This window comes from Rhamphochromis sp. 'chilingali' (assembly GCF_963969265.1).
Source record: "Rhamphochromis sp. 'chilingali' genome assembly, chromosome: 2".
In the NCBI taxonomy this organism is placed as follows: Eukaryota; Metazoa; Chordata; class Actinopteri; order Cichliformes; family Cichlidae; genus Rhamphochromis; species Rhamphochromis sp. 'chilingali'.
This window is the reverse complement of record NC_137930.1, coordinates 54,331,070-54,445,049: the sequence shown is the minus strand read 5'-3', so window position 1 is coordinate 54,445,049 and position 113,980 is coordinate 54,331,070. Positions and strand designations below refer to the sequence as shown.

The following is a 113,980-nucleotide window of genomic DNA, read 5'->3' as shown; positions in this document are numbered from 1 at the left end:
GATTCTGATCTTCCACACAGCTAATATACTACATTTCTACACTTTTAAACCTTTCCTCCATCTCGAAGACACAAACTCTGCTGCTGTTACTCACCTACTAAGTGAACTTTGCAGGAACCAAAGCGCCACAAGTCCTGTCGCAGCGACCGGTTTTATGCCTGTAACTGACCGGGACTACTTTCCTTTGAGTGACATAGGATATAGGGCGGTGAGGGCAATAATGGTGAGTGAAGAGATGCTTGAATTAAATGTTTATTTTGACAGTTGTTTCAGATTCAGGGGGAAATATTCAGATAAAAAGACGGAGGTTTGCCAGATTTTGAGTTATACAAAGTTTACGCTTTAAAGCACAGGTGCAAGTTTAGTTCACAGTTTAATCACAGAGCTTCCGCCGAGTCCTCAAACATGACACCATCATCTGTTTGGCCCGGAGACAGCTCAAATTCAGTGCAAAAATACCGATGATGTCGTATCTGGAAAACAGTAACAAATGGAAAGCAATCCTGTTCATGTATTAATCACCAGGAGATGTCATATAAAAAGAGATGAGATGTGCCAAATCCAGGGGTTAAAGTGGGCCGGTGTTTTATTTTGTTTTTGTATTTTTTAAATATTGATATGTTCCCTCCTTTTAAATCCCGTTTGTCATTTTTAACCCTGATAAATCCCTCTGAGCTGATTGGTGGTGTCATGAGAAAAATGGCGCCTCGTTATTTGTGTTACAGAGACACTGAGGCACGAGACCAGACAGAAGAGTTTTTTTTAAATTTCTTTTTTGTGTAACTAAAATAATTGTGTAACTAAGATAATAGTGACACATGTATGGATTTGCACAAACTGGAGATGGAGACCTTGTTTGCTGAGGTCTTTAATCTTGTCAAACTGACAGACAGAGAAGACCATTCAGAAAATGACGATTCTGCGAATGCAAGATCTGGAACACCGGGAATGAAATAGTCACTGTCTGAGGCCTGTTGGTGAGGAAATCTGTGATCCAGGACCAGGTGGGCGGGGGGATCTGAAGATGGTCCATACTTATGATATTGCTTTGTAATGTGTGTTATTGTGCTGTAAAATAGATGTAGTCTCATCATCTAAGGTCACACTTGAATGCTTTCTGTTCTTTGATGCTTAGTTTTTAATCAGGTTCAACCCCCAAATTCAGGAGTCAAAAACCTACCATATCACACAGTTTTTCAACTTGACGTTTAATAACAGTCAGAACATTGGCTTCCGCAGACTCTCATTTATTGCCCTTACTTTGTTTTCCAACTTAGTTTAACTTTTGATGTTTCCCTTCTTTCCAGTGGCTTCATATTAAGAACCACCAACTTGCATTTAAGACTCACAGAAAAATCTCTTTTCCCCCCCTGATGCCAGTGCTGTCTTCCACACTGACACATGAGCTCCATCCAGGACATGAAAGGTTACCAAATGGTTAATGAGTATGTGAGTCATATATATAGTATATAGTATTTTATTTTATTCTATTCTGTACAGTTGTGTACTGTATTTATTCTTATTGTATTCTAATTTTTGCCTCATAACTTTTGCACTGTCCACTCCTGCTGTGACAAAACAAATTTCCCACGTGTGGGACTAATAAAGGTTATCTTATCTTATCTTATCTTATATACTATGGCCTTCACATTCAAGAGCTCTTAACCCAGTCGAGACTCCCTTTCCATTGCCAGAGCAAATAATCAAAACACCCAATAGGGAAATGCCTTTTGAAAGAACGCTTTTCCATCCTAGAGACATGTAAAAGCAATAAGCTGTCCTGGCAGCATGTGGTAGCTCATCACCTTGTCCAGACACTTTGTTCTTTTAATATCTCATAGTCCTAATGCATTTAAGAGTTTTCTATTTTGTTTTGTTGCATTGTGTATTCTTTCCCCATTATTATTTCAGGTTTTATCCTTTTTTGACTTTTCAATTTAACTGAGCAGTGTCTCTCTTGACTTCTTACACAATTCTTACAAAAACTCCTCGTGGCTCATTTTTACTTAATCTCTAAGTTCCACCTTAAATTTGAAAGACTTCTTTCAGTTGTTTTTTCCTGGTGTCGCTGCAGTGGATCATCTCCCTCCATCTTACCCTGTCCCCAGCAACCACCACTATCACCCTCTGCATGTCCTGCTTCATTACATCCATGGCAGTTCAGTCTTCAACCTCATTTGTCCAATATATCCGCTATCCTTCCTCTGCACATGTTCAAACCATTCCTGATCAAGTCCATTCTGATCATTCCAAATGTAAATCCTAACATCCTTAGCTCAGCCTGCTGCTGTCTTTTTGTTTGTGTCACTGTGTCCAAACCACACATCATAGCATCCTGTAAACCACCTATTTCACTCCTGCTGTCATACTTCTGTAAAATATTATCACTGATACTCATTTCCACCCAATTGTGCCCTATTTGCACTCTCTTTTTCACTCATCTCGTAGTGTCCGTTACTTTAGACAGTTGACTCCAGTTCTCTTTCACTACCTCTACTCCTTCCATCTTCACCTTAAAGGACTACTAAGTCAAAAATAATCAGTTTGTCATAGTTCAACTTCCTTCATTTGGCAAGCACAGAAATGCAAAATCTAACATGCACGTGCTGTAATGCAGTGGTAACATGCCGCTCAAAACATTTAAACCAGACCCACCCAGAGTTGACTCAATTCAGTTTTATTTGTATAGTGCCAAATCACAACAACAATCACCACCAGGTACTTAATATTGTAAGGTAAAGACTCTACATTAATACAGAGAAAACCCCAACAATTAGATGACATATAACAGCACTTGATAGTGACAGTGGGAAGGAAAACCTCCCTTTTAACAGGAAGAATGTCAGGGATGGCTGTGTGGCAGACATGACTCAAAAAGGACAAATGGAAAATTCAAAAGCAGCTCTACTGCTGATCTAAGAATGACAAAATGCATAATACAAAATAACTCAGGCTACACAGAGGAAACAAGGCTCTAAGAGGAAGGAGGAAACACAAAACACACAAAGCACACAGCAAGAGGGAGAACACGACATGGGGCAAGAAAAGACAGACATACTGTATACACACACTGATGATGAGGGAACAGGCAACAGGTGTGAACAAGGTTGAAACTTACAAAATAACAAGTAAGAGGAAGAAGAGCTGAATACAATGCACACAAGACAAGAGACTATCAAAATAAGACAGGAGATGACACTTAGACCTAAGACACACCAGCATGACAGAGGAAAAACACTGAGACAAGAGGGGAACTATAAATGGATATAAATAAGCTCTCCTTAACCAAAGACACGATAACAGGAACTGAACCAAAACAATATAAACAGAATACAGAATGAAACCAAGAATAATTAAAATTACAAACCAGAGAAACTCAAAACGGCGACAAAGAAACCTTCAGCAGAACCAGGATCAGCGAGGGGCATCCAGCTGGCCACGACTGGTTGGGAGTTGTATTCAGCACATATTTTCACACTCTCCAGAGTTTCATTAAACCAGTAGGCCAGTCATTTCTAATCTCTCTTTAAAATGTTTATGTGTAATTCACATGTATAACACCTTAGATGATTTTTAAATTCATCCACTTTTTTATAGAAAACGACATAAGTGAAAGGAAAGGCTTCTCGACAAGGATGACGCCCTTTAGGGTCTACTAGTCTGTTAAACTGGGTGTAAGTATACAAATTTTACACTCATTTATGACTCATAAATATTCATACAGTGTGTGAATAGCGTAATCCTCTGAGATTACAGCACTGGCTCCAAACTGGCTTTCACTGACCTTCCATCTATATGTGGATAAATCTGGAGCCGCCAGAAGCAGCGAAATGCGCCGCTGATTTCCAGATTACAGATGGGTTAAAAGCTCAAACAATGATGCAATGAAATCCAAGACGCCATCCCTCTTCTTACTTATCTTTTTTCAATCTTACTGCATTCAAGCAGAGACAGCATCACAACAACAACATGGGTAAATGTGTTCATTTTTGTAATATTGTAGATCACAGAGCAGTAGGTTTTGTACCATTTTACATTGTTTCCACTATTTTGTCCACATTTTTTAACAATATATGTGGATATTTTTTAAAAATTGTAAATTAATTGCAAACTCTACTTTGTCCTGAAATCTACGTGCAGCGGTTAACAAATTTATTAAACCACCGAGCAGTGAAAGGCCTGATTTAACAATAATGACAATGGCAATTTGATTTATATAGGACACTTCATTACATGCAAACTCAATGTGCTTAACGCAGAAAAGGAAGAAACATAAAAAATAATAATAATTTATGAAAATCATTTTTTCTGTTTCTGTCAGTCAGTATGTGCAAGCACTTTAAACAAACTGATATTTGGAAAATTGCTAAAATATAATTATTGTTGTTATATATTGATTAAAAAGCAGAAAAATAGTAAAACAATATTATTTTGTTATTTGCTCGTATTCCTGAACAGAAAGAAAATATGATATGTAGTTCTCGAAAATTATGCTTGACAAATTTTTGACTTCGAGAGGTCGGGTATGCCGGTACACATTTGGGTATAAAAACATAATTTCAGTTCAGTGAATTTTTTTGTTTGTTTGTTTGTTTGTTTGTTTTAAACAGGTGTTTGACAGATTTCAAAAATATTTGTGGTTTTTTATTTTTCTGCATGTGGTCTAAAACATGTTTTACCTACTGTATGTCAAACAAGTCTGGGATTACAAAGCAAAAGCTAAAGGAAGGATTATCAAAAGACTTGATATAGCATCAATATTACATCTATGCCTATAAAACGTATAAATCGATAAAATTCTGAGAAGCCTTAGCAGTGACATTTAAAGTTTCAAAAAGTTGCAGTTTGACTTTTGTACATTTACTGCAAAACATGTCGAATAAACCATAACCTGCCCCCCTCTCTCAACAACTCAACAGCAGCTCTCTCTTGTGGACAATCTGCTGAACTGTGACTTTTCTGTCACAGTGTCAACATACTGTGCAACTTAGCAAAAATGATCATGGTGTCATACAGATTACAAACCATACAAATGAAACTTCTAAGATAAAATCTTTCTCTTTAAAAAAAAAAAATGATTTGAAACTGCAGTCAGTTATTGTTTGTTAACTGTAACTATTGTATTTAATGTAAAATTAATGTCTATGGTGTCAGTAGATTGTGTAGATAGATTTTTTTTACTAAGTAGATTTTGTTCTCTGAGCTATTCGAGTGGGTAAAATGTTTACCAGATATGACAGCATTCCTCTTGGTTCAGTTCTAGCTTTTGACCTTTTCCCAAATCTGTATCAGATTTGTTATAATCTTAAAAGTGGACTCTTTACAAACACATTTACTTAATTACATCACCAATTTATTTGAAATATATTACCTGTAACAATGGGTGTATAAAAATAATGAAATTATTCGGCCTTTTTTGCGTTTCATGTCTGTTCCAAACCCCAAAAATGGCAGTTTCCTGTTTGAGACATGAGACATTTATACTATTGTGTCCATCCCTGTAAATACACAGGGGACACTTAGACATTCATGTCTAAGTGGATTACCCCAAGAAAAGCACTTGTTTATTGAAGGTGTGTACAGATGTATGCAGTCCTATAAGTGTCTAATCTGACCAGATTGTGGAGCAGCGGGTGACTGCTAACAAGGGTAACTGCAGATTAAGGTCAGTTTGCGACACAGCAGACAGAAAACAAGGCTAATAAATGCCAAACATCACCTGTTTACCCATCTTCCCTCTGAGGGAGCTTTGTTCTCATCACTCCAGGCACTGATTAATGCGCCTAGCTTTTAGGTTTCTACCTGTGCCACATAAGATACTTAAAGAGATATAGGAACAGATCCACATCAGTCTTTCATCTCACTGCACTAAGTGATCAGGCTGCCAGTGTCTGGAGTCAGTCATGTGACCAAGAAGTCAGGCTGGGCATGTGGGACTTCCTGCTATTGAAAAGAGAAGGCACCGCCAGCAGAGCCTTCAACAGAAATGGAGTATCCTTTTTTCTTGCTACATTCTCCTGAAGGAAAGGTAAGATTGTAACCTCGTAACCTGCTGTATCATTAGCATTAGCAAACACATGCTCTACTCTTATGAGCAAAATATGTTGATGTGTTGTTTTATTTACTTTTCCACTTAATGTCCGTGCACAGACTAAAACCAGGGAAACAGCAATTATCTCGACATAGTTCAAGATACTCAGAGCAACCTGCTCATTCATACATCACAGAAGTAACTGAACTAATTAAGCCACAAATGTTTTTCCCAATAGTGTTTCAGTCACACAGGAATGGACACTTTGTTGATTGTTGCTAAAAAAGATATAAGGACACGATGAGTCTACAAGCTCCAGATATCCACCCCCACCACCAGCACCACCACACTTTTATATACATGTAGAGGGAGTTATCCTTTTGTAGGGCAGAGGATTGCACTAGCCTTTGCAGTGGGTAACCGACAAGAAAATCAATTAAAAACATAGTTAACAGATCAACTGACAAAAAAGAAGTAAATAGCTGAAGCCCTCTCTTGCTGGTTTCTTGCTGAAATTGCATCACATTGTGGTATATATTCTGTTTTTGCATTTTCATCAAGCAAATGGCTTAAATGAGGCGCAAGTCTTAGCAGCAGGGCCAGCTGATTTTGTTTGGGTTAATAGAAGGTTTAAATTAACTCTGTAAATTAGAGGATCTTTTGATTGCCAGCTTTTCCCGTCAACCCAACAGGAGTGCCAGGAGTGGGAGGAGCGCCACAGTGATGACGACGCTGATGCAGACGAGATCCTGTGTGGAATCCAAGTAAACATCAGTTTCAGTGTCTTCCTATTACAACCTTGTAGCATTTTTAAAACCATTCAAGGATAAAATATTGTTGCATATAAAAGATAATTAAAAACAAACAAAGCATTGCATGGTCATTCAAGAGCTTGATAAAAGTATTTGTCAGGAACAATGATTTCTCCTTTTAATGATTTCACACTAATGCAAACAAAATTGTCTACATTGTAAACACACTTCTTGAAATCCACTTTTGTTCACATACTCGACTCATTTAAAATTTTTTCTTAATCTTTCTGTTGCAGTGAGTTTGTGTGTATTTAAGCAAAGCCAACAACTGATATGTTACTCTGAGGAACATGTTTAGTTTATTTTTTTAAAAATCTCAAACAAATCTTTAGAGAGTAAAAATACACAATGACTAGCTTGTTCAGATCACACATGATCAGCTTTAAACTGTATCAATACATGTCATCTCATACACTGGAGTTATAACGGTGTAACTTCCTTTCATCATGCTTCATAGGGGGAGTTGTGGAGTCAGTATCCCGCTGACTTCTGTCGCCACCCCTGGCTGGACAGGGACATCGAGGCAGTCAGGACTCTGTATTCAGTCTCTGCTGTCTCTGTCAGGTGAACTTCTGAACATCCCTCCTTGTTCATGGCTTTTAATAGAAGTGATCCATGGTCCTTTTTAAACTACATTTTCACAATTTCCCTTCTTTTTTTCTCCTAGGGAGTACGGGTCAATTGATAATGTGGATGTGGACTTAAAAATGAATGCTAACTTTTTAGATGTGAGTTGATTTACATCAATATACAAGTGAATTACATTTTTATCTGTTATTCACCAATTTATCTAAGTAATTAATTATCTATCTCTATGTAAAGTGCAGCTAATATGTGAGCCCATGTTCTCGATTTGATCAGCTCTCTTTGGATCTATAAGTTAACCTAATTTTATCTTGAATTAACCGTCTCAAAACCACTTCCGATCTATGCTTAGGATCATTATCCTGCTGGATCATATAGTCACCACAGAAATATGACTTTCTGACTTATAGTTTGATGTCCTAAAAAATGTCTTCACTGTCATATCAGCACTATCAATACTGTTGGTGTGCCCAGAATAACTCATATTTTCAAGCACAGAGAGGCAGATCCTAATCAAATGAAAAGAAGTTAAAGAGTCTTGTGAATTTAAAATTATGCATTCTGGGAACAGTATGGATTAAGCTTTTCCATTAGTTAGATGTTTTATGTTATCACATTTATATCTATAGAAGAGACCACGTTTTTCTTTTGTGACTGTGCCTCTGTGACAAATGGATGTCTGGAACCTTCTGACCACAACTGCACATGCATTGGTTAAAGTGGCATATTCGCATGACACCTGAAAGTGTTGCCATCTTTTTGGTGTCCATAGGAGGTGGCAGCCCAAGCCTGGAGGATTAATCTATCGGAGCCTGTCGTTATCCGTCTGCAGTTTTCTATGTCTCAGTATCTGGATGGACCTGGTGAGCAGCAACAATACATCCACATGCAGAATTCACTTCAGTCTAAATCAATGTGACACTTGATCAAGTGATGTTTCTCACTGCAGCACCTTCAGTTGAGGTCTTTCAGCTGTCTAATAATAATAACTTCAGTCTTGGGAAACAGTTGCAGAAGTGAGTGTTCATAGATTAACTGCTCCAACAGGACACATCCACCGTTTTTATTTCAGTCATAGCTCATCTGAAGATTGTGTAAAAGCCAACCTTTCGTTTTTGTTCTCCAGTATTCTCACAGTTTTCATATCTCGGGTGTGGAAACACCTTGCAAACGACAACGCTGTAACTGGGCAGAAGAGGAGTCACAGCTGGTTCAGGCCAAGTGGAACCATCAAGAAATTTTGTGCAAGACTTAGCACCAGGCTGCCACTATCAAAGTATGAAAGAGTTAAATGACACAGCTGTTTTACTGACTGAATCCATTAGTGCATGGATCTATTCACTCCTGTCTAACAATCAGCAGGCTAAAGGAGCTCCAGGAACCGGCTGCAAGACGCCGGATCATTTTACCAACAATGAAGCTGAACCGTCTCACAAATCATACAACTTCCTACACCATCAAGAATCCCGGTGAGCTCTTCACCTCCACGCCCAGCGGAAAGGTGAGGGAAAATATACTTCAAAATACATTGATGTGGAAAATTGGTGTGTGTGTACATATTTTCTATCTGCAACTGTGTTTCAGGTTCGGGTTCAGATTCTTTTATTGATAGCCTTAGGTAGATTTGTTTTGACGCTAATTGACCTGACATCAAAAACTATATTCACATATACATGGTAAAAAAGGAGAAAAGACAGAGTGCTCCAGGCTTCACTAAAACAACAACTTCAATCCCTGAGGCTATAAATAGCACAAAAAGGCTAAAAAATGAAAAAATCTAAATTAATCGATTCCAATTAAAATGAATTAATAGGTGGAATAGATGTGTGCACAATTTGATGCTCTGTCATCTTCCGAAATACAAAGACTAAAAGTAAAAAAAATTAAAACTAACTCAATAACAGATCCATCAAACAGCGTCTTAATGATGTGAAAGGTGAACAGTTTCCACAAGAAAAACAAACTATCAAAATTCAGTCTTGCATCAGTAATAATCCCTGTGCACACATTACACAGTATGACCCTTAATGTTTGTGGCATCAAGTGTGCGGGACTTTTTTCATTTGGTCTTTAACATGTTGAGCTGGAGATCAGACTCTTCAAACCACCTGTTCAATAACCGATCTGCGGCTGGTGTCCAAAAGACTAATAATGGCATTTAATCTGCATACGTTAAAGTGTTTGTCCTTTCAAACATCCTCTGACACATGTTCGTGCATCGTATAAACAGCAAGGAGGACAGGACACACCCTTGTGAACCAGCAGATGACCTGACTTGGCCAAACAGAAGCCCATTCACTGTCTGCGTTCTGTTAGAAAGTCCAGATTATGACTTAAATCAAATGGACTTAAACAAATTAAAACATGACTGAATGGTGTTAAATGCAGAAGATAAATCAGTAAACAGTAAAGAGTCTGACATGATATTCGTCTCCTTCCAAGGGTTTAAGGAGCAAATTAAGAAGAGTAAGTGTGGAGTCTTAGACTCCTCTGTGAAGGTTATACGCAAACAGTCTTTCAAAGATATTATTAAGACTGAGGTCAAAGCCTCTGGTTGAAAATCACTGCGGACTTTGGGGTGACTTGAATTTGGTAACAGGGACAATTTCAGCATTCTTCCACACACTGAGGACATGTATAACTTTAGGAACTGAATAAAAGATGTAGTGAAAAACCAGGCCCAGCTTGTTTGCAGTGTTTAAGCAGCCTTCCACATTTACTTGTCTAATCCCTGACTCTTGTTTACCGTAATATGAAGAAATTCCTTTACAACTTCACTAGTATTAAAATGCTGGTTGTCCCTTAATGTGTGGCTCAGTTCCTGAAAGTCTTTGCTGAAATCATATATGTCAAACGGATAATCAAAGCAGTAAGAGCAGTGGCAAATTCTCTGTCTGAATGGTAAAACCCTCTAAAATGCCATGCGTGCTGGTCTTTGCTTTTCAGCTCTTTGGTGGCTGCCTGCAGCTCTGATGCCTCTCCCTATTGAAAAGCATATCTCTTTCTTTGAATTGTGGACTTAACTACTTTCGTAACCCATGGCTTATTATTTGAGTACTTTAAACCCTCTTACATGGAATAATCATATCTCTGCAAAAAGAAATATATGAGCATTATATGTCCACAAAATTGTCCAGATCACCTCCACAGGATTGCTCGAAAACATCCCAATTAGTGCATTTAAAGCATTCCTGCAAACAGAGCACTCCTTCCTCAAATCTGTCTTTGATGTCAGCAATCTGGACTTTATTTCAGTCTTTCCAGAGTTGTTACCTTTTTTTTAAAGTTCTGAATATAGAGTGATATTGTTTGTGACCCTTCTTCCACAGAGGGTGATGGTCTCAGCAGTGAAATCATCAGCACAGCTTAACACTAAACAGCTGATGGAGCTACTCTTCACATCCCAGGCAATTGGGCACTGTAAGACCACACCAACTCTGCAGCACGGCTTCTTGGTGCAGGTGAAAGCTTACTCTAATCTGAGGGTTTGAGTTCTCTTGCTCATAGGGGATTGTCTGAGTTCTCTTAAATAAATAATTTAGGGTCTTAACTTTGCAATATAAAAGGCTTTGAGTCATTTATTGTTGTGAATTGGTGCTACTTAAAAAAAAATTGAATTGCTTGTTAAAACCTGCGTTTGCTAGGGGACAACCAATCACAAGATAGTTGGCTTGAAGAGAGGGAAGCTACTGAAGGGCTGGTGCAAGGCCTGGGATAAGATAAATAATGATTAGTTTGAACTGTGAATCATGGAAAGCGACACTATTAAGAGTCCAGTTACAAAATATGGAGCTGGAAGCAGGAAAATTGACTTTAAGCATGACATTTGAGCAGGTTTGTGTTGATTTTGAATTATTTTCTTAGAAAGCTACTTTGCCTCTGTTTTCTTTGTGTGCACAGATAATGAGGTATGCTGAGCAGAGGATCCCAACACTGAATGAATATTGTGTTGTTTGCGATGAGCGGCACGTCTTTCAAAATGGGCCCATGCTTAAGGTGCGAGCTCTCGATAAATAATTAACTGTTGGTTGAGCAGCTATTCAGTAAAACTGAGCCTTGATTCTTCGACAGTATTCTCTACGTTGTGTGTTTGTAGCCAGCGGTTTGCACCAGGGAGCTCTGTGTGTTTTCCTTTCACATGCTGGGGGTTATGTCTGGAGCGACAGAAGAGGTTGCCACCGGTGCAGAGGTTGGTAAGCTTTTAAATATTTTATAGCAGGAGTTATTACAGTATGGGACATGAGTAAGCCAATAATCTTTGCTGTTGCAGGTGATCGACTTGTTGGTAGCCATGTGCAGAGCTGCCCTTCAGTCTTCACGCAAGAGCCTTATTTTTGAACCGTACCCTTCTATTGTCGATCCACACAACCCCAAAACTCTCGCCTTTAGTCCAAAGGTATCAGCTGAATCAAAGTTACCACTGGCGTGATCCGTCGTGCACTATTCAGTGTGTCATTTTACTGATTTGTTTTCGCTTTTGTTGTAACAGAGCAGAAGCTATGACAGGCTGCAGAAAGCTCTGGACAATGTCTTGTTGGTCAGGAGGATGGCACAGGTGAGGTCTTTCAAAGTAAAATCTACACTCTCATTTTCAACAATTACACATCGGTCTGCTGAATGAGCACAAACTCAAAGCAGGTAAATGATTTCCTGAACTGGATTTATTAGATTATAATGATTAAATTGTCTTTAAATCATACTCAGGGTCCATATTCTGAGATTAAGAAGCAGCTGGACAAGATAGACCCTCTCGCACATCCATTACTGCAGTGGTGAGAGACTAAATCTGGATGTGTTTTTAGTTATTATTTAGTAGATCGCTGCATATCTGTCCTTTTGTTACTCACTCGCCTCAGTAGCCATTCATCGAGTCTAGTTAAAACTTGGCAAGCGCATTGTTTTGGGCTAAGTAATTGCAGCGTTGCGTCTGAAGTCGTTTAAATGAAAGTGTTAGAAAAGAGTAACTTGAGTGAAATCCAGTTATATTTAGGTTAACATCTGGATTTGCTTTTGTATGTTTTACAACAGGATTTTAGCAAGCAACAGATCGCACATTGTGAAGCTTCCGCTGAGCAGGGTATGCCCAAGCAGTCAGATTTATTAGCAGTCTAGCTGCAAGCTTTAAAGCAGTTGTAGACTAGTTAATAATTAGCAGCCACATATCAAATTTCACACTGTGCTTTCTATAATTTAATGTTTTTTGTTGTTGTTGTTTTTAATCAATTGCTATTTAACAGCAACTGACGTTTATGCACACACCCCATCAGTTCCTGTTGATCAGCAGCCCTCCATGTAAGGAGGCTCACTTTCAAACTGCCAAAAAGCTTTATGGCAGCACCTTTGCTTTCCAGTAAGTGAAGTCAAAGATTTTTTTTTTTCATGAAATTTTCACATCATCACTTATACAGTATATAGAGCATGATCCATGCTTAGTAGATCATATTTCTCTTCTTTCAGTGGTTCCCACATTGAAAACTGGCACTCTATTTTGAGAAACGGGCTGGTTAACGCATCTTACACAAAGTTACAGGTAGAATATATAAATTCTAAATGCTTATTGTCTTTGATCACCGTCTGAAGTTACAGACAATTTCAACATAGGAAATTTTTATGTGGATGTTCAGACCACCGAAACCTCTCCCTTCTTTCTATTTTAGCTCCATGGTGCTGCGTATGGGAAAGGCATCTATTTGAGTCCCATTTCAAGCATATCATTTGGATATTCTGGTAAGAACTCTGTTTCTTGTCTGTCGATTACGAGTTCTTTTTGCATGTTTTTAAGAGTATTCTTCCATTTTTCTTTAGAGATGGGGAAAGGTCAGTACAAAATTCCTACTAGAGAAGAACTCTTGCAGAAATACAACCGAATAAACCAAATCAAGCAGGTCGGGTTGTTCACATTTATCTAAATGCTGCAAACATTCACTCTGGAGTACAATATCCTTTTTTGCTTTCAGTATCTCATCTTGTATTTCTATATGTTTTAGGAACAAGTGGGGGAAGGCAGGTTTTTGCAAAGCACGAACCTAAACTGCGTTGCACTCTGTGAAGGTAAATACGGAAGACCCCACAAAGCAACAAAGATTTATTTAATTGCGTGTGATGTGATTTTGTCTATCTGTTAACAGTGATAACTTCAAAAAACCTGCAAAAACACGGCAACATTTGGGTGTGTCCGGTTTCCGACCACGTGTGCACGCGGTTCCTCTTTGTGTGAGTAAGACAAAAAGCAGAAAGCAAAAGCAAACAATGACAAACAGTTCCAACATTTTTTTTCTTCAGAAAGTTAGAACTCTGGACTTTATTTGAGCTTCCTAAAAAGGCTGCTTTCTTCTTCCACAGCTATGAAAACGGGCAGGTGGGAGATATCGACATAAACACCCAAGAGGACAAAATCCAGCAGGAAATTTCACGAGTAATTGCTTCAAAGCCATGCTGAGAAAACCAGGATACATACACACATATGTCATTTCTGTTCTTTATAATAAAAACAAAAACTGTGAGAATGAATATTGATTGTCTGTGGCTTTTTCTGGTTTAAGACTTTAACATGAAACACGGAGCGCCTTCAGGTAAAAATTTATGTCTTGCACAAGTGAAAAACATTCACATGATTTAAACAAAAACCTCAAAACTGAATATGAGAAAAGCATACACACCACATGTATGCTGATGTTTATTGTGGCTAGCACAGTGGTTGGCACTGTTGCCTCATGCAAGAAGCCCCTGAGTTTGAATCCACTGGCCAGGGCTTTTCTGTGTGGAGTTTGCATGTTTTCTCTGGTGGGATTAGGTTAATTATTCTAATTTAGCTATAGGTGTGAATGTGAGTGTGAACAGTTGTCGAGTGGTAACCTGTCCAGGGTTAGCCCTACCTCTCGACCTATGACAGGAATAGACCCGGATGAGGACAAGTGGAAAAGGATTTATGGAGTGACAGCTATGTCCTAAATCCATTAAATTGGAGGAAAAAACAATGTGCATGACAAGTTTTATGCTAACCAGACTCTGACTTAGTTGAACACTCCAAAAAATAACTCTTTAAATTAACTTAAAATAATCATGAATAGGATTTCCACCTTACTAAATGTCTTACTTTTGTTGGACTGATGTAATTTGCCTGGATTGGATCAACTCAATTAAATTAAGTTGGGCTCAACTGCAGTAAATAAGCTGAGTCATCATTATTTAATTAAGCTGGTCCAACTAAAGTACATGAAGTTGAAAGAATTGAATAATGCTAAAATAAACCAATTTAATCAGGTGGAAATCCTTTCCATGTTTTTTTATGACCATTCAAATAGTTTTTTGTTTGAGTACACAAACACATATTCACGTGTATATGTACATATACATACATGCACACATGTGCACAATCAAAGTCAAAAAAATCTATGTGATATGAAATAAACAGTCAATCATCAAGTCCTAAATGGAGTACAAAAAAGTATGTACATACATGTTGATCCCTATTACATGCTCAACACTTTCAGATTGATCACATTCATCACCCCCACTTCCCCTCAGCATTTGTATATAATCACCCTACAAAAACAGAGAGAAAAGAACAGGTATGATCCATCCATATTGTATGTATCTAGCAGTTCATCTATAGATGTATTCATCAGACATTAATTTCATATTCTTCCAAAAGCATGTTTTTTAGAACAAACTAATGCTTGAACATTCCTGTAATGCAGGTTCACTTTAACCCACGGTGATATTAGTTTTGCAATATGTACTTTCTTCCACAAGATGGGGGTGTGACCATTAACTCTAAGGACCTTTTCGATATAAATACAGCGGATCAAACCCCACAACTGTTATGTTATGAAAAACATAAACTGGAGACTGAAGGATGTTTAAACTGGGTACGCAGCTGGGCGCTGGAGCTTCTGTTCATTTTCCAGCAACACTAAACATGTCAGATAAAAATAAACACTTGGGGAGATTCTGGAGCGTGCGCAAGGCCTCCAGTGAACCACCTTCAAATATTTAATGAGTATTCTCGGGATGGGAATGCTGCTGTTAACTGATGTTTATGAAAAGCAGATAATTCTTCTGTAAAGCAACTTAATTTGAACAATGCATTTCATGCTTCTGCTGATTGTTTAACATGGGGTGCATACCATCCTGCGAGGCAGAAATGCACCATTATAACAGCATGCTGATTCCATATGAGCCCTCCAGCTGCCTCCTCACCTCCTCCCTTGGATCAGCTTCTCTAAAGAGAGCTGCAACCAATGCACCTCTGTTCCCATCTGGATACTGATTTTCTGTCTTTCTATTTAATGTACTTGTGGTCTGACAATAAAAAGTAGCAGCTCCAAGATGTGATTGTCCTTGTACATGTCATTTCTTAAAAAGAAGCACAACTTTTGTAGCAAGGATTATTTTGGGGTCAGCCCAGCAGGCGATGCACTGAAAGGAGGAGAGCTGTGAAGCTGCTGTAATAGCCCAAAGGAAGACATTTCTCTTGGACCATATGGCTCTCTGATGATAGCGCACTGGGAAAATAATCTTGAAAAACCACACTCCATTATATACTACAATGACTAGCATTGCTCCACATCTTGAGTGAGATTGGTTGTTTGGTGTCATATCTGCAAAACCGCACATTAAGAATGTCAGCAAAGTGGCACAATTGAGTCGAGTTCAGTTAAAACAAAGATTTATTTCAGCTGCGTGCCTTGATCTCATTAACTCGTGTTCATTCGTCTGTATAATTCAAGCAACCACACAGACAAAACCATTCCCAGATCCCTTAAGCCTTTTAACAAGAAACCCAACTAGCTGAAATATACAGACATTATTAAATGAGGCAAAATGTTGCATGTGCCTTTAAGAGCACTATGTCCCACTCTACATGTCTCTCTCTGAGCCTCATATGTGTCTGTTGGCATCAGCTGTCCTCAGTGCTGAAAAGAGCAAGGACATCTTTTCCTTCACTTCAGTGGGATTAGTGGAAGAAGTGCCCTCTTTATTCTGCTGGCTGCCATCTCAGCGCTCATAAAGGCAAAATGAAAAAGAAGCTTGGACGGAGAAGAGAGAGGATCAAGATAAGTGACAAGTTTAGATTACAGAGCCATTCAGCTTTTACTTTCTTAGAGTAAAGGAACAAGAACAATGTTTTAGATCCCAAAGGAGACATACAAATAGTCTGTTACTGCAGCTTCCCGCACTGTTATTTTGCTGCTTTCTAAGTAATGACTTAACCCAGGGGTCAGATGAACAGTGCTATATGTGGCACTACAATGGAACAGCAGCCTACTTCATTCAGTCCCTCTGTCCAGATCTCGTTGCCACTTCCAAAAACTGCTGGTGAGAACAACTTCAGGAGAATCAGCCGCACAGAGGACAGCATTCCCTATCCGATCCCAGGCTTGGCCGCAGACATCCTGCACATGCGAGTAAAAGGAGGAAGCAAGATTCGCAGCTTACTGCAGTTTGCAGCAGCTCGCATGCAAGGGGAAGTAAGAAACCCAAATGGGATGTCACTAAGACAGGTGGTCTTCACTGGCTCAGGCAGAGGAGTCACAAAAACTATCACCTGTGTGGAGATCCTGAAACGTAAAGTTGAAGGTCTGCACCAGGTGTCCAAACTCTACTATAACACAGTGAAGGAGGTTTGGAAGAGTCCACAGCCTGGAGCACCAGGTATAACCATGGAGCGGAGAGTTCCTGCCATCTGCATCTATCTATCTAAAGATCCTCTGGACCCCCAGGAGCCTGGATATCAGCCACCACAAATCAGCAGTGTTCCTACAGAGGATGCTGAGAGACGGAAGGGTCTGCTCAGGACGGCTCATGCTCACTCATCCCCACACACAGCCAAGAGACTCTGTCTGGATGATTCGAGTGCATGTCCTCCCCTAAACCTCTGATTACTTCATGAGAAATAAGAAATTTGGCATTTGCATAGATTTAATAGATTGTTGTGTGCTCCGTTTTACAGCATGAAGCTTTCTTGAAGAAAATAATACCTCTGCATTTCTGGGGGTTTATCGTGATGCTTATGTAAGGCAGTTTGCTACAAAAGTAAACAGTTGTGTCTATAATGCTTCTTTGCAATACTTTGTCACTTTGTTGTGAAATGTAACAGGTTAACATATGACTATAACTATTATTATCAACAATATCAGTAATAGATTTGTAGTCATAGAGGGGGAAGTATTTTAATCCTGCTGAATTTCTATGTTGCCTCACTTACAAAGAAATGAACAGTCTCGGATTTTTATGAGAATTTAAAGAGCTAGTGGCTAAAATTCCTCCTGAGATGTCTTACTGCTGTGCTTACCGACAGTGATTTCTCCACCAAGTACTAAGTCATGTTTTGCTTGGGGATTAAATACTGATTTCAGTCAATGTCAGGCATTCAACTTTGATTTTTGATTTTTGGTTAGTATTCTATCTCTCTTCATTAACATGAAACTACCTTAAAAATCAAGAACTGATCATTTCTTTGTAAACTTCTGCAGGGGATCAAATGATTATTTGCCCCACTTTATAAGCTGATGATGGTGTTTTAGTGTAGTTACATTAATAGTTAGTTTACTTGCAAATGAACAAGCAAACTCCACTGTGCCCAGCTGGGAAAACAGCTGGGGAAAGAAGCATACACAACAACCCATGCTAGACACTAATGACCACTGTCCGGGGTCATTCTGATGCAAAAAATCAACCAGTAGTCATGGAATTGGTCATAGTCATTTTAAATATAAAGAACATGTTTTGCATCAGTTGTCTATATTCTGTTTTCTGCCTGTGGAAATAATTCATGTGCACAATAATGGCTCACAAGAGCATACGTTTTTGGTTTGTTTGACTGACTTTTATAATGATGGTACTCTTTTGTAGTAGAGTCACATCAATAAAAATGAATCATAAAGTGACACAGTGGTCAAGTGGTCACCTCACTAACCTCCAGGTTAGTTGGGACTTCTTTGTGTAAAAGCTGCATGTTCCACCTGTGTGTGCTTTCTCCCTCACAAGAGATTGTTATTTTTAGGTTAACTTTGAACTGGCAATCGGTGTAGTTGTTTATATCTGTGGTAGACCGGTGACCTGCATAGGTTATGTGTAATGCTCTAGTTCGCCTTTGACCCAGGCTGAATAAATAGTAAAGAACATGAATTTAATTGTATGCATCTTATTTTTGAGGTTTTAGTGTCTGATGACATGAAATAAAAGCAGTTTAAATGTCCAACATTGAAGTTTTGCACACACACCTTTTTCATGCACATCACCACTTATATCTAACTAAAATGATCATAAATCTAAAATGTTCTGCTTTAAGAAAGCTCTGTGTCTTACAGTTTCAACTTGTGTGCAATTCTATCATCAAGAACCTTTGAAACATCTATTTTGTATCGTTCGCATTAAAAAGAAAGAAAGAAAAGATATCCCATAAAAAAATACTTCTCTGTGAGAATGACATTGCAAATATTAACATGTTTTCCCAGTTGTCAGTCCTGCAATTTCTTTCTAGGGAAGTCAAGGGTAAATATGAGCTGCAGTTTGCGCGTGCGCAACAGGAGATTGCGTACGTGCCAGGCTAACACAGTTAGCACTAGCTTCCTTCGGACAGACCGCACCGGTCCGTGTAGCTCGCAGTCTCGCATCATGTTCAGAGCCGCCGTCCGACTGTCAGTCTCCGGTGTCCGAAGTTTAACTCGGACGCAACCAGGGAGCCGAGGTAATTCCTAATTCAGTCACCCATTGTAAATATATTAATCTGTAATTGATATAGTTGCTTAGAAACTGTTAGGGAGACAATGTAACGGAAATCAAGTGTGACTGTCGGCACATTTGCGGTTCCTTTACGGCTAAGCTAGCTAGCTTTTATTCAAGAAAAATCGCTATTAAATAAACATTACGAAACTGCATTATAATGATTCAGCCATGATATCCACATTTTTATTCAGTCCAGCTTTTTCCCACGTAAACTGTGGGTGTGGTGCTTTGAAAAATGTCCTGTCGTTCTTCTTGGCGGAGTTTATGTCCTTGTCATGACCCGGCAAGAAGGCTTCGTCTCGGGCCCTGTGATTGTGACTGCTGACGCTAGTTACTAAGTAGGCTAGGTGACTGCAGGAGAGTTCAGACAACTAGAATTCAACATCAAAACGGAGTTTGGCATAGATTTTTATGAAAACAAACAGAATACTTTTTTTGCATAGTTTTGCATTGTCTTGGTGTTTCTTTAGGGGTCAAAAAGTCTAAATGAGAAATGTTCTTTGGGTTGCAGGTTAATTAGTATTAACATGATACCTGAGCACATGCCTAAGTCATATTGTTTCATTTAAATTGCTATTAAATATAACCTGAGGACCATGTGACAGAAATTTCCGGTATGTCACGTCCTAGTGTGTCAGTCTGCTACGTGCAGACTGATACACAAGGTAGGTCATATCAAGACGGTGGCAACTGCATCACATTACAAGGAAGAATTTGTCCTTTTTACATCGCAGATACAATTCCCGGCCTCTTTATTAGATACACCTATGAAATTTAATACTGGCGAGTGCAACAACACTGATGCCGGAATGACTGCATTTTCAGTTTTAGTTGGTTTGAAGAAAAAGTTGTTTTTATTATTATTATCATTATTATTATTGAAGTTAGAGTTGGGGTGGTAGTGTAAGTGTCCCTAATATTTCGCCCGTCATGTATGAAATTTTTAAAATATGATGTAGCCTGGTCCTTCCGCATTTACTTAACATTCACTGTAGGTTTCTTTTATTAGACACAAATCACTGAAAAAAAATCTGTCTTATCATGCAGCTCTTCTGGCCTCAAGGTGTTATTCACATGGGAAGCAGGAGACAGACGAGGAGTTCGATGCCCGCTGGGTCACTTATTTTAACAAGCCAGATATTGACGCATGGGAACTGAGAAAAGGTACGTTTCTGGAATATAGTAATGTTGAATCAATGTAATCATTGGAATTGTTATTCATTGCTGAGGTATGTTTGTCTTGAGTCAACAGAAGTTATTAAAAAAATGGCCTTGTACAATTTTGCATTAAGAGGCTTAGTGAGATTAAGATTTAAGTAAACAGTCATAGTTTGCAATATAATGATTAAAATTGCATGTTTGCTTTGCATAGTTAACAAAAATGGTTGAATCTGTTGGTCAGAATCAGTTTACATTTGTTTCGATTCATTTCCTATTGTAAAACCCATATCATAACAATGTAAAAACTGAGCTTATTATAAGAAAATCAGTTTTCCTGATGAGACATTCACCCCTGATATTGTTTTAGTTATATAGACTGATAAAACTCATCTATATTGTTAACAGCTGCTAAACACTGACAGAGGCTGTGTGTAGTTTATAAATAAGCACTAGACAACAGTGGTTTGTCTAAATCAGCGGTCCCCAACCTTTTTTGCGCCACGGACCGGTTTATGCCTGACAATATTTTCACAGACCGGCCTTTAAGGTGTCGCGGATAAATACAACAAAATAAAACTAGTACCAGTACCGAAAAAAAGAAGATTTATTCACAACACACGTGAAAACACCCAGGAAAACCGAATTAACGATAAAAACGATAACAAAATAACGCTGAAAACCGATAAAAACCCTGAAAACCATACATTTCACACCTGAGCCTCAACTCTCACGGCCCGGTACCAAACGACTCACGGACCGGTCCGAGGCCCGGGGGTTGGGGACCGCTGGTCTACAGTATGCAGGTTTATGTCACAGCTGATTTATCGAATATAACAGCCTACCTATGTCCATTAAATCTGTCAAACGTGACAAAAGCAAATAAAACCTTTTTATTTTTGAGTCTTGGATTAATACAAATTTGATCCATTAGTAAGTAATTTTGGCAGCAGGGTGGTGTATGGCACCAGCTCAAAATAGACTCCTCTGATAATTGAAACAGGGGCATGTGCCCATTAAGTGTTCGCTTCATTTATAGAGCGCTTTGGTAAAGAGGGATTTAAAATACTGCTTCAAGCTACACCGAAAATAATTTGATGAGAATGGTTAGTCGTTTTATTTATTTGTTGTTTGCGCTCAGATCCTTTAGAAGTCTTTTTCTCTGATCTCTGGTTTAAATGTGTTGTGACTGCTTGTTTCAGGGATGAACACATTGATTGGGTACGATTTGGTACCTGAGCCAAAGATTCTCGAGGCTGCACTGAGAGCCTGTCGGAGGTTAAACGACTTGGCCAGCGCTATCCGAATTTTGGAAGCTGTGAAGGTGAGAGAAAAGGCACATGAGAGAAAATTGCCAGCCAGAGCCTTTGTAGTCAGATAATGGTGATTAATGGGTTTTATTGTTTATTTCCTCAGGACAAAGCCGGACCCCATAAAGATATCTACCCGTACGTGATCCAGGAGCTGCGGCCTACTTTAAATGAGCTTGGCATCTCTACACCTGAAGAGCTCGGCATTGACAAAATTTAGCAGAGCAGGTAGTAAAATCATCTATTCAGTCATGTTTATTCTCTTCCATGTGTGTTATAAGATGGCTGTTTAACAGATGTCTATATATGCTTGTTTGTTTCAGATCAAAAAACATACCCTGGACTCAAAACCCTCTTACTTCAATGTTTGCCTCATAAAACACGTGCGATATTTAATTTGGCCTTTATTAAGTTCTGTTGCTTGTAAAATATTGTTGAACATAATAAAGGAAACTGTATCTTTGAGTGTCACAAGGATATGGAATATTTTTCAATAGTCTGAGTAATTGTTGGAGCAATATTTCATTACACGTTGCTTTAATAGAGAACAAAGTGTCACCAAATGGTACATGTTGTCTGAGTGTGTGTCTTGTAAGATTCACATTTTACCACCAGGGAGCAGCATTTCCATATGAATGTAAAATCATTCTACTGTACTCAATCTACATCTGTTTTCTTTTTTTTTTTTTATTTCAGGGAAAATTTATGTGCGGGTAAAATGAACTTGTTCAAAGGAAAAATTGTGTGATATTATTATGAGCAGATGTCTGAAGTAAAATGTATTTTTCCTCATAAATATCTTTTTATGGTTGTTTGTCCCTGTGTGTTGGCCCGACGTTATTTTTGCCCTACCAAACACCACTGGTTAAAAACAATGGAATTATTCCCCAAAACCACACCATAAAAAGACAGATTGTTTCCATGTACAACAGAGTCAGAGCGTCTCTTACAGACCAGGAAATATCACAGAAGAAAGCAAATGCACACATCTTTGTTTTTGCAATACTGCCACACTGGACTGACAGCTTATCTGGTTAAGAAATGTTTGTGAACAGACTGACAAACAACAAGCACAGACTAGCCATTAAACACCTTTAAGCTGTGTATTATTTGTTGCATGGTGAGCCTGATGTATGTAAGCTGTGCAAAATTGCCCCACTGCCTCGTTTGCCACTAAAACATTGGATTAGTGACTGGTACCTCAGTAACATAAAGCATCTCCCGAGGGAGAGGTCAGGAGGTCATCCTCGTTTACTTTGAGAGGTATTTCTTTCTTTTACTCTTGTCTTGATCAAGAAAGTAGTGGTTTTTTTTCTCATGCTTCTTTTGTTCCAATTGAACAATATATATATATATATATATATACATACATATACCGTATTTCCCGGACTACAAAGCGCACCTAAATATTAGCCGCACAAGCTAAAATCAGGGGAAAATCCTGTTTTGTACATACATTAGCCGCACCTGACCAAAAGCCGCAGGTGTTTCAATGTTGACTTATCATATGTAAGAGAATATGCACAAAGGGAATTGTCAGGAAAGAGATGGCTGTTTGGAGACATCACTTTTATTAATATTTTGAAAAACAAGTTATGGGTACATATTTGCACATGTAGTACATAACAGTAGCCTACAGCACACCAGAAAAATAGATTCGGACTACCTTTTAGGCTCAGGTGCAGTGACACAGCTTTAACAAGAAGAAAAGTCAGTCATTCACCACCATCTTTCTCTTCTTCCTGCGCACTAAAACCACCAAAGTCCTCTTCTCCAGTGTCGGATACAAACAGGCTCAGGATGGCTTCGTCATCCACTCTTCTTCTCTCCTTCGTTGTCACTTTCAAAACCAAAGAAATCCTCATTGTCAGTGTCAGAGTCGAACACCCTCAGAAGGGCCGTGGCGGTGTCCTCCTCTCCATCATGCAGCAGTCCAGCCCTTCAAAATCCGTTGGTGATCGTGGATGTTTTCACACTTTTCCACGCTGTCAGAATCCACCGGTGGAGTTGGGCATAACTTGCTTTTTGGGCATAACTTGCAAGTTTATCGCCGCTCATCATCCACGCCTCCCGCTGAATGCGTAGCGCTACTTTGAAGTTTGTTTTTCGCGCTACTTCGTACGGCACTACGTTGCCTGGCGGACGGACATGTGACTAACATACCACTCTTGAACCCCGATCCTTCCGCCAGGCAACGTAGTGCCGTACAACAGCGGAACACACAAAACAAATCGTCTTACGATATGACAAAAATCATGGAAAATCCATAGAAAAGCCGCACCTGACTAAAAGCCGCAGGGTTCAAAGCTTGTGCAAAAAGTAGCGGCTTATAGCCCGACATTTACGGTATATACATACATACACACACATATATATATATATATATATATATATATATATATATATATATATATATATATATATATATATATATATATACATATATACATATATATATATATATATATACATATATATATATATACATACATATATATATACATACATATATATATACATATATATATATACATACATATATATATATATATATATATATATATATATATATATATATATATATATATATATATATATATATATATAAAAAACACCCAGCACGCCCCTGCGGGCGGTTTATCCTTCAAGCTCGGGTCCTCTACCAGAGGCCTGGGAGCTTGAGGGTCCTGCGCAGTATCTTAGCTGTTCCCAGGACTGCGCTCTTCTGGACAGATATCTCCGATGTTGTTCCCGGGATCTGCTGGAGCCACTCGCCTAGCTTGGGAGTCACCGCACCTAGAGCTCCGATTACCACGGGGACCACCGTTACCTTCACCCTCCACATCCTCTCGAGCTCTTCTCTGAGCCCTTGGTATTTCTCCAGCTTCTCGTGTTCCTTCTTCCTGATATTGCTGTCATTCGGAACCGCTACATCGATCACTACGGCCGTCTTCTTCTGTTTGTCTACCACCACTATGTCCGGTTGGTTAGCCACCACCATTTTGTCCGTCTGTATCTGGAAGTCCCACAGGATCTTAGCTCGGTCATTCTCCACCACCCTTGGGGGCATCTCCCATTTTGACCTCGGGACTTCCAGGTTATACTCGGCACAGATGTTCCTGTACACTATGCCGGCCACTTGGTTATGGCGTTCCATGTATGCCTTGCCTGCTAGCATCTTGCACCCTGCTGTTATGTGCTGGATTGTCTCTGGGGCATCTTTACACAGCCTGCACCTGGGGTCTTGCCTGGTGTGATAGACCCCAGCCTCTATGGATCTTGTGCTCAGAGCTTGTTCTTGTGCTGCCATGATTAGTGCCTCTGTGCTGTCTTTCAGTCCAGCTTTGTCCAGCCACTGGTAGGATTTCTGGATATCAGCCACCTCCTCTATCTGCCGGTGGTACATACCGTTTGTCTTTATGTCAGTGGCTTCTATCTCCTCCTTTGGCCAGCCTATTACCCCAGCAGGGTACCTGATCACGGGCAGGGCGTACGTGTTGATGGCCTGGATCTTGTTCTTACCATTCAGCTGACTCCTCAGGACTTGCCTGACCCTCTGCAGGTACTTGGTGGTTGCAGCTTTTCTAGCGGCCTCTTCATGGTTCCCATTTGCCTGCGGGATCCCCAAGTACTTGTAACTGTCCTCTATGTCTGCAATGTTGCCTTCTGGTAGTTCAATCCCCTCAGTTCTGACTACCTTCCGTCTCTTTGTTACCATCCGACTACACTTCTCCAGTCCGAACGACATTCCAATGTCATTGCTGTATAGCCTGGTAGTGTGGATCAGTGAATCGATGTCTCGTTCACTCTTGGCATACAGCTTGATGTCATCCATGTACAGGAGGTGGCTGACAACTGCTCCGTTCCGTAGTCGGTATCCGTAGCCAGTCTTGTTAATGATCTCACTGAGGGGGTTCAGGCCTATGCAGAACAGCAGTGGGGACAGAGCATCTCCTTGGTAGATCCCGCACTTGATGGTGACTTGTGCTATGGGCTTGGAGTTGGCCTCTAGTGTTGTACGCCACGTCCCCATTGAGTTCCTGATGAAGGCTCTTAGGGTCCCATTGATCTTGTACAATTCTAGGCATTCCAGTTGGATAGCGTAGTGGTTAGACTACACGCCTTTGGAACAGAGGATCGCAAGTTCGATTCCTGCCTGGGGCGTCTGTATCCAGTAAGGGTCCTAAGGCTAGACCCCCTATGCTAAGCAAGCCTACCGCAGACATGAGCGAGACAGATAAATATGAAGGCATGCCGGCTCAGACGTCGCCCGGATCAACAAGGTCCGCGTCAGGTGTTGAGGAACCAGGGCACCCTGACGAAAAGTGGGCTACTGGAACAAGAAGGCATCGGTGGGCAAGAGACGAAAACAGGGCGTTGTTGGAATGCTACTACGCAAGGGGCTACATGAATAGGATGAGGGACCTATGGATTCTTCGATACCCAACATCCACAATGACGGCAAAACAACTAGTAGCTCAGTGTTCCAACATTCGAAAGAAGGGACTGCTCTCACAGCTAGAGATTGACGAGGTACAACACAAATGCTACGGCAAGGAGGAGTCAGGACGCCAGGTCAGGGGGGAGATATCATCACCCCCACCCGAGATTGGGTACATAGCCCCAAGTGCGATAGGAGAAGGATCGTTGAGTGCGAGAGGAACTGACCTGAAAAATAGGATCATGGCCAAGCTTGAAACCTGGATACCCCGTAGCCGGTTACCAAGATTACGTGAAGTACCCTCAGAAGGTCTGCTAGATGATGTTAATGCAGCACTACGGGCAATACCTACAACCACGATTACCGACACTAACAAGCTGATCTACATATATACATGCGCTCATCTCTTTTCACTCTCTGTGTTTATACACCACTCTGTATTTAATCATTAGTATTCTTAATCTCTGGCTCCCTCCCCTCACCCACAGCCTGTTGTGGCAGATGGCTGACCCTCCTTAAACCTAATTCTGCTGAGGTTTCTTCCTGTTAAGAGGGAGATTTTCCTTCCCACTTTTGCCAAGTGCTTGCTCATAGTGGGCTGTCTGATTGTTGGTGTTTTCTCTGTACTGTTGTAGAGACAACTTGCGTTTACTGTTACTGTGATTTGTGTCATATAAATAAAATGTAGTTGAATATTAAATACGAACTTTCACTTTGCTAGAAAGTCCAACAAGGACATCCAACAGGAGAAAGGCTGTTCCAACATTTACGAGCTACAACCTCAAGAGACCCTGATCAGAAAATCAGAGAGGTCGGTGGCAGATATAAGGTCTTAGTAGCTCTAATATATATGCAGCAGGCTGTCCATATAAGTTTATATGTAATTAATACCATTTTAAGATGATTTGTTAATTTGACTGGAAGCCAATAAAGAGAAGGAAGAATAGGGGTGATGTGCTTGTTAGTAATCTATCTGCTGCTTTCTCGACCAATTACAGATGGGCTTATGGGCTCACGGGTTGTGGAGGCAGGAGCTCTGTACACAATTATATTTTTCAACCAGTTTCCAAGTGGTTGGTTTTGCATTTACTTCTGATAGAATTGGACCCACAGGCTGGTTCTTGATCTGTTCATGTGCCAGCCTACTGAAACAACCCTGTTATTGGCCCTGGAAACAGAAGTGAGTGTTTACATGATAGTGGTGCACTGAGTACAGGAAGAATTCACTGGAGATATCTGATCAGAATAAAAACACACACTTTGCGTTTCACGCTTTGTCATGAGGTTCTCCCAAAATGATTTAATTCGGCCCTAATGCAAAAACTATTAATAAAGGAAAGACGGCTTCACTAGTTTGACGCGTTGTTTTATCTTATTGATTTATTTCTACGGTAAAGGTCACATCACCTTTGTAAGAATCAGCAATGGATTCTGCTTTGGGGTGGGATTTCCTTGAGAAGTGGGTGGGAAGATACACATAGCTGGAAGCGATAAAGCACTTTACGATCTTTGCGCACGGGGCGGGTTTTCCATTCATCCAAGTTGGGGGTGTGCGCCACTCACTCGCAGACAATCGAAGATATTTTAGTTTGTGTGCTCTGCGAGTGACCGCAGGGAGGTGAAGCACAGCAGTATTTACCCCTCCTCCAGCTCCCATTACTCCAGCCTTCACACAGCGAGGGGCTTTAAACCACATTTGATCGACAGGAGGGGTTTTTGTTTTGTGTTTCTCTACTTTAAAAAAGGAGAAAGTGGTCATGAGATGCGATTAACTTCTGGCGAAGGAAAAAAGCAAGAACTTCACGAGACCTGTTGGCGATGATGAATTATTCAACGGCGCAAATGGTGAGTAAGCCTATCGACGACTCTTTCGTAGCTCACCCACTCGTGTTCGTTACAGTAACAAAGCAAAATGGGACAAAAGTGGACGTTACTATGATAATTTATGCTTTTTAAAGCCCCCCCTGTCATTCCCCGCAAGGGCAACAAGTTTGAAGCTTTATGTGAAGTTAAATTTCATCCATGTGTCCAATAAAAACGACGAAACCCGTTGTGAAATAACCTACTCCGAGGACCCTTAAGCAAATTGCGACTATTGAACTTATAAATGAGAGAGATATTTGGCCCCATGTAAAAATGTGTTTTAATAGAAATTTACGCTTTTTGTGTTTGTTTATTAAACTGTTTATTCAACTTTATCGCCCTTTAATGAGCTCTCTGATGTCCACTCTTCCCGATTACCAAAGGTAGTCTACCTTAACTTGAAGAAGAAAAAAAAAAACATGATTACTATCTGGTATTTAATTATGTTTAATTTGCCTCTGCAAGCATTTTTGACCATGTTTATTGTTCTGGAGTAGGCCACCTAAGTGCTGCTGGGTATTAAAACATGTTAATCACATCATACACAGTTTTTTATCTTGTTTTTTTTTTTTTTTTTTTAAGATATTAAAATTTCTCATTAAAGTTCTGCCATTAGTGATTTGTGTTTTTCTCCTCAGTCCAACCTATCAGAGGTTGGAAGTTCAGCTGGGTGTTCACAGTCCTGTCCAGCCGGCGTGAAGCTGGAGGTGGTGATGGAGCATCTGCAGAAACAACAAGAAGCAAAGCTGGAGATGAGCCTGCAGGAGAAGCAGCTTCTTCATGCTCAGCTCCTGTTTGCTCAACAAGCTGCCGCAGCAAGAGCCTCATTTTCAAGACCAGACTCTACATTGTTTGAAAGAGTAGATGGACAGAGCAATCCAGGACTCCAGCAGGCCTTGAATAATCATCTGAGCGGAGTGGATCCAGAGGCAGAGGAGGATGGAAACTCAGAAGATGAGGAACAGGAGATGTTGACTTCTCAGGAGAACAACGAGGAGGAAGACATGGGCGAGGAGAAGGAGGAGGAGGAGAACAATTCTCATCAACAGGCAAAGAAGCCCCGACTCCAGCATGTATCGCATTTTCCCTTCCAGCCTTATTCTACATCTCCATCAGTGGCTGGGAAGCAAACGTCTGAATCTCCACCTTCAGGAAAAAAACAAGAGCACATGGAAAAGAATCTGACGTCACCAGCGGGTCATCATGCCTTCGCGTCAGCGAATGGCTTTGCTGACTGGGGCTTTGATGAGTCAGTGAAACGGGTAAGAGAGAAAATGCACATCTGTAATTGTTATTTTGTGTGTATACGTATGTTCTGCCTTAATTGTTGACCTTCCTCACTGCTGCACATCTTAATTACTTTCCAGGCCAGAGATTTGGACTTGAAATGAGAGCAGATCAGTCAGATTTTCTTTAAATGTAGCCATGGATTGAATTTAAATTGCAACTGTATGAGTTCAGTGTCCAGCTGTTGTCTTTTCCCCTTCTTTTGGGGAGCAAGCTGATTGGTTCATCTCTACATGAAAAAGGGCTGCCACGTCAATATAATGCACTGATTAATGAGGGCTGTAGGTGCAGGGACAGCTGGGTTGTGGCTCACCATGCAAACTGCTAACCGTAAAATTTACTTGCAGTTGTTTCACAGGAGAAGAATGGTCCTTTTGATACCATTATCCAGAGTTTTACACATTATTCAGAGTTTTTTTTTCTTCCTCTTTGTCTGATTTTTGGTTTAAGTCAAATGTGGAAGTACAAACATCCAGGCCCAGATGTTACTGTAGTCTTGCAGATGGCTTTGCATAACTGAGGCGTCGCTGGGCAACACTAAATGGCAGCTTAATTTCACTGAAAATAATCAATACATTATACGGCCACTGCAGTGGCTTGCTGGCCTTTTCACAGGCCAGCAAGCCAAGCCTGCAGCAATAAAGAACATTTTGTTTTAGTTTAAGCGCAGTAATGAGAGTTGTGAGAGACTGTGGTGGAAAGGCTTAAGTGTGTGTCTGTTAAATGGTTTGCTTTCTGTTTTTGTTTTTGCTGAAAAGTCAGAAACATCTCACAGCCCTAAAATTAGAACGAATTTGTGCAAGGCCTTTGCTGTGACTCAGATCTGTGAGGATCTTTGTAAGTTGTCAAATTAACTGCAGAAAGTATTCTTTGTCATATTTAATTATATTGGGATTTACTTGATGAAAAGTCTTTTAGTCTGGTTTTCATTTTTGTTGGCAGTATTATTGATTCTTAGCAGGGTTGTAAATATGAGTAACCACACTGAACTAGAATTCTTCTTTTCTTTGTGTAAGAAATAGGTGTTTTTTGTGGGTTTTTTGTTTTGTTTTGGGGGGTTTTGCAGCTGAAACTCAAAGTGGAGCTCATGTTGACTGGTTGCCTATTAAGCTTTCTTATCCAACAACCATGTTAACAAGTCCACAAGCTTGAAGTGGCTCTTTTGCAAGTTAATCGGTGGCTGGTTGAAATAGCTGGTCTTTTCACCTTACGATTGTGCCGTGCTCTACGGCGTCTTTATCTTCTTTTTCTTTAGTTCAATTCATTACCGAAATATCTTTGAAAATCTTGACATGCGTTTCAAGCCTCATCACGCCGGACAGCCATTGTTCACTCCTTATGTGCAGTCTCACTGTAAGCCTTTAAATGTAGCTCGGGTGGGGATAAAGAGCCCCTGTTCATTCAAGCTTGCAGCACAGCGAGGAGCCAGATAAATGATCTTGACTTCCTGGGGGGATTAAAGGGCCAATAATTTGATTCGGCTAAAAACAAATGTGGGACCCCCTGTCGCTGCATTGAGATTTGGAGAGGGGTGAGTTTTCACTTTTGCCCTGTTGGAGAAACTGAATGATTTTAATGAAGCTCATTATAGGGGGCAGTCGGTTAGTATTAACATTTCACTATTTTAATGTCAGCCTTGATTTTGGTCACGACTGGTTGACAAGACAGACTTTTACTTTGAAGTAATATGCATTTAAATTTCATTGAATTTAAATATGTTGGAAAAAAATCACATAAATAAAACTTGCCTCTTTAACAAAACAAAAGAAACCCTTTTTTCCTGACCTACATACTGAATACTATCAGGACTGCCAGGCTGGGATGTGTGAAAGCTCTGTGAGCAATTAACTGAAAGCTCTTTGTTAACAGATCCACAGTAGGTCTCACTTGCTCATCAATAAGGAAGGGGGGAGGGTTTTATTTCGATTTGATGCTGAAAAGATCTTCAATAGTGTTTCTGCTGAAGGCGTAAAAGTCCTTGATTAGAAATTCTAAGGCCAATCTGTTGGATGTGTCAACAGCTTGGTAACCTCTGGGAAGAGTTTGACCAGTTTACCCGCAAGAAACTGGAAATGGTTACCAGAGCACAAGCTGGTTTTTATAAGAGTTTGTTACAGTGATTTCCTACCAAGATGAGGGTCATCAGAGTGGAAATTCGAGGTGCATGCTTTGTGAAAGCGCTGCTAATACTTAGAATAGCTCAATATTTAAAATGTATATTGTTGTATGTAATAGATTTACAGTCAAGGAGGTTGGTATAATATTTAAAGGATGGAAATGATTAAAAGTAATGGATAGTTGGTTGAAAGAGCTGGCTGCAATGTTTCGATGACTAGTTAATGGATAAAAGTTGGAAAAGCTGATGCCTCGTGTGCATATAAAAGCTGGTAAGCTCAATAGAAGTAATGGGTTTGTGGTTAAATCAAAGTTTCAATAGAATACAAACAACTGAAGCTATTAAACTGTGTACAAGACTAATGTGACAGTGTTTAGTCTTACACAGTTATTAGTAGTGAAATGAAAGTCCAGTTTTAAGTTGGTTGTAATAAACGTTAGTGATGCTGTGGAGCTGACGTCAAAGAGAACCACTGGGGTTCACTTTCAGCCTGCTGTTGATATGCGTTGGTATCTGCAGTTTGCCTTTCTGTTTTTACTGTAAACACAAGGACGGTTACAGCTGGAGCGAAAGCCAAATGATAATCGCTTCTCAACTGGCTAATCAGAGAAACAAAGGCTTATATGTTATGGCTTTTAGACTCCGGGCTGACATTATTACCATACCAAACATTCAGTGAATAGGTATGTGTTTATGAAGGCAAAATGATACAGTTAAACACAAAATATCAAGTAAAAGGCTAAATGCGAAAAAGACAAAACAAGCCTGTTATTTTGATTAAAACATAAGAATGGAAGGTTTTTGATGCGGTTAAATACAAAAACATGTTATGAGGTTTTGTTGTCTAAACGACTCCTCCTTGTTTTAATATAAAACATGTTAATATAAAACACAAGCGCGAACCAAAAGGCACACACCCGCAAGAACTGACAGAAGGCAAGGCTGCGATGGCTTTTCATAAGCTGCATATAAAAATGAATTTGTAATTTCTTCAGGGAGGAAAAACATAATTAATGTCACATTAAAGGGTTTTACTTACTTGCACTACAATGCTACACTCAGTGCATATTAGTGGGATAACCAGCTCAGCAGGCCTTTCCACTCAGCTGCACTCAGGCTGCCCTCCACTCACATTTGCAACCTTTGCTACGTTGATGAGGTGGTGGAAGAATAACATGTCACATTAATCTTCCAGTACAGCACGGCTCATTTAATTGATCTCCATTGTATTTGTCATGGCCCAGTCAGATATTTACAGTAATCATGTGTTTACCAAAGGACAGTCTGATGGTGTACTTGGGAGTACTCCAAGTATCTCACTTAGAAAAACGGCAACACCAGTGTTTGAATAATGACCTGTTTTTATTATTATGTCACTATAGAATTTGGTACTCTTTAAGCAGAATAACGACTTTTATCCTGCAGCAGCTAGTTGGAAATGATTTTCTTAATGTGTCTTTCTGTTATTGTGTGAACAGAGAGGAAGTGCCATGTGGGCAGAGGAGACTGATGGCATTAAAATAAGAGGAGAACCATCTCGGGACTTTGCCAAGGTTCGTATATGTGGTAGAAGTAAACATGTCAAATAACTGAAGAAACTACAGACTAACAGTTTATTGCCCTGTGTGTGTGTGTGTGTGTGTGTGTGTGTGTGATCCTCTAGCTTTATGAACTGGATAATGACCCACAACGGAAGGAGTTTCTCGACGAACTCTTTGTCTTTATGCAGAAACGAGGTGAGGTTCAAAACCTTTCATTTTTTACATTGTCGATATTTGGACAAGGCAGTTTTGGGTGCAAAGTTGTGTCACCTAGTATCAGCTAACTAAGGTAAGTACCATTAATATAGAGATTAACTCTTACAATTAAACTCACCAAAAACAGGAGCACATCATACATGGGGAAGCTAACTGTGGAAACCCAGACTGAGGTTGTAATCCTCCCTATTTCTGCTTTTTACCACAAGAGTCTAGATGGGTTGAGTCTCTTTTTCAGCACTTCTGCATCTTCATCCCTGGATTTAGCCACTTGGTTAAAGACTTTCATACAGATTGGGATTTGTTTCCACAAATCCCAAGATTAGGATTTGTTGTTTGTGGAAACAAATCCAATTAAGAAGAAGTGCAACATGTTCACTAATCTTCACTTATGTGGAGCAAGGTCATTGCCATGCAAAATGTGCATGTGTGTCTGTGTTCATCTTAAGCACAAAGTAATCTGATTTCTACAACTGCTTTTTAGCTGGCTTCATTAATTGGCTTTTCTCCAAATCGGGACCGGAATGGTCAGTTTGGCCTGCTGGCGCTGTTGACTCTAACATAGCCCCTCTCCTTGCACTTAGATCAATGCATCAACAAAGCTGTTGTTGTGGATTATCCCCACCCCCACCGCCTCACATCTGTAACTAGCTTCATTTGACAACTCTGTCCGCGCAGATTAAACATGCTAAGCCACATTATCTAACTCTGACCTAAGGCCCTCAGGTGTGCCGCTCAGAAGATGCTCGCGTCCTCTGCTTCTGCCTCACGTTGTTCACAAGACCCGTTCTTGTTTAGCGACATTTCAATGCATTCTGTTATTTATCCAGGAACTCCTGTGAATCGCATCCCCATCATGGCAAAACAGGTGCTGGACTTGTACAAGCTTTACAAGCTTGTGACAGAGAAAGGAGGCCTGGTGGAGGTTATTAACAAGAAGATATGGAGGGAGATCACCAAAGGCCTCAGTCTCCCCACATCAATCACCAGTGCGGCCTTCACCTTACGCACCCAGTAGGTTTCTCTCAGGTGTTTTGGCAGATATCTTTGATCAACAATCGGCTTGCTAAATGATTGTATTGGTTAGACTATAAATTACTCCAAAAATGCTGAATATATTTTCAAGAGCTAGCACATATTTGTGACTCTGTTATTTTAAAAATGATGAAATGTAATCATTCTCTGAACACCATAATGCTGCAAGAACATAACTATAATTTGCGTAAATGAAACCTTTGCTCACTTTGTTTCTGACTAGCCGATCAGATATGTATTTTTATGGTTTGCAAAGTCTGTAATTTTAAAAGATAACAGTCTGCAGAGTCTTATGCTTGTGGCTTTGTAGGTCTTCACAGGAGGCTTTTGCAGGCAGTCAGCTAGAAAGAAAAGTAGTGGGGGGGGGAGGCTGAAAATTGCATTCATGGCAATAAATCATGTAGCTGTTGAAGCATTTCACAGAAAAACAGGAGCTTTGTTGTTAAGGTGGTATTTAAGCAAACAGAGGGATTTATCCCGTGGATATCTCCACAGAATATAATACCAGTTCACCCAGCATTCATTAAGATGTGGACTGGGTGGCTAACCAACATTACTACCACAGGAACAACCACACTTTTGCTAGAATCTCCACGTTTTAGCTCATTTGCTGGCAAAAATGTGGACTTCCACTAACTGCTCCCTAAAGAACCATACAATTAATAGATCTTAGCATTTTGTAGATAAAGACTTGAAAAGGGAACCATCTGCTTTATCCTTCATATTTGCAAATAATTAAAAATGTTTTTGTGGAAAATGGATGGAAAACCCGTGAAACTTTCCACCTGCAGGTATATGAAGTATCTGTATCCTTTTGAGTGCGAGAAGAAAGGCCTGAGCTCTCCGGGTGAGCTACAGGCGGCCATCGATAGCAACCGCAGAGAAGGCCGGCGTCCCAGCTACACCAGTAGTCTGTACCGCTACTCCCCCTCCCCAGGCTCTGCTCCACATGCACTACTGTCTTCACCCAATATGCAGAGTGCTCCGACCACGCACAATGGCCGCAATATCTCCGCTAGTCCGCATTTAAAGAGAAGCATAGGTACGGCGCATTTTCTTTTCTAAAATGATCATATTTTACAACAGATACAATCTAAGCCTCTTTATAGTGTTTAGGATAGGCAAGCCCTGCAATGCAAATTTAGCACACTGATAATCATTTTGTTTTCCAGTAATCATGAATCGTGAATAATAAATATATAATTTTTCAAACTTCTTATGAACATAATAATTTCTTCATCTTTTTCTTTGTTTCCAATCAGATGAGTCCCCCACCCCTGTTGTAACCCAGCTGCCCATGGCTCTGGCACTGGGGCAGCAACAGCAGCAGCTGGCACAAGCTGCCACATTTGAGCATCTTAGAGAGAGGTTGCAGCAAGGAGCAGGTGGAGCTGTAGCTGACAGCCCAGAGAAGAAAATGATGCGCCTCGCTGAGGAGCAGCAGCGCCTCATGCAGCAGGCACTCCAACAAAACCTCCTGGCTATGGCCTCTCACTTTACCCCCATGAACCTCAAACTTGGCAACGGTGAGTTTGCTTCTCCTTTGACCTCTGTCATGGCTGAACATCATAGCATGCTTATTCTGGAACCGACCCTTCACTGGAATTTTTGTTTTTCCTCTGTCAGAAAGCAAACACGATCTGTCGCTGAATCTCTCCACTAATGGAGCGGCCAGTATCAGCGTGTCTGTGGAGGTCAACGGCACTGTTTACTCAGGTGAGTTATGAAACCTGTAAAGGAAGCGTGTCTTCTTTGGTGCGTGACACTAATGTAGAGGAACAAGCGCACATGGTGATGAACTAAGTTAATTGATATCTACAGTGAAAGAAATAAGCAGTATGTGTACTGCACTTGTAGTACCAGTTCCACTGACCAATAACATTTCATGTCTTTGGTTGTATGAGGGTAAATGGCCTTTGTCAAGAGCAAAAGAGGGATTGTGTTTGCTGAACTGCAACACAAACGGCTATTGTTTGACTACAATTTAGCGTTTTATTTTTCTTTTAAAAATGGATCTACTTTAATAAATGAGTCACATGCAGAAGAGGAAGTCTTGATCCTAGATATCAACGAACAGATTCAGATACCAACGGTAGACATTTACCAGTTAAGGCATTTTATTAAAATCATGTCAGAATTCCTAAAAACTAACTGTGTACTAGTTAACAACCCTGACTTCTATAGTCATGATATCAACATATTCCACGTCGGAAGAAATTACAAAAACAGACAAGGCAGAGACCAATTCTTTGTGAATAAAACACCTAGTTGATACAAAAACGACAGTCTTTTCATGCAGTTCAGGCTGTTTAATACTCAAAGAAAAGGCAAGGAATCCACATGCCACATCTCAGACTCTACAGGCCTCAGTTACATCATCACAGGACAATTAGAAGTCTCAACAAATATGAAGCCGTTTGTCTGTGAGCTAAAGCTTGGCTGAAAGTAGGTCATGTAACAGGACAATGACCTCAAGCACAGCAGCAAACGGCAAACGGCGTGGCTGAAAAACAAAAGAATCAAGGTGTCGCAATGGTCCAGTCAAAGTCCAGACCTCCACCCACTGTGGCGGGACCTTAAGAGAGCTGTGCATAAATGAATGCCTGCAATAAATAACGATGTGAGACACTTGAACTTATTACTGCTAGAGCTTGTTCTACAAGCTACCGAATCACGAGGTGGACTCTGTTTTTTAGACTCCTGTAAAAACTTTCTTTTTCAATTGCCCTTTGCACCGTGAGTTCTTTGTAACTGACAGTCATTTATGCCGTTGTCTTCTTTAGGAAAACTGTTTGCCCAGAAGTCGGCTGCTTCTGTGTCGTCACAGAACGTAACTCCAGCAGGAACAAGTGGTTTCAGCGCCTTTTCCTCCGCACAAAGTTCCACCTCCTCATCTCCCACCTCCTCAAAGGGACCAAGTTAAAATCACTGGCTTTTTAATCTGTCCGGAGCATAATGATTACACAGTGCACCACACCATTTACTTCTCTTGTCAGACAAGAACTGGATGAACTCCACGGATTCTCTGCCACAACACAGGAAACCTTCTATTACTTTAATAGTGTAATGTCAACATTTTTGACCTCTATCCTCAAGCTTATTTTAATATAGTTTCAGTTTACCTTAGTGCCTGTTAGAAGAAGAATTTTCAAACATGGTAGCTTTCTGGCATAAAGGGCTACAGGTTTGTCCAGAAGTATCGTTAATGCAAAATAATTGCTACGGCTCTTTGAACGTCAGCTACGTTTGTAGGTGTAAAAGCCGTTCCGTAGCTGCCTTTTCCATCAGTACAACAATGTGGTTGCCAAAGAGCAGCTAGTGAAGACCAAAAAGCCTTAGTTCAGTGTCATAGCTACTTGAAGCCATTTTGTATTCCTCTTGGTAAGCTTTCAGTTTACCTTGAGCAAAAGTTTTTACTTTGTGTAACTGCTTTCATGGAAAATGTAGAACATCAGTTTCCACAGAAATATCGCAACTCCTAAAGAATCAAAGTGAATTTCAGGGGAGATGTTTATTCATTTTTGCTTTATTGTTATTTATTCATTTGGCGAGGCCTCAAAATGACAGAACATTTATTTCAAGTAACTCGGAGGCGATGTTTCTGCTGGGTGTTGTATGCAGAAAGTGACACATTTACCTCAGTTGACTTCCCATGGTGGCAAGTTTCTCAGGCTACTTTCTTCTGGACTCAGGAATATCCTCTGGACTCACTGTTATCTTATATGTATGTCTTGTCATATTGCTGTTTTATATTAGTGTAAATGCAGAGAATGTATCATTAATGACCTCAACGTGAACACTGAAACGGTGCTACCTCAGTCCTCAGAGAAATATGCAGTGCTTAATGCCGCATGTGTTCATTTGTTGAAATAAACTGTAAATGGACAATCACGTACACACATGATCACAAACAAATGCCACTGGGATTTTTTTTTTTTTTAAAAAGGTTGGCTTTCAGCTTTGTTGGATTAACATGTTTCCTGTAAATGTAGGGATGAGGAATAAAATGAATCTTGTGTGCTGTAAAAATACCGTTTTCTTTCTTTGCACTTCGAATATGTCTTCAGACTTTTGACACAGAGGCTAGTCTCTGATTGCAGATAGCATGTAGTTTTGTAATTGTTTGAAAATAAATGTTGATCACAATGCATTTCAAGTTTTAAAAGAAAAAACTGACTTTTCACTGAGTTTCAGCTCATCTTGTAGCTTACAGACCCCACTTATTTTAGTTCTCATTACTCTCATATAGTTTGTTTTTGTTTGGGTTTTTTTTTGCACAACAGACAGCTAATCCGTCTCTCTAAAAGCTCTTAAAATCTGCAGCACACTACCTGCTCACCAGCACACAGCAGGCAGATGTGAGTAGCCGATGAGAACAGTGGAGCAATTACCAGCTTAAGAGTGCGACGTATCCTCGATGGAAGCCAAAAACAGAAACACAAACTAAAAATAATGTTGCTTTGTAATTGTTGGACGTGCAAACAATCTGTCTGCTAACAGCTTCACTATATCAACTTAATATTAATAATATAAATAAAACTTAATATTGCTCATTGTACACACCTAAACGGTGAGTTGTTATTGTTTAGTGGGAACACATATGTAGACTTATTGTTATTGTTATTATTCTATAGCTTTACATGATTCAAAATACAGTAATCCTTATTTTTCTTATCCAGGTTGTCAGCTCCCCTCCCCTTGAAGGCCAATGTTCCTCTCAAGTTAGGTTGGGACCCTTATATGGGAGCTCTATGACCCTCTGTTATAAGGTCTTTACTGTAAAATCAAAAGCGCCTTGAGACAGCTGTTGTTGTAATTTTGCACGATATAAATAGAATTGAATGAACAAGCACTTTGTGGTGGTTGGAAAGAAAAATTCTCTTTTACTAATGTAACAGTGTTTATATGGTATTATTCCACTTGCCACAAATATCAGTGCAATGGGGAAACAGCGCCCCCCCTCTCGGTGTGGCTGGTTAGGTGAGGCTGGCTGCAGTAATCGCTGCCAGTCTGCCGTAGCCATACGAGAGGTGAGTTGTATTGTTCTGCCCACGATATAGCCAAGTAGTACAGACACATAAAACATGTTTGATTAGCTGATGAGCACCGAGTGTAATAAGTGCTTAGTGGACACATGTCCAACACCAGTTTTATGTACTTTTCATTTGTTTATTAATGTGTGAAACTATGCTAAAGCGGAATGCTAATGGATGCTCTGCCGTAGTGTGCTGTGCGGAGTGGTGTGTGGCGAGCCATTTGCACTGATACAACACCGTTGTTTCCATTCAGGAAATAAAGTGGCAACGATCGATCAGAGACTCCTTGTCTTTTTAAAAACACAACACAACGCAGAGTCGAGGAGTCTGTTTGGGCCGAACTGTTGCAGCGGGATGAAGCAGAAACCGGTTACACTGGTGCCGTGACCCCAGCTCCTGCAATCCTGCGACCGCAACGGGGGCCGTCTACTTCCTGGAAGGTGGAAAAGTCGCGGGAGACTGGCTTTTCTTAGTCCCGCCATTTTCTGCGTTCTTTAGAGACATCGGGGCGGGGCTCTCTGTGTTTCTTTTTTTGGAGAGTTAAATAGAAAAAAAAAGGGAGGGACACATTGAGCCATGGCAGATTTTCCCAGTTTTGGCAGGGGAAGGGGGGCAGTTGGTTTTACCCCTCTGCATTCATTTGGCAGAGGCAGATCAAGGTTGCTGACAGCCCCAGTTTCCTCCACACCTAAGCCTGTCCTTGCTGAGTTAAATGAAAACCCTATTGATGGGAACTGTGATAATCTACAAAATGCTGGATCAGAAACCAGTCCCACAAAAGAGGACCTTTATGCAGAGATTGCAACGCAAATTGGGTTTTCTATTGGGGAAAGCATTGCCTCTTGTCTTGAATCTCGGTTGGGCTCTGGAGTGGGAAACAGTGTTGTTGGGTCTGCCAATAATGTGTTATCTGAACCCTCACTATTGAATGTGATTGTAAAGTCTGATGTTAAAGAACCTGTGTGTTTTAGAGGGGATGGCTGTGATTCATGCAGTGTTCAGGAATGGGAGGAAATGATGATGACTTTTTTTAAGAGAAGAGGGGTACCAGTTGCTGAACAAGCTGATGATGTGCTGAGTAAACTGCTGGGGAGGGCACGAGAAATAGTCAAGGTGGGCATACGTAGTAAGCCATCTGTGTGTCTTGAGAGGGGCCCAGAGCCCATTTTTGAGATCTTAAAGCAGCACTTCAGTGACACTGCCTGTTCAAGCATGCCTTTAGCTGATTTTTATGCAACACTACCCAACTCAGGTGAAACACCGTTTGATTACTGGCTCAGGTTGAACAGAGCCATGGAGGTGACTGAAGACTGTCTGAAGAGACAAAATAAGTCCTTTGCATATCTGACAAAAGAGCTGACTGCTATGTTTATCCGCTACTGTCCAGACTCAGAACTGTCTCTTATTTTCAAGTGCAAGCCCCTGCAGCAGTGGACGGTTGCTGATGTGCACGAGAAATTGCTGGAGCATGGCAAAGACCGGAAGTGCACCCCTCAGTTTAGTGCAGTCAGTGCCTTGAGTTTTCAGCAACAGGAGGTGAGTCCTAATGTGCAGCAGGCGACAGGCAACAGTAAGTGTATTACACCATCACCAACCTCTCCCTCAGCATCACTTCCTGGCCTTCATGCAAAACCACCTACTGATCGTCTTGATCATGTGATAGCCCTGTTGGAGAAAGTCCTGGAGGGACAGCCTCGACAAGCAAAGCTGCCTGCTAAGGATGATGTAAGGGTCCCCCGTAACCAAACACACAAAATTGTGCCTTGCGTGATTTGTGGTGACACTGAACACTCTACGTATCACCACTGTAGAGCCCATCAGCTATGTTTCATCTGCCATGCTGGCGACCACACACGGGCTCAATGCCCCAGGGCCGTGTCTGTCAGAGTGAGGGGGCCTGACTCAGCCACCCAGCAGCTGGGAAACTAGATGGCCTACATGTGGAGGGGGCAAGTGTTAGGCCTGAAATCGCCCCCAAAGAGGATGATTTTGATGATTTAGAATCTGTATTACACACTGTTTGTGAGGAGCGCCAGCTTGGCCGGAGACCCGTTCTTCAGAACACACACAGACTAAAACAGCATGATGAGCTGTTCTATGAAAATGTGACCCTGGGTGGCAAAGTGTCTGTTAAAGCCATGCTTGACAGTGGCTCTATGGCCTGCACCCTCAGCACCAATATGATGCCCCAACTATTACATCATGCAGTGCTGCAGACCCCCACCTTGCAACCCACGGATGTCGTCCTGATTGGCTGTGGTGGTTCGAGGACTGTTCCATCAGGTGTGTGTGACATTACGGTGGAGATATATGGCTGTAAAGTTGTTGTGCCAATGTTGGTGATTGCAGGGCAGAGTGAGGACCTCATTTTGGGCAGCAACCTAATGAGGTATCTGAGTAATCGCCTGAGGGAAGAGGGACATTTAGGAGAGGAATGCAGCAAGACCCTGAGTGCGGGGGAACAGATTAATAAAAATCTGCTGAGTTCAATGTCAGGAGTGGTGGCCCCAGGGCATGTTGGTGATAAGATCGGAACTGTCAAGCTAAAGAGAGCTGTAACATTAGAGCCCTTGACAGAACACCTTGTTTGGGGCAGGCTGGAGCTAATGGATAACGGGGCAGTGGGCAGTGCTGTCGTTGTAGAGCCCACCGGGTCAAGGTCTGGACCGAGGTCAGTTATGGTTGGGAGAACTGTAGCGCATCTAAACAGTGATGGGTGGCTCCCTGTGAAAGTGCTGAACCCCTTTGACAAGCCGATAACACTGAAACGGAACATGAAGTTGGCTGACGTGTCCCCCTGTGCAGCAGTGGAGAACTTCAGCCCCACTGGCTCCTACTTGCAACAGAACATGCAACAGTCTACTGGCTCAGCTTGGTGCCATGATGAGCAGAGTCTAGTCACTGATGTTTCCACTCTGCCAGATGATTCACCCTCACAGGAGGTGACAAGTGGTTGTAGCCCCTTACATGCAGTGCTGCAAAATCTGGGGCTGTCTGATATCGACATTGATTCATGTGCAGTTTCGCCGGCTGGCAAAGAAAAACTGGTTGGCCTTATAGCCCAGTTTGAGTCTATCTTCTCGAGAGACAAGCTGGATTGTGGCAAGGCTAACGGCTGCCTACATCGAATTCGAGTTGTGGACGACAAGCCATTCCGGTTGCCATGCCGACGTGTGCCACCGACTCATTATGAAAAACTAAGACAGGCTCTGAATGACATGGAGGAACGGGAAATAATTCGGAAGTCTTGCAGTGAGTTTGCATCACCCCTGGTGTTAGTTTGGAAGAAGTCCGGTGAGTTGAGAATCTGTAACGACTTTCGCTGGCTTAATGCTAGAACTGTCAAAGATGCTCACCCACTCCCACATCCGGCTGACGCACTGGCTGCTTTGGGAGGGAACGGATTGTTCTCCACAATGGACTTGACTTCGGGTTATTATAATGTGGAGGTGCATGAAGAGGACCGTAAGTACACGGCATTTACGTCTCCATTTGGGTTGTACGAATATAATCGTATGCCACAAGGACTGTGCAATAGTCCGGCCACCTTCATGAGGATGATGCTAGGCATTTTTGGGGATCAGAACTTCCTCAGTGTGCTGTGTTATCTTGACGATGTTCTGGTTTTTGCCCCGACAGAAGAATTGGCACTGGAGCGTTTGCATATGGTGTTCCAGAGACTCCAGGTTCACAACCTTAAGTTGGCTCCAAAGAAGTGCCATTTCCTGAGACAGTCTGTGAAATTCCTGGGGCACATTGTAAATGCTGATGGGATACAGTCAGACCCTGACAAAATAGCATCCATTACATCCCTTGCAGAGGCAGACCTTATGGAAGCGGGTTTGAGTGTCCCATCCCAACAGAAGGTCCGCTCATTTTTGGGGATGGTAATGTTCTACCAACAATTTATTGAGAACTGCTCATCCATCGCAAAACCTCTGTTTCGGCTGACATCTGGGGATAAAGGCCCTCGTGGTTCACGGCGAAAGCACCGGCTGGTGCGTAAAAAGCTGTGTGAGGAGGACTGGACGGATGAATGCAGGGCAGCTTTCAATGAGCTGAAGCAGGCCTTGTTGGATCGAGTGCTCCTGGCCCATCCTAATTTTGAGGAGCCCTTTTTGCTCTCTGTTGATGCCTCCAGCAGTGGCCTTGGTGCCGTGTTGTCGCAAGTTCCTTCTGGAGCTTCTACATCAAGACCGATCGCCTTTGCCAGTAAGACACTCAATCATGCACAGTCCAAGTACCCAGCGCATAGGCTGGAGTTCTTTGCATTGAAGTGGGCGGTGTGCGACAAGTTCCATCACTGGTTGAGGGGTCATCAGTTTACCGTATGGACGGATAATAACCCTCTCACCTACATACTTTCTAAGCCAAGACTGGATGCATGTGAGCAGAGGTGGATCGCAAAGCTAGCGCCTTTTCAGTTTGACATAAAGTACATTCCTGGTCCTAAAAATGTGGTGGCTGACGCGCTGAGCAGGGAGCCCTTCGTGCACCCCAGGGCCTCCCACCGGTTGATAAGGGTTCCATATAATGAACTTCTGGCAGAGGCAGAGGCAGTTGCCACTGGTGGGGTTCAGGAGGCCTTCAGATGGACTGTTCACTCAGCTGATAAGGCCTCAAGCAATGACCAGCCTGTTGTTTCGCAGTGCACGGCTGTTGCACAGACAGGAATGCTGACATCTTCTGAGGTGGGAGCTGTCTTCCAGGCCCATAGTGAACATGAGTTCAGGGTGTGGCCACATGCTCTCCTTCTGCCCCAATGCTCTCAGACTGTACTTACGCCAAACCAGTCTGACTCTGAACCCTTCTCGCATGATGACCTAGTGGGACACCAGCGGCGTGATGATGTGCTGTGCAGAGTGATCTCCTATGTGGAAAGGGGACGGAGACCCTCGAGGAGGGAGCGGGCAAGTGAACCGGTTGATACGAAGAGATTTCTAAGGGCTTGGGACAAGTTAACTGTGAGGGATGGTGTGCTGTATCGAGTCTCCAAGAATCCCGTCTCAAAGACAAAGACTCATCTGTATGTTGTTCCGCCAACCTTGCGGCTCGCTGTACTGAAAGGCGTCCATGATGAAGCCGGTCACCAGGGACAACAAAGAACACTTTATCTGGCCAGGCATAGATTCTACTGGCCTGGTATGGCCAAGCATGTGTCAGAGTATGTACGGTGCTGCAGAAGGTGTGTTGTTAGCAAGTCGCCTGAGCCAGAGGCGAGAGCACCTTTGGAGAATATCAGAACATCAGAGCCCCTTGAACTGGTCTGCATAGATTTTTGGTCTGCGGAGGATTCAGCGAACAAATCCGTGGATGTGCTTGTGGTCACAGACCACTTTACTAAGATGGCTCAGGCCTTCCTATGCCCCAATCAGTCTGCCAAGGCGGTGGCACACCAACTCTGGCATAACTACTTCTGCATCTACGGCTTTCCGAAACGCCTTCACTCGGATCAAGGAGCTAATTTTGAGAGTGTGCTCATTGCCGAGCTATTGAATGTGGCAGGTGTCCAGAAGTCTCACACGACCCCATACCATCCGATGGGAAACGGCTCCTGCGAGAGGATGAACCGTACCTTGGGCAACATGATTCGTGCATTACCCCCAAGAGCCAAGCAAAGGTGGCCTGAGGCACTGAAAGCTCTCACATTCGCCTATAACTGCACAGTCCATGAGACAACTGGCTATGCGCCATTTCTGCTGATGTTTGGCAGAGTGCCAAGACTGCCGATCGATGTGATCTTTGGCTCTGTTATTGAGCACCAAGACATCATGAACTATGATCGATATGTCCAGACATTGAGGAGGGACCTCAAAGAAGCCATGGATTTGGCGCAGGAGGTGGCACGCAAAAATTTGAAGCGTCACACGGACCTCTACAACCGGAAAGTGCGGGGAGCCCCAGTAGAGATTGGTGATCGCGTCCTTTTGGCCAACAAAAAGGGACGTGGCAAAAGAAAACTTGCTGATCGCTGGGAGAGTGTTGTCTATACAGTTTTTGACAAAAATGAAGAGAGTCACGCCTTTAAGCTGATGGATGATTCCACAGGGCAAGTGAAAGTTGTGCATCGCAACCTGATAATGCCAGTGAACTTCCTCCCTCTCAGTGGTGCTTCAGTTCAGGATGATGGAGATGAGCTTTCTGAGTCTGGCTCGCTGATGATTGGATGCGACGGAGAAGCTGTCTGCAACTCATCAGTGGGCACGGCTGAATACAGGACGAGAGCTTGGGTGTCTGACTTACCGTCTGCAGTGTCCAGCGGCTCGCTGATGACAGGGGTTACTCAACCAGAAGGCCGCATGGTGGATCAAGAGCTTGCCTGTACCAGTGTTCCCCCTGTTGACACTGAGGAGCAGGTGGATGCCACCTTTGGTGTTCAACATTCTGACCTGCTTATGTCTGTGGCCCCAGTTGCAGCCTCCTCTGTTTTGGAGTTGGCAGCCATTACTGACGGTGACCAGGACAATGAAGCTGCTACTGAGGGTCATGTCTTAACCACAGTTGTTCTGCCCAACGCAGACCCGATTGATGTTAGCAGGGTGGTGGGGACCCGTGCTAGATCGAGAGTGGGACGGTTACTTAAGCCTGTTTCCAGGTTGATTGAAATGATGCATCAGAGACCTGTTAAAGTGTAAATATTGTTGATAACTGTGAGTTGATTCTATTGTTGTGGAAGTGGGACTTTGATCTTTAGAATTGAAACTGATCATTTGTCGTTGATTTTTCTGTGTCAGAGTGGCGTACAGTTGTGATGTGATGAAATATGTAACTGGCATATTTTGTTCTTTTTTTTTGGAAGGGGTCTGGCCAACTTCTTCTTCTACTTCCTTTGGGGATAGTCCTCTGACTGAATTTTCTTTGTGACTTTACGACCTGGTATTACTGAACAGATTTATCACATGTTGATAGCTATGGATTAGCTATTGGATTTTTTTTTATCTTGTTCTTTTTTTTGAGGATTATTGGGTTTTTGTCCTCTGTTTGTGTTATGGTGACTGTGGTGTACCTGATTTTTTTTTTTTTTTTTTTTTTTTTTTTTGTGGTGTTTGTTTATTTGAGTGTGCAAGTGGAATTCAGCAGGGGGGAATGTAACAGTGTTTATATGGTATTATTCCACTTGCCACAAATATCAGTGCAATGGGGAAACAGCGCACCCCCTCTCGGTGTGGCTGGTTAGGTGAGGCTGGCTGCAGTAATCGCTGCCAGTCTGCCGTAGCCATACGAGAGGTGAGTTGTATTGTTCCGCCCACGATATAGCCAAGTAGTACAGACACATAAAACATGTTTGATTAGCTGATGAGCACCGAGTGTAATAAGTGCTTAGTGGACACATGTCCAACACCAGTTTTATGTACTTTTCATTTGTTTATTAATGTGTGAAACTGTATGCTAAAGCGGAATGCTAATGGATGCTCTGCCGTAGTGTGCTGTGCGGAGTGGTGTGTGGCGAGCCATTTGCACTGATACAACACCGTTGTTTCCATTCAGGTACATCACTTGTTGTTGCTGTTATTTTATTGTATACTAAAAATTTTAATATGGCTGCAGTAATCGCTGCCAGTCTGCCGTAGCCATACGAGAGTGTGCTGTGCGGAGTGGTGTGTGGCGAGCCATTTGCACTGATACAACACCGTTGTTTCCATTCAGGAAATAAAGTGGCAACGATCGATCAGAGACTCCTTGTCTTTTTAAAAACACAACACAACGCAGAGTCGAGGAGTCTGTTTGGGCCGAACTGTTGCAGCGGGATGAAGCAGAAACCGGTTACACTAAGAAGAAACCTCAAGTAGAACCAGGCTCAGGGAGGGGCAGCCTGCAGATGGCTGGCATATAATCAGTTTACAAATTATGTTGAAAAGATATATAATGTAACCACTGCACACTGTCCCACTTACCATAATTTGTTATTCAGTTTCAGTCTGTGTGACCTTTGTCAGCTACAAAGGAGCAGTGTTCATGCACATTTGCACAGATATACACACTGAATAAGATTCAGCCAATTAGGGATTCCTCCTCTCACATGTGCATATCGATCAGGTAATGAGTCCACTGGAAACATCCATGCCATCATCAGAAAGCCAAACAACATTTAACATCGCCAGCTGATCTGAAAAAAGACCCTTGTATGTTAGAATCGGCGATGGCGTGCCGTGCACAGGGGCCAGTTTTGTACTTTTACTCTGGATATCTCAACTGGCTCATTATAATTGTGCGATACAGCTGCCTTTATTTAATTAAAATAGCTGAACAGCAGCTCCTTTCCATCACTGGAAAGTTGGATCCAAAAATTCAAGAATAAGTTCTCGATTGGCCAGATGGGGGTAGTATTTCCTCGCCTACACATGACACACATACACTAATCCATGTTCAGGGGTGTTGTGAACAAGCAAAGATGCACATCTGTCAGTATGCCAAGCTGTTTCTGATGTCTTTAACTTGGAACCCGAACTGTGTAGCAAGAGGGGGAAAAAACAAATGTAAGTGTAAATTTAATTACTTTTTTCAGTCCCTGCAGTTTGGCTTCTGTCATAGAGACACAAAGAAAAAAAACTTCTAAGCTTACTGTGATGTGTAAAAATCTACACATCACGTTGTGAATATGGAAAAGAACCTACAGAGTGAGCTTTACTTGCTTAACTCTGTAGCAGACCTATCATGACAGTAATAAATAAAAAATAATTAAAAAAAACAAATTCATGGGTCAAAGGAGCGTGGTGGTGGTGGTGTGTGTGTGTGTGTTGGGGGGAGGGTTACAGGATTTACTGGTTAGGATAGTTATGCTATAGTGAAAATGCTGGATTTACATCTGGAACACTGAAGAGGAAAGATGCTGCGGAGGTATTATGACGGCTCTCTCCGCCCACGGTCCCCGCCCACCAGGCAGGAATAATAGTGTGTAAGTCACTTTGCAAATGAGGTTATCACTATCCAGGGATGCAGGCTGGAATATACGGTATGCAGAGAGTTTGGACAGAAGGATGATTTTCTGACTCTCAACCGAGAAATAGATCTACAGGTGGAGAGAAGAAACTTTAAATTAAACCAGTTATTAATTTTTTTAAATTTACAGTAATGTTTTTATGAAGGCAAGTGCAAATGTTTTTGTGCCTTTTTTTCCTTTACTTGATAGTCTAAAATAACGTTGTTTGGCTTTGTTTTGGACTAAAAATCTAAATGTGTTTTCATCAGTCGAGCAAACGATCTTCTTTACTTGGACATTTGGGCTTCTGCTTGTGGATTTCTTAGTAGGCTCTACTGCTGGCACCATGCCTTATCATGATGAGGAGTACCCCGGTCAGCCTCTGTGGCAGTCTGTGCTGCTTTTCTGCTGCAAGGGCATGATCGAGGGCATCATGGTCATTCTGTTCTTCTGGCTTCTGGTTCAGGTCCTGTTCACCAAACAGTTAGAAGGTACGGTATCCGAGTCCAAAACAATAACCACATCGCCACATGCTATTACCATATACATGCTGATGAAAGAGCTCCCTGGTCCATAACGGATGTGATTCTGTTGTTTTCATAGATAAAGCAAAGCTAGAATAACATCAAATGTTTCTTTCCAGTGTTTGTGTTTTTGGTACATTTTGTGTTGCTAAATCTCTTTGATAATTACATCATTTTTACTCATTTAGAAACCTACTTTAGTGATGCATATCTCCACAAATTAAGGGCTGTAAACTTGGCTACCCAATCATATTAGGAATGGCATATTTATTAATATATTGTTCAGTTTTTATGTGTATATTTTAAGAAAGCTCTGACAAAATTTGAACCAGTCATTTAGTAATATGCTAATATCTTCCAGCACATGGCCCAAAATACTACATTAACTGCATTATGTAATCCCAGAGTTGACTGAGATGAATTACTTCTGCCACCTGACCTTATTATCCCTTGTTGCTTCTACAGTTCATCTCCAGATTCTTCTTCTGGTTGGGCTGATCACCTTTTGTCTGTGTTTGGTCCTGGGATGCCTTCTGTGCTTGTGGAAAAGTAAAGTTTCTCGAGTGAAAGACAAAGCTCCTGCGACATCAGCACCAGCTCCTGCTGAACCTGTGTCCTTTGCTCAGACCTCACCTTCTCCCTCAGCAGGAGCAACAGCATCAGCATCCAAGCAGCAGTTTGCTGAGCTGGATGAAGAAGTGCTGGAGTACCCGTCCACTTTTAGCAGCGCTGCTACTTCAGAGGGTGAATTTGGCTCTCTGGCATTTTCAAATCAAACTTCCTGTGAACAAAAGGAGCCTCCAAAGTCTTATTTTTCCCTGCGCCGCCTCAGCACACCTCTGCTTTCATCACCCCTTTATAAACCATTAGACCAGAGTCATAGCTCGCTGCCTTCCTTTCCCAAACTGGGACTACTGGCCAAAACACGCAAGGCCCTGCAGCGACGCTGCACTGTAACTGGGGAAGACATATCTTATAATGAGCACACTAGACTCACCAGACCCAGTGCTGGCTCTCCTTCTACAAAAGAAAAACCTATCCCATTGGCCCCACTAAGCTATGGCTCCAGTGCAAGCTGCCAACATCCAATATCACCAAAACCCTGCCTCCACTTCACTATGGCCTTCTCTCCAGGGCAGCAAACCCTGACAGTCACTGTCCTCAGCCTCAGTGGGACGCCTCACAGGCTGGAAGATGTGTCTGTGCAGGGCAGCCTACCACCTCTCTGCCCCTTTCCTATGAAAGCCGCTGTGCAGAGCAGCTCCAGCTCTGAAGCCCACAGCCTGGTGCTAATTTTTAAGGTGAGCTCTGTGGAGGAGCTCCAAAGGTGTGTACTGAAGGTAGCTGTGAATGCACGAGAACCAGCGAGCCCCAGACGCAGTTCTCTGGGTGAACTGGAAGCCGAGTGTGCAGGAAGAGACTGGACACCACAGACGCCACTTCACTTAACAAAAGAACTCAATCGAAGCAAGTAGAAAATAAAAAAGGTAGCGAAGGTTATACACCTGTGAGTGGTTTAAATGTCCGTACTTGGAGGTAAAAGCAACTTGAATGATTGATTAGGAACCTTTCGGGTACAAATTGTAGACCTCTGAACTTAAATCCTGGAACAATAACAAGATGGAAGAAAATGTAAACAAATTTCCAGATTTTTTTCTGTAGTTTTATTTATTCATTGCTGTGTATGACAGAGCTAAATGTTCAAGTTGCAATTCCTGCCAATTAGGAATGCCCTCTTTGCTCTTTGAACTTTTGCCCTTTGATTGCAGAGTCTGACCTCTCAGGATGCACTGATGTGTAAGGGGCTTAGCTGTCCTCCACAGATCTTCATTTTGCTTCATTATCAGACTGTCGCACTCTGTTAAAGTCACGGTCCTCAGAGCTGATAATCTAGACAGCCTTGTTTCTACATCAGTGGCAGCAGGTAAAACCAGAGTTTGGTGTCACTTAAACTCGACAAAATGCGTATGTGATTTCAGAATGCTATAAGGGCATAATAGACAGATGTATTATATATATATTTATATGGTGGATATATATACATATATATATATATATATATATATATATATATATATATATATATATGGGTATATATGGGTAGAACTAACTTTTTTCTTTCAGGGGCAGAGGTAAAGTAATTCCCTATGTTTGCTTTTAATGTTTAAGGGATTAAATGATGTCTTACAGGACCAGAATGCATCAGGAGATCATCCCTTTTTTAATGACATTGTGGTTTAATCCTTCGCTATTCACAATCCTCAGGAAACATTCCAATCTCCACTGGTGCTCTGATCTGTCAGGTCTAATCTTTGTATGCATTAGTCTGTCAAGGCATTATTTTTTTATTTTTCTATTGCATGCAAACTCATCCTGTATATAGATCCAAGTGATTTCATGATATCAGTTTCCTGCACAATATGTCACATAAGCATGACTCAGATAATCTATTTATTTTATCTCAGAACCTGAAAGTACTTGTTCGTGAATAATAAGAGGCAGTATAGTGAATAACCCTTATATACTGTATATGCAAAGTTAAATGTGGTGCAAGTGCAGTGTAAATTCCAGCTAAACATCTAAATTTAAAAAATGTATTTCACTCTTTTTGAACACTTTCACTCTATGCTTTATTTAAGATCTAAATCGTCTAAAAATCTGCTAGTACTTAACGAAAGTTAGACACATTGTGTTTGTGTATATGCATATAGACTACCAGGTGATCAATCTGCACCACGAGGGAGTTTTGATGAGCAGCAGAGAGACTAAAGCAGGGTCCTGTACTGTGTGGAACACTTCTTTCCTGTTTGACCTGCCTCCAGGAGACATCAGTCAGCTGCCCCTCATGCTTGAATTTGTAATAAACCAGGTCATTAATCATCATATACCACGGCAATAGTTTTATTTTTCCGTTATAATAAATGCAGCACAATTCAGCATCCCCTCTCTTGTCTAATGTGGCAGAATGCAGTCCTTTCAGAAGCCAGAGTTGTTGGCCGAGTCTTCGTTGGAGCAGAGGTTGCAGATGCAGGACGTGCTCATTGGAGAGACATGTGCAGCCAGCATGTGGAGCAGGCACGATGGCACACTATTCAACCTGAAACCGCAATAGAATAAGGCTGTTTGATGACCAATGGAGCGGATTTACTGTTGAGCTCTTTGGGCAACAAAAACGGTCAGACATGAAGCGCGTATGGATAGAGTCAACCTGTGATCTAGTTCACCTCAAGGTGCTGTCTACACTCAAGATGATACACACCCTCCTAATCTGGCAGCTTACTTGGACTTCAAAAATTTCCATCTATGGCATCCCAGTGGAGCTGCCCCCCAGCACTGCTGCTGTTTCAGTTCCTCCACCACCTCACTGTCAAAATGGGGATTTAAGGAGGTGTTATTAACTCATCGGCTCTGACAGATGTTTGAAAGGAGTGATGAGCTTGCAGCCAAACTCTGTATCCTGGAGTTGTCTGACTGAATTGTTGTTTAGGTATATGAAATGCCTGTGTTCAGTGAAACTCTGAGAAATCAGTTCTTTCAACATGGCCTTATTTCAGCATATCAGTCACTACATTCTTCTATGCAAAATGTAGAAAGTTGCTTTTAGTGTACGTTTCTGTAAAGCAAAGCCCAGAATAAACCTTTTAATTGTGCAGTCTTGTATCCATTTGGTTTCTATACCCAAAACGTTTTAACTGAACACTATAGTCTTTACAATACAGATGTATTTGGTCCTTGTCACTAAAAATCTTTCTGCCGGATTTTATCAGCTAAAAATGCTAAAATTATTGTTGTTATGGTTCCGCTTAATGATTTTCTGTAACAACGATACAATAAAATATTTGAATGGAACAATCATTTTCTGTGAAGCATCAGGAATAAAGCTGGTTGGAGTCTTCACAAATACGTCATTTAACCTCTCCCTCCTCTTCATCAGGGCTACAGATGTGTACAAGCTCAGCCAGGAATATTCCATCAGGATAAAGGGGAAGTGTCCTCTTCCACTCTGGGCCATATTCATCTGAACACTGAGAAGACTTATCTGAGAGCTTTTTGGGGGGGCTACGGTCCCAGATTGACCTCTTTGACCTTAAGGCTTGACAAAAAGAAAAGACGGAGAAAATTTAAATTTCCAAACTTCAAATCCAACAAACAGACTAGAAATACAGAAAGAACTCAAACATAGAATCAGAAGGTGAATTCATTTAAACTAGAGACTTCTCCACCAATGACCATTTTTGTGCCTGTTTAAAAAAACAAAACAACTTCATGGACATTTGTGGACATGTCCCTGTTTGGGATGAGTACATCCTAAGACTTGAAACACAACACAGCCATGCAGACACGTTTCTACACTACTCATTACACTGATCCTAGCACAGCTTCACCTTGCAGCAGACTGTCATTTTTTGCCTTCAGATTGTTGATTTCTGCAGTCATAGCTGAGATCTGATGAGGAGAGGAACAGTTTCAAACCTCTGACTTCATGTTTCCTCTTGCAGGTGTGCATTGGCCATATTAATGCGCTATTTTATGATTTTAATCCTTTTTCTAAAAAATGTTCAGAAAAGTTGGTCAAAGATCTTCACATGGAAAAACACTGTAACTCATTCCTATCCTTTCATGGTTGACTTCACTGTGTTTCTACTGAATGGTTAACTCCTTTGCTTTATATCCGATTATTTAGCAAGTACAAGGAGTCATATTTGAGATTATAGCAGAAATGTTTTTTCCACGTACCATTTAAGCAGCTATGCAGTCAGAACGACAGCCCTGCTCTTTGATTAAAGTAGAAGCTGGGATTAGTGCTCTTTGCACATATGCGTGTATATATGTAATGAAAGTGAGGGCGGTTCAGAATTTCACAGTATAATCTGCGTGTCACGATAATGCCACTAAAGATATTAAGTCGAATCAGTTGCCGATGATATATATCCCTACAATATATATACTGTATATTCTTTTTATTCTTTTAGTTGGATTTTATAAATTTTTGAACTTGGCAATGCTTTCTGCAGCTGAACATTAAGTTTAATAACCTGCTGTTTCTGATCAAGGAGGCTTTCATCATGGGTCTCCTCTCCTGCCTCTCCCTCCTCCTCCTCCTCCTTTGCTGGACAGCCGTTAATCTCCTCTTCATCCTCCTCGAACACTGGCATCAAACCCGAGGCTTGTTGCCAGTTTCTCCTGTCCACTGCAGCCTGAGAGAAAGTCACAAACACTTTTTGGCCAGGATCATTGTGTTTTTCAGCTTTATATGGCTGAGGCTTCTTACCCTAACAAGTTTAACTGTGGGTGTCCAGTCTTGAGGTGAAGAGGCTCCATTGCTGTCACCCTGCTGGGCCTCCTTTCCCTCTCGTTCTTTAAATAAACTCTTTAACTACAGATGTAATAGAAAATAGCAGTTACTCAGGCTTGTTGTAACCTACTGCAGGTGTAAAACAAAACTGGCCACACTAGCAACTCCCTGAATGCTGGGACTAGCGCTATCAACATGCTAACATGCTAACACTAGTTAGAATGTACAAACTTTGTATAACTTTGTTTAATGTTTTAACCTGCTGGCCATCATTATGTAGCTGAAGCTGCAGGTAATACTGTTGTTGTTTATTAAATTAAGTACTTGATATAGTAATCATATTAGCATCTGATTTAAAATTTATTGGGATGTTTCACCGACAACCACAAGTCCAAACTTGTTGCAGGCTTTATCCTGAAATTCTCTGCAAAATCCTACGGCTCCCCTACCAATTCATATAAATAAGATTGTATTTCAGTGAAAGGTTAATAAGTAGACTGATTAACATTGCCACTCTGGAGCCATAGTGCTAACTTGGATCAGGACCAGAATCATACACTACCTGCTCAGTAACCAGTCTCCTTTGCTGCTCTGTGTCTACATTAAGCGGACAGACTGTTTTGCCCCTTTGGCCTTGGACAGAAGGTTTCCCATCTTCAACCTGTGGGCAAGATTTGCCTCATTTGTTACATTTACAAAGACAGGTGGCTTATAGTACATTCCATTTATGGACTTGACCTCATAAAACTGCCTCTGGGTTTGAAGCTTCGAGCTTGGGAGGATTTGGTTCACCTTCCCTGGAATCTCTGAAAACATCAGGAAGTCGTTTCAGAACTCAGCAAGGTAAATCAGTGCATTGAATCCTGGCAGGCCGGCTCATACCCTCTGAGTCACGAATGAAGATGTCTGTTAGAATGCTTCCCTGATCTTGGCCATCTTCAGGAAGCTTTTTCATGAGCTAAGGGGAGGAGATAAGAACATACCCTTCGGGTTATGAGTGGTTAAATGTGTTGATTTATAGTATGATCAGGTTGTAGTGACACTACCTTGAGCTCCAGGGCAGAAATCTTGATTTTAGCCTCATTTTTTTCCATCTCTCTCAGCCTTTCTAGAGTCTTTAAAGCATGTTCTCTAAGACAGTGCACATACTCATCTGTTACACAGTCATTTTCAGAGTCTACAACAATACGTCACACATAAGTTTAAGAAGTAAGAAAGCGTACTTTTCGCTCAGTTCATTCTCTTTGTCTGCAAGTTTTTGCTTCAGCCTTTGAACCTCACTGCTTTGGATGCTGACCTGTACGTAAATTACGAAAGACAACATCATCTTCTCGTCACAGTTCCCCTCACCTTCCATTAAGGTGTCAAAAATGCACATAAGTGAGGCAGGAATATTTTGTTACCTGAAGGAATTTGTTTGGGTGGCTCTCAGAGTCCCATAACAAAGAGGATTCTGATAAGCTGGAAAAAAACAGTTATGATGAAGCTCACAAAATTTCATTTCAAGCACTTTCCTGACATTGTGTTTTGAAAATGAAAATCTCATCAAAATCTACTTACCATGTCTCTGTCCCTTTGTCTGGAATCTGGCCCCCTTCACCTGCAAATACAACGCCCCCTTGTGTCAGAGAATTATTTAATACTGGATAACTGCAAAATACCTGATCTGTATTCTTGTCTGGAATATTTTCACTTGACACAGATTATTCAGAAGTGAGCTCACCTTTACCTTCGTCCTTATCTCTATGAAGACGTGCCTGGCTCCTGCTCCTTTCCAGCTCCAGCTTTTCAAGCTCATCCCTGAGCAGCGAGTCACATCCTCCCTGAATGTTACAGGTGTTCAGTTATATCATCTACAGCTACAGGTTTCTATTCAGAGGCACACTGCCCTCTTTGTGCTGCTTCGGATTTAGATCTTTTTTCTCTAACTGGAAAAATATTATCAAAATGTTTGATGTTTGTTATACATGGCAATTCCTTTTTTAGCCTCAGCAGTATTTTATTATAAACACTTGGATAAATGCACTTATTAAAAATGATCTCCCTTCACAAAAATAGTGTGACGTATAAGTAAACAAAATCATTTTGTTTACTTATACTTCACTTGGATCTTCCACTGCACAGAATTAAGTGTGTTCTGACATCAGAAGGCGGTGTTTACATTCATCTGCCCAAGAGGAAAACTTTCTTTGCACTTATTCCAGACATGTGTGATTGTGAGACATGACATGTTAGCCTGGAAGTTAGTCATGGTCCAGGAACTTATCCAAGTGCCTATGGAAAATATCAAGGTCTCATACACTGGGAAAAGACTTTAGTACAGTAGTAGTGTCTGAAAATGATTATTTGGGAGAAGCAGTATATGAGATATACTTGATGTCTTTAAGAGCATGGTAAAAGGATGTTCTTACTTTATTTCTTGAGTTCTTCTTTAACTCCTCTAACTCCTCTTGTGTAGACTGCAGGGTCAAAGCCACTTTTTGCCATTTCTCTGTCCAATGTGAGGCCACAGCCTTCAGTTCCTCGATGGTCTGGACCTTTACCACATCTTGTTTGCGATACTCTTCCTCCCGCTTTTCCTTCTCAAACACCTCACCCTCCAAACGCAGACACTGATTCCTCAGTTTCTGGTTTTCTAGTTCCAAGACTTCCACAGATTCCCTGAAGAAATAGTTTGACGTTTATGTAAAGAGAATTGTACTGCACTGCATAGTCAATAACGAATAAAGAAGCATCTTCTCATATTAAATAATATGTGTGATCTCCATCTCACCTGTGCTCACAGCACTTTTCCTGCATTTCTTCTCGTCTGCCTTTAATTTCACTCTGCAGTTCCTCTTTTTCTCTGATCAGCTGAGAGCACTGCACCTCCAGATCGGTGACCTGTTTGGTGTTTATGATTTTCTCATCTGTCAGCTCCTGTAGCTCGTGGTGTGATATCTCCAGCCTCTTCTTGATCATTTCAAGCTCTCCTCTTATTTTTTCATTTTCCTGGTGCAATTACAGGAAGGCAATTCTTCAATTAAGAACCCTCCTCCCAACTAAAACTTATTGAAAGAATAGCTCCTCAAAAGCTTTTACAACCTCTCTGAGGGCCTTTGAGTCTTCCTTCACCACAACATCTTTCTGCTGCTGTTTGTTGTGAGTCTGCATCTCCAGGACTTGAACCCTGTGGAGAAGATTTGTCTTCTCCTGTAACGCACCCGAAAACCAAGATGTAGTTATAAATCACAGTGCTTTGATCTATGCTGTGGATTACACTCACATCACAGTTAAAAACAATACCTGTATCAGGTGATCTTTGTCACACAGAGCCTCAGTCAGTTTGGACTTTATTTCTTTTATATTGTCCTCCAACTTCAACACTTGAGTTGATAAGATGGCTTTTTCCTGAGCAAAATTAGGAAGATAATGTTTTAAATTAATTTTGATCATGTGTGTTGTAAAAACTGGACTTATGGGACTTTGATTGCGCATTGAAGGAAGTTAAAAAAAAAAACAATTTGCTAACATCATGAAACATTTGTCATTTAAAATGGATCACATCTCTTTTCTCCGGAGCACAAACTATACAATGTTAACTGGTCAAAACAAATTTTGTTTATTGTCAGCTTTATCAGGCTTATGAGTGTGGATGTGCAATGAAATACTGAATTCTGGCAAACTGACCAGGCATGCTTGGCTGATCTTGTTGTTGGCTTCGCTCAGCTCTTTCTGCAGTTCAGAATGATCCTGTGCAGTGTGGCTGAGCTTCTTGTGCGTCTCCTCTATTTGACTCAACAGCGTCCTCTGCATCTGGGTGTGCACAGAAACAGAGCGCACACTGAAGAGATGAAAATAGCAACACCACTGATGCATGACACACAACACACTTTCATGTCACTTATACAAAACTATCTGCGATAACACGAAACCATCAACCGCTGATGATTCTTAGGGAAGGTATTTTCACACAAAACACTCATCTAAATATGACGGTGCACACAAAGAACCTCCTTTACAGCACTCCCCATCAGCAGCGAACTCCTCCGACAGGACAGTGTGAGTGCCACACCACAAAAACAAGTCAGAACAAGTCCATGTTCACTTGATGTAACAGAAAAGGGCCCAATGCACACAGTGTGGCCAGACAAGTGAACTTTTTCTGATTGTGCAGCTTTCCAGATACCTTGTTGCAGTGCAGCACAGCTCACTCTGTTCCGGCATCCTGCTCAATTAGGGGATGCAGAATTTTGGTCAGTCTCCCCTGATACCACACCCTGAACCCATTGCTCCAACCACACCCTGCCTGGCTTCCAATCTTCCCCAGTACCCACTGAAACAAGCCCATCCAACAGAGGATGGACCCCACAATCCACAAGACCCAAAGGATCCCTTGGAATCAAACCCCAAGAAAAAACCCCAAAAGTTCCACACAGTCAGATATCATTTGGTGAAACAAAACGGAGCAATACAATATATGACATTTGATTGTAGCATTGTGTTAAATTGTAATATTTTTAAATTCACCTCAATAGACGCTTGAAGCTGTTGGAGTGCCTTGTTACGCTCTTCTTCTAGTATCTTTGCCTTAGTCTCAGCCTCTTTCAGAGCCTCTCTCAACTCCAGCATCTCTGTGTCAACTTTCTGCTTCTCCTGGATTAAAACCATTTTTTAGAAAAAGTGTCATTTAGCAAAGGTGAACAAGGAGTCACACCTTGTTTAGCGTGAATCTTTTATAATAATCCAATGACTTCAACATCTGTCTGTTAAGACCTTCTTGACTCACTGGTAATGTTCTGTTGAGCGAGCCCGGAGCTCTCTCGGTTGATTGATCGATGCTTCCTCTGTCCAGAGCAGACCTCATATGTAACAAATCCTTCTCCAGATTTAAGACCCTTGTAAGCAAATATCATGTGAGAATTTTTTCTTAAATTATTAAATATTTTTTTCCTGGACTTACTTTTCACAGAGTTCTCTGCACTGTCTGCTTTTTTCATTTTCAGCTGATACAGCAGCCTTCTTCTCATCCTCGAGGCCCTTCATCATTTGTGGTAGCTGCTATGGGACACATTATTACGTGGTGAGAGGATGCTGTGTGCAAGACAAACCAAATACGTATCCAGAGTAGCAATCAATCCAAAACAGCTAAAGAGAATGAAAAAATCAACACACTCAAAACAAATAAGGCATTTGGTCTTAGACATTTCAATCAACTTGCCCTGCCAGGCAGCTGTGCAATAGTTGCGTTGTAGCTCAGCATGTCTCTGGTCTTCAGCCAGTCCAGTTGAGACTCAAGTCGCTCGTGAGCCTCCTGCAGCCAGTGCACCACTTCTGTTTGTCTGAAGCTACTTCCATCCCGGGCAGCCCTTAACTCAGCCCCTAATGATCGTGTGGGACTCTCAGGCCCCAGATGGGACAATGATTGCCACCTCCTTAGACCTGGGTCATTTTGCCTGGAGCCACCAGCACTGCTCGATGTTCAGAAACACATAAATTAGCCATATACCAACCTCACTGAAAACTCATGTCTCTATATAATATTCCCCCAACCTTGTGCTGACTTTGGACAGAAAGCCTGATCCTGATACAGATGCCACACCACACCATGCTGATGTCTAAAAAGAGGAGCGGGAAGCATTTTCTTTTAAATAATTACCTTCTGATTATTCAAGTTCAGAAATATAAAATGATATCTTGATCTTGCCTGGCCTGTAAAGCGAGATTTGGTGTCCCACATATCCAGGTCTGCAGAAGAAAATGGGCTTGAACCCCTAAACATCCTGTAGCGTCTTCCTATCCAAGTTAATGCTCCTCTCTGTTTGGGAGATGTTACACTCCACACGTCTGCCCACGTGTCAAAGACAGATTTTCACACAAAGATGACAGCTCAACGTGTTGTGGCTATTCATAGATCATGTGTCTTGATATTTGAATTGCTTACTTCATGATCATCATCTGGTTTTAACACTTTGGGGTTGTTACGGCGTGTTTATGAAATTTAGATAATTCAGTGGTCGTTGTTCTTCATGTGTTTTTCACACCAGTCTCCATATCTAAATGCATGTATACCATGTCATCAACTGTATCATGAGAGATAAGAACAGATGTGCATGGTGAAATTTAAACTGACTTCTGCAGTGCACTAAATGACACTTTCTCTTACCTTGATGAAGAAACCCTCTCTTGTGCACTGAGGATGCTCATTTCATCTCATGGAGTATCACGCAGCTTTGATAACACCTTTTTCAGCATATAGCCCTTTAGCGCGTGTATCCATGACAGCCTCTGCACACAGGACTCTGTTGGGTGAGTGTGTCACGGATAACACTCCTGGGATAGCCTCTGCATGAGCTCACTTTGCCTGCTGACTTACTTGTTTGTTGACACGAGTTGTCAGGAGCATCTCCCAAACGACCAGCTTGTCCTTGATTAATTATGCGTAACAGTAAATGATTGACTGTGATCGCTCTAAGCACAAAAAGAGAAAACAATGCTTGATATGATTGTTTTTTTTCTTTCTTTCTGTATTTAAACTTCAGGGAGCAACATGATGGATAATCTTTGGGCAGTTCTATAAATCAGTGTGAAATATTGCACACAAGTGGCAAAATCCAAATTTGTTTCTCTGCGTTAGCAAGTCAGACCATTATTCAGAAGCACTGCTCTGTTAATGAAAAATTTTCCACCAGCAACAAATATTTAATGACTCAATATTCTACTAACCAAATCTATTTGAATTAGTGGTTTGCCATTTGCAAGTAGGTACTAGAACCCATGCTGAGATGGGATCACACCAGCTGAGACACTAATCACACCATTTCTGACTCATGAGAAGTCAGACATCATGACATCTGTATTTTGTACAAAGAAGTACTCGGTACATGTTTGTTTAAAATTATGACCTTCATTTTCTCAGTTACACATTTTTAAAATTGCAGTTCTTCTATCAATACCACAACAATTATGGGAACAAAATACACAAATGGATAAAAATGTATATACGTCTTTGTTTGCTTGTTTTAAAATATTTGTTTCAACTGAAAATCTAGAAGTGAGGTTATACTGAGGTTTATGTGGAAGCTTTGTTTCTGCCACTAAGAAAAAAAAAAGTCAAATGTCGACTTATTTATTACAATTGTGTATCTCAAATTTTTGACTTCTGTTGAAGTCATTTCTGAGAAAGTCTGAATTTTTAGATACCATAGGCGAAATTTCAAGTTTAGTTAATGAGACTAAACTGAAATTTGGACGTATAGAAGACATTTTTCTATTTTTTTCAGTGCCTGAAACAAGTTTCCATAATATCCATAAGATGTACCCACTAAAGGAAATTTGTTTTTGCCAACTGTAAGTCAAAGCTACGCTGTTACGTATCGCTATAGTTATATGAAATAACTGGAAATTTCGAGATACTAAGTATGTCAACATGTTGAGATACTAACCAGAGATTTTGAGATAATGAGTTGAAATTTCTATTTAGCTCTGCCTGACTTTTTGTGTTTGTGTGTTTGTGTGTGTGTGTGTGGGGGGGGCAAAACAAGCTTCACCACAGATTTCCAGCTGTCTGGCAAAAAATTGTTAAGCTTCGGCTCTTATTTCGAAAAGGTACTTCTTCCGGAAACAGGAAGTGGTATAAACCGTGAAAGCTTGCTCCATTCAAAAAGCTAAGAAGCTAATAGTTGAAGAAGAAACAGTTTTCTTATGAGCACTTAATATCGCAGTTTATTGAGTTGTATTGTTCAGGAGGCTCTTCATCACCGTAACTCCAAAAAGGTAAACAATTTTTTTTTCAAGGCGATATTACCTTCATATAAACTTAGCTAAGGTTGATAGCAGGCCGTGGCTAAGCTAGTCACGACTCTCTAGTAAAACCGAACGACTAGTATTTCTGATGTCCTGGTCACAAAGTTAGCTAACAGGATGATTCCTGTCTCTAGAAATCTTCTCTGACAATAATGCTACATAATTAATATTTTCTTTCTTAATAACACGTGCTGCAGAAATGGCCGCGGATTGGTTGGGTAGTTTGGTGTCAATTAACTGTGGACCAACGCTGGGAGTCTACCAGGGAGAAGTATCATCTGTGGACCAGTCCAGCCAAACCATCTCCTTAAGACAGCCTTTCCACAATGGAGTCAAGTGTCCCGTGCCAGAGGTCACATTCAGGTAAGTCTGTGCTACTAAATGTTAGCTCATTGTCAACTTTTTAGCTCATCGGTTTTGTTATTTAACGTCATTCTGACTCATATTTTTTTTTCCCAGTGCCATTGACATAAAAGACCTAAAGATTTTAGATTTTAGAAATGACAATAGTCGGACTACCTCTGCTGCACCTGCAAAGGTAACCAGCGCACCAGTTGCAGTCCCAAAGGGTGACCCTAGATCTGTGGAGAAACTGAACTCTCCACAGCACTGCTCTAAAAGTTATGGAGAGCGTCATCTGGACATACCTGGCCAGCCTAAAGGATTCCGTCGAAGACATAACTCCTGTAAGTGCAATGCTGTTAAATTCACTAAAAATCTGTGGCAAAGTGGTTAACTATATATTTATCATCCCCTCAGGGTCAGCCAGTAATCGAGGGGTAAATCAAGTGACGCCGAAGAAGAATGTGGTGAAGAATGGCCAGATGAAGCAGAGAGATGATGAGTGTTTTGGCGACGGCGTGGATGATTTCCTGGACACAGACTTTGATTTTGAAGGAAACCTGGCTCTTTTTGACAAAGCAGCAGTTTTCTCAGAGATTGACATATCGGAGCGTCGTAATGGTGTGAGGTCACGCGGCACACCTCAGGAGCAGACTCCTACTCGGTACCGGCATGATGAGAACATCCTGGAGGCCAAACCTGTTGTGTACAGACAGATTACTGTACCGCAGCCTGGGGCCAAAGAATACTGCACCGGCAAGTGTTTTATATTGGAATGAATGAAGTGGAGATGCAGGTAAATCAATTTAAGCCTTATTGATGTTTGCTTTACTTTCCACAGACTCTGGACTTGTTGTACCAAGTATAACCTACGAACTGCACAAGCGTCTGTTGTCTGTTGCTGAGCGCCATGGTCTGTCACTGGAGAGGAGACTGGAAATGACTGGAGTGTGTGCCAGTCAGATGGCACTTACATTACTAGGGGGGCCAAACAGGTAAGCAATTATCTAAAATGTGCCTTTTGTTGAACTGGCAACATTTAGGAAATGATACTAATATATGGGGATTCTAAATATCACATTATAGTTAAAATGGGTTTCAGTTTCACTTTGTTCTTTTTAAATATACTTTAAGAAGTTTTTAGTGCAGTGAAAACAACTGTAAAAACCCCAAAATGAATATATACAAAATGCAATACTATTCCCTAGAAAGTAAATACTCCCCAGAGAGTGAGCTGCTTTGGTGGAGGTTTGTGCTCTCAGAGTACTTATTTTTTTCTAAGTTTCTCTCTTGTTTCTATTTATTTCATATTTGTCGCATCAACACTAATTAACCTAGTCATTTTGTTCTTCTAAAGTACTAAATAAAACCTTTGCTATTCCTGCTTCTTCCAGATTCACCCCGAAGAATTTGCACCAGCATCCCACGGTGGCACTGCTGTGTGGCCCTCATGTTCAGGGAGCTCAGGGCATCAGCTGCGGTCGCCACCTGGCCAATCACGAAGTGGAGGTCGTCCTGTTTCTGCCAAACTTTGTCAAAATGCATGACGCCGTGACCAGCGAGGTCACCCTCTTCAACAAAACTGGTGGCAAACAGGTGTCCAGTATCAAAGGTAGGTTTGTTTTGTGGCTTTATTGATCTCTCCCCCTCCAAATACTGTTGGCTTCATTAAAAACAAAAGCGTTGCTAAATACCTTGACATTCTTCTTTTTTCTCTGTGGCTCCACAGACCTCCCTGACACCCCTGTGGATCTAATCATTAACTGTCTGGACTGTCATGAGAACACATTCCTGATGGATCAGCCTTGGTACTGGGCGGCTGCAGACTGGGCGAATCAGAACAGAGCACCAGTGCTAAGCTTAGATCCCCCTGCTAGCGGCCAGGGGCAGGCAGTTGAAGCCAAATGGTCCCTCTCACTTTGCCTTCCACTCCCCTTAGCTGAAGGGGCTGGCAGGGTCTACCTGTGTGACATAGGAATTCCTCGCCAGGTGTTCCAGGAAGTGGGAATCAAATACCATTCTCCCTTTGGCTGCAAATTTGTCATCCCCTTGCACTCGGCATAACGGGTCAGATGGTCGACATCTCACGTCATGTTGACAGATTAAATCTTTTACCTTCCATGACCGTTTGGGTTTTGGCGCCTTATATTCCAGAGTTAGATCTGTTTTTCCAGTTTATCTGTGAAATTTCTAACTCGGCGTGTGCAAACAGATCTTTTTCCTCATACTGAAGGACCAGTGGTGATGCATCTTACAGTAGCGTAGTAGGATTAAGTGCATATCGATAGAGATAGGGGGGGGAAAAGTAAGCATTTCTGAAAATACAGACTTTTGGAGGGTATAGCAAGCAGTTTAATAAGATTGCTAATAAGTCTTGTTAATTCATAATGATAACCAAAGTGTCAAAGAATGCAACATTAGAGCCGTTTCAAAGAGGGAATACAGGAGAACAGTGCTGGTTTCTTCAACTTTTTATGTTAAAGTTTCTCTTGCTGTCAGTTCAAACATAAATATGGTGTCGTGCACACCATATCTGCAATATGTGCACAGCACTTGTGGCAAAGATCATTGTCAGCGTTGTGTCAAACAAAGTCTAACCACATTTAGTTCTCCGTGCTGTAGTCATGAAGAACACAGCATCTAGTTGTCTTTGTGTATGTGCTGCAGAGAAGAGCGTCTGCTTTAGCCCTCACACATACTCAGAGCTCCTGGTTCTGGATTGTGAAAATCTAAAAGTGTACTATAGGCTTCATCTTATTGTACAATACATGCAGTGGCATAAAATGTTACATCATGTTTTTGCTGTTTAGGGCTATCTTTTGTGAGCTCTCAAAAGGCAGGAGACGTGCAGTCATAATCCTCTTCACACTTGTCTGTTATAATGACTGCATACATTCAGACTTGCGCCATGTTGAAAGTATGATATGTAAATGTTAGTCTGTTTTAGATTGCTGCAGGGACTTTTATGAGTGTGTGACTGTGTGCTTGTTCAGACATGAAGTTGACACATTAAGATGCTGACAGCTTAATGGCTGTAAGGGGCTTTAATGTTCAGATTTAAAGTGAGTAGGACAATCACTGATTTAAAACAGGAGAGTTCTGAAAGTCATGGCAATCTAACTTTCTTTCAAAGCACTCCAGTGATTAGACGCAGATTCATCTCGGTTTACACGCATGAACAATTTTCACACGTATTGGGATCTGACGGCTTACAGTTAAGCTTACGCTGGTCTTTCCATTGCTGCCTGCAGTACTTTGCCACATTCTGTCACTGTTATGTAATGCTTTGTTGGGAATTAAGCTTGTAATATTTGTCCTAAATAACAAGGTGTTCAAATACAAGAGCAGCAGATTACAACAGCTTTTTTGTCTCTTCTGCAAATTATATTGTGATGATAAGGGCTCTGGAAACAAGACATGGCATGTAAAATAGATGCAGTCGTACCTTTTCATGATAATTTAAGGGGAAATAAGTTTATTAAACTTTGGTACAGTTATGGGATGAAGGGCTTTACTGTTGTTTGAAAGGCCCAAAGTTCTATTTGTACAACTCATGTAAAATCTTTATTGCTTCATCGAATGCCAACTAGAGTTTAGATTTGTTAAATATATTTTTCATACAGCGTCTGTTGTCTTTCAGCCATTACTGTATTATGGAGAAAATATTCAGTAGACTGCAGACTAAGTACTGATACCATATTCTCTCACAGTGAACTATCAAGTCTGCTAATTCTTGGCGATGTTGGGTTGCTGTTGCCTGTTTAGCTTGGTAGTACAGATTGGATTCAAAAGCCAACTTTGCTTTACACAATCAAAACTGGTGCAGACTTGATGAGGTCAAAGCAATTGCACAACTTCGGCAAGTTTTTGCAGTATTGCATGTTTCATATGCAGAAGTTAATAGAAGTCTGTCAAAGCGGAGCCCGAAGTGGCACAATTATAAGTGACACTTTGGCTAAAAATAAGTCCGACCAAAAAGGTTGGAGTGATCTTTTTTTTTTTTTTTTTTTTTTTTTTTTTTTACCAAATGTTACTTTCTGTGTGGTGGGATTCAAATGTATTTCAATTCATTTGTGCTGATGCAGCGTCCCACACTTGAATACTTTCTAGGAACCAATAAAATTGGCTTAAAAAAAAAAAAAGAACTGCAGGATTGGGCAATCGTGGAAATCACAAAATATTCTTGATTCTTGTGTTCACGCTTTTATTTCAGGACATTAAGCTGATATTTAACAATACACTAAATCACAAACTGTGAAGTTCACGTGCAGCTGCTTTTTTTTTTTCTTCCCTTTGATGCCTTGATTGGAGGCATGTCTACTCAGATCTTTCAAGCAATGAATGTAACCATTTGCTGTGAAATGTGTCCAGAAGTGTATTACGTTGAGGTTACCAATCTGTGTCGGATCTGCATAGCTGTTCTCTAACGTGCCCTTATTTGGAGTTGGATTGTGTATTCTTTGAAATTGGTGTAAGAAAGGCTAAATTTAAGCAGTCCACACCATCTGAGGATTTTTTTTTTTTGAAAGTCATTGTAATTGTTTCTTTTGTGTAAATTAATCTGCACAGACTTCATGTACCGATTTGCCCAAAGTTACTTTCATACTTAAGTATTTTGTCCTTTCGCTAACATTCCTCTGACTGCATGTGTTATGTCACATCTGTTGAGACAAGTCTGGCTTGGAAACGTCATCAGCCAGCGTTGCTGAATGTGAATAAAATGAGTTTAGTTCGTCTTTGGCCACTAGGGGGCAGTGAATAAAACTTTTATGGTGGTTCCCTTTTGTTCTGCTGTAATGACAACTTTGTGTACTTAACACTATTTTCTCATCAACGGCAACAAAGAAAGGATTGTATATCAATAAAATGTGAACAGTCGAAGAACTTGGATCAGTCTGACTTTTTACAGGAAATATGTTTGTGCAAGTCTTTTTGCAGCAGCAGATGGGGATTCCCTCCTCCCCCTGCACCCCCATTTTTCTTTTCTTTTTAATCATTTATATGTCTTAAATGTTAAGGGCAGACATGCATATTAACTCGAGAAATATATAGACACGCAACTTTGCAACACAGAATTTGTTTTTTTTAGTGAGTTCCCTTTGAAGCCTCATGTGCAAAGTGCTGCTCAGTCTTAATATGTCACATCTGCAGGTTGAACCAATTAAATGAAAACAACTGCACCCACGCTGTCCCTGTATCTTGGTTTCTTGTTATTATTGCCTCATCGATGATCAAATTCCTTCACCGAATTGACTGAGACATATCCTGTGGGGACTTATTTTTAGTTGTCAGCAACGCGCATGCGCAAAATCAAGGTGGGGCCAAAAAAAAAAAACTTGAATGTGACGGGGAAAAGGAGTAGCGCAGAGCGAACTTGACTCAAATTAAGTTTAATCCTTTTTAATTACTCACCGCGATTTTACTGAGTAATACTTATCGCCGTGGCGGGAGTTTTTATTTCTCCCTCTAAACGGAAGGACGACACAAAAGAGGCGATACATCTGTGGAAGTTTACTTTGTTTTGCTGTCTTTTTTCATTTATAGGTCTGTTTTGTAAATAGTCTTGACTGGAGACGCATCAACGCCGCTGCCTATTGTTTTTAGTCGAGTTTCGTTTGGTGCCGTTCAAGTTTTCTGATCACCTGAGACAGTTTTCACTTCTTCCTCATCAGGACTGGATGTGTTTTGCGCTTCAGCATCGACTGTCGGTTATTTATTGCGTGAATGGAAAACTGTGCTCTCCTGTAGAAGGAAAAACAAACGTGTGGAATCACCTGTAAGCGCTTCAAATCGGCTGCTTTTACCTGCAAACAGGTAAGATTTCAAGTTTGAGACAGAGCTGCCTTTAAATTTTAAAATGTGCTGTTTATTTTAAAGTAGATGCAGTGACTGACAGCTCTGGCGGAGATAAATGTTAGGATGTCGAATGGGCATGGATAGTTTATTCAAACATCACAATGAAAAAGTCTTTTTTAAGTGAGTCGATTATAGACGTGGCCCTACTAACATCCTCCAAACTTCTACCACTTCCTCTGACTTCCTGGGGTGAAGAAGAAGCTGCAACGCACAGCTGTCCACATTGCTGTGTTATAACATGTTGGGTGACTAGTAATAATCTGCTTTCGAGCTGGAGAGCAGCATTCATTCCCACTGTCACGGACTTTGGGATCTTTGACAGCTTTTTGAAGTTTTGTTAACGGTGGGCGCACTTTCACGTGCACGTGCATGCTACAAGTTGCAGAGCGGCGCTGTTAAATGTTCGTCGGGTAGGCTGCACCCGTCAGAAAATGGCAAAAAGCGATTAATGCACGTCAGAAAACAACATTTCCGCTATCAGAGATCTAGCTGAGCGGAGCATCTCTCGGGTGTGTTTTCTGGGTGATGCCCTTTTCGCTGAAACGGGACTTCCCTCCTTTTTCGGACAAAGTGTGAAGTGTGCGCTGGTGCAGCAACGGATCTCCTGACCAGCAAAGATTCTTCTTTTAGAGTACGATAAACTGTAAAGAAAGATTAAGCTGTTGAAACAGGATGGAGAGAAGTTCGTAAAACCGCAGCAAAGCTTTGCTGCTGCACCATAATGTGTCACGCCTGGCTGCATGAGCAGCAGCAGCCTTGCACTGCACTTCACTCTGCGCTGTGCACACAGCACCCATAAAACAGCCTGCATGTGATCGCGCCACAGCGAGGAAAGGTCCATCCGCTGTTCAGGCACGGCAGTTTCGACTTATATGGTGTTTTTGATGCCATGTTTCCTTGGTGAAGTCAACATGACCAAACGTGAAGAGGTTTGGTACGTCATGCGAACTTTGGATGGCAATAAAATGCAAAGTTCACTAGAATGGCTGGCTGGCCAAAATGCAGGGGATTGCCCCTGATTAACAATCGCTTATCCTTCTTCCTGCTACGCTGAAAACAACCTTGTTTCTCAGTTTAGCTTTTGTGTTTGTTTATGATAAATTGGATACTATTTTAAGTACACACCTAGTTTTTAACACCCCCACCCCCCCACCCCAAGCGTCACAGGAAAAACTCTGAGCTATTAAAAGTGATACAATGATGGTCTGTGTTTCGGGTCCAAACACTGGACTCGCACTTCCTCTCTCAGATCCTACAGACGTTTGTTTCAGTCAGCTGTGCAAAAGCACCACAGTCCAGCTGCTGCCCCTAAAGGCAGAGGTGACTTCCTTCTCAGGAACATCTGCTGGCTGTTGTTATAGACCCCCACCAGCCTTCTCTTTGTGCTCATTACTGTTCACTGGATGTGTCTGTCTGTGTGCCAGCCAGGTGGCAGCTCAGTGGATGTTGACAAAAGTCAAGTGTTTATTTCTCTCTCTGCTGCCTGCTGCTGTTACAGTGTTGCTAACAGGACAGTAGTATCAAAGCAACTGAAGAGCATCATGAGGCTGGAGTGCTGGCCCTCTGCTGCACTTAGAGAAACGATAGGAGCCTTTAGTAAAAGAATCAATCAGATGATTTACTGAGATGAACCACTAGGTTAATGTTAACAACACATTTTTACGATCCTGCAAAATCTTAAGAATTAAACGCTGTATGATGTATCATTATGGCATCAACAGGCTTTAATGCTTTAAATAATTTGAATTTGAGCGGTGCTTTTCTACACTTTACACACAAGCCACGTTCATGTGTTTTTAATACTTTTTCCTGCATCGCATTTTCTATTATTACAGGGGGTTCAGGATCCATCCCATTTATACACAAAGACCCACTCTACCTGAGCCACAGTCTCATTTTATGATCTCATGGTCTTCGATGTGTGACTAAAAGAAGAGGGAGTCATTTCTGATAGCTCTGGGGAATAAACAATTAGCTAATCCAGCCTCCCACCGTGCACAATCAACATTTTCACCTCGGTTATTGTCTGTGAGTAAATGAGGGAGTGGCAGATTTTAGGTCAAAGAAGATGTTTTTACATTCTTGTCCTGTCTTGCTCCGTGCAGTCAGGCTGCCGCTGATTAGTTCAGTAAAGACTGCAACTGACTTGCACAAGAAGGCACAAGAGACAAGTGTTGATCAGTGGTTTGATTTGGACAACAGGATTGTTTTAAACTGCAAGAACATGCGATATTATACCATGTAAGAGCTGTATGAGCTTATTTTGCAGTTATACAGTCCAACACTATTTATTAGTCACTCTTTATGATTAAACTAATCGACTGTGGCTTCCTTTTATTTTTGGGAATGAATGTTGTCCATCGCCTCCCTTCATTCAACTTATATCTGTGTATGTGCACAATTATGAGATTTATGTCTACAATTAATGTAGAGCAGTAAACACAAAACGGAACAGTGAGCAAAATTTAAAGATCAAGTCACATCACTGCCCTTAAAACTGCTCAGTGGATGCATTGATGATGATGTTGGATCTAATGAGACTGGGGTCAGCAGAAATTTGACTCACTCACAATGAGATCCTTTGCTGCTTCCTGAAAAAAAGCAAGCTGTGGCTCCATGCAGAGCTCTGTGGAAATGGCAGTGGGAGTCTGTGGCAGAATGAGCTCTGTCCCGTTCACTCAGCTGCTGGTGGCCTGCTGCTGGGAAGCATTCAGCGTCCCAGAAGAGATTAATATGAAAAAAGGGGAAAAAAGCTGCTGACCCCGTTGATACATTCTTCTTTTGACGAGACTCTTTACAAAGGGTTTCCCTCACACATATTCTGTTGCAGTCCACAACTTCTGGTGGCTTTCAGAGCATCGTCAGCATAATGTCCTGCTTCGAGGTAAAACTCAGATGATTGTACTTTTGATGTGTTTCAGTCACAAAATAACCTTGTGGATCTGGAAATGCTGATTTGGAAACCACCATTTAAATCTGTAGTGAAAAAAAACTACTTTTAACAGCGCCCAAATATTCAGTGTTTAGGAATAACTGATACATATGAAGACGATGCATTTCAATTTTGGGGGGAAAATACTTTGAGGCTTAGCGATAACCTTCCAGCTACTTTCATCTCTTGTATGGTGTCTATCTGCCTTTAATCTTGTCTTCAACACCTAAAATGCAGTATAGTCAGCCTGGGATCAGGTGATCATCCTGGCCAGTCAATCCTTTAGATAATCTGGTTTTATATTTAGGATTGTTACCTTGCTTGATGATGAAAAGTGGAAAAAAATTGAATTAGCAGGTCCAATATTGGATTTAAAATCAAATGTGCTGAAGCACAGAGCCAAAATATGAAAAGCCTGTAACTGTCCACACTGTTTGGACTGTGTGACATCAAGTATTTGATACATTGTCATAAAAGTTTATTCCAACAGTCGCAGCCTACAGTACACCAACATTGTCGACTTTGGCGAACACCCGACGTTCCCTGTATTACATCAGCGGCTTTTCATTTTGGGGTCGTAGTGAAATAGATCCTAAATTGAATGGGGTACAGCTGTATGGACAGATGGTCTACCACCAGACGTTTCTGAAAAAATAGTCAACTGTATTAATCTAGGTAAGCTTATCCTTTAGTTAGAGAGGTCATGATAGTTATGATATGCACAATATTAATGTATTATTCCCTTCTGCAGGTAGGGATTGGCTTTGAATGTATTGACAAAAAAAACTATTTAATATTAAACAACAGCTCTGACTTTTACTAACATAAGTAAAAATGTCCCAGTGGCCACAATGGGAGTTAAGTGGCGTCAATGTGCCGAGTCACTCTATAAAAAACCTTGTGACTATAAAATTATGATTTTTTTTACAGCTTACCTGAAAATAAAATGCAGAGAAAGTACATTTCATAATAACTGAATCATAGTGAACAGAGTGCTTGCAACTCCCTCACTTTTGGGATCTCCATACTGAACATCCCGACACAACAAACACACAACTTTACATTCTCTCTCTCTTTTTCTTTGTTAAAATTGGACTAGGTTACATTGTTTCATTTATAATCGGCAGCTAACACACGCTGTCTTTTGGACTCTCTGTGATGTCTCTTGGCCAGTGTTGGTGGTCTAAATTTGGGAAATGCCCGATGTTCACACTTTGTCCTAAGATGAGATAACGTTTCCTTTATTTATCCTAGAGATGGGGATTGCCTTTGTTATCACAGTTAAAATGTAATAATAGTAATGTAAAATAGGTATATATTTAGATTAAAAGATACTGAAAACTTATTATAGAATAAGACAAAATATTTTCAAAATAAACGATGCAGAAACAATAGCTTACTAAATGTAGTTTTAGGTGGTAAAAAGCTTGTTTTCTTTTAATAATAAAGCAGGGACTTTGAGGTTTGTTCTTATTTGGCATGAGATTTGTTTGGGAAGCACAGGATCATGCAACATAAGGTAAAAGCATGGGTCATTACCAGATTGCTCGAGTTGGGATAAAATTGTGTCGTTGCTACAGCATTGATTTTATTTAATAATTAATAATTTAATAATGATGAATAAACCACATGAAGCTGTGGGTGATGGTACTGTCGTTGGTTTATGTGGCGCTTTCGTCATTAACAGGTTGATGAATTTGCTTACCAGAAGGTTGCGCTCATGGGAAATTGATGAAATGCCCAAAGAGTATAGAAGTCATCTCAAAGCCCCTGTGAATGCACACACAAATTTTCACAGCAACACTTGTAATAGTTAGTTCAAGCATTCAAGTCAAGATCTGTGATGTGCTGACCCACAGACCTAAAGTGAGATCTTCATAGCCACACCAACAGCACGGCTAAAAATATCACATGCTTTTCTGACTTCTCTCTTATTTTTCCATATGAACAGACAGAATGTTTTTCTCACCACAGTTTTGCATTTTGGTGTGTGTCAATAATTTGTTTGTCTTTAAAGTCTTTGTAAAGATAAAAAAGAAACACACACACACACACACACACACACACCACAGCTGCACACAAACACACCTACACAAGAATAACTGGCCCACAGCAGCTCGGTTATCTTTGCCTTTCTTTGACTGTCTGCACATAGTAGAGCTGGGTTGGGGTGAGCAGAGTGGGGCTGTTCTTAAGGGTGTGGGAAATGTGTCCAGATAGTTTTGTCCCTTGATACAGGAGACAGCTGCACCACTCCATAAGGGACCACATCCATCACATCCCCATGGTGCGGTGTGATGACAGTCTCGTGATAGTTTTTAAACACACGCTTGTCTGAGAAATGGCGGGCTATTTATTTAAACAGAAAAACACACCAGATGGAAGAAGCGTTATAAGAGAAGAGGATTTTTTTCATTTATCGCGTTTCTAAGCAACCCACCCTAAAGTTGGTGTGTACAGAAGTTGGGATGTCGTACAGGAAGTTGACTGCACTGCAGTGGACATGTCAAAGGATGTGACCTCATGTAAAGTGACAGTTTATCAGAGCCAGGATTTTCCCTGAGCTCTGACCATTTGAGCCCTGCCACCTCTTCCTGGGAACTGATAGAGCAAGAGAGGAAGTGGGGTTTGGGGGGAAAGAGAGAGGGAGGATGTGGAGCATGACTTAATCTGTAGGTCATCATTTAACTATGATGTCTTTGCTCTGATTGGTTTATGATGTGTGTGTGTATCATGGAAACACAGGCCCCGGGGTTACTCAGGCCTAAGGTTAGTGTCACAGTGGCTGTTTTATTGACATAAAGTAATGCTGGGCTGGATGAGTCCCTGGGGCCTGGTCAGATCTCACCACAAGTTTGCATTCCAGGGTTGGAAGAAAGCTATCTTGATTCCTACAAGGCCCAGTCATTGAGTTTAAGATGGAGAACCAGTGTGTGCCTTATTTTAGGTCAGACCAAGCTAGGTTTTCACATGAAATACACAGTAGGGAGTAGGTTGCATTTTGGTCTCTTTATCTCTTACTTTTAGCATGTCAGAGTGCATTTCTTACTTTGTATGAAATATTCTACAGTGAAAGAGCTTCTTTATGTTGGCACTGTTTTCCTCCGTCATGGAAACATTATGCACTAGTTGTGAAAGTGTGTTTAAAAAAAGAAAACCTGTTAGTTCTGCTTTCTGTCTGAGCGAGTTATTTTTACCGACACTGTCTGATCTGACGTTACTCCAGTGTGCTGTGATAATGGCTCATCTGCTTGCTTCGAATTACCATGTGCCCCCGTACAGCGAAACCACAAATTCATTATCTTCCTGAGAATTTGCTTGCAGTCGGGTCAGTATCAGTAAACAGGGGGACATCCTAGTTACTCTTCTGCTCGCTTTCACAGGTACTGCGTGCGCGCGTGTGTGTTTACCAGCTCTAATGGTAGGAGCTAGCAAACCTCACCTGTGAGAGGATCGAACCGCCTCACCATGACAGAGGTCCAGGTAAGGTCCAGGTGGTGTGTGACAAAAATTGCAAGCACAAATGAAAAAATATGGATTTTTACTGAAACAGTGACCGTCCCTCGCTTTTATAGAACCCATGGCCGCAGGGCACAGAGTGTGTGGCCAGGTATAACTTCAAAGGCACAACAGAGCAGGACCTGCCCTTTAACAAAGGAGACGTGTTGACTATCATTGTTGTCACAAAGGTAACATTTCTTTTTTGTTGTCTGCGTTTCTATGAAGACAGCTCTGTGTTTGATGCCATGCGGCGCCGCTCAGTAAACTTTTTGCATTTCAGGATCCAAACTGGTACAAGGCTAAAAATTCTGCAGGCCGCGAGGGAACGATCCCAGCCAACTATGTCCAGAAAAGGGAAGGTGTGAAAAGTGGGGGAAAGCTGAGTCTAATGCCGTAAGTATATAGATTCTCATGAGCATCGGTTGTCTGTATCTCTTGCCGCAGCACCATCTTTGTGCGGCGTTTTTAGCAGTGTTTAAAATAGCTTGACTTTGCCCTCTTCCATGGCTGTGTGGTTGCAGAAGGCTGATGGCCTATTTGTCGTGGCAATTGCACAGTAGTTGTGTGAATGGAGACCACAGTTTGGTTGGGCTGTGTTGTAATTGCAGTGCACGTCTGTCTGCTTCCACCTCAGGTTTGCATGAACTCTGCACAGTTTCCTGTTGTTTCTTTTCTATTTCAGACTGAAGTAATCTAAAAAATCTCCCCACTTGTCCACGTCATGGGTTTGCTGCTGCAGGCATGTGCATATGTATGAATGCCAGCTTTATTTAGAGCGCACTTGCTGATAAACTTTAATGCAAATCGAACTGTACCAGAAACCAAATAAGATAATAATTTTCCTTTAGCATAAGGTGCCTAGGATTGAGCTTAACTCATCAGTTGCTATATATAAATGTATGCTTTCAGACATGTGATATCTCATTCACAGTTGCTTTAAAAAATGCCTTCTCTTGGAAATGGAAATGAGTAAAAGAAAACCAACTCTCACATAGTGTGCAGTTCTCAGTAAATATTACCAGTAATGAATATGAGCTTACACTGATAAAAGGGGATCTTGACCTCAAAAAGTTCTGTATTACGAGCTAAGATGAGAACCCGTAATACAGAACTGAAAGGAAAACTTTATAACGATACTTTCCTTTCAGCTTGGAGGGAAACTGCTTCTGTGTCTGTAAAGAAAAGCTTTCCAACAAGCTTTATTGTGTGATATTTAAATGTAACTTTCGTATGGAGCCAAGTGCAAATGCATACGCTGTACATTCCAAAAACCACATTTAAATATGTGACAGCCTCTGTTGTATAACTGGTTGCAGTGGATATGCAAATCACCCTAATCTATATATCTGGATGATGAAGGCAGTAGTTGTTTAATTTGCATTAAAGCCCCATTTAAGGTTTGTGATAACACTGTGAGGTTGATTAAACGCGGAAAGATGAAAATTTTTCAAAGACTAAAGCAATAATCTGCCACAAATATCCCTTTATTTTGTGTTAGGAAGGGAGATTTAGCTTTTGTCTTTGCACGTGTTGTCTGATTAACAGCTCTAAGCATTATTTTAATAGTGAGGAACGTGGGAAAATGGACAAATAGGTACAGTAGCTATAAAAAAAATTACTTTCAGCTTGAGTTGTTGAAAAAAAAAATCAGCTTCAGCACTCTTAGAATGAATATTTTTGTTTTGACCTTCATCTGGCAAATGCATACATGCGTACACCACCGAACACTCAGCCAGTACCAGGAAGCTACAAACCTATGAGCAAAACACACCTGTCAGCATGAGAGAAAGAAACTTTGATATTAAGGCCTGCTAGTGTAACTTCCCTTTGATGAACCAGCCAAACTTTAAGGCAGTTTTTAGCGTGTAAGAACGCGCTGCGAGAACCAGTTAGTTTACTGAATGTGGTTATTTATAATCCCGACTCTTAATATAGCGGCTACACTGAAAACCACAATACCCAAATACATTTTTTTTTAAATAATAAATGTAATCTGTTCAGCAGACACTGGTGCCGTGGCTTTACATGGAAAATAGAGCGTATGAACAGTAACAGAAAGTGAAACATCAAGGTTACAGTTGTTTTCTCCCAAATGCACAAAATATATATATTTACTTACAATATATATGTTTGTAAAAAGAAGGAACGTGACAGTGTAACAAGTAAAAAAAAGTCAAGCGTAAAATGAAATGCACAATCAAACCATCTAAGGCTTTAAAAGACCCAGTTTAAGAATGACTGGATCCAAGTGGGTAAAATAGGAGGAAGACATTTAACTAATAATGTTTGTTAATGATTGATGCAGACAGTAGAATGGATGCAGGCACAGTCTATATGTTGTTATTGGATATGTCACGTGTACATACAGCTGATGTGAATTTGGAGTTGCTGGGCTGATCTGTTGGTTTTGTCGGTGTACTGATTTCTGGCTACCTCTTCCACCAGATGGTTTCATGGCAAGATAACTCGGGATCAGGCGGAGCGGTTGCTTAACCCCCCTGAGACAGGCCTGTTCTTGGTGCGGGAAAGCACTAACTTCCCTGGCGACTACACTCTGTGTGTGAGCTGCGACGGTAAGGTGGAGCACTATCGCATCATCTACCACAACGGCAAGCTCACCATCGATGAAGAGGCTTATTTTGAAAACCTCATGCAGCTTGTAGAGGTAAGGCGTAAATTGGGCTTTTATTTCTAAATAAAACAAAGTGTTTCTGATATTTTCTAGGAGGCTATATTGAGCATCAGTCTACTGTAAGCATGTTTTAGCCTCCCCATGTTACTGTGCTAGTTCAGAGAGTCTGTGCAGTTCCTGGAACATATAATGAACAGGAAGTATCAAAGAGGAAGTGAACAGTATGCTGAGGTTCAGAGTTCTAACCTCAAACAGATACTAGGTCTTTACTCTCAAAATGACTGCTTTTCCTGTGTGAAATGCTTATTTTGAACAGCAACATACTATTTATTCTGCACAGTAAAGTAGATTTGTGTCTGTAAGTTCTGGCCAACTGAAGCTTTTCAGTCAACCATTGCATGTGGTTTTGACCGTATTTGACCAGGCAGCCCTCTGTTGGTCACAGGTATACACTATTCAATGAGTTTTACTCATGTTTTTTTACAGAAGTTCACAAAGGTTTGAACTTCAAGCTTCAGTTTCTTTTAAAATACAGCTACAGCACCCACAAGCAATATAAGAAGGACAAAGATAAGTAGCGAAACCCACAGATGTACTCATTAGGTGCTCTAAACCAATCCTCTAAAAGATGATGCAGAGTGAAAGTTGCTATTCAAATTGGTTTGAGCTTTTTTCTGCAAATAAATGAAGGGGGAATTTTCTTTCCAAAATACTAAAGCTGCTTTGAAGCTCTGAATGTGGTTCTGATAGTTTCTGTCATGGTAAAAGTTCCTTTGCTCTTATGAGGCCATGTGCACTGTATTTTATCTCTTATTCTATGTAGCACTACACCAAAGATGCTGATGGCCTCTGCACCAAACTAATCAAGCCAAAGCTGGAGGAAGGGACGGTGGCTGCGCAGGATGAATTTTCCAGGAGTAAGCTTGCCGGTTCTTTGTAACTTGTACAGCAGGGACATTGTGGATTTTTATTATTATTTTCATTTTTCTTTTATTTATTGTTCTTGATGATCAAAAGCTTGTTTGCGTCTCAGCTGAATTCTGTTTCTACTTTCAATGATGAACAGGCGGCTGGTCGTTGAGCAGAAAAGACCTCAAGCTGCAGCAGGTTATTGGAAAAGGAGAATTTGGAGGTAAGTAGATTAGGGTTCATGTTTACTTAAGATGAGCTTAAACTCCATGGTGAGTTTAAGCCCAGTCTTAATTTCTTGCATGAAACAGAAATCAGAGCAACATAAAGATGTGACGCATCATATGCTGCATTTGGGTGTAAAGGATTTTGCCTAAAAAGACATTTAAGCCCCAAATATTAAATATTCCTCATCGCAGAACCACCAAATTTCATTTCATTACTGTGAAAACCATGAGATTGTGCCATGACGTTCATATATGGACTGTTCTTCTCCTTGTAATCGACATAAAAGTTAGAAAACTGTTCAAATTTAATTTCTGTGAACATGTCATTTGCCGCATTGCCGTCTTACTGTTGGTTTGGGGTCGTATAAAGGCAGCTTCACTGATCAGTTCATTGCTTGTGATTATTCAGATGTGATGGTGGGAGACTACAGAGGGACCAAAGTAGCTGTGAAGTGCATCAAAAACGACGCCACAGCGCAGGCCTTTATTGCAGAGGCTTCTGTCATGACGTAAGGAAATTAAACATTTGTTCTGGCGCGTTTTAGAAACATAAATGGACACGTACTGACTGCTCTGCTTGTCCCCTTCATCAGGCAACTACGGCACGATAACCTGGTACAGCTGCTTGGAGTGATTGTGGAGGAGAACGGAAGTCTTTTTATAGTTACTGAGTATATGGCAAAGGTAAGTGGCTGAGTGTCTGATAATCTCCCGACGTGGTGAATACTCTGTATAAAACATATAACATGCTTTTGTTGTTGTTGTTAGGGCTGTTTGGTTGACTATTTACGTTCCAGAGGCCGGACAGTACTTGGTGGAGAAGCTCTCCTACATTTTGCATTGTGAGTATTTCTGCAGCGAACCACAATTTCGGCAGTTATTCTGTTGTATTTTATGCTATGTTAGTATTAGCAGAGCGGTGTTGCAATAGCTAGTGATCAGAGAGGGAGGAAATTCAGCTCTAAAGAGGGGCATATTTTGCAGCACAAAGAGCAGATTATATCTCATGAGTCTATAGATAAGAGGTTAAAGTTGTGGTTGATGTTTATTCGAATTTAAATCTTTATCAGGTATTCTTTAAAGGACCACTTAGCCCATATATTTAAAGACAACACGGTTAGCAGATAAAAGGGTTATTTTATTATCTTAAAAGGCCCTTTTATCTTCCCACTGAATGGTAGAAATCAGTTATAGTAGTTTCATTTATTTAATTTTTTAAATTTTTTTTATTTTCGTGCCATGACAAAAAGTTGATTCGACACGCCTGAGCCTGGCGTTTGTTACTTTTTCTTTTACTTTCACAGAGACGTCTGTGAAGCCATGGCGTATCTGGAGACCAATAACTTTGTTCACCGAGACTTAGCCGCACGAAACGTTCTCGTGTCAGAGGACAACATGGCTAAAGTCAGTGATTTTGGCTTGACCAAGGAGGCCTCTTCCACTCAGGATACCGCTAAGCTCCCCGTGAAGTGGACGGCACCTGAAGCACTGAGAGAAAAGGTGCGCTGCTTTAGAGCTGTTCTGAGCCGTGTGCTTTGCCGTGCATAGTTTGTGTATCCAAAACACAGTGAAATAAACTCTTAATATCCTTTTTTTTTCTATTTGTCATTAGAAATTTTCCACCAAATCAGATGTTTGGAGCTACGGTATTTTGCTGTGGGAGATTTACTCTTTTGGCCGAGTTCCTTATCCGAGAATTGTAAGTATCAGTTTGTTTTTGTGCATAAAAAAATATGCTGGAATAACAGCTTTGGATTAGGAAAACAATGACTTTTTAAAATTCAAAATCAATAATAATAGTACTTTGTGATCGCTCTCGAACATCCATATATGTGTTATGAGTATAGCCCTAGGTTTAAAGGACCAAAATGTTCAACAAACAAATCTGGTCTTTCCCGTAGCCATTAAAGGATGTAGTGCCTCGAGTGGAGAAAGGCTACAAAATGGACTGTCCTGACGGCTGTCCTGAAGTCGTGTATAACATCATGAAACAGTGCTGGAACCTGGATCCCGCCGCCCGACCAAGTTTTCAGATGTTGAAAGAGTGGATTCAGCATATCACCCAAGGGATGGGAAAAAGACAATGAGGGATCTGACAAAACAGACACAACATAGATCCTCTTTTTTCATTTTGACCACTGAGACCATAACTGTGGAATTTAAAAAAAAAATCTCACAAGGACTGTACAATTTGGCAAAATTCACAACAAATACTGTTTTCATTGTGCTTTTTTAGCAAACATCAGGTTGTTCAGACTGCAGTGACTTTCTTAGTCGAGTGGCGCCATCAGGTTTTTCTCGTCTCGTCTTCTTGCACTTTGTTATCCAGAGTGAATGATTAACTGTCATCAACAAGTCTGTCCTTAGAACACAGTGCTGCCTCAGAACCAGTGCCTTGACGTGCTTCCACGTCTTTTTTTTGTCCTTTACATCAACATCCTTAACGTTACGGTAGTGTCCTTTTAATTTCACGAACCTGTAAAAAGTAACTTAATTTGACTCAGCCGACTGAATCTGTTTAAAACTGAAAGATGCTTCAATAGTAGAATTGCAATTTTGATACGTCGTTGTCTTTTTTGGGGGATTTTTCTCCTAATGATATCAGGTACACCATTTTTGCATGAATGTTGGATTTTTTTTGCTTAAAGGACAAAATTTCAAAGAAAGAATAATAATTATCCAACTTTATCTTTTTTCTCTTGTATGATATTAAATGTTTTATGACTACGTTTTCATCCTCCCGTGAGTCGAAAAGGAAAAGGTTTTTCATCTGACATCCTAAAATGTTTTATCAGACAATATTTTGGGATTTGAGCAAACTATCAGGATTTTGTGAGAAAGAGAAACAGAGAATGTTAATACTTGTACTGTACTGTCGTTTTCAACAATAAAAAAACAAACAAACCAAAAAACCTTTTTGAAAATATTTTCTGAATAATTTTTTTAACATTCTTTTGAAATTATATTAAAAGTTTTAACAGTTTTTAAATTGTAAATTGCTATTTTCTATTTCACTGGATGTATTTGAAGACTTTTTGAAGATACTCATTATCTATGCAGCAATAATAAACTACTATCCATTACTTTTGAAAAAAAAAAAAATCTACATCCCATACAAAAAAGAAATTTGCTCCACAGAAGCTACATGTTTTAAATGCATATACACAGCACCGGTTATGTCTTTAATTTCCCATTCAGAAATGGGCACGTGATCCTCTGAGTATATTTTAATGACCATAAATTTGTTTGATATTGCTACTTTCTTGAATAATGAAACATTGCCATCAGGTGATGAATGAGAATACAATTAGCTACAACAATGTACCGACAACTGACACACTTAAGGAGGGCAAAATAATGATTAAAATCATTTGAATGTCCTCTTAAATTAGAAAACAATGTTTTGCTGTCAGATTGACTTTGCGATTCTAAATTTTTACCATAAAAGGAAATAAAGAAAGGAGGAAATACAAGTCATTTATCTGATGTAGAAAGGAAGTCTTTAGCGGAACCCTGACCGCTGCAGTAGCAGCCGGGGAATTATTTCTTGGTTGCACTGATGGTGTTCCGGGTAAATGTAGACTGAAAACAAAGGCTTGTAAAAGCAGCAAACAGCTCGGAGCTCAGAGACTTGCTCGCGGATTGTCTTTACTTTGTGATGGACAATGATGTCTTTTATCGGGAGCTGCCAAAAGTGGTAAGTCAACCGCCTAACGTGAATAACAGAGGCTTATAAAGTGAGTAATTTGAAGGTTTATAGAGAGTAAGGGCGGTTAATGTATAGAGGAGCTTAACGTGTAAGCTAACTAAATGCTAACGTCAGCGTTTTGATTGTTACCAGGAGCTTCACGCTCACCTCAATGGTTCTGTCAGCGCGCAAACCATCGAGAAGCTCATCAGCCGAAAGCCACATCTCAACATTGAACACAGCATGACGGCCATTGGCAAAGGACAGCGGAGGACTCTGGATGAGTGCGTCTGTAATTCATTGACAATTTCATATGAAACCCAGCAGGGTTTAAACCCTACTTTATATTTGATAGAAAAGAAAAGAAACGACAAGAAAAAGCACGTGTTGAGCTAAATTTAAGTGGACAGAATGAGCTGTCTGGGAGACGTTGATAAACGGGTTAAGATTAAAACACTATGTCTTTGGGTCTCTGCAGGTGCTTTGAAGTCTTCAGGGTCATCCACAAGTTGGTGGACACTGAGGAGGATATCCTGATGGTAAGGCCTGACTCAAAACAGTGTCGTGCTTCTTTTAGTCAAAGTGTTTCTAAGGATATTTATAAGTAATTGATGTTTTTGTTTTCCTGCCAGGTGGCTACAGATGTTATCAAAGAGTTTGCAGCTGATGGTGTCAAATATTTAGAGTTAAGAAGCACACCACGTGAAGAGAGAGATACAGGTGAATGACAGGCGAAGGTGAATGACACAGTACAGGGAGCAGTGAGTTCTCCTGTATATACCTATGATTGTAGAGGCAAGAAGGATAATGATTTGGTTATTAAATTCAATAATTAATTCATTTGAATTATTCAAAGTGTAGTATAACAGTCATTGTCTTATTTTCAGTACTGATAAAACTAAAGAAATTATATTCAATCCTAGGGGTATATGTGCATAGGAACCAGTTGTAATTGATGGTTGCACAATACAACAGGCTAATGCATATAAGTATTTGGGCATCTGTATGGAGAAATTCTTTAAATGGGAAGAACATTTTGACTTCTTGAAAAATTAGCCAGACTGTTTGGGAGTGACTTCCAGGGTTCGTATGGGTAATGGATATTACCTGTCCACAGATTCATGGTGACGTAACTGCTCTTTTAACTGTTTGGTGTCTTTGCTTTGTTATAGGTTTGTAGAAATGGTTTATATGAGATTTTAGCTGAGATTGAGAGGTTTCTGTGGACACTCCTCATTTCAGCACTTGTATTTCTGACCTTGTGTTATAACCGATTAAACGTGATCTCCTCCCTTTTGCCCCCATTTTTGTGGGAGTGGGTGCTTAACTAGTTAAAAAAAAAATCTGTCTCCTATTTTTTTTGTGTCACATAGTAAAGAAGCATCAATATCTGATGAGAATACTTAGTAATTTGGCCTTGCTGTGTATTAATGTGGTGTTTGGTGCAGTTTCTTGTTTTGTGGGGTTGTTGTTGTTTTTTTCCAAGTGGAGATGAATATCTTTAACAAGTTGATTTGTTCACATTTGCAAATCTTAATTTTTAAGAGAAATGTGTTTTTTGAGTTTGTACACTATATGCATATTGCACCATTTCCTTTTTCAGTATTTGTCTGTGGTGACAAAAGGGGAACAAAGGACATTTAAGTCAACCTAAAATGATTTGTTTTAATTTTTACATGGCCTTACTGAGGTGAAACATGCATTCTTTTTTTTTGGTAATGGGCTGGAAAAGATTGAAAATGGACTTTGAAAGTGCTTAAAAAGTGCTTGATTTTGACCCTGAAAAATGTGTATGAGCCCTGGACTTCTACAATCATGTGCACTTTTTATAATATAGTGCTTGAAAATTCCAGGTGAATAGGAAAAACAGATAATCTATTTACTGTTATTAATTTGCTAATGATATTACTTTTTGTGATGAAGTTGAGCGCATTTTCAACCTTCTGAGAAGCGTTTCTCTCTGGGACATAGCTACATGTAGAGAATCGCTTAAGAATTGCTCCATTTGTTTTTTTTGTAATGCCACTGTGAGTTCGGGAATGCAGAATTTCTAAAAGTTCAACATCAAATTCTGAGAAGTTCACTGAAACAAACCAGATGAATAGTTTAGGAAAACAAAAAACAGTACAAAAACTGGAACCCCCCCCCCCCCCGAAAACAAACAAACAAAAAACAAGGCAGTGCTGTCAACACAAAGGTACAATAGGCAGAAAACTAATCTAAAGTGCTGAGTTCAGACAGTTCTGATTGGGACCATCCCAGAAACACTAACCTGGGTTTGCTGTTAAGGCATGACTGAGCTGAATCCAGCAATCTCGGAAGAAATATAGTGAGTGTTCTGAATTTAAAAAAGTGTTACTTAAAATATATTTTACTCAACTAATACAGTGGGGCAAAAAAGTATTTAGTCAGCCACCGATTGTGCAAGTTCCCCCACTTAAAATGATGACAGAGGTCAGTAATTTGCACCAGAGGTACACTTCAACTGTGAGAGACAGAATGAAAAAAAAAATCCATGAATTCACATGGTAGGATTTGTAAAGAATTTATTCGTAAATTAGGGTGGAAAATAAGTATTTGGTCACCCCAAACATGGAAAATCTCTGGCTCTCACAGACCTGTAACGTCTTCTGTAAGAAGCTTTTCTGTCCCCCACTCGTTACTTGTATGAATGGCACCTGTTTGAACTCATCATCTGTATAAAAGACACCTGTCCACAGCCTCAAACAGTCAGACTCCAAACTCCGCCATGGCCAAGACCAAAGAGCTTTCGAAGGACACCAGGAAAAGTATTGTAGACCTGCACCAGACTGGGAAGAGTGAATCTACAATAGGCAAGCAGCTTGGTGTGAAAAAATCAACTGTGGGAGCAATCATCAGAAAATGGAAGACATACAAGACCACTGATAATCTCCCACGATCTGGGGCTCCACGCAAGATCTCATCCCGTGGGGTCAAAATGATCATGAGAACGGTGAGCAAAGATCCCAGAACCACACGGGGGGACCTGGTGAATGACCTGCAGAGAGCTGGGACCAAAGTAACAAAGGTCACCATCAGTAACACACTACAACGGCAGGGAATCAAATCCCGCAGTGCCAGACGTGTTCTGCTGCTGAAGCCAGTGCATGTCCAGGCCCGTCTGAAGTTTGCCAGAGAGCACATGGATGATACAGCAGAGGATTGGGAGAATGTCATGTGGTCAGATGAAACCAAAGTAGAATTTTTTGGTATAAACTCAACTCGTCGTGTTTGGAGGACGAAGAATACTGAGTTGCATCCCAAGAACACCATACCTACTGTGAAGCATGGGGGTGGAAACATCATGCTATGGGGCTGTTTTTCTGCCAAGGGGACAGGACGACTGATCCGTGTTAAGGACAGAATGAATGGGGCCATGTATCGTGAGAATTTGAGCCAAAACCTCCTTCCATCAGTGAGAACTTTGAAGATGAAACGAGGCTGGGTCTTCCAACATGACAATGATCCAAAACACACCGCCCGGGCAACAAAGGAGTGGCTCCATAAGAAGCATTTGAAAGTCCTGGAGTGGCCTAGCCAGTCTCCAGACCTCAACCCCATAGAAAATCTGTGGCGGGAGTTGGAAGTCCGTGTTGCTCGGCGACAGCCCCAAAACATCACTGCTCTCGAGAAGATCTGCATGGAGGAATGGGCCAAAATACCAGCTACTGTGTGTGCAAACCTGGTAAAGACCTATAGTAAACGTTTGACCTCTGTTATTGCCAACAAAGGTTATGTTACAAAGTATTGAGTTGTATTTTTGTTATTGACCAAATACTTATTTTCCACCCTGATTTACAAATAAATTCTTTACAAATCCTACCATGTGGATTCATGGATTTTTTTTTTTTTCACATTCTGTCTCTCACAGTTGAAGTGTACCTCTGGTGCAAATTACTGACCTCTGTCATCATTTTAAGTGGGGGAACTTGCACAATCGGTGGCTGACTAAATACTTTTTTGCCCCACTGTATATAACTGAAAAATAGTAATAATGAAAAAAAATGCAATTAAGTCCATAGGTTTTTGGAAAATAACACAAATTCTGTAAATGTGCTTCTGTACACCACCGCCTTCTCATATTGAGCGATTCAGTGAACTGAATGAGTGTGAGTTCAGCACTTCACCTCCAGATCTTTTGTTTGCTTTTTTGTATTGGGGGTTTTTGCAGTGGAAGAGCGAGGGAACAAACTGAACATGAAATTACTTGGGATTTCTTTCACCATGCACTGATTTGGTATGTTTGTGTTCGTAGGACTGACAAAGAAGACTTACATTGAAACGGTCATCAAAGCCATCCAGAAGTGTAAGGAGGAGGGAGCGGACATTGATGTCAGGTAGGTTTACCCAGCTGTGTGCAAGTCCACACATTTGTCTTATGACTTGTGGCTGTGTCACTGACCACATGATTCTCAATATTATTTATCTTGAAGGTTTCTGGTAGCCATTGACCGCAGGAATGGGACTGAAGTTGCCTTGGAGACGGTGAATTTGGCTGAGGAGTTCATGCTGTCATCTGATGGTTTAGTGGTGGGAGTTGACCTCAGTGGAGATCCAACGGTTTGTCAGACAGTTTGGTACTATGGTGGCTTTGTACTAATAGCTACAGATCCAGTTACTCTGTATTTTACTGGCATTGTTTGGGTCTATTTGACCCATAATAGGAATGGTCACCGTCTAGTTTTGTGATGAAATATGTCTATTCTGGTGGGAGTGGACTTTTCCAGGGTGACAAAGAAAAGTTGTTAAACTGGTCATCTCAAATAACTTCTGCAGAGCACAAGAGTTTAATTTTTGAAAATGATGTAAACTGTATGTCCTTAAATCTCATCCTTAATTTCCCATTTTTATTCTTGGACTCTACTAGAGAAGCTTTGCATGATTCACAGTTTTAAAGTAATCCTTATTTATCTTAAACTGGGCCTTGATGAAGCTCCTCAATTCACCCTTTATCTGAAACAAACCATTTTAAATAATCTTGCTTCAAGGCCAGTATTGCTTTTACCAGACTTTCTTCCAATTGGCAGCTTCTTGCAAACTGAAGGTGTTAATACTGAGCTTTTGGCTCACAGGGATTAATTGCACATATGCTGATCTCATTATTAAAAACTTTTAAAACATGTTAAACACCAGAAACCACGCTGTAGCAGTATTTGTATGAAAGAAAATAAGAGGTAGCTTGTTAAATTGACTTTAAATTATGTTGGGAAACTGTATTGTAATGCTATTTATTAGTAGGACCACGTCTCATTATTTCACATGATAATGTAGCTTTCATTTTAAGGTGGGCCATGGCAAAGATCTGCTTCCTGCCCTACAGAAGGCCAAAAACTCTGGACTGAAGTTGTCACTGCACCTCTCAGAAGTATGAATAGCACACTTAAAAAATAGAGAGAGATAGACAGAGAGAGATAATTTGACTGTAGTAATATTTTACGTAAGAGTGATGTCATCAAATATTGTTGCAGATTCCATCACAGCTGGATGAATCAGATTTGCTGTTGAGTCTTCCTCCTGACAGAATCGGTCATGGCACCTTCTTACATCCTGAAGTCGGTGGATCTCAAAGCCTCGTTAACAAAGTGGTTCAGAAAAAGATACCAATAGGTGACGCAGCATCCACGCTAAGATGTTTTCATTTTAAAATGTGTGAACTTTTAATCAAATTTATGCCTCACATGCACTGTTCCTGTGCTGCAGGATCACAGTGACTGAGGCATTTCGCTACCGATGCAGTTTCACTCTGAAAAGCCAAAATTGAAAGTTTGAGGGGTGAAAATAAGCGATGCAGACACATCCACATCTGTCGGTCCACATCTTATCAGTGATACTGACAAAATAAAAATATAGCAAGTATGTTGTATTGACAACATATAGGGAATACTACGAGGATTCTAAATATCACATTATAGTCTGAATCCAAATATCATGTCACACTTGACCTCTGACCTCATGTTTATGTTTCACCCTTTCAAGTTATTCATGTTCAGTTATTTACAAATCAATACATATCATTCATTATCTGCTCCTGTGTGTGTAATCAAAGTGAACATCTGTCATGCTTTGCTTATCTGATCTTTACTGCACTACCAACTTAAAGAAAACAAAGTGAATATTAACAACACAATACTCAGTAGTTAAAAGTAAATTGTCCTGATAGTGAGCTGCGTTATGGTGGAGGTATGAGCTCGCAGTGCGTCTTTTTTGACGTACGAGCAGAACTTTTCATGTTGATTTTTTTCTCCTCTGTAGAGCTGTGCCTGACATCAAATGTGAAAGGCAACACTGTGCCGTGTTACTCCAAACATCATTTCAAGTACTGGTACGAGCTGGGACACCCAACTGTAATTTGCGTAAGTTTCCACTGTATACTTCTTTTTAATGTTTTTGTTTTTTGACCTCATTAGGCTAAATTCTTGCATAGTCTTTATCTTACACCGAGCCTTCAGCAACAGCTGAATTAGTTTTAGCTCGTCTCCTTTTTAAGCCATCTTTTATTCTGATTGGCTGCTCCTCTCAAACACAGGGTTTAGAAAGCAGGTGGGTGGAGCTTCTGTGGGAGCCAAGTTGGGGGGAAAAAACTGAACCGTACTTTTCAGAGCAGTCTGAAGTCTGAGCTTAGAGGCGTTGCCTGCACATTATTTTTGCCATGTTTAATATAACCAGCCACCTTTATCACAGTGTATACACATAACAGGAAAGAAGGAAACACACAGGTCCTATTTGAATTAGGGCTGTGGAGGCTTTAAAATATTGGCATACAAGTAACATACTGATGCTGAAGTTATTACTATTTCTTTTTTTACCGTCTTTAGACAACCACAAAACGGTGGGGCACAGCATTAACATCCTGTCACAGGTGTGGGTAGATGTAGTTTTTCTTTTAGATTAACACAGTAGAAATAACTTTCTACTTGAACAAAAATAGATCAGAGACCTGTGAGAGGAAAGGGGGGGAAAAAAAGAAAAAAAAAATCACACCTGAACAATGTTCCTTTTTTTACATTACAGACCGACGATAAAGGAGTCTTCTGTACGGACTTGTCTCAGGAATATCAGCTGGCAGCTTCCACATTCGGTCTCAGTCATGAAGCCGTGTGGAAGCTCTCTCAGCAGGCCATAGACTGCATCTTCGGACCAGAGATTGTGAAGCAGCAGCTTCAAGAGAAGTGGAATGACTTACATCCTCAGCTTTTCAAGTGATCGGTTCATCGGAGCCAAAAGCCAACTACATACCTCAAGTTTTCATTTTTTTTTTTTAAAGCAACAATTTAACAAGGATTTACAGAAACCCTTACATTAAATCTAAAAATACTGTAAAATGGTTTATGTAAGTGGAAAGTAAATCATAACTTTTTATTTAATCAGGCTGAAGTGTGATGCTTTGTTCTGTTGACAGTATCTGTGCAGTGTTACACAGTCGAGAGGAGCAAAATTGTTCTTACAGCAACTGACAGCATACAAAGAGCAGAATTTAACACAAAACAATAAAAATAGACTATGCAGTCTTACAGTTACACTCATAGGCTTACAATTCAGTCCAAGATATCCCAAATTCTCCAGATCACACATGTAGTCTTGTCAATACTGTGTCCACTTCACTCTCACGCCTTCTTTCCAAATTTTCCATGCTTGTTCTTCTTGAATTTTCCGTGTTGCGTTTCCTTTTTTAATTTTCCGTGTTGGGGAGCTCCATTGCTCGCTATGGGGGTTCCTCCTTCCCATTTCCTCTTCTTGTCACTGTTGGAAGCAGGTCTTCATTACAAACAAGCTTTTCCAACAACTGAACACTAGATTTCTCACCAAACATTGTAAGTAACACTCTACCTTTTTATGCTGACGATAGCTGTGCTCCCTGCTTTCTTCAGCACCTGGTCCCACTCCTCGTCGTCCCCACGAATTTTGTACCTCAAAAAAACAAAAAGACAGCTAGAGTAAATACTGGTCTAAAAAAAATGCAATGGCCAAGGCTGCCCTTCAAACCCGATACTCACTGTTCCAGGTCCATTTCCTTTACTTTTTCCACATCTTGTTTGTGTCTCTCCTCAAACTCCTTTGCTGCTTCATTCTATGAACAGAGAGGGGAAAATTCCTTCTTTACTTGTATCTATAAAATGTAGGTGTGACACTTCTGAAACCGAGACCAAAGTTGACATAAACACTGTGGGGGTTTTGTGGTTCCATCTTTGTGTTTTGTAATACAGAGAAACAGCTTTACAGGCACAGCAACCCCATCCACCTGCTCTTCAAACTTTCAGCCAATCAGAAGTGAGCTGCCATACGGAGGAGGAAGGGCGCTAAAGCTGCAGAGCATGCAAAGCTGCTTCTGGAAGAGTCCATGAATAAAAACGTGAAGCCATAAATGAGCATAAAAGGCCAACGAGAACTGAAAGCTAATTAGAAATGCATCAGAATAACGAGTTCACTCTCAGTTCATGATCAGGTCGTGTTTACGGCTGTGGTTTAGGGAAAAAAAAAAAAACAATTTAACTTTTTTCTTTTTCGTTTCTCTTCGAGTAAATGAAAAGATAAAAGATTGTGGCAAAAACTGTTGCCGGAAATTTGAAACATGACGTGAACTCTGGATGTGGCGAGTCATTAAACCCTTAAACAAAAGCATAAAATTAAGGAGGAACTTTCTGCTGCTTCCTTATGATGGATTAGCACCAACTTATGACCCCTGAAGCTGGATTAGTCTCTCCTGCTGAGATTTTTGCTCTACAAGGGCCTGATATCCACTTACGAGGACATTATACTGCTACGCTGGGGCGACCGTGGCTCAGGGGGTTGGGAATCGCATCTGTAACCGGAAGGTCGCTGGTTCGATCCCTGGGCTCTCTGTCCTGGTCGTTGTGTCCTTGGGCAAGACACTTTACCCTACTTGCCTACTGGTGTTGGCCAGAGGGGCCGATGGTGCGATATGGCAGCCTCGCTTCTGTCAGTCTGCCCCAGGGCAGCTGTGGCTACAACTGTAACTGCCTCCACCGGTGTATGAATGTGAGAGTGAATGAATAGTGGTATTGTAAAGCGCTTTGGGTGCCTTGAAAAGCGCTATATAAATCCAATCCATTATTACTGTTCTATCAGAATTTTAAACAAATATCCTCCTATGTGGCTCTTATTTTTCATAAAAACAAAAATAAGGTAAAAAAATAAATAAATCTGGTAATTCTTTGTTTCTACATTCATGGGCCCCAATATGCCCAAATATCAAAGAGAAATTAAAAATGCATGCTGTGGAAGAGTTCGGGTCTTAGGAGGTTAATGGTAATAACCTGTAAATTATTCCAGCATTAGCTAATCATCAGAAATAATTTAGCACAAATACCAGATCTTCACTGAGGCTTCTGACAGTTGGCTCCATTGCAACTTCTTTAGTGGCTGCCATCTGTGCTTCAACTGCTTTTTCTTGGATGCCGGTGAAGATCTAATGCAGTAATAATGAAAAGATATGATGTTACAGCCTTACTGCAGCTGCTTTAATTAACAGTGAGTTGTACATCATCCACAAGTGAGGTTTTTCTGTATGACTTAATTATTGGCAACTCACTTGCACAAATTTACGGATGACGCGGTTGAAGAGGCCCATGAGCTGTGAGCTTGGAAGCTCAATTTCCTTTTCCAGCTGATCCACAGACTTATGCTGCAGTCCGATTCCCAGCAGCAAAGCCTAGAGCACAGCGGACATCAGCCAGTTAACGTCTTAAACAGAGGAATCAGCTGCATTGGAAGGATACCCGTCATATAAAATGTTGATGGAAACGTACACACTGCGCTGCTGAGAGAGACATATCACCGAGCTGCTTGAGGAAGAACACGCGTGCCACCGTTGGCACCAGGTCCATAATGAGGTGGTAATCCACCATGCTCCTCGAATACAGCTCCAGACGTTTGAGGTCATAAGGGCTGAAGTGAGCCACCAGCTCTGAGCTGCTGAGAACTGTTATGATGAGAGACAAGTCAGACTGGGGTGAGGTCTACGCTGGAGAAATCAGATCAGGGTGTTTTAAACAGAGGACTCTTACTGCAGGTATTCTCCTTGGACTTCTTATTCTGCAAAATGCTCAGTGCTAGACTCGGATGAAAGTTGCTGAACTGGTAGGAGAGCAGAGACAGGAAGCGCCGACGAAAATCTGAGGAAGGGGAAGAAGAATTGTTCTAAAGGAGCCTGACAAGCTTGAGCACACCAGTTCTCCTCAGGCAGTGTAAGCATGTTCACCTTTCGAGAAGGCAGAAAGCCACTGGCTCTGCTCCGGGGTTTCATCTGTATTTAGCTCCTTCAGCATCACGCAGGAGTGCTCCCCTGTAAGGTCATTCTACATACAACCGCACATGAAAAAATAATTACAGCAGTGCAAAAAAACAAAAAACAACAACAAAAAGAAACATGAAAAAGTGACTGAATGGTACTTACTGGGGTTTGTCTCAAGTAAACTGGAATATATCCTGCCTTCTTCCAGAACCTGTTGTGGTTGAAAACAGATTCATTTTTATACACTTCCAAAAGATTCATCCCCTTCACTTCATGTTAAGCCAACTCACTTAAGCAGTTGTGCAGTAAGGCCATAGGAAACGCCTAAGTAGTCCAGTTTCTCTGCCCTCCTCTCACTCAGCTTCAGCAGAAGAGGAGGGAGCTCCTTGCGTGGAGTGATCACCTCTTCCAGCAGACTCACAGCCTGCACAACAAACCGTAGCGAGGTTCACTCCGGTTACACTTCAAGTGCGCAAATAATGTCTAGCAGATGTTGCTGAAAACACCGGTGTCTTACCTCACTGCTGACAGAGGTGATTTCATTGTGGTTTGATTGTGTGCTCTCATCCATCGTGGGAAACTTGCCCTCGTAGTACATCTGCAGCAGCTGGAGAGCTCTGGAGCCGTAGCCCATCTGGTGCACAGGTCGATTATTCAAATTAACTGTGTTACTACGCCAGCAAAAGCTCCGGGAACTTTCATTTCCCAAATTTCACTAACTTCCTGAGGGCAAGCATTCCTCTGTCATGTGGAGATTTCTTTTGTTTACACAGTAAGGCCAAAGCCAAAAAACCCCCCAAAAAAACCCCCAATAAACGGCTTTTCCCTCTGAATCACGTCATTCATGCGCTGACAGGTTAAAAAAAACAATGCTGCAACCAAGCACTGAAGTCTGTACTCACCTAAGGGGTGTAATATTATCTCCCCCAAACTTAATTTAGATGCATGGTCTAGTGGACAGCTATTTCTTTATTTTTATTTGTTTTTTTGTTTTTAACTACCGTACTAAAACCTTTTCAGGGAGCTAAAAGATTCTTTCAGGACATTGTTTGTCTGATTTTCCTGTGCAGAGAAGACCCTCTGAGATTAAGCTAATAGGTCAGCTGCATCTACACATGAGACAAAAACAAAAAAAACCCCAAAACATAGGGACCAGGTTACATCTTTCTCAGTCTCTTCTATCATAGTCCCCAGGCACTCCTGCATCACCTCATCTGTCAACCTGTCCGAGCAGTTCCAGGTCTGTTTTGCCTAAATTAATGCCGCTGCCATTTGTTATTTTATAGTGTGGCACTTCTCTCGCAGAAATCTCTCTGGACACGTAAGCGATGTAACAGGCACCACCCCACAGATCAATTTCTAACATGTATTCTTCATCACATCATCTCTTTTTATTTATTCTGCTGTTCTTCACATAACTGCTGATGGGTTTCAGGGTTTTTAAAAATTGTATTTTTGGCTGTTATTATCTTCTCTGAGTTTAACCTAGGAGTAATTCAGGGCCGCTCAGAAGTACCCCAGAATAGGCGCTTCTTTCTTTCCAAAAACAGAGTTTGCTTCATGCTTTAGTGGACTGCACATGAAGCTTTGGGCCACCCAAAACAAAACAAAACAAAACAAAAAAATGCTTAATAGTTCCTGCAGACAAAAATGCCCTTTAGGAAATTCCTCACCACTCTTACTCCCTGAGGAAAGCAACTGCAGCGGAAATATTTCAGTACAGTGTATATCAAGAAAAACATGGCAGATTCTTACTCCTTGGTAGTCTGGATTAACAGCAATGCGCACCACTCTACCTCCTGAGAGGGTGCCAAACTCCGGGTCTTGAAACTGTGACAAGAGTAGAGGATTCAGTATTAGTTTAAAAATGTCTTCACTGGACTGTAAAAGAATGAGCTGTAGTGGTTTTGTTGAAGGTTTTGTACCTGCTCTGAGACAGTCCAGGGAATGAGGTCGCCTGAGGCCTTCTTCCCTCTGGACAGGCCGTTGAGGATGGACTGTCTTGATATTTCCCCCTCCAGACATACCTGGGGGGCACGAGGGTGCAAATGCATGTTTGAGTGGAATCAAAAAGGTCGCCTATCAGTGATGTTCATAGAGCTCATGCATGCTAGTGACAATAAATCACTATTAAAAAAAAAACCCTAAGCCAGGGATGTCAAAATCATTTTACATCACGGGCCACACAGAGCTCACTGCTGACCTTATTTGGGCCAGAAATGTAAACAACTGTAAGAAGCAAACGTGTAAAATAAATATTAAATTTTATCTATCTATCTATCTATCTATCTATCTATCTATCTCAGTAGGAAAAGCTGTAAAAATGTATGAAAATACAATTAGAAGTCCAGATTTCTGTTCTTCACATTTTCCAAAGCCATCCAGTAAGGCCGGACTGGAATCTTTGCGAGGCCGATTCCGGACCCCCAGCCCTCATTGTCTGACACCCCTGCCCTATGGCTGTAGTAGTCCTCCGAGGCCATGTGCAGCGGCAATAATAGGGGCAATCTCAGTCCCAACTCAAAATAGCTTAACCTAAACCACAATCTATTTCCTAACCTACACAAGAAAAATATTGCCGTAAACAGTTTATTTTGCGACACCACGAAACAAACGATAGCGTAAAATGAAACGATAGACGTTTTTATATCGTCATCCGATATATATCGTTATATCGAACAGCCCTATGCCCAGCTATACACTTTTTTAAAATAGAGTCTACACAAATCAATTACAACACCTACATAATGTTTATAGAGATGTTACACACTCTTTACCATTTACAAAGATTTGAGATGCCCATATAAGCAGTTATGAATCTTTTTGCAAATATCGTAATTTTGTTGGTTTGTAATAAATAACTAATAAGTAGAATTTCATTAACTACTCATTTCCCACCCTATGATTTAAAACAGTGGGTCTGTGAGTGTATTACAGTACCTGCACCACAGCAAGGACCTCAGGTAGTGAGTTTTGTGTGGGAGGAACAGGTGGCAGGAGGCAGAAGAGGTGATGAGCCGGAGCGTCAGACAACATCTGCAGGTCATTTGGGGAATTCTGGAGACAAAAATATGAGTCACAAAAATGACAACACTGTGCAGGGCACTGCGCTGCCGTTAGATTTAAGGGGGGGGGGGGGGGGGGGGGAATGAAATAAATAAATTAAAGTCAAAGGACTGCAATCGACAATCACCTTGTAGTGCGATGCCACATAGAGAGCCATCAACCTCTGCAGGAAAGCTTCAGACGCTTTGTGGTAACAGAACAGTGTGTCTCGGTTCACATAGTATCTGCACAGCATTAGATAAGGACAAATGCAAACTTGCATAGTGAATGTAGGTGATGTGATGTGCACCATAGATTAGAAATCTGGCAATTTTTTTTTTAGTTTCTATTGCACAGAGTTCAATACTGAGATCAAATTCAGTGTTTTAAATAATAACTGTCCACAGCATTTTCTGCAGCCTAACTTTAAATGTTTGATCTATGCACAAAATACCACACTGTGCCTACTTAATGCTCACCCAGCAAAAAAAATAATAATTACACATGTAAATTTGCCTCAGGCGGGATTATTAGGGAAACAAAGGATACAGTTCACATGTTTGTGGAAGCGGGCAGCCGGAAATGAGCCTGGGAATGTTGAGGCAGTCTAGACAGAGCAGCTCATTCAGCCACTTCTCTACAGGGTCTCCCGGAGAGTACCGAATGGACTCGTGCAGAGAAACCTCGTGGAGAGAACGAGCTGCAAACGGAAACGGGTACACAGCAGTGAGTCACACGATACAGATGCACTGAACATAAACACGGTGAGCAACTGAGATCCTCACCTGCTGATAGTCTGGCTGTGTTGGTGGTTCTGTTCTCTGCAGACATGCTCTGCTGACTGTCTGCGCTCTGCTGCCTCAGCTGCTGAATCAGCTTGAGGGAAAGAGAGCGCCCGGTGCCTTCATAGCTGCAGAAATACAAATAATTAGCACGGAAACAGAAATTTGAAAATTCACTGGTTGCACCTTCTTGCGCTCGAGTAGCTCAGGTGTGTGCACTTCTCAACTGGTCTTCAACTAATTCAGCAAAATTTTTGTTTTGATTTAAAAAAAAACAAACAAAAAAAAAACTGAAAATAGTGCCCTGTCTGCTTATTTTAGCCCTTCATTCAATATTCCTACAGCTTAAAGCTGAAATGTATGATTGCATAAACTTATTTACAGCAATAACAACAAGTACTGAAGATAAAGATAGAAGGACATTAAGTCCCAGGATCTCATGCCTGTGCTGCTGGAACTGTGAACATTATGATGGATTTCGCTCCCTTAATTCCAAATATGATCAGTTTTAAACACCGACTGCACAAAAACACACTGTGTGCTGTATAAGTTGCTTGGTTTTGGATTCAGTCATGTTGAAAAGGCTTAGCTCAACAGCCTATTTGCATTTCCTTGTGCCAGTGCAACTGCTCTGAGCATCCCAGCCACAAAACTTGATCTGTGTGATGATCTGAAAGGCAGTGCCTTAAGACTTAAGGTGCAGTGTGCAACATCGCATCACTAGATGTCAGTAGACTGCACATAGCTATGGTGGCACACTTAAACCTAATGTTAGCTGGCCTGATGTTAGCTTATAACCAGCTGTTATTGTTGTTTAGTTAGGTCATTGTCAGCTGTCAGGAGACGGGAAAGTCGTTTGTCTAATGTGCTGACAGAGGGTAAGTGTGACTAAATTGGGACTAAATAAGCATGTTTATGCACATTTTTGTGTGTTAGAGCCCTGACTTCTGTTCAGGAGTTCCATATTTAAGTGCCTCATTTCTCTCATTGATCATTTTACTCAAAAAAGTCTTCACGGTAATATATTTAATATATTCAAAACTAACCAGCATCTTGTGGTGTATAAATATGACTCAGGTTTTAAACTGACCCGTTGATGGTGGAGGCCATGAAAACCAGATAAGGCCCGAGCAGCTTCTTAACAAGAGGAAGAGGGATTGCTGCGGCCTCGTCGATGACAAGCAGTTCAGCCTGGCCCAGCTTCACTGCATCACCTGGGTGGATATACTGTTGGGCCACAGTAATGGTGCGATCAGATCAGGTGTAAATTTCACTTTTTATTGTAAAAGAAGACACTTTTTTTTTTATTAGTCTTGTTTACCTGAATTGTCTGCCGATGCTCTTTGAATATGTTCACCCGCACCACTGCTTTATTGAACTCTGGATTCAAAGACTGGATGATTTCATAGTCGAGATGCTCCTGCGAATTAAAATGGGAGTAAGAAGCAGTACGTGCTCACCATGTGCGCATGACATCAGTGGTGCAGAGAAGAGTCAGAACCTACCTGATACTGCAGGGCATCGAAGCCTTTGAAGATGAATTCAAACATAGTGTGAAGGTTGTCCGGGCTCGGCGAAGTTACAAAGATATTAGAGTAGCTTTAAAAAAAAAAAAAAAAAAGTTACAATAACAGGTGACGAGCGAGAAGAATAAAAACAGACAAAGCTGATATTTTAAAATGGCATTGATGAAAGTCATATATACCCAAAAGCCACAGCTCCAGCAACAGCCAGCCCCAAAGCTGCAGACTTGCCTCGACCACGGGCAGCAGTCAGAGCCACAGTGCTCCTCAGTGTCTTCTCTGATATTGCTTCAATAAACTTCAACACCGCCTTTGCCTATAGAAAATATTCAAAATAACAACTGGGACACCTGCACATCTGCTACTTACTGTTTAACTATAACATTGCAGTCAACTTGAATTCAGTTATAGGAGGTGAATGTGTCTGTAGCATTTAAAAGGCCCTGACCTGGTCCATAGTCCTGCATGCATCCACCAATACACCGACTGGCTGAGTGTCCTGAAGGGACTCCTTCAGATCCTTCAGCTCCTGTTCTCGAGGAGGCAACCTGTCCTCCTGAAGGGGAACGAGAGAGCCAGTCAGAATGGAGTCTTTTTTTCTCCCTAAATGTGCACTTATTGGTTTTTCAGAGACTTTCAGCACAGTATCCTAAGCAACAGCAGGAAAAACATTATCATTGCTTCTTCTCAGAGCAGCCAGAAATGCCTGTCCGTAAAACCCTCCAACTCTTTCTCAAAGAGGCCCGACTGGTCTTTATAATGTATGAAACATTTTTAAACTTATTTAAAAAGGGACCGAACGCAGTGCAACCTACATATTGTACAGACAATAAATCCTGGGTGCCTGTTTTATGCAAGTTAATAGTCATAAAATCATAAACACACAAAAGCAGAACAACGTCTAAACCATTAATCCTCCCATGTGCAGGATAACCACTATGAAGCTTGCTGTCAGCAAACTATCTGCTGAATAACTAACCGATTAAAAAAACCTTTTATACTATATAATTAAAAAAGGTACCTGAGTTTTTGGCGGAACTGGTTTAATGTTCGCCATGTGGGTGGAAATTGGCAGGATGTTAAGTTGGTCATCAATGACGACACAGTTTTTGCAGGACGCCAAAGATAGAATGAACCTTAAAAAACACAAAAATAAAACCACATTTTTAATATGACGGTTCAATTTTCATTCCTCTGAGCAAATACACTTCAAACTCAATGAACTCTTGGCAAAGCACCTACCTCTCATTAAACCTTCCAACCACATCCTGATGAGCCTCGGTCCTGTATCGAGAGTGCACGTCCTGGAGAAAGAAGAAGGGGTGGGGGGGGGGAAAGTCGGTCACAGTGGGTTCCACGTCATCAGAAGAGCAAACCGAATCTAATAATAAATTAAATCCTTACCATAGTCATTGTATACAGCTGTTTCAGAGACTTCATGGTCCTGAGCAGTAGGACCACTATACCGCCACCTTCTACAGTCTCAATAGTTCTTGCTAAGAGGTTAGGAGTGAGAGCTTCAAAGTCCTGTGTGACAAGAGAAACAATAGAAATCAAACACCTGATGCACCTCCCCACCCCACCTGTCCTCAAATGTGATCTGATCAAATGCACTTATGTTCTTGTTTGTAAGGAACACTATTGTCACACTATTGTACCACAAGCCTAGTGGTTTATTTTACTCTAAAATCTTTTTTAAACCAGAGCAGAGACTCACCTGTAAGACGCACATGCCGTAGGTGTTTCCCAGGATCTTGTGCGTCTCGTTGTAGTAACAGTAACGGATGTTGGTTGCGGCAACAAAGAGTTCAAATGGGTCGTCCTGATTCAGGTTCAACGTGCCAGTTTTAATCTTCTTCTGCAGCTGTTTCATGCGCTTCTTTCTATTGCTGTTTCGCGAATGAGATGATGATGAGAAACACTTTTTTTTAAATCCCAGATTTGGGGAACTCTTTAAATATTTGACAGATTACACCCTCTCTCCTGTGAGCTCACACACACCTGCTGAATCCCAGGTCTTTTTTATAGCACCAGAGCACCGAGGGTCGAGCTCTCACAGCAGCTTTAGACAGCATGTGATGTAGGATGACAACCTGGACAACAGAGAGGGGCAACTGTGTTTTAATGCTCAGTTACACACATGTAAATTCACAACCCTGCAGGTAAAATAAGCTCACTGCTCCTAATGCAAGCTAATGTGTCTTGAATGCGCGGGGAGTGATGGGATTACCTGATCTCTGCCACGATCCCCCACCACAACAAACAAGGTCCTGTGCTGCAAAGCGACCCCATTCTCTATCTGGACCCGGATCCGGTTGTCTACCTTCTTACGGACGGTTGCCATCGTCTATTTGCTCCTGAGAGAGAGAGAATAACTGTCCGATAGCAAAATCACACAGAAGCAGATACTAGTTAAACAGTGTGACAAAAGCGGTGGAGCCAGAGCCGCAAAGAGCTGACAACAGAAACAGGAGGAAGAACTCAGTGGAGCTAACTTACAGCTAAAACAAAAATATTTAAGGATCAAACTAGCAAAACACACGAAACACTGTAGGATGGACCCGTTTCCGGTTACCTGATATTACAGATGAACTGTCAGGCCTTTAGCTTTTGTAAAAACACAGCAAGTTGCACGCTAAGCTTACACGCCAGCCATCACGCTGTTGATAAATTCACGTGGAGACTGCGCTTCATGGAGGACCCCTGCATGACGTCAGAATTGTGCGACTTTCTTTGAAAAGTTTCCTGTGTTGAGCGTACATTTACAACTGGAGCAAGTTCAACGAAGTGTGTGTGTGGGGGGTAAATCACTGCCCCCACACATTTTAGTCTATTCTGAAAGCAATGGTAAAGACAAGGATATTGGATATTTTCTATTTATTTGTTAATTTTTCTTTAATTTTTGCTCTTTTTTTTAAAACCTAGAATAATTAATTTCCGTTACCCTGTCATTTATTTTTTTTAGCGAAATGCTTTGTGTTATACTTAAAAAGACAAATACATGTAAGTTAAATAAAAACGAAACGATGGCCTCTTATATTTTCTATTGAATAGCCTCGGCTTCTAGTAATAATTTTGGTTAAATCTCTACATGTACTTGCAAGTGAGGCTTTGTTTTTGTTTTTGACCGATTTATTGAATACGCAAACGAAAGCATATCATACGGGGAGAGAATCAGTTGAACTAAAAATAAATTAAAAAATTAAAATGAAAGACTTATCTACAACTGTTATAACACGTTAAAGTAAAGTGTTTGGGGACTTTTTCCTTTCAATAGTTTGAGAAAATATTTGACTGACGGCTATCACACAGCGCCTTTTTTCCAAGTCTATTACAAAGTCACTAATTGAATTCAGTGTGGACAAAACGGGTTTTAAAATAGCTTGGAGAGACATTACAGCAGCAATTTATAGTGTAAAATTAGTTTTGCTTTGTCCCGTGTCAGCACGGCACTACAGTGTGTCTACTCTCTGGCCACAGGGTGATGCTGCATCCCACACTGAGCAACCAGCTAGATGTTTTCAGTTTTTCCTTTTTAGGAGAGACGCTTAGACTGATAACATTACAGAGAAGATATTTTGGTTGCAATTAAAAGTAAAGTTAAGAGTCACGTGAGCCAACGAAACTGAATTTTCACTACAATCGTCTTTAAAATAAGACGTCTGTACTGAGAAAAAGATGTCTTGACGCATGCTCAATCATCCAGGTAAGTAAATCCCAAAAGGTAGATTCTGTTCATCTCGACGTAGCGTTTTCAATGGGAGAAACGTTTCATCACTCATCCAAGTGACTTATTCAGTTTCAGCTGACTGCAGGTTTCCCCAACCTTATAAACAGTACATGTTTGCACAATAACTGAAATCAGCCCACCGAATGAACAATGGGCTGTGAGGTCATTTCTTTGATCATTAATATGCAAATTGTCATGACCATTGATCAACAACCACTGATCAAGGCCCATTGGTCAAAGATCATGAGTACCATTCACAGAGAGTTGGGGAATGGCTGCAATCACAGCATTGTAAGATGGCAAAAGATATAACCTTAGGCCCCCTCCTTGACTCCCCATCCAGGATGTGCACATCCTCATCATTGAAAGTGTCCATTGGCCTGTAGGTGTAAATAGACTGCGGAGTCTTGCCCTGAAAAGTTAGCTCTTCTGTGTTGTGCCATCCACTTCGACAGAGGTTGTTTGGTTTCCCCGATGTATATATATATATCATTGCAATCCTACACCACAGTTTAAGACCAAAAATGTAATCTGAACTTTCAAGCATTGCAATTACTTCACTGACTCGACAACTTCTTTCTTGTCAGGCAGACCGAGTCATGGGATAGCCTCAGTTAAAAACAAAAACAAAACCCTGTGTGTTGCATACTTGTCACAAGCATTCATACCATCTCGGCTGGTGCTTAAACATTGATGAGACAACCTGTAAGTGTGTGTGTGCGCGCGCGCTGCTCCCTGAGGGATTTCAGCCCCCCTCACTAATCTGTTGTAGTTTCATTTTCAGATGAGTACAGAAACTGTCCCAGTTCAGAACCAGTTGTTAGAAAGTTTAGTTAGCAGGTGCCAATGAATGCCAATACACTGAACGGGACTTGCACTTAACAGCGTACACTATATTACTCTGTGTTGGGGGACATGCGCAGTGTGTTTTTTGGGTCAAAACAATTACTGAGAAAGATGCCTGCCACTACATTAGTGTTATCTTTGGAGACCTCTTTGGAGCAATAACATAAGTAAAATGAGATTTACCCTACAGCAAGAAACTCAAGGATGAAGCACAGGTATGCAACACAACTTTATTGAAACTCTTGAAGCAACATCCATTTACAAACAAGGAAATGGGAGCTTGTTGAACGTAAATGCCTTTTTTTGGAGCCAAAATTACAGAAAAGAACAGGGGAAAAAAACAAAAAAACAACAACTCCCAGGGATTGGACCAGTGGCAGGTGTATTTTTTAAATACAAAAAAAATTAAAAAAAATTAAAAAAACATAACTTATGAAATCGTTCAAGTTTACAGGAAGATTGAGACACAGGGCATATGTAAATCATTGATTTACAGTTTAGCTTGCGTTTGAAACTTTAAATGACTTCCAAATATCAAAGCAGGCATTACTTTGATTTAAGAGATGGACGAGAGGGAAAGAAGAAAAAACAAAAACAATGGGCGCGAGTGAGATGGGGCAAATGCATTCTCGAATTCTGGATTTTCAGTGTGGTGCAAGTTAATCAGTCACAGTCATTATGAAAAGGCCTTTTCAGGATCGCATTGCTTGAGTGCTGCCTCTTGACACTCCTCTGGGTCCCTGACCAGCTCCACGTTTGTAGTTCTGCTGGTAACCGTCCTAACAAAGAAAAAACAAAAAGGAAAGGGATGTTTTAGAAATTGTAACATTAAAACAGCAACAAAGATCACGTACAGTTTGAACACTTCTTTCATACCCTCTGATAATTCCCATTTGAGTAATCCCGAGGTGTGCTGTACTGAGTTTGTCCATATCCCGAGTTTGGAGAGTTGGTGAAAGGAGCACGATAACCATCGTAGCCACCTGGAAACACAAAGACACAAATTAGAATTAATGCATGAGAAACTCATGCTACCAAATACAAATGTGTAATAAAAGAGAACGTCCTGGTCGTGGAACACTGGACCAGCTCTTTATCCTCTCCAGGATACTTGAGGGTGCATGGGAGTTTGCCCAACCAGTCTACATGTGTTTTGTGGACTTGGAGAAGGCATTCGACCGTGTCCCTCGGGGTGTCCTGTGGGAGGTGTTGCGGGAATATGGGGTGTCTGGCCCATTGCTACGGGCCATTCGATCCCTATACAACCGTTGCAAGAGCTTGGTTCGCATTGCCGGCAATAAGTCGGACTCGTTCCCGGTGGGTGATGGGCTCCGCCAGGGCTGCCCTTTGTCTCCGGTTCTGTTCATAATTTTTATGGACAGAATTTCTAGGCGCAGCCAAGTGGCGGAGGACTTTCGCTTTGGTGGCCTCAGAATCTCATCTCTGATTTTTGCAGATGATGTGGTTCTGTTGGCTTCATCGGGTGAGGGCCTCCAGCTCGCACTGGAACGGTTCGCAGCCGAGTGTGAAGCAGCGGGAATGAGGATCAGCACCTCCAAATCTGAGGCCATGGTTCTCAGCCGGAAAAGGGTGGAGTGCCCACTCCGGGTCGGGGATGAGTTCCTGCCCCAAGTGGAGGAGTTCAAGTATCTCGGGGTCTTGTTCGCGAGTGATGGGAGAAGGGAGCCGGAGATCGACAGACGGATTGGGGCTGCAGCTGCAGTAATGCGGACGCTGCACCGGTCCGTCGTGGTGAAGAGGGAGCCGAGTGTAAAAGCGAAGCTCTCAATTTACCGGTCGATCTACGTCCCTACCCTCACCTATGGCCACGAGCTGTGGGTAGTGACCGAAAGAACGAGATCGCGGATACAAGCGGCAGAAATGAGCTTCCTCCGAAGGGTGGCTGGCCTCTCCCTTAGAGATAGGGTGAGAAGTTCGGCCATCCGGGAGGGGCTCAGAGTAGAGCAGCTGCTGCTCCACATCGAAAGGAGCCAGCTGAGGTGGTTCGGGCATCTGACAAGGATGCCCCCTGGGCGCCTCCTGGGTGAGGTGTTCCAGGCATGTCCCACCGGGAGGAGGCCCCGGGGCAGACCCAGGACACGCTGGAGAGATTATATCTCTCGGCTGGCCTGGGAACGCCTTGGTATTCCTCCGGATAAGCTGGAGGAGGTGGCTGGGGAGAGGGAGGTCTGGGCCTCTTTGCTTAGGCTGCTGCCCCCGCGACCCGGCCCCGGATAAAGATGGATGGATGGATGGATGGAAAATAAAATAAAATAAAGAAATGAACAAATAAATTACATATTCAGTCTTGTTTCAAAGTGAAACCACTAACTTACAGCTGAGGGTGTTATCATACCTCGGAAACCATTTGATGAGCCTCTGTATCCATTGATCATGCCCCGGGCGTTGCGAGGTCCACCACGAGACATACCTCTGCTGTTATAGAAGGACTGAGCCTGCCTGCCAAAGCCTGGACCCTGCTGGGAAGGCTGTTGATGGCCTCCAGGTTGGTCTTGGGAATGGAAGGCACCAACTACTAAAAAATAAACCAAGATAGCAAGGGGTCCAAAACACAATAACTCAGTCTGTAGTTGAACAAGAACATGCATTTAAATAAAGTTTAACTGCAGTGAAGCCTCTAGGAAGGGAAAAAGGAAAAAAAAAAAAAAAAAAAAAAAAAAAAAAAAAAAAAAAAAAATAGACAGGAAAACTTAAGTTGCGAAGATAAAATTTAAAGTCTGCCCACCAGATTGCAGCTGTTCTGGCTGCATCTCCGTCTGCTCCACTGGATGCTGTGGCTGGCTGCTAAAGGCCTGGTTATTGTAGCTCTGATACTGGCTGGCCTGGTTCAAAGCCTCAGCCTCATTAGCTGGTGGGACTGGAGCATTAAGGTTGAACACCTGAGGGATAAACAAAACCCACATTGTTATGAAGCCAAAAATCAGAGGAAAGGTCACATGGTTATTAGGAGTAAAGTCCACTGCCACCCATTTCCTGATTTCAACTGTTCTGCTATAAACGTATTTTAAACGCAATGTGATAAGGTCACTTCAGGACTCAAAACAAACAAAACAAACAAACAAAAAAAAAAAGTAAGTCATTAATGAACTTCTGTTGTGACTCCAGTGGTGAAGAGCACTCTGTGCTCCAAACAGCTGGTTTATCCACATGATGCGCTTGATGCTCCAGATTTCAGTAAAATTTTTTCTTTAATCACACTCCAAGCATGGAAGGGGAACAGCTGCACGATGCACGAGAACTGTGAATGCTACAACACCACAACTGAGGGTATCCAACCACGTTCCACACATGCATGCTAAAAAGCAGCTTGTTTGTTGTATTTGGCTGAACAGCGTGAAAAGTTGACAAGTGTGTGAATGTTTAACAAAATTAGAGGACCAAAGATATGGAAAACAGTGCATGTGTGGAATACATGAAACAAAGCAGAACCCCACATGGAGTAAACCCTGAAATTGCCATAAAGAACAACATGGTTTTAACACAGGCTATTTTATGACATGAGAAGCAGTTCATATTTATACCTCCAAAAACAAAAAAAATCAAAAGGAAGCAAAGCCTTACTGTCTGCATGGACTGGAATGGTGCTGCGTTGACATTGATGCCACCACTGTGAGGAGCTTTGGAAACAGGCTGGAACACCGGCGTCTGTGAGGCTGGAGGGAGAACTGTAGAGGGTGGAGGCTGCTCCGACAAAGACATGGAGGGCTGTTGAGCAGGGAAGGCATAATACACATCACATTAAAAACGGTCAGCAAAATTTCACATGACTGCAATGAGCACTTCCCCACCTTTCAATGGAAAAACTACTCCATATATAAAGAGTTTAAAAATTAAAGCTTTACTGAAGTCCCACCACAGTTTACCTGGATGGGGTCAATGGATTCTGCTGAGGGTCGAGGATCTGGTGTGTGTGAGGTCTGATACATAGGTGGTGGTGTTGGAGATATGATTGGAACCTGTAAACAGTAGGAGTAGAAATTACACCCATTCTTCCATACAATTTCTAACAGCATGTTTGCTTATATTTAAGTACTTACTTGTGTGGGCTCAGGTTGAACAGGAACAGAGTTGGGTTGTGATAGCCGGGTCTCAGGATGAACTAAGACAATTTAAACATTGTCAGACCTGACATAACTTAAAACAAATAAAATAAAGACTGTTTCTCTTTGGTACAACATACCTGGAGGACACCCCATCTGTGGCACCTCCATGTTTTGGGCAGGTTTCATGGGCTGCGCCGATACAATGGCTGGGTCAATAGGCTGTCCATCAAACTCCAACATGGAGTCCTGAGAATAGAGGTAATTAGTACCAAGTTACAACATCCAAACACAAACAGCAGTGCTTTCAACTAAATCCACACCTGCATGAAGTTGTACGTCCCCTGCATCTGCGCCATTAAGTCTTGCACCACCTGCTTCCTGGCCATGGGGTCAGTAGGAGGCGCAGGAGACGTCAAGTTCATTGGGTGGGTATCCAGGGCAACAGGGGGCGCTGCAGGCTGCACAGGCTGCTGCTGCGGTTGCTGCTGTTGTAAGGCAGCAACTGCCTGATAGTGGAAGGGGGAGAGGACAAGTGAGTGAGAAATGCACTGAACGAGAACCACTGAAAAGTGGTTTAATGTTCATGAAAAGTTGTATGCATTCGTATTCACATCAGGATTAGTAAACCAAGACATCACAGATTAAGACCAAAAATGTAATCTGAGCTTTCCAGCATTGCAATTACTTCATTGACTCGACAACTTCTTTCTTGTCAGGCAGACCGAGTCATGGGATATCCTCAGTTAAAAACAAAACCTTGTGTGTTGCACACTTGTCACAAGCATTCATACCATCTCAGGGTGGCGCTCAAACATAGATGTGACAACCTGTAAGTAGACAAAGCCAGAGTATATATATAGAAATGCCCCGGATGTGAAAAAGATTTACTGCTCCCTGAGGGATCCCCCCCTCACTAATCGTTTCATTTTCAGATGAGTACAGAGAAATTGTCCCAGTTGAGAACCAGTTCTTAGAAAGTTCTGTTAGCAGGTGCCAATGAATGCCAATACACTGAGCAGGACTCGCAGGGGGGAAAAAGCCTGGAAATGATAACGACTTCTATCCTGAATCATAGTTGGTTAATCAAGTCTTTAATGAAAAATAACTGGCTTCAGGATTAGCACACAAACTCAAATAAGTAAAAAGGAGTTAAACTGTTAGCCACGTACTGCCTAGAGCAGAATCAAAAGCTCCACAGAGCTCTATAGGTAACTGCATACTGAACCATTTAGCAAACAGGTTACACCACATTTCTTCAGCTGCACTTAAAGAGAAGTGTGGCTGCTGTCATCACAACCACCACTCCTTGAGTTTAGCAAAACATGTGATAGACTGGATTTAAAAAAAAAAAATAAATAAAACTTCAAGTGTTGCCTAAATCTTCTTCAATATTTATCCCCAAATTTTCAAGTTTTTGAAATAAATAAAAGTACAGAAAGATTACCCTCTAATGAGAGAATGAAAATGTTAGTTTCTGCGATAGCAGCAGCCGCTAGTTGTTTTTTTCTTCTCTACAAATTTCTGTTTCATGGTCATGTTGCTGATGTTTTGAAACAGCTTCAGAAGCCAGAATTTACAAAAACACTGAATTAATAAAGACTGTACAAAAAAAAAAAAAAAAAAAAAAAAACTCTTGGAGATTTAAGTACAAGCAGAAGATGTATTTTCTTTCAAAACATTTAATTACTACTACTAGCTTTGAGTTAGCTCATTAATTTTCAAATCTACTTCATAATTACATCATACCTCCGTTTCTCGGGTCCACTCGTCTCCCTGTTCCTTCTCACTGCCGCTGTATGTGCCATCTGGAATGAACTGTCTGTTTACAAACTGGAAGTAATAAAGCAAACATCAGCACAAAGATGAAAATATAATAAGCTCCCCAGATTTTGATGGAAGAGAAAAACTTGCTCTCACCTCTGTTGTTTCCACTGCAATGGGCTCTGTGAATTCCTCAATTATTTCAGTGTCTGTAAAGAGGAAAAATTATTCAGTGAATGCTGTGATGACTTCTTTATTGCTGGATTATGTTAGGACTTTTTAAGTGGTAAGACATCAGAAAGTGGTCAAGACCTGGATCGGCAGTCTGCTCTTCTGCTTCTGACGATTCAGCTACTACTGCAGGTGCTGCAGCAGCAGCTGGCTCTTCCTCTTCTTCTTCCTCCTCACACACTCCATTTTGGTGAGATGGAATCCGGTCAAAGTACCCACTCAGCAGAACCTGGTCCAAAGTCTCCTTCAGTGCCTTGTCTAGCAGAGGGGGTGACAAAAAAAATAAAATAAAATTCAGCATTTCAACAGAAACTCAAACCATCAAAGCATGCATTGAGCTGCCACGGGAATAACAAAGTGTCAGTATTAGGACCTTTGGATCAATAGATGACTTAACAGGAAGTGTTTCTGATACACTAAGGAGAGCTTAACAAGCTAAACTCCAAACGAGATGTAACAATACTGAGTTTCAATTAAATAAACACTGAGCAGTGATGCAAGCTTTACATCCCACACTAAACCTGAACTTCCACTTTTTAAAAAAGATAAATGTGCAAATTTGAGGAATTTCATCAGTAAAAAGACCACACATTTAGTGACTGCAGCCTCAAAATGTTTTCCCCCTGCATCTTCCACAGGAATCAAAGCCAAAGATCAGTGTTTTTATTATTACTTTCAGAACTGCCTCTGAATGAGACATTGTTGTCTAGCTAAAGGTTAAAATGGCTTTACAAAACAAACAATGTTTTTAATCACGATGTAGATGGTGGTGGATGCATAGTAGGCAAATGCACACATTAACTGAACTGTTCTACAAAGAAAAGAACACAAGCTAATCATTTCTAAATGTGAATCCCTTTAAAAGGTTGATTCATGTAGTAGAAAATGGCATTAGTACTCCAGCTTTCCGCAGTTGGACACAGTAGGGCTCTGGTAATTTTCCAAGTCCAACTTTCAAAACTGTTGAATTCAGTGCTACTCCACCTTTAGTCTCTACAACACCACATACAGACTAAGCCTACAAACATTTGCAATAAAAATAATAATTTAAAAAAAAAAAAAAAAAAGATGATTCCCTGCAGCTCAGTTTTTAGTACCAAAGCCACATTAATTAACACCACCACGAACCACTTTGCTGAGCAATATTGTAAACAGATTTTTATGACAGTAGTAGGATTTAGCCTCCCCCTACCCTACTTCAATATGAAATAATAATAATAATAATAATAATAATAATAATAATAATAATGATAATAATAACAACAACAACAATACACAACAGCATTGGCTTTATACATATACAGTCATATTCTTCAGGTACAACAGCATCAAAAATAGCACAATATTTCCTATAAATATGTATCTATTCATATACATGTTTAGCCAATTATCCAATTCTGCGTCATGTGGTGGGCTGGAGCCTCTCCCAGATGTCAGATGAGAAGCAGGGTACACTGTGGCATGGTCACCAGCCCACTGCAGGGCTAACACAGAGAGACAACCATTCATGCTCACAATCACACCTCTGGCCAATTTATAATATACTAATTTATTTAACAGACATGTCTTTGGACTCTGGGAGAATGCCAGAGGACTGAGAACCTAGATAAGCTCACAGAGAACAAACAAATACTGCACAGAAAGGCCAATACAAGTATCCCTAGTATTGTTGTAAAACAGCCTCCAAATGGGATTTTTGGCACACATAAATATGAGGGAACTTACAGTCTTAAGTTGCTTTAAATCTATGAACTAAAAAGTATGGCAATGTGAAGACTGATGTAAGTTTTTAAAATAAAATAAATTAAAAAAAAAATCTAAGCCCATACAATGGAAACAATTTTGGTAAGAGCTTACTGATTGGATTATAAATCCAAACATGATTTATAATTTTCTTGAAAATGGTAGAAAACCTTCAAGATGATTCATGCATTTATGCTTTTGGATCTTCAGCCAAAGCAGCCCAGTATCTTTTCTTTCTCTGCCTTATGCTTTAGGTGAAAAAGTCTGCTGTCACTTTGATTAATCTCACCCTGACTCTCTGAATGAGACCTCTGACTGACAGGAAAGGGTTGAAAGGTGTCACAGTGAACTGGGTCACCAGTATCCTAATGTGGCTCTAAAAATCTGACTAGTGGAACCACAGGCGACAGGGCTGCTGGCACCCTGCCCTACTGCTGAGTCAGGATAAGCCCACAGCTCTCAGCCCCCTAGCTGAATGCAGTAGTGCGAGGCTTCAGGTCAGATCGCTGAGAATGCAGTAATGCCAATAGCCCCAAGCCTTGATTATTCACATTGCTGCATTAACAAAAACACTACATGCACATGTCATTAATGTATTAAGACTGACTTACAACCGGAGTAACTTTTGACCAGGCGCATTGATTTGGGATCTCCAGATTCGGACAACTACTCCCAAAGTATGCGACAGATTACTTATGACCAGCTTCAGTGTGATAAAAAGCTTACAGATGACTGTTGTGTCACCATCCATCTGATAAAATGTCCTGCCAACAATTTTCAGTGCCAGCTGGGCATCTAAATAAAGCCAATTTGTCTTGAATAATGACGCCCCTTAATTCTGCAATAAATTTTAGCAAGGCTGCAATTACATTATTTCAAGTATTATTTTACTTGACATTATCTTTGATAAGCTGAACTGCTTGTCTATAAAAAACTAAAAGGAGAAATAAAATGCTTTAGCTAATTGGCCAAAGCAATAGAGAAACTAAGAAACTGAATAATACACCAGAGTTGATTACTACGGAAATGAGTTAAAATTTGGCTTACATGTTGTTCCAACCACAGCCTTGTCCTTCCCTTCCAGCAGGTCCCAGAGGTGAACAGATGCATCTTCATACTGATCAGCGAGCCTGCACAGATAAAAATAAGCGCTTAAAATCAGCTTTTTATGGGGAAAAAGAAAACACAAAACCCACAACTAGGCACAAGTTTTCTGTATCATTGCCTTAGACAAACCTGATGTTTTGGTCACGTTCTGGCCCCACTAGCTTGTAGAACTCATCAAAAACTGCAAGGTCTGCATCTGTCAGCAGTGGTGAGCCACCAACTCCCTGCTTCAGGTCCTGCCGCACAGTTTCATCACCCAGCCGATCAAGGATGAACTGGAGCTCCAGAACCGTCTTCAGCCTTCTTTGCTCAGCTTCCTCCCGCTGCAGCTGCTCCCTCCTTGCAGACTTCTTCACTACTTTCTGGATCTGAGGATAATGAGTATGAGCCACAAAAGATCAAGTTATTACAATCCAGGGTGTACACATCTTTGATGAACATTTCTAGAAAATTAAAACTCAACCTTACATCTTGTCCCAATGTGACAAATGTCTTTTGCAACTCTCGGGCAAATTCCAAGTTATTCATGACTTCCTGGTACTTGGAGAGGGCTTCCTAAAAAGATGAAGGAACAGATGTTTCACAAGTTTTACATTCCTTTTAAAAATGATTTTGGTTTCCAAGTACCCACCAGCTGGTCCTGATTAAGACCCTCCCCTTTATTCTTCCTGACTTCATAATCATCCAGTTTGCTCTGTAACAAGATGCAAAAATGCAACAAACAGTTTAAAGATTAACCACAATGTAGACAACTGGTTATTGTCAGAAATTCAGTTTAGTCAAGCAGACCTGGAACAAACCGGTCAATAGTCCTCACCTTTTTCTTCTCCATGTTGCGCACCTTCTTTTCAATAACAACAAGAACTTGCTTCAAAACTTCAGACTGTCCACCAAGTGCAAGATTGCCCATTGACCCTGGAGCGGATCCCACATCTGGGCTGGCAGACTGCACCGTCCTGTTTGCATTCATTGCTGAGGGCATCTAGGAATTGAAAGTATAACAGTTCAGCTTTTGGTGACAAAAATATTTTCATGTACTCAAAAAACAGAAAGAAAAAAAAAAGTATAGCGGAAAATACTCAAAACTATCTGTGGACCACAGGGAACCGTGTCATTGTTTTGCTTCAGCTAAAGATAACTTTTATTAATGACTAACCTGAAAATCATCTTAGGTTAAATTATTAATTTCACTCAAAACCTTCAAAAAGGACACACCAAATAGATCCTCTTAGGCAGGATCACTGCAGATAATTTTCTACATCAATAAGAATTACATAGATTCAGCCACAGCAGGCCCCTGACTCAGCATTTAGTGCCACAGCAGATTTAGGCTTCATGTTACCTTAAAAACAACAACATATAAATAATTCGAATTAATTTCAAGCAGCAAAATACACAGATTTTAAGTGGTAGATAGTTTTTTACAATATAAACATGATGACTTGACTGGAAGTTGTAATAAGCAGATATCCAGAGTTAATATATTAATAACTGATAAAAAAACAACAACAACAACAAACAAAACTGGGAATAAAGTATCAGAATATGACGAGTAGAGAAGCTGCAGATTTGGATTTATTTTTGCACTGTGCTTCACAATTTCGACTGAATTCTTTGAGAAAACTGTTGCTATCAGTCCCTATACTACATGAGATACCGTCATGTGCATGCTAAGGTGGGTCTGGATGTACTAATTGCTGGATGGGTATATTTGAGAGGTTAACTGAAAGCTTTATTAAGTTTTCCTTGTGCGTACTCTGGAGAGACAGCGAACTATTCTGCTTAGAATGTAAAGCTCCTGATGTATATTCTTGACACTTAAGTTCGTAAATGAAACAGTCAACTATACTATACACGAAAATAAATATGGTCACTGGTGAATAACATAACTAGAGCAACTGGCCCAAATAACACAGCAGACCTAATATATTTTTTTAACATGATGTATTATAGCTGTAATTTAAGTGACAGTGAAGTTAGCTATAGTTTTGTAACAGTAAGTGTTCAAGACAAAAACCCTAGGCCTTAAAACTATTCTCTAATAGCATCTGGCTAACTTTAATCCAAACTGCGCAGCCTTGAGAGATATCATTTTTCTAACCCCGCACTTTCTCCCCGTCAATATAGCTTCCTCAGACCTCGGGCTGTAAATCTATACCACTCGCTAGCAAGTCTGAGCCTCCTCGGCAGTACGGCCAGCTTGCAGATCTCATCTCTTCGATTTGGTAAAATGGCCTTGGCCGCACTACCGTTAGCACACACCACTGACTTAGCATCTGATAGCTACAGCAGCGCGTGCTAGCCACAAGCCGGCCGCCGGGAGACCCGTTGCCTCGATACAGCGGCTCCCGAATGACCCACCTTGCTTATATCCACAGGGGAGCTCGGCAGCGAAAAGTACGAAAAGGCCAAGTTGTTATTATTGTTGTGTTGCTTTATTTTTCTCTTGCACTCTTGTGTGGGATCCGCCCCGCCGGCCTCACCGACAACTGAGACGGTTCGAAAGAAGAAGAAACTCTTTATAAAGGCGAAGGTCCGTTTTTAGCTATCTTAGATATGCCTGAATATATATACGCGGAAAAATCACGAAAAAAAATATTTTTATTTAACGCAAACAATTAAAAAAGTCAGACTTTACCATTAAGAAATCAATAATTAATCACTTAAATAAATGGAAAGTTATAAGCCAATTAAACGTTTGCAGTTTCTATTTGTGATCAGGCATAATTGTCTCCAGCCTCCAGACAGAAAATCTGCACAATCATTAGCTTTGATTAGGCTATCATATCTTTCCCTGTGCCTCGTACAGTTTATCCACTGCTACTCTGAGCACCACCTCACACCTGCTCTACAATCTTTTATAGCAGCAGTTCAAAGTTATATAGATCATGTAAGTGTGCATTTAAATATGTAAGATGGCCTGTAAGACCCCTAAGAGTTCAGAAGTTTCACTTGAGTTTATATATATATATATATATATATATATATATATATATATATATATATATGTGTGTGTGTGTGTGTGTGTTTATACTTTCTCTCTGTACTCAAGCTTTGCATGTAATTAATTTTGCCAAAAAACAAACAAAAAAGGACACA

The 113,980-nt window shown here is 41.1% G+C and overlaps 12 protein-coding genes across 13 annotated transcripts in view; 8 read left to right on the top strand and 4 right to left on the bottom strand.

Moving 5' to 3' along the window:
- pkmb (pyruvate kinase M1/2b) overlaps nucleotides 1-189 on the bottom strand; it is a 7,853-nt gene extending 7,664 nt beyond the window's left edge. The window contains exon 1 of the mRNA XM_080875897.1: nucleotides 95-189. The gene's annotated coding sequence lies outside the window, so the exon portion shown is untranslated. The remainder of the gene's footprint in view (nucleotides 1-94) is intronic.
- A 5,778-nt stretch (nucleotides 190-5,967) lies between these two features.
- On the top strand, nucleotides 5,968-13,884 carry LOC308391874 (protein mono-ADP-ribosyltransferase PARP6-like). Its single transcript, XM_080874634.1, has 22 exons — nucleotides 5,968-6,028; nucleotides 6,724-6,795; nucleotides 7,301-7,407; nucleotides 7,511-7,571; nucleotides 8,201-8,291; nucleotides 8,378-8,444; nucleotides 8,555-8,704; nucleotides 8,788-8,929; nucleotides 10,758-10,889; nucleotides 11,329-11,424; nucleotides 11,525-11,617; nucleotides 11,699-11,824; nucleotides 11,918-11,983; nucleotides 12,133-12,200; nucleotides 12,457-12,505; nucleotides 12,666-12,778; nucleotides 12,886-12,958; nucleotides 13,086-13,155; nucleotides 13,234-13,313; nucleotides 13,416-13,479; nucleotides 13,557-13,641; nucleotides 13,771-13,884. Exons 1-22 carry the CDS (start codon nucleotides 5,987-5,989, stop codon nucleotides 13,865-13,867), a joined length of 1,944 nt encoding a protein of 647 aa, XP_080730760.1. The 5' UTR covers nucleotides 5,968-5,986; the 3' UTR covers nucleotides 13,868-13,884.
- Nucleotides 13,885-16,655: 2,771 nt separating this feature from the next.
- Nucleotides 16,656-17,312, top strand: LOC308384543 (ribonuclease P protein subunit p25-like protein; the record flags this gene model as incomplete). The annotated part of the gene is made up of 1 exon (XM_080863065.1): nucleotides 16,656-17,312. The coding sequence occupies one exon, from the start codon at nucleotides 16,656-16,658 to the stop codon at nucleotides 17,310-17,312; it is 657 nt and encodes a 218-aa protein (XP_080719191.1).
- Nucleotides 17,313-18,977: 1,665 nt separating this feature from the next.
- Nucleotides 18,978-22,445, top strand: cox5aa (cytochrome c oxidase subunit 5Aa). The gene is made up of 5 exons (XM_080867151.1): nucleotides 18,978-19,123; nucleotides 20,209-20,325; nucleotides 21,522-21,643; nucleotides 21,736-21,857; nucleotides 21,953-22,445. Exons 1-4 carry the CDS (start codon nucleotides 19,051-19,053, stop codon nucleotides 21,847-21,849), a joined length of 426 nt encoding a protein of 141 aa, XP_080723277.1. The 5' UTR covers nucleotides 18,978-19,050; the 3' UTR covers nucleotides 21,850-21,857; nucleotides 21,953-22,445.
- Nucleotides 22,446-27,618: 5,173 nt separating this feature from the next.
- Nucleotides 27,619-38,065, top strand: LOC308384867 (AT-rich interactive domain-containing protein 3B-like). Its single transcript, XM_080863500.1, has 9 exons — nucleotides 27,619-27,915; nucleotides 28,572-29,195; nucleotides 32,815-32,889; nucleotides 33,000-33,072; nucleotides 33,924-34,107; nucleotides 34,920-35,170; nucleotides 35,391-35,654; nucleotides 35,755-35,844; nucleotides 36,912-38,065. Exons 1-9 carry the CDS (start codon nucleotides 27,889-27,891, stop codon nucleotides 37,049-37,051), a joined length of 1,728 nt encoding a protein of 575 aa, XP_080719626.1. The 5' UTR covers nucleotides 27,619-27,888; the 3' UTR covers nucleotides 37,052-38,065.
- An 8,272-nt stretch (nucleotides 38,066-46,337) lies between these two features.
- syt18b (synaptotagmin XVIIIb) lies at nucleotides 46,338-52,258 on the top strand. The gene is made up of 5 exons (XM_080863056.1): nucleotides 46,338-48,575; nucleotides 49,074-50,079; nucleotides 50,456-50,532; nucleotides 51,320-51,477; nucleotides 51,573-52,258. Exons 1-5 carry the CDS (start codon nucleotides 48,431-48,433, stop codon nucleotides 51,723-51,725), a joined length of 1,539 nt encoding a protein of 512 aa, XP_080719182.1. The 5' UTR covers nucleotides 46,338-48,430; the 3' UTR covers nucleotides 51,726-52,258.
- Nucleotides 52,259-52,395: 137 nt separating this feature from the next.
- Nucleotides 52,396-59,623, bottom strand: LOC308384526 (uncharacterized protein; the record flags this gene model as incomplete). Its single annotated transcript, XM_080863048.1, has 23 exons — nucleotides 52,396-52,701; nucleotides 52,994-53,054; nucleotides 53,645-53,806; nucleotides 53,881-53,985; nucleotides 54,467-54,565; nucleotides 54,643-54,710; nucleotides 54,787-54,862; nucleotides 54,951-55,035; nucleotides 55,128-55,201; nucleotides 55,308-55,365; nucleotides 55,465-55,504; nucleotides 55,628-55,727; nucleotides 56,316-56,565; nucleotides 56,678-56,895; nucleotides 56,989-57,096; nucleotides 57,190-57,294; nucleotides 57,574-57,699; nucleotides 58,414-58,539; nucleotides 58,673-58,781; nucleotides 58,847-58,941; nucleotides 59,105-59,354; nucleotides 59,437-59,501; nucleotides 59,591-59,623. The coding sequence occupies 23 exons, from the start codon at nucleotides 59,621-59,623 to the stop codon at nucleotides 52,514-52,516; spliced, it is 2,601 nt and encodes an 866-aa protein (XP_080719174.1). The 3' UTR covers nucleotides 52,396-52,513.
- A 1,890-nt stretch (nucleotides 59,624-61,513) lies between these two features.
- Nucleotides 61,514-66,915, top strand: edc3 (enhancer of mRNA decapping 3 homolog). Its single transcript, XM_080869008.1, has 7 exons — nucleotides 61,514-61,659; nucleotides 61,887-62,052; nucleotides 62,149-62,375; nucleotides 62,449-62,787; nucleotides 62,873-63,026; nucleotides 63,426-63,643; nucleotides 63,761-66,915. Exons 2-7 carry the CDS (start codon nucleotides 61,889-61,891, stop codon nucleotides 64,093-64,095), a joined length of 1,437 nt encoding a protein of 478 aa, XP_080725134.1. The 5' UTR covers nucleotides 61,514-61,659; nucleotides 61,887-61,888; the 3' UTR covers nucleotides 64,096-66,915.
- A 441-nt stretch (nucleotides 66,916-67,356) lies between these two features.
- LOC308391630 (tyrosine-protein kinase CSK-like) lies at nucleotides 67,357-81,006 on the top strand. The gene is made up of 13 exons (XM_080874285.1): nucleotides 67,357-67,845; nucleotides 74,203-74,302; nucleotides 74,395-74,508; nucleotides 74,601-74,713; nucleotides 76,766-76,985; nucleotides 77,776-77,869; nucleotides 78,019-78,084; nucleotides 78,498-78,597; nucleotides 78,682-78,772; nucleotides 78,857-78,930; nucleotides 79,393-79,588; nucleotides 79,701-79,787; nucleotides 79,990-81,006. The coding sequence occupies exons 2-13, from the start codon at nucleotides 74,288-74,290 to the stop codon at nucleotides 80,173-80,175; spliced, it is 1,356 nt and encodes a 451-aa protein (XP_080730411.1). The 5' UTR covers nucleotides 67,357-67,845; nucleotides 74,203-74,287; the 3' UTR covers nucleotides 80,176-81,006.
- A 622-nt stretch (nucleotides 81,007-81,628) lies between these two features.
- mapda (N6-Methyl-AMP deaminase) lies at nucleotides 81,629-89,060 on the top strand. The gene is made up of 10 exons (XM_080872859.1): nucleotides 81,629-81,785; nucleotides 81,930-82,060; nucleotides 82,255-82,315; nucleotides 82,409-82,496; nucleotides 86,053-86,134; nucleotides 86,231-86,357; nucleotides 87,082-87,162; nucleotides 87,266-87,404; nucleotides 88,050-88,150; nucleotides 88,809-89,060. Exons 1-10 carry the CDS (start codon nucleotides 81,747-81,749, stop codon nucleotides 88,998-89,000), a joined length of 1,041 nt encoding a protein of 346 aa, XP_080728985.1. The 5' UTR covers nucleotides 81,629-81,746; the 3' UTR covers nucleotides 89,001-89,060.
- A 62-nt stretch (nucleotides 89,061-89,122) lies between these two features.
- nat10 (N-acetyltransferase 10) lies at nucleotides 89,123-100,117 on the bottom strand. Its single transcript, XM_080872845.1, has 29 exons — nucleotides 99,975-100,117; nucleotides 99,630-99,756; nucleotides 99,401-99,492; nucleotides 99,117-99,288; nucleotides 98,804-98,926; nucleotides 98,642-98,703; nucleotides 98,421-98,535; nucleotides 97,848-97,955; nucleotides 97,582-97,715; nucleotides 97,382-97,475; nucleotides 97,198-97,296; nucleotides 96,967-97,103; nucleotides 95,880-96,004; nucleotides 95,644-95,794; nucleotides 95,243-95,339; nucleotides 94,990-95,106; nucleotides 93,975-94,076; nucleotides 93,805-93,879; nucleotides 92,567-92,683; nucleotides 92,340-92,473; nucleotides 92,212-92,260; nucleotides 92,017-92,113; nucleotides 91,823-91,930; nucleotides 91,565-91,737; nucleotides 91,348-91,467; nucleotides 91,126-91,224; nucleotides 89,792-89,865; nucleotides 89,625-89,705; nucleotides 89,123-89,537 (listed from the first exon to the last, which is right to left on the bottom strand). The coding sequence occupies exons 2-29, from the start codon at nucleotides 99,741-99,743 to the stop codon at nucleotides 89,402-89,404; spliced, it is 3,105 nt and encodes a 1,034-aa protein (XP_080728971.1). The 5' UTR covers nucleotides 99,744-99,756; nucleotides 99,975-100,117; the 3' UTR covers nucleotides 89,123-89,401.
- A 2,074-nt stretch (nucleotides 100,118-102,191) lies between these two features.
- caprin1b (cell cycle associated protein 1b) lies at nucleotides 102,192-113,399 on the bottom strand. 2 transcript variants are annotated; one of them, XM_080868606.1, is made up of 18 exons: nucleotides 113,243-113,399; nucleotides 111,699-111,863; nucleotides 111,513-111,575; nucleotides 111,350-111,436; nucleotides 111,011-111,249; nucleotides 110,822-110,904; nucleotides 108,113-108,289; nucleotides 107,957-108,009; nucleotides 107,786-107,869; nucleotides 106,360-106,545; nucleotides 106,177-106,285; nucleotides 106,034-106,095; nucleotides 105,860-105,952; nucleotides 105,558-105,701; nucleotides 104,722-104,875; nucleotides 104,332-104,511; nucleotides 102,852-102,958; nucleotides 102,192-102,754 (listed from the first exon to the last, which is right to left on the bottom strand). In XM_080868606.1, the coding sequence occupies exons 2-18, from the start codon at nucleotides 111,861-111,863 to the stop codon at nucleotides 102,668-102,670; spliced, it is 2,073 nt and encodes a 690-aa protein (XP_080724732.1). In that variant the 5' UTR covers nucleotides 113,243-113,399; the 3' UTR covers nucleotides 102,192-102,667. The 2 variants fall into 2 exon arrangements, with proteins under 2 accessions (XP_080724732.1, XP_080724733.1); XM_080868607.1 differs by having other exon boundaries at nucleotides 104,332-104,508.
- Nucleotides 113,400-113,980: the final 581 nt, after the last annotated feature.

What these genes read in the sequence shown, in the direction of transcription:
- mapda (XM_080872859.1), top strand. Translation starts at nt 81,747, where the DNA reads ATGGACAATGATGTCTTTTATCGGGAGCTGCCAAAAGTG. An exon ending in ATCGGGAGCTGCCAAAAGTG is followed by an intron (nt 81,786 to 81,929) that starts GTAAGTCAACCG and finishes GATTGTTACCAG; the next exon opens with GAGCTTCACGCTCACCTCAA. An exon ending in GACACCCAACTGTAATTTGC is followed by an intron (nt 88,151 to 88,808) that starts GTAAGTTTCCAC and finishes TTTACATTACAG; the next exon opens with ACCGACGATAAAGGAGTCTT.
- LOC308391874 (XM_080874634.1), top strand. Translation starts at nt 5,987, where the DNA reads ATGGAGTATCCTTTTTTCTTGCTACATTCTCCTGAAGGAAAG. An exon ending in GTCTCTGCTGTCTCTGTCAG is followed by an intron (nt 7,408 to 7,510) that starts GTGAACTTCTGA and finishes TTTTTCTCCTAG; the next exon opens with GGAGTACGGGTCAATTGATA. An exon ending in CTGCGTTGCACTCTGTGAAG is followed by an intron (nt 13,480 to 13,556) that starts GTAAATACGGAA and finishes ATCTGTTAACAG; the next exon opens with TGATAACTTCAAAAAACCTG.
- syt18b (XM_080863056.1), top strand. Translation starts at nt 48,431, where the DNA reads ATGCCTTATCATGATGAGGAGTACCCCGGTCAGCCTCTGTGGCAGTCT. An exon ending in GTTCACCAAACAGTTAGAAG is followed by an intron (nt 48,576 to 49,073) that starts GTACGGTATCCG and finishes TTGCTTCTACAG; the next exon opens with TTCATCTCCAGATTCTTCTT. An exon ending in AAAGAACTCAATCGAAGCAA is followed by an intron (nt 50,080 to 50,455) that starts GTAGAAAATAAA and finishes CTTCATTATCAG; the next exon opens with ACTGTCGCACTCTGTTAAAG.
- cox5aa (XM_080867151.1), top strand. Translation starts at nt 19,051, where the DNA reads ATGTTCAGAGCCGCCGTCCGACTGTCAGTCTCCGGTGTCCGAAGTTTA. An exon ending in GACGCAACCAGGGAGCCGAG is followed by an intron (nt 19,124 to 20,208) that starts GTAATTCCTAAT and finishes CTTATCATGCAG; the next exon opens with CTCTTCTGGCCTCAAGGTGT. An exon ending in GAATTTTGGAAGCTGTGAAG is followed by an intron (nt 21,644 to 21,735) that starts GTGAGAGAAAAG and finishes TTATTTCCTCAG; the next exon opens with GACAAAGCCGGACCCCATAA.
- nat10 (XM_080872845.1), bottom strand. Translation starts at nt 99,743, where the DNA reads ATGGCAACCGTCCGTAAGAAGGTAGACAACCGGATCCGGGTCCAGATA. An exon ending in ACGGCATGTGCGTCTTACAG is followed by an intron (nt 98,927 to 99,116) that starts GTGAGTCTCTGC and finishes CTTGTCACACAG; the next exon opens with GACTTTGAAGCTCTCACTCC. An exon ending in CCTGGACTGTCTCAGAGCAG is followed by an intron (nt 93,880 to 93,974) that starts GTACAAAACCTT and finishes CTCTTGTCACAG; the next exon opens with TTTCAAGACCCGGAGTTTGG.
- LOC308384867 (XM_080863500.1), top strand. Translation starts at nt 27,889, where the DNA reads ATGATGAATTATTCAACGGCGCAAATG. An exon ending in GCATTTAAAGAGAAGCATAG is followed by an intron (nt 35,171 to 35,390) that starts GTACGGCGCATT and finishes GTTTCCAATCAG; the next exon opens with ATGAGTCCCCCACCCCTGTT. An exon ending in CAACGGCACTGTTTACTCAG is followed by an intron (nt 35,845 to 36,911) that starts GTGAGTTATGAA and finishes TGTCTTCTTTAG; the next exon opens with GAAAACTGTTTGCCCAGAAG.
- caprin1b (XM_080868606.1), bottom strand. Translation starts at nt 111,863, where the DNA reads ATGCCCTCAGCAATGAATGCAAACAGGACGGTGCAGTCTGCCAGCCCA. An exon ending in ACAGATGGGGTGTCCTCCAG is followed by an intron (nt 106,096 to 106,176) that starts GTATGTTGTACC and finishes AAATTGTCTTAG; the next exon opens with TTCATCCTGAGACCCGGCTA. An exon ending in CAAATGGGAATTATCAGAGG is followed by an intron (nt 102,755 to 102,851) that starts GTATGAAAGAAG and finishes TTTCTTTGTTAG; the next exon opens with GACGGTTACCAGCAGAACTA.
- LOC308391630 (XM_080874285.1), top strand. An exon ending in CTATCATTGTTGTCACAAAG is followed by an intron (nt 74,509 to 74,600) that starts GTAACATTTCTT and finishes TTTGCATTTCAG; the next exon opens with GATCCAAACTGGTACAAGGC. An exon ending in CTGAAGCACTGAGAGAAAAG is followed by an intron (nt 79,589 to 79,700) that starts GTGCGCTGCTTT and finishes ATTTGTCATTAG; the next exon opens with AAATTTTCCACCAAATCAGA.
- edc3 (XM_080869008.1), top strand. Translation starts at nt 61,889, where the DNA reads ATGGCCGCGGATTGGTTGGGTAGTTTGGTGTCAATTAACTGTGGACCA. An exon ending in GGCCAAAGAATACTGCACCG is followed by an intron (nt 62,788 to 62,872) that starts GCAAGTGTTTTA and finishes TACTTTCCACAG; the next exon opens with ACTCTGGACTTGTTGTACCA. An exon ending in TTACTAGGGGGGCCAAACAG is followed by an intron (nt 63,027 to 63,425) that starts GTAAGCAATTAT and finishes TGCTTCTTCCAG; the next exon opens with ATTCACCCCGAAGAATTTGC.